Genomic DNA, 144179 nt, shown 5'->3' on the forward strand with positions numbered 1-144179 from the left:
GAACGAGAGTTTTTTCATGACAATCAAGACCGTCGACATGGGAAAAATTCCCCACTGTTCTTGCTGAGTGGGATTGCTGGATTTAGAAAGGCATTTGCTGAGTTGCACATCTCCTGATGAGAAGGAAGTGGGAAAAGAGATGTTGGAAAAGGGAAAGGAGCTGGCTGGACGTGGGTCTGGGCTGCTTGCTGCTGCCTTGTGCTGTCTGCATGGTGGTGGGTAGCTGTGCTTTTGTTTTCATGAAAATCATCCGGAGTTGGGGGCTAGTCATCATCGTCATCACTGTCATCATCATCCTCTTCGTCGGAATTGTCATTGTCATCATCATCATCGTCGTCGTCAGCCTCTTCATCCTCTTCATCTTCGTTGTCATCATCCTCAGTGTTTATCTTCCCAGAAAGCACATCCTCAATCCAGTCTTCCAGCTCCTCAGCTGTGGGCAGGTCATCACCATCTGGAATCTCCATCCAGACACTGTCAGCCTGCAGCCAGAGACAGAATGAGTGAGTGAGTGAGTGCACGAAGGATCAGCAAGGCCAGGGGGTTCCAAGCAGCTGTGCTGAGTGGGCTCCAGGTCACTTACGCTTATCAGGAATATGTGCACACTGTTAAATGGAAATGCTTAGTTGCAGAATGGTGTGTGTAGTATCCTGTTGGTGCAACATAAAAGGAAAGGTGTATTCCATTGCATATATATATATTTTTTCTAGTGTATGTATATATAGCCAGTGAGCAATGTCCTTTTACCCTGTTGGGAGATGTTCAGTCACCTGGGAAATTCTACATTTCTTTATTTTGTAAACTACTTTTAAAATGAATAATAATAATAAATAATAATAATTTAAAATTCTGCTTCAGTTAAAACATTTTAAAACAGAACAGTAGGATACAAGGTGAAAAGCAAAAGTATTTCTGGCTGCCCTAACCCCATCCCTAGTCTCATTGGTGGTAGTTTCATGGCTGTCCTACCAGAAGTTTCATATAGATCCTGTATATCATATATCTCCATACATTCATGAACACACACACACACACACACACACACACAATGGTGATTGCCTCCATGGGCTTCCGGACCACAGCTGCCCCATCACCCATTGAGCAATAACAACTCCTGGTGTGGGTTCCCTTGTGTAAAGAGACCGTGTTGGGCTTTGGAAGAAAATACAGGATAGTTTACTTGTGTGGAAAGTTCTAAATAGCCAGTGAACCAGGTTAGGCTGGCTCCAAAAGCAAGGAAATGTGCCCATGGAAGAGAACCATGGAACAATAGGCTGGGACCGGCTCAGACTAGGACTGGGCCACACTGGCAAGTCTCCTGAGCTTTGACAAGGCCAAGGGCCCTGCTCATTTCACACGGGGCCAGACTCCTATACGTGATCTCATAGTCTGGGCTGCATGGCAGAAACCAGGGCAGGCTGAGGGTATCCGAGCAAACTTTCATGAGGTCTACTCACATCTGTAACATTCACCACTCCAATCTGTGGCTTGAATAGGTCAATCTTGAAAGTCTTTTCCCAATAAGCAACAAGCTGTAGCAACAAAAAATAAAATTAGACAGCAGGCAGAAGGCATTCCCTGTTAAAGCCACTTTTTGTGGCTGGACCCACCTGCCATCCCATCACAGTAATTAGGTCACCATTGGTTAAAGGTCTCCAAAACAGCTGTGGGCACTGAGGAAATTGAAGACTTGGCCCCAGCGTTCAGCACTTTAAATAAACATGAAAAAAAAAGTCATAACACAAACTGTTGTGAAAGCATGTAATATAAAAGCTTCTACAGCTGTAAGGAAGAATATTACAGAGATAGTCCAAAGCTGATTCCCAAGTTACTTGTGGCTCTTTTACAGTTTATGTGTGGTGAAAGAGCCATTTCCCTCCACCTCTCTTTCAATGTCTCACTTAAAAGTCCCTTACTTTGCACCACTCTGCTCGTGAGATGCCCGGGAAAGCAGTGGTGTGCTGTAAGTGGGCACACGAGTAAGAAGAGGGCTTCTTCATTCAGCCAGACTTGGGTTCCATGAGGACTAATCTCTGACTAGGGCAGGACTAAAAATGTAAGGGGCCATGGGGCTAAGAAAATGGAGATATTCAGTGGTAGAAAGTCTCCCAAACATGGGACTTCCCTGGGGGTCCAGTGGTGAAGAATCCGCCTTCCAATGCAGGGGGCGCAGGTTCAATCCCTGGTCGGGGAACTAAGATCCCACATGCTGCAGGGCAACTGGGCCCTCGTGCCACAACTACTGAGCTCTCACGCCTCAATGAGAGAGCCCGCATACCGCAAAACTGCAGAGCCCTCGCGCTCTGGAGCCCGCGTGCCACAACTAGAGAGAGAAAAACCTGCACACCACAACTAGAGAGAAACTCGCTAGAGAAGAAGCCCGTGTGCCGCAACTGGAGAGAAGCCCGCACGCCGCAAGGAAAAGATCCCGCATGCCTCAGTGTAGATCCTGCGTGCCGCAACTAAGACCCAACACAGCCAAAAAAAAAAAAAAGAAAGAAAGAAAGAAAAAAGTCTCCCAGACAATTATATGGTCTCATGGGGACTGGAAGAGTATATCTACCACTTACAGCTTTAACCTCTCCAGCTGTCATTCTTTTCACCTGTAAGATAGGGATTATAATAGTCTGTACTTAGGGTTGTTGAGAGGATTGGACGAGATGATGCACGGAAAGAATTTACCATCGTTCTAGGCAGATAGTATATTAGCTACCCTCACTATCATTACCACTGGGCTCATGTACTGTACAAATTCTGTTTATTCTCTTTAAGACAAAGCATAATCAAGGCTTCCTGGCCATTGATCACTGACCCAGCAAGAGTTTGGGCTTTAAGGACCTGGGAGAACATGCTGAACAAGACAGGCAGGGTCTCTGCCCTCCCTGAGGGTTTTTTTTTTCTTGGCTGCGAGGCTTGCAGGGTCTTAGTTCCCCCACCAGGGATTGAACCTGTGCACCCTGCAGAGGAAGTGCAGAGCCCTAACCGCTGGACTGCCAGGGAATTTCCAGCAGAGGTTGTTCTTAACTCTGCAAAATGTTCATCTCTGAACATCTATTACTTAGTAACTCAGGTTGCCTCACAGCGATGGTCCCCACCCAGAAAATGAAAGAGGTTATAGTAAGGGGTGGTGTGGTGGGGGGGTGATGGGGAGCTATGGAGCTGCTGGCAGAAGATTTTCACCCAACACCCTTGAGTGGGCCCTGCAGAAGGACTTCTGGCCTCTAGGGGGTGAGAATAATAAGTCTAACCATGTCAGGTAGGCACCAGGCCCTAAGTTTTATGTTGCCCCAGGGGCTAAGATCTCCCACAGTGTGTGGGGACAGCCACTGAGCTTCTGCAAGTGCCCCTCCTATTTCACATCCTCCTTCATGCATCCAGGTCTCACACTAAACACAAACATGAGGCTGTGAAGGTGGCCAAGGACGGGGCCCCAGTCTGAGCCACTCACCAGAGGAAAGTCATCTGGGTCGATCCATACAATGCTCAGGTCAGGGTTGTCCGTGTTGTCCCGAGCAACCTGCTTCAGGATCTCCAGGAACTCATAGCCATCTGAAGCAGGATTCAAGAAGGTTGAGTAAGCCCTGTGCATATATGGCTTCTAATGTGGAGAGCAGAGTGCCGTTTTTCCACAAGTGTTTCTTAGACCATTTGGTGCATACCCTCAATTATAGGATTATTCTATAAAATGAGTCAGATGAGAACTCCAGCCACAAAGTAGCTTATTCAAAGGAAACAATAAACATTTTGAATAAAGAAATTGAAAGTTTCCCAGGGAAGTGTCTGGTTGTAACTGAAAGCTAAGTTCCATTTGCTAAATTGCATATGAAAATTGACCAGCCTTGCATCAGAAAGTGCAACCCCAGAACAGAGAAACTCCTGTCCGGTCCTCAGTACTCTGTGCCATCTCTTAAAACTGATAATTTATTGATACCATCCCTGAGAGTTCCCCATAGCATTTGCTCTATGGAGCAAGAACATTTAGCCTGGATCCTCAGTTTTCTACAAACTGGAGTTCCTATTACCTTCAGACTAAGGGGGCTTCTGACTGACAGTTGGTTTCAAAGCTTTGAGATAGTAAATAGGGTTCCCTCCCCTCGTCACCATTTCCCTGCATGCTCTGCCATCCCTTTATTCAATTCGAAGCATTCATTGCCCCCCAGGGGAGGGATGATTCATAAGAAAAGCAGAGACAAGCCTCAAAAGACCAACTCATAGCTTCAAGAGCACAGACAGCCTAAATTTTGAAGAAATGAGAAAGATGAACTTTATATCATAGACAAAAATTTTGGAAGAATGTTTAGTAAGAGAAAGGATAGCCTAAACCCTCAGCGTCCCTGCTCCACTCCCAGCTAGAAGCAAAGAGTTTAGATTCTGGCAAGTCCCTGAGAATAAGCTCTGTGCCTGTGTGTATGTGTTTGTGTGTACATGTGCACATGCTCGAAAGCAAGCCCATGTGTCCATGTAGAGAAACTCCACAGTTTCAGGGAGTCCCAGAGTATAGGGGATTCGTGCTTTGTTTTAAAACTCATGAAAATGGAAAGACCTCAGATTCTCTTGGCGAATCCCCTGGTGCAGGAGCACTAGGGCAGAGAAGAGTGTAAGGAGGCCCCACCGAGTTCTCTGTGGTTTTGAGGAACACGGACAAGGCTAGTGGAGGGGGCAGATCTGAAGAAGTCCAGCGGTTGGGATGAAGGGGACCAGTGGTGACCCTGGCATAAAGCTAGAGTCCAGACAGAATGACGGACTTCTCTGCAGATGCCAGCATGGATAGGTGAGGATGATAACTCTGACCAGATGCACACTTCACCCATCATACCTGAGAACCAGCAAGACACCAGATCCCGAGGGACAGTAGGTGGGGGAGGGGAGACCATTAATTGTCAGACCCAGTTTCCTCCATCCAGTAGTAAAATTTAGGTTCAGTTCTAGAAAATAAAGTTGTCTCTCTTGCATAGATGGATTTGTGGCCTGAAATTTACCTTCTATATAAGCAACTAACTCACCCACTACTTAGAAATTCAGTACGACAACTGCTCTTTCTTTGTAAAAGTGTCCTTCTTTTGATGGGGGCCCCAGCCATTCTAAGCCCCTCTCTGTGGCCTCTGTTGGACACACCTCTCCTCTCTCCAGGCACCCTAGCCTTTGTTTGGCTACCTGGGGCCTCTTGGGAAAGGCTTTTCTCTGCACTTCCTCATACTTAACATATTCCAGGCAAAATGCACACTCTTCTTAGGAGCTCTGCTTTGAGTGGGTGTCGTCTCTTTAACTGTAGCTAAATCACACTAAAGATTCAGACTAGGCCCCCTCAGGCCTTGTTACCTGGAAGGCAGAGCTACCCTGCTAGTATAGAAGAGGGTCATTATGGCCGGCAGCCCTCTCCAGCAGAGATCCGGGTGACCTAGGTGATTTTTCCATCTATGCTCTGAACTATATGACAAATTTGATTGTAGGACAGACACTTGAGATGGATGGAGCCTTGTGTTTTAGTGCTCATTATCTATTACTGTAGGGGTTGGGGTGGAGATGGGGGTGGAGGTAGGGATATTCTTCTTGCTGCCTGATGTGTGGCCGAGAAAGTCAAGTCCCTCCAGAGTGCCACTGGCTGCTGCTACTTGGACACTATGGATCTTCCTTCTCTGGGTGTGTCGCCATGTCATAGGACAGGGACTATGGTGCCACCTGGGTTATCTGTGGATTTAAGTATCATTATACACAGACTGCAACAGGGGATTTCTCCTCAACAGCTTCAGTGACTGTTTTCAGCAGCCGAGAAGAGACGGATGGCAATAAATAAGGTGACGCTGCCAGTACTCTGGGAGAGGAGAATCACATGTGACAAATCGGAAATTCACAAAGAGGATGACATCCGACCACACAGACCCGAATTCAGGTAGAAAGTAAACGTGAAGTGCAAAAGACTAACTCACATAAAGGGAAGGCAGAAACTGTCTAGGCACAGTGTTGTAGAGGGAGAAGATCTGCACGGAAGCCGAACACACAAGATGGCGCTGTGGTTTTCTGACGGAAAAACCCACATAACGGGATTTATGAATAAGAATGTACATACAGGGATCGTTTCTATGTTTTAGAGCAGGTTTGGAGATGAAAAGAGAAAGATTGAAGGAACAAAAACTGGGTCCTGCAAGAAACATCAAATGGATTGGAGTTTTTACATAAACAAGAGAAGTCAAAATTGTGGCTTAATGCCTGTTTTCAAGAATACAAAAAGTTTTTGTGAGGAGGATGCTCTTTGTGTCTATGGAGGAGCAAGGAAAGCTCAAAAAATGTGCCCAGAATAAATTAATAATTGAGTTGACAAAAGCTGGGGAAGTTTCTTCCGGAGTCAAGGGCAGCTTTTTGGTGCTCAGGATGATGGATTTTATAATGGGCATAATCCTTCTGCATCCCTGAATATTTCCAAGAACAGAACAGAACCTGTTCTTTAGGGAGGGAGCCCAGCATGATGTTCAAACACACGGGCACTTGGGGCAAACAGTCCAAATCCTGGGTCTGCCATTTAGAGTGTGACTTAGGGCAAGTTATTTAATGTCTTGGTTTCTCAACTGTAAAATGGGGATGATAATAATAGTACCTATTTCATAGAATGACTGTTAGTTAAATGTGTTAGTGTCTCTATGGCACATAGTAAGGTTTAGCCATTATTCTTCTGAAATGCTCTGACATTCTTCTGCTTGAATACAAGGAACCTGGCCACTCATCTGTTCATTCAATGCATATGTCTTAAGTGCAATGATCTGGGCACAAGGGGGCGGTTAGACACAGTCGCGGCCCCGTGTGTCAGAGAAGACATACTCCCAGGCAGTTACGCCAGGAGGTGGTGTATCATGGAGCTATTCCTTCTGGCCCCTGTTGCTGACTCAGTGACTGAAATCTGCAGGGGTGGCTGTACCAGGCGGTATGACTATGAGAACCTCGCCTCAGTACATGGTTAAAGCACGGTTTAATTACTTTGTTTTAAAGTCATTAAGCTAACCTGGATATTCCTGATCCAAGGCTCACAAGCCCCATACCGTTCCCCCCATTATTCCCCAGCCTTGAATATACACCTGTTGGAATGGATTCTCATTCATCTGGAAAAGCGGAATTAAGGCAGTCACACTGGCCTCACATGGATTCAGTCGCTAACATTTTAAGTTAGAAGTTCAGTTTCCTCTTAGGGACAGTAACTTTTTCTTTGTAAAACAGGTGAGCTGGAAAAGGGACACATCCGCTGTGGACCCTCCCTTTTTGACCAGGAAGGCAGGTGTAGGAAGCCACATTTCGCTTTTGTAATTGAATGTGAAGCAGAAGACAGTTCACAGTTGCAATTATATGAATGAATGAATGAGTTTGAAATTAATGACTGTTTCCTTTATCAGTGATATACCCAGCTAAGAGGACTTTTAAGATTGTGGCCATGTAGCTCTCAAAAGGAATAGCCCATAATTTTTTTCAGAGGTAGGTTAAGAAAAAAGAGGAAATATTATTTTGAAATTTGTAGGCTAGCAGTTATTTCACCATTGAAACTAGAGGACAATTCTCTGCAGTCATTAGTTAGAGAAGCAGCCATTTTCAAAGCCAGAAGGGACTCCCAAACATCCCACAGATTCAGGCAGCTGTATAGCCCCACCCAGAACATTTGTCTGTCTTCTCTCTTGAATGTTTCCAGGGCTAAGTCCCTTGGACCTCCCTAAAGGTCCACTATAGAGTCAATAACCCAGACAGACAAGAGTCGTTTTCTTGCATCCAGCTGAAATCTCCTTTTTTCTCAAGAAGTTCATCTCCCAACTTCTTCCTTTATGAACACAGGACATTGTTCTTTACATGCAGGAAGTCTGCGATCGTGTAGCCCAACTTTGATTTTATGAGTATTTCTTGAGCGTTTACTGGCTACTGGCTACTGAGTCCTTTTGTATTTAATCTTCACATCTAGTCCTGATGGAGGTTAGGAAGATGTTTTCATCTCCATTTTAAAGAGGATGAAGTTGAGACACAGGGAGAGTACTTGACTTGCCCAGCATCGCACGCCAGCAAGTGGCAGAGCTAGGATTCTAACTCAGGTCTTTGGTCTGCAGGTCGAGAGCCGTTTCCACCATCCATCTGTGGTCTCCACATGCCTACCAAAACTGCTGCATCTTCTTGCTCGAATTTGTGCTTGAGATCCCAGTGCCCAGTGTGAAAGCTTCAATGTGAAGGAAGCAAGGGCAGGGGCATGGGGAGACACCCGGGTGGAGAGGGGGGCTGGTGGCCGGCCCCTGCCCTCCCCCGGAGTAGTCAGGGTCCCTTCCCCTCCTTCTAACCTGCCGCTAAGCCACACACTCGCCAGCTACAGCCTGTTTGGTTGGCTGTCTCAGCGATTTCCCTGAGTGCGCCTGGAATCTCAGAGATGGCCCTAACTAAAGAAGAGGGGCCCGGTGCTGTGAAAGCTGTGACTCTGTCCCTGCCACACGGGCCTGGACCCTGAGATCCCACGACCCAGGGTCGAGGGCTCAGGATGGGCCAGGTTTCCCACGGCGAGCCAGAGACCTCTGGGAATCACATCCTGTGGGAGGGGAAACCGGTGACTATGCTCTCCTCCTTCCCAGGCAGAGAGAGCCTGGTGGGAATGAGGCTGCACAAGCCCTGGGGGACCAGTTCCAGGCCAGTCGCAGCCATGTCAGGAGCCAAGGCCTGTCTGGCAGAGACACGTGTGTCTCAGACCAAGCAGTGGCCCCGAAGTAACAGGCCCAAGCCCTCAGCGTGCTGCCCACCAGGTTCTTACACCATCCTCTGGACCCAACCTCGGGGACTGGTGGTGTTCATTCCATAAAGGCACTGAAAGACCCTCCCTGCCGCCACACCATGTGCAGTTATGGGAGTCGGGGTCTCACCCCTGGAGACAGGCCTAGGCTTGGGAAGCCGGGCTGTTTGGCCCGATCCTGTGGCTATTGCTTCTATAGCAGACGACACACATAAGCAGGCATCACGCAGCTTGGAAGTTGTGTCTGGAGTTTGAAGACCCTGCACGGGTCACTTAACCTCTCTGGGGCTTCCATCTCATCGTCTGAAGATGGAGAAAACAGCTCCCTTATTACCTTGGGGGCTCATTGATAATAATGATACCGCTGCGGGCTTCCCTGGTGGCACAGTGGTTGAGAGTCTGCCTGCCGATGCAGGGGACACAGGTTCGTGCCCCAGTCCGGGAGGATCCCACATGCCACGGAGCGGCTGGGCCCGTGAGCCATGGCCGCTGAGCCTGCGCGTCCAGAGCCTGTGCTCCGCAACGGGAGAGGCCACAGCAGTGGGAGGCCCGCGTACAGCAAATAAATAAATAAATAAATAAATATGATACCACTGTTACCATGTGTGGCATTTGCAGAAGAAACTGCAAAGATTTTCTCTTTCTTTCCCACTCCATCAACATTTAATTCATTTCAAATGTTAATGAGAGGGATTCATTTTTTCATCGGCAGGAATGTTCTGAGTGCCCACATGTATTAGACCCAGGGCCAGGTGCTGGGACACGAAGGTGTGGAGGGCAGTCACCTGAGAGGTCCCCTCACAGACAGGCCCACTCAGTAAGTGTGGAAGTCTCAGAAAGCTGCGGCATGGCATCTGAAGCTGGGCCCTTTGGGAACCTAGGGAGGACAAGGTTGGGAGCACCTCCCAGACAAGGCGAGTCACCCAGGCACCTGTTAGGGTGAGACATCCACTTAGAACAGGGGGACATTGTGTGGGCCCCATGGTCCTGAGATGGCACCTGCAACATCAGAACACCCTGACACTCCTTACTACAGCCCTCCTTCTCTGCTGTGTCTCCTAGCTCTCGGGGCCCAGCATTGGTGGAAAAGTCCAGCGGTACAGCTTTGCAATACAGAGGAGCATAGGTGGTAGTTATAGAGCTTGGGCTTGGGGCTGGACTGCCTGGGCTGGAATCCCAGTTCTACCAGTGATTAGTCACATGACCTGGGGATGCTACTTAACTTCTCCATGCCTTTGTTTCCCTATCTGAATATCGGGGAAGATGATAGTGACAGTACCTACTGCATACAATAGGGCAACTGTGAAGATTAAATGTGCTGATATTTAAGGGCCGGGACTACGTTTAGCATTTAGCAAGAACCAAATTTTAAATTTGACAAATCAAATTTAAATTTGGAAGCTCAGTTAAGCAGTTGCCTATTTGAGGCAACAGGTGTCAAAAACATTTTCCAAGAAACCGAGGCTGTTGAAACTCGGTTGGAACAAGGGCTTGGAGACTTTGATTCGGGGGCCCTCACTGGTTGTGTTCCACAGGCGCAGACGGCAGCCGGTTCGCGCATTTCCAGCTTGTTAGTGCTAATATTGCCAGTGCCCTTGGAGGATATCCATCCAGCATGCGCTCACGTAGAAACGCCACTTTGTGAACCGTTCCGACTGTTCTAAAGAAGACATCAGCCTGATGCAGACACATCTGGGGGCGTCGGGGGAGACTAGTTCATTTTCAAACCTGTCAAACAGTAGCTCTGGCGGCATTCTGAGCGCAGGAGCTGAGAGGAGGCTGTGGAAGAGGAAGCCGGGCCGCACCACAGGGCACCGGGCAAGACCAGAGAGCTGGAAATGTCCTTCCCAGCCAGGCCCGCCTGCAGGGGCAACGGGGATGAGAGCTCACCGCAGAAGAGACCTAGCGATTACGCTCAGGGCCGGAGAGCAGACACTGCAATCCCTGAACACAAGCTCTCGGCTGCGAATGTCAGAACCGCTGTGAGAGTCCTTGGGAGACCCGAGTCACTCAGACCTTTGTTATTGCTGCTGCTGAAAAATCGTAGATTCCAAAATCGGAAACATCAGTGGGGAGGAAGTTTGACTTTTCTTCATTGATCGGGCGCTCAAGCTTCCAGATGGCTCCGCTCGCTCTCCTCACTCCCTCTTCTTTCTCCTGCTCTCTCGGCTCCCTCCGCCCCGATTCCTTGCAGCGGCTTTGCGCATGCCCAGAGCCTGCAGCTGGCTGGGGAGTCCTGGAGACGGTAGTGTGGTCAGATGGACAGTGACCAGAGGAGCCAACCAGAAATCTAAGCTCCTGTGTCCGCTGTGCCTCTAACCGTGTGATCTCAAGCGCGTCGTTGAACTTCTCTGGGTCTTTCAAATATTGGAGGTGCAGGGGGTGGTAAAGGACAGCAGAGAGGAAGGAGGGCAGGCTAAATGGTCACCCAGACGTCCTCAGGGGTAGTACTCCGAAGGACCGGCAGACACAAGGCAGGGCCTTGTGGTTCAGGGTGCGGCTGGGGAGCCAGACAGCGCTGAGCTTAATTCCAGCTCCACTGCTTCCCAGCCAGTCAGCTGCTCTGGGCCTCAGCTTCATCAGTTGTAAAGTGGGAATAAAAGTAGCACCTCCCACATGGGGTTGCTATGTCACCTAAGCATACAGTAAGTCACCATCATCATCACCTTCTTCCTCAGAATCATAATGAATTCAGAGGTCAAGAAAGCCTGATAGAATTTGAATCTTGGCTTGGATACATCGAGTGATTTGGGCAAGTCATTTAACCCTTAAGAATCACTTTTCTCATCTGACGCTGGGATGATAATTATTATGCATATATCACAGGGTGGCTTTAGGGACCAAATAGGACCACCTCCATAAAGCTCACAGCACAGTTCCTCCAGACTTTTAGCTCTTTAAGGAGAGCTGTATTATTTTCCTGGATGTATGACCCATTTTCTTTGGCGAGGGGTTTGGTTGGCGCAGTGGGCCACATGTAGCTTGTTAGCAAAAGCAAGGTATATGAGGAAGTACTGTCTGGGTAGGAATGAAATTCCTAGTCCTGCAGCCAGGCCCCTCTGGCTTGGTTACACATCAGTGACCTGAGAGTAATGACTGACTAGTCGCAGAGTCAGGGACTTTCACGGAAAAGCCTTTCCCTTTCCCAGCCCTGAGCAGGCCAGGCCCCCCGCCCCCGCCACCCCTCCCCCGCCACCCCCCCCCCCCAGGAAAGATGCTGTGAGCTCCTCCCCCTCCCCCCACCCCTAGCGCATTTCTTCCAGCTTCCCAGTAACAAGCCCCAGCTTGGGCTCCTTTGGGGCAAGACACAGCTTCGGGCCCAGGGGTGTTTGTGCAGGGAGGAGGTGGAAGTAGTTTCTGGAGCTTGATTCATTACAGCAGCAATCTCGGTCAAACAGGTTCTTGCAACCTCTCGGAGGCCTCTTTGTTCCATTGTTCCAGAAAGCCAGACAGGCCTCCCCACAATCCTGGGAGGGGGAGGGGAGGGGGGAGAGGGCGGGGGAGGAAGCCCCCTGGAGTCTGGCCAGCAGGCTGCTGCTGATGGCGATCTCATCTCTGTTCACACAACACCAGGGATCCCATTCTGTTTGATTATAGCTTGTAAACCTTGGGCAACTGGCTTTCTTTGCTATTTTCTTCTCCAGGGGCTGAGGGGTGGCCAGAATCTGTGGAAAAAAGCTGGAAGCATACTGGTATTTTTTTTTTTTTTTTGGATGCAGACTAGATTTTCTTGAAGAGTTTTTCCAAATCTGCAAGTCAATGATAGGAAAACTGGGATATCAATGGACATTCAAAAAATTAATGAAAAAAAGGGAGAAGGAAGCTTTCAGATAATTTCCAGCATACATTTGTTTTTCATACAATGGAATATTATTTGGCCCTAAAAAGGAATGAATTATTGATACATACTACATACAGATGAATACTGAAAACATTATGCTGAGTGAAAGATGCCAAGCACAAAAGGCCACATATTACATGGTTCCATTTATATGAAATATCCAGAACAGTCAAATCCATAGAGACAGAAAGTACATTAAGTGGTTGCCAGGGGGCAGGGGAGAAGGGAATAGGAATGGCTGCTAATGGGTATGGGATTTTTCTGAGGTGATGAAAATGTTCTGGAATTAGAGAGTGGTGATGTTTGCACAATTTTCTGAACATACTGAAACTGCTGAATTGCACACTTTAAAAAGGTGAATCTTATGGTATGTGGATTATATCTCAATTTTAAAAATTGCATGATAAAACCTTTGGGTTTCAGCCTGTAAGAAACTATGGAGGCTGATAGTGTGTTACCAAAAAACAGAACAAAACCCAAAAAACTACTGGTCAGACAGTGAAGAATTGGGCTGTCTCAGTCAGTCATCTGCCTATCTAATCATCTGCCCGCAGGCATTTATTGAGCACTTACTACGTGTCAAGGCATGGGCAAGAACCAGGTATATATTGAAGAATGAAACAATCTGTCCCTCCTTCATGGCCTCCCTCTAGCTCATTGTGCCCTCTTGGGCAGTTTGTTGAACTTCTCTGACCCTTTGTTTCCTCATCTGTCCCTATGAATGTATAAGAGGCTGAGGTCCTAGGAAAATACGACACAATTGTATCTTACCTGGAACAGTGGTTCCCAACCCCACGGTGCATCAGCACTTGCCTCAGAGCCCCGTGAACTGACAGGTGTCTGAAGGTCCTGTTTCAGTCAGCCCCAGGTGGCTTTGTGGCACTATCAGGTTGGGAATCCCTGCCCAGGCACCTCATAGTCCAAAGCCTGACTGCTTAGCCATCCTAAAGGAAGTTCCCTGCCTTCTCTGGTTGCATTCTGGATTGTCCCAGGTCTTCCAAAACACACTTCAGAATCACCACTTACACCTCCCTTTGGGGACCCTTTATTTTCACAGAGCACTGCTGAAGAGACCCGGCATTTTACCACCTGCAAAATTAATTTTTCCTGCACTTCACTTTCCACTGGCGTTAAAAAGAGTGAAACCAGGAAAAAGTTCCAAAATAAAACAAAATTACACATCCATTTATAGGGTCATTTTGTACTTTAGAAATAAGCTGCTAGTTCTGCCTAGTTCTCATTATTTGGGGGAATATTTTCTATGAAGTTTCCTAAGCACAGACAATATTTTTCAGACCAAAGGGTACATGATTGTTATTTTAAGGTAGGATTGTGATTCACATAGACTAGGTCACAACATTGGTAAATGAACTTTAAATGTGAACAGATGTTTACACACACACACACATCCTTAAAGCTAGGACGTTTTAATATCCTCAACCTCAGTACTTGGTGCTTCTTCCTAGTTGGGCAGGTAGGCAGAATGAGGTTCAACGTTCTGTTAGCGGTGTGCACGTTGGAAAGTGGAGTCGTCCCTAACAGGTGACCACCAGGGGGCGCCCGATACCTTGTGGTTGCGGAAAAACTGGAAGTGACGGAAGAGAGGGTGAGGGCTGACAAAGGTGAGAGGTCAGTCAGGCTTAAGGTGCACAGGAGCAGACAGGGGGCTTCCTACCTGGATCACTTCTCTCCGCAAAGGCCACAATGTGGATCCCGTTCAAATCATCTTCCTATGGGAGAAAAGAATCAAAGTTACTCCCCTGGGTAGAGAGGTACCAAGGACAGACTCAGAGGCTGGAATGGAAATGGGAGGTGGTGGAGCGGGGTGGACGCAGGGGCACAGAAGAGCCGAGCAGGGCATGCATTCAGGACAGGAATACTGATGAGCCCCTGGGAGGAATGTGTGGAGTTTGATCAGTGGGTTTGCAAGACAGGAAAACACCAACTGCACACAGACATTAGCACTAAAGGGGCCTCACCCCGGTGGTCTGGTGGGTCCAGGAGAGCAGCAGTAAAAGGCAAAATGAGGAAGAATGTGAGTCTGGTTCATCAGGAGCTCTGAGGGCAACAAGCATTCTGGACACAGCTCAGTAAGTGCGCATGTCCGTCTGTGTTCTCAAGAATTCACCGCCAGCAAATATAATCGGCGATATACCAGATTATGGAAATTTACGAATGCTGCTGACAGATCCTGAAGCTGTCCCCAAACAGGCAGCAGACAGGACTCTATGTGGTAAATTAGGATGTGGGTCTGTTTTGGTCACACGAGGATCATATGCAAGTGTAGTGCTTCCCTGTTAAGACATCTCTTATTGAAGAAGCAGAACCTGTGTGGTCAGTAGGGGACGCTTTGCTGACTGTGACCTCCAGGTTGTTTCCTTGGCGTCCTTTCTGCTCTGGACCCCAAGCTTGCCAAAGCAGGCTAGGCCTCGAAAACATGTCATGAAAGTGGGAGGCTACAGGGAGAGTCTGGAATTTGGAGTTAGGGAAGGTTGAGGGTGTGACAGTAAAAGTGTGTGTGGATGTGAAGGTTGGGACGAGGTAAAGAATCTAGAGAGAGTATTTCAAATCCATGGACAAGCAAGTGGCATTCCATGTTTCTATGTCCTGGGCAGAAAGGACCATATATATGTTCCTTGTGTCTCCTCTGCATTGATTATTCCTGCAGAAGGAGAAGCGGGAGCTTGGAGGGTCCCCTCTTTGGGAAATGTGATCCTCAGAAGACCTGGAGAGGAAGTTGTGTGAGAACAAGGCACCGGGGACAAATCCAAGTGAATATGATTATCACTGACACCAGCAGAGGGATTCACTGGATGCCCTGAATGTGTCATATCAGAATCATCCTAGGGAAAAAAAAAACTCCAGGCATCTCAACCCTCCCATGATCTCTGTTTCCATTTCAATTGATTTTAATGCTGGTGCAATCCTATCTAAATGCTAATTTTTCCCCTTTGAGTTTGGAATGGACAAAACCCTCCAAATAGTCTAAGAGAGATTAAATGGAAAATATTATTATTAAAAACAAGAGAGTAGGCACTGCCACGGTCAGACTCTCTGGGGAATTGACTTTTACAGATAACGTGTGTGTGTGTGTGCATGCGTGTGCATGAGTGCAGGTTTATTACGCAAATCTGACAGCAACCAGAAGGAGAGTCTGAGTTTTCACTATTTTACATTTGCTATTATCTCCAGACAGAATATCCTGATCAGTTCTCATTAGGCTGCCCCGTGTCTCTGTCTCCTGCCATCAGTTGGAAGTAAGCAGTGTTAATTCTGTTCATTTCTGTGTGCCCTCCTTGAATGCATTTGGAAATTGGTTTTAGAATTAAGAATCCATATTCGTTTGCTAAGAGGCTGCTTATAATACGGCTGTCACTCCCCAGGCCTGAGGTTGTCCCTGGATGGAGAGCCATACGTAACCCAAAGAGAGAGCCTGTCTCTTTGTGGGTCTCAAAGATTCAGCCCACAAACCTGTATTGAACACCTGCAAAGAGGCAGGCGCTGCTCAGTGCCAGATGTTCTCAGTAATAAACTCACAGAGCAAGAATCCGTGGACAAGCCCGTAAGTCGGGGTTACTCAATGAGAATCCAGTGTCCATGGGGGGAGGAAGAGCCGAGCTGACCATCCACGGGCCTGAGAACACCCCAGAGGCTTTCTCTGAACCCCACAGCCTTTGCTGCCCAGATCACCCATCCCGTTTAGTCATCGCCTTGCCTTGGAAATAAGCTTTTTTTTTTTTTTTTTTTTTGCGGTACGCGGGCCTCTCACTGTTGTGGCCTCTCCCATTGCGGAGTACAGGCTCAGCGGCCATGGCTCACGGGCCCAGCCGCTCCGCGGCATGTGGGATCTTCTCGGACCGAGGCACAAACCCATGTCCCCTGCATCGGCAGGCGGACTCTCAACCACTGCACCACCAGGGAAGCCCGGAAATAACCTTTTTAATTGCACAAATCTCTTCTCAACCAGATGGCAAGCTCTCTGAGGGAAGGCATTATGGCTTAAAATAATAATGATGATGAAAATGGAGACAATAATATTTGCCACCCTCTGTATCAGTACTTTGTAAATACATTGTTTCTAAATCTCAAATCAAAGTCTTATTCCTATTCAATGCTTCAAGAGTTAAGTGACTTACCTTAAGGCATGAGATGGTACGTGACATAACTGGGATTCAAGCCAGTTCTGTCTGGCCCCAAAGCCCATGCTCTTTCTCACTGAAGGGGTCCAGAATAAGCCACTGTGGCATAAAAACTATTTTGGCTGAAGGCATTTGAATTCCTGAAATCTTTTATCTGCCTAAAAGTAGAGCCTCCCCAAAGAACTTGATATCACTCTAATTTTCTTTTCTCAGATAGACATTATCACAAAACTATCATATCTGCCATCTCTTCTCCTAAGGGCCCATTTATCTTTCCAAAAAGTCATTGCGTTCTCCCAGAAGTGCTCCTCTGCCCTTACCCCGCCCCATTCCCCATTAAGATGGTATATAAGCCCCTCCTTGAATCATGTTTGTGAACTCGCATGCATAAATAGCTAATTAAATCTGTTTTTGTTTTTTTTTTCTCTTGCCAATCTGTCTTTTGTCAGGTTAATTTGTAGGCCCTAAGAAATGAACCTAAGAGGGTAGAGGAAAGATTTTCCTTCCTGACTTACAAACAACAGCAGAATGGGCTCCATAAATCTATTGTCTCTCCACAGGCTTTGCAGAAGGTGTTGCGAACTCTGGTCAGTGGCTCTTACTTAAGTTGAAAGAGGCCAAGAAGGGGCTTTTATACAAAGTGTCTGAGCACTAGATCCCCCAAAGAAGTGGAAATTTGGGAGTTACTTTGGTGAATACCTTACTCTAGATTCCCTAGCACTTTGTATGTCCCTCTGTCATAGCAACAAGCATACTGGGCTGGTGTTGTATTATCGCGACTGTTTCATCTACTCAACCTTGGATTCCTAAGGACAGGACAGCAAGGCTTATTTTTATAACCTCTGTACTTAGCACAATGTAATAGGTTCTTCTTAATGTTTATTGACTTAAAAAAAAGAATATAGTGATAAAAATCTTACATACCACTTGAAGAAAATTAGCAAATATTAGAGATACCAAGGAGAAATGAAACATCAATTACCCACCAATCAGATAAATTACCACTGTTCATATTTAACTCTGTTTCTTTCCAGTCTTGGTTGAATGTTTGCTCTCATGTTGAATGAAGAAATGCAAAGGAAAAAAAGAAGCAGTTAAAACTGTCAGACTCCCTAACTAAGGGGCAGTGAAGTGGTGCAGGGGCTCATCTGGAGGAGATCTCTGCCCCCCTCTGGGAACTACTTTCCTATTGCAACCAAGGGAAGATTCTTTTAGAAAGAACTGCTGACTCCCATTTCTGTGGGCTTTTGCTAAGGACTCTGGCTGACCACTTGCTAGGATGGAGAGCTGGTGGGAAGGTGGAGTCTCAAAGAGGAAGGACAGGTCAGCATTGGGTCTGGACCGCCCTGCTCTACCTTGACATTCTTTGAATGTTCTAAATAAATAAATAAATAGCTGTCTGATTTTCACACAGCAAATATTACTAGGAATAATGTTTTTAGGAATAATAAGTTATGTGTCTTCTATGATTTGCTGCTTTAAAAACCTGTAGAGTTTGGGAGAGAAGAAGGTCAATAGTTGCTTTAGCTCTACTTAGTTTTACTATTTTATTTAAATATCTTGCAATGTCTAAGGAAGTGGGTATTGAAGATAAAGACTTTTAAGTTCATGAGCTGGTCACTTTCCCCAACATGTGGGGTTTAAGTTGCTATGGCCAAGTAGCCCTGGAAGATGCTGCTTTGGGGGTGGGCACATGTGGATGGGTTGGGGATAGGCAGAGGGGTTCCCCAAAGAGCCTTCTGACAGACTGATTTCTGTTCCTCCTTTTTCAGGATGTGAAGATAAACCTGGATGGCCTGTCTTGCCCTCCCTCCCTAGTTGGAGACTTGGATGAGGGGCTAACTAGGTCTGGCTAGGGCTTCTGGGGAATCATGTGGGTATTCCATGATGGGGTGTTGGAAAGGAGTAAACCAGTCTGGTTGCCCTTTTCTCTACCTGGTTAACTTCAATACACAGCCCTTTCCCAACTAGAAAACAATTGAGTATATAATAATGTGAGCCATCACTGTTATCTTATAGTATAGCAAAAGCTGTAACTTACTAAGTGAAAAGAAAGCAGAGAATGGGTTCCAGTGAAGCCAGGCAGTGAACTTTCTTTCTGAACATCTACCTCCGATATGGGAGAGAGAGCATTTCTTCAGGGCAGTGTGGAGGATTAGGGGTGTCTGTGATCAGAAGGAGGGGACAGGACATCTCCCGCTATGGTGTGGTGGTTTGGGGTGTGATACTGCTATGTCAGTGAGGAAAGGCCTGAGAGAAGGGTTCTACAATTTTGCAGTGTCTCCCTTCCAGGAGCCTAGAGACTTATCTTTTAAGAATGAACAAAATAAGAAGAAGAAGTAAAGATAAAGACATAGCAGAACAGAACAGTAATAATCACTCTTTTTTTTTTTTTTTTTTTGCTGTACGCGGGCCTCTCACTGCTGTGGCCTCTCCCGTTGCGGAGCACAGGCTCCGGACACACAGGCTCCGCGGCCATGGCTCGCGGGCCCAGCCGCTCCGCGGCATGTGGGATCTTCCGGGATCGGGGCACGAACCCGTGTCCCCTGCATCGGCAGGCGGACTCTCAACCACTGCGCCACCATGGAAGCCCCAATAATCACTCTTGATTTAAAATGGTACCTTGTGTCATGAAAGAAAAAAACCAACAGCCTCTTCCAGATTAAAGGCAACTGAAGAAACAACAACCAAACATAAGCCTGTGATCCAGGATTGGATCCTGGGCCAGGAAAAAACAAATGTTTTCTCTTACTATGAAGGATATTAGTGACAACTGGTCAATTTAAACGTGGAATTGTATTAGTATTAATTTCCTGATTTTGATAAGCATACTATGATTATGTAAGAGAAAGTTCTTGTTTTTAGACAACTTCTGAAGTATATAGGAGCAAAGGGGAATTGGGTCTGCTACTTACTCTCAGACAGTTCAGGAAAAAATCTGTATATCTATCAAGAGAGTGTGTGATAAAGCAAAAGGAGTAAAATGTTAACATTTGGGGAATCTGGGTAAAGAGATCATGGAATTCTTTGCACTATTTTTTATAAGTCTGAAATTGTTTAAGGTGAAAAGTGAAACTATTTTAAAAAGGAATATTATTTTCAAAGCACTGTTATATGCTTTTTTTAATTTTTAAATCTAATAATGAGACCTCCTAAAGGTTAAATTTTTGAAAGGTTTAAATGTTAGGAAAAAATGTTTCTATTGTGCTGTGTTGTTCTTCAATAGTCCACTCCTCTGGACCAGATCATTTGCCTTCGGTGTGAAATGTTTGTTCTACCTTCAGACATCCAAAGAAGTTACGTGCCAGTAAAACAGAAAGTGTCAAGTTACTCCACGGTTCTGTTCATCTGTCACTTTAGACTCTGAATTAGAGAGTAAATATATGCTTCCATGTTAATCCCTTTCTGCTCCCTCCCCGCCAGAATGTTGCCTTATGGGGACATGGCCCACTCTAGGAGGTATACTGGAGAAATGAGATGTGGCTCCAGGTGGTCTAAATTTAAGTCCCAAGATCTAATGTTTATTAGCTATGTATCCATGAGTAATTAATTTAATCTGTATGATTGCCAGTTTCCCCAGGAAGCTAAAATAATACTTGTTCTATATCACTTTCTAGAACTGTTGAGAGATCCAAGTAAAAAGATGCATGAAATGCTTTGAAAAATGCTCCATAGACTTTGGTTGTTACTGTTTACAGAATTTTGTATAAAGCTGGGAGGTGGGGGGGGAGTGTATCTCCAAGGCCCTCTTTCTAATGCAATTTGACCCACCTTACATCTTGTCCGTGACACAGACCTAGGGGACAGTCTGACTCAGCATTTTCCAGTGCCTTGAGTTGACATTTACTAAAACAGCTACCACGCATTAATGGAGTACCCCCTATGTCTGGGTTCTTCACACCTTTCATCCTTACAAAAAGCCTGATTTTAGATATAGAAATTAAAGCTCAGAAAGGCCACGTGACTTGATCTAGGATGCAAAGCTACTAGGTGGAAGATTGTGGGCTTGAGCTCAAGTCTGTAGTAACTCATGGTCTGAGCTCCTCCTACCATGTGACCTTGGGTCTCTGGTGGCCAGTGAATGAAAGCCAGTAGAAACTCCAGGAAATGAACTCAGAGATAGAGTAGTTTTGCCTACTGGCCAGCCCAGAAGAACTGGGTTGTAACTCAGTGTGATATTGTCCACATTTCAAATTCTCCACCATCTAGACATCCACTCCAGGCAAATAAGACTTGGTTTGAGTTTTGGAACTCAAAGGGGTATTCCTCCTGGGGAATATACCCATCTCTACAAAGCAGAATGAGTTTGCCACTTTCTTACCCATGTTTCAAACATATCTTCTGGGCGCAAGCGACGTAGAGTGGGTCTGAAAAAAAAAAAAAAAAAAAAAGATGAGTTTTCTAGAGTAGGGATTACCTCGGCTGACACCAAAGCCTCAGCACAGTGAAATGTAGAATGAGATGTTGGTCCATTTTCAAGAGTGTCTACATACCTGTTTTCTCCCCTAAGGAGACAGAGCAGGTTGACCCTGTTGTGTCACACACAGAGCTGGGCCTAAAGCTCTCAGCCTTTTCATGGGCCCATTTGATCCAAGGATTATAAAATCTATTACAAATAATGGGTCAGAGGGCACGGAGTCAGCTCACTCCCAGGCCAAGAAGCCATTTCCCTCCTCACATACAGCTGCCACTCCTGAGAACCCAGAGCAGGCCCAGAATGAGGAGACCCAGGAGAGAAAACAGCCCAGAACTACAGTTGTTTTATCACCAGGGTCATCCATCAAAAGCCCTTTAGGGATGTTTGGAGGAGCAGGTTGGATCTATCTTTTGCTCATGGTTTCATTTCTTTTTGAATGTTGACAAATACTGTTAGACATGTTGATATTTGTTCCTCCAAGTGCTGCATCCCTGTAGGGACCAAGCTGACTGGGTGATGGAATCATGATGCTCCATGGTCAATGAACCTATGTGAGCATGTGGAGGGGAGGGCGGGTGGATGAGAGGGTGAACCACCACCATATTCCATGTTCCAGTATTGTCCCTCCCTTAAGAGCTGGGGTCAGCAAACTACAGCTGGTGGGTCAAATCCAGACAATGGCTCCTGTTTTTATAAATAAATTTCTTTTGGGACACAGCCACACCCATTTATTTACATATGGCCTGTGACTGCTTGCACACTATAACGGCAGAATTGAATATTTGCAACAGAGACCATCTGGCCCATAGAGCCTGAAATATTTATTATCTGGCCCTTTGTAGAAAAAGCTTGCTGATCCATGCTAGAGCTGGTGGTATCAACTATTCCTCTCCCAGAAGTTCTATGCATAAAATGTTCATCCTTGACTAAGTTACTCAACTACCCTGAGCCTAATTCCTTGATCTGTAAAATTAGGATGATAATAATTACCCCATAATGTTGAAGAGTAGGTAAAATAGTTTCCAAAAGCACCTAGCATAGTACTTTAGGAGGCTGTCACTAAATCACTATCATTATCATTATCATTGTAGAATTTACTTACATTCCTCACTGCAGGGAGGTGGTCTAACCTTGTTTGCAAGTGTAGACCCATATTCAGAAAATATAGCAACATCCCTGCCACTGATCAATGACCAACAAAGCCACACTACTGAGTTCAGTTCTGCTCGGTTACTAACTCCAGGTTGTTGCCCTTGGGGGTCTGAAATGGTAGGACTGAGAGGCTTTTCTCCATCTCCCAAGCCCTGGATCTCCCCTGCCCCCACCCCTGCATGCCATCTGGGACACCTTTGGTGCTCCTTCACAAACTCCACAAGCTCCTCTTCTGTGTAGGGTTTGTCAGGGATGGCAATGGGCTCGTCCATAAATGGCTCATAGAAGTCAACCTCATTCATCTTCAAGGACAATTTCTTTGCAACCTGTAACAGTTAGAAGTAAGACAATAGTTTCCTTGAACACTAGTCTAGAGTAGCAATGGGTTGTCCAGCTACAAGTGTGTGTGTTCTCTGCAAAAGACATGAAAGTGTATGCATGGTTTTAACTTAAACATTGAAATGCTAGGAACTCATCACCTAACTCATTGATCCACCTGGCTGGACCGATCTACTTTTTTTTTTTTTTTTTTTTTTTTTTTTGCGGTACGCGGGCCTCTCACTGTTGTGGCCTCTCCCGCTGCAGAGCACAGGCTCCGGACGCGCAGGCTCAGCGGCCATGGCCCACGGGCCCAGCCGCTCCACAGCATGTGGGATCTTCCCAAACCGGGGCACGAACCCGTGTCCCCTGCATCAGCAGGCAGACTCTCAACCACTGCGCCACCAGGGAAGCCCTGAACCGATCTACTTTTGTGATCAAAGGACAGATAGACAGAAAACTTCTCTGGCAAATGAGATCCAATCAGGGCCAGAGAGCAGTCAGAATGAAAGGTGGGAAATTTAATTCCACCATCACCATCACTCTCCTGTATTTGCCAGGGGCTGGAGGAGGAAGCAAATGTCAACAGATCATGTTCAGTGTCCTGGGATGTATGGATTTAATTGAATCCGTTTTGATAGAATAGGCAATTGACAAAAACCATTTAAAGCATACAGGTACTCAGATCAGAGGCCAACCCAGTAATCTGTCCTCGAACAGCTCATAAACCCTAATTGCTATTTTGGTTAAAGCATTGGCCCAAGGGTTGTCTCTCAGTCCTGGGCTTGTTTTATGGTTTCTCAGGCTCTGGGAACTGCCTGGTTAGTTACCTGTCAGAAGGTGACCCACCATCCTGGTTTGTCCAGAGTGGAGGGGTTTCCCAGGATTCAGACTTTCAGTGCTAACACTGGGATAGTACCCAGCCAGCTGGGATGAGTTGCTCATGCTGTACCAAATAAAAAGCATGGGGAGCCAGTCCATAGCCTGGGAGCCATCTGCGCTCTTCATTAACGTGGCTACGTGGTCTGGTCAGGGCAGAATGGTTGCTGTGTTCGCCTGCAGAGCTGCTGAACTCTCATCTCCTTTTGTGAAATGATTTGAGAGGCCTGGAATGTGCAATGCTCTGTAGAAAACCAAATGCCATTCTTTTCTAGTTCAAAGCCGTGGTCCAAGAAAGCACAGGGATGAACAGTGGTTCCCTTGAAAATAAAGAGGAATTGCCTAAGAGCTGACACCCTGTGGTGGTAACCAACAGTGTGGAGGCCCAGGGCAGCCGTGACTAATTGGTGAGGGGGAGGACCTGGGTGTTACATAAGCTATTACACAAGGAGGTCCATTCTGAGCACACACTGGTATCCCTATGGCTTTTGTCCTCAATTGCTATTCATCCAGGTCACTATATTCCAAAAGACATTTCTTAAGGACTTAAGGGAAAGAAATACCAACATCCTACTCAGAGCTAACGAAAACAAGCTGTGTTAAGAGCCACAGTCAAAGAGATTTAATGGTCCTGTTGATTTGGTTTTAAAGGACAAGAAGGTGTGGGGGTTTTTTCTTACTTTTTTCCCTCTTCAATGGGGTGGGGGTGAGGAGTGTGGTTGGAGGAAGGGAGGAAAGAACAACTCTACAACCACCGTTTGGGTTTACACACAGTTCTTCACAAAGCTGGGCCCATCATAGAATGGGCTTGAAAATGACATTGGATTCTGGTTTTCTGAGTTCACTTACTACATATTTTAGGAACCAGGAAACTGTGTTTGTATGAAGTAGAATGTGAGCAGATGAGCAAAAACAAATAATAGCAAACATATGGAGTGCTATGTGCCAGGCACTGCTGCAAAGTGTTTTCAGTTGATTACTTTATGAATCCCCCCCTTTGACTGTATGAGGTAAGAACTATTATTATACTTATTTTACAAATGACAGACCTGAGGCACAATTTGAGTATGCAATTTGTCAAGCAGAGTGTTCTCAACTAACAATTTGCCTCCGTTCCAACTTTCCTTTCATCTGAAAATCACCTTCTTCTTGACACTGTACAGAAAGGAATTTTTGTCCCTTTAAGTATTGCCTTGACACTGCGCATGTCACAGTGAGAGGTTTCCTTCTACCTCTTGTAACACGCTCTCATCAGTTCATCCCTAGCACAGTCTGCCAGAACGAAGGCTTCCTGAAGGTGAAAAGGAGCTCATCAGACCCTCCGCTGAGGTAAGCAGTGGAGATGCACCTATGCACGTGAGTGTGCATGTGTATATGTGTGTGTATGTTAGGGTCTGTAGTGTTAAGACCATGAATGTAAAGTTGGATTATGATGTTCGTAAGTTTAAGTCTTTGGAACCCTGAGCAAAATTTTCCAGAGACCTGTTCACTATATCCCCATCACTACCATAGAATTTCCTCATTTCGAATCTCAGAGAATTCCTTTCTTCCATTCTTTTAATTGTATCTTGGATGGTAAAGACTGAAGGAGATTTGATTGATTGAGGCATTGATTCTTTCATTCCTTCAATAAATATTTAGTGGGGTCTACTATATCCAAGGTTCTGTTCTGGGAGGAGACCTGTTTCGTGGATGGTAAGAATGGATTTTACTATTGAAAACTCAAGAGGTCCATATAATGAATTCTTTTGTACTTAAAAAAATAGTAGGAATGGAGTATGCCAAAGACAAGAAAGTTACAAAGTACAATTTTTTTGACAGTTTCATGTGTATGAATTTTGATAACAAATGTTTTTCTACAAGTTAGCAAGCCATTTTGGTTGTTGCAGATGAAAACAACTCAATGAATTTAGGTCTTCTCAACATCTGTCTCGCCCATCAACTTTGTTTAGAGAACCACAGCTTCTTTTGGACCAATATGGTTCAAAAAATGATTTTGCTTCTCACTGTTCACTCCAAGAAAAGAACAGGCCAGTGGGAGATAACATGAGATGATTAGAACTGACATTTTTCAGGTTGTGAGGTGCCATAGAGTAGACACCATCCTTAGCCCTCTGACTCTTGCTCCACTTGCTTTAGGGAGGTTAGGCCCTTGTGTAGCTTGATGTAGGATCAAGATCCATAGATCAGTGCTGGTCCCAAACCTGTGTGCCAGGTAAAATCTCTCAGGGAGCTTTTAGAAAAATGCATATTTCTGGGCCTGGTCACAATGCTAGAAAAATCAAAATTTACAAGATGGGACTCAAGAATCCTTGCTTTTAAAAGCTCCTTGGGGCATACCAATATGGACAGTGGTTGGAAACTACTAAACTCCCAAATCTACATCAGCGACCCTGATATCTCATCCTCTTTACAGTTCCCCAACTCATATAATATATTTATTGTATTATAATATATTTATTGGTTTAATATAATATAATATATTTATAATTAATATAATATATTTATTTGTTTGTTTACTTACTTTCTGTCTTCCCATCTTTTCCTTTCCCAGACCTTCCCCACCAATCCCATATACTAAACTCTAAATTCTACAAGGATAGGAATCTGTTTTGCTCAACATTGTGTCCCTGGCATCTGGAAGAGTGCCTGGCACATAACAGGCACTCAATAAATGCTTGCTAAGTGAGTGAATGAATCAATAAATGAAAGATCCTTCCAGTTGAATGTCTTCCCAGCTTGTAGAGATTAGAGCTCATCACCCCATCTTATGTTTCTATATATAGATTCTTCTTCCTAGATTTCCTAATGTTTTCAGTAGCTTTACAATCTTTGCTGTCTTGAAGCAGAGACTTGCGATCTTAAGTTATTTGTGTGTCTTCTCTCGTCTTTCTCTCCTTCGTGTCAACAGTGGCCAGGTCCTCTAGTCATCTCAACCTCTGCCAGTTAGTTTTTCATCTTTGGGACTGCATTAGGGCTTCCCGGGCCCTTGCCTCTCCTGACTTCAAACGTCTATAAAGCACCTCCCCTTCCCCAGGTCCCTCTGGGATTCCTTAGGATGTGTCTCACAACCAGGTCCTTCCACCCACCTCTTCTCCTCTAGCACCCCCTGCTGGACACCACTGAGTCTTGGACTGGGGGCAGCCATGCCTTCTGGACCCCACCATTTCCCCCACTCCGCAACTGATGAGTGAAAGTTCTCAAGTCCCAAATGGCATGATTCGGTCCGCTCAGCGAAACAGCTCTTCCTTCTGTGTTCTGTATAGCGGAAGAGAGTGCATCTTTCTCTTTATAAATGTTATAAAATCCCACAAGGCTATATGAACAAGGGCACTTATGGCCCTGTCTTACAGAGTTTTTAGTGAAGAGCCTTCTGAGTTTTTTTTTTTTTTTTTTTTTTTGTTACGTGGGCCTCTCACTGTTGTGGCCTCTCCCCTTGCGGAGCACAGGCTCCGGATGCACAGGCTCAGCGGCCAAGGCTCACGGGCCTAGCCGCTCCGTGGCATGTGGGATCTTCCCGGACCGGGGCATGAACCTGTGTCCCCTGCATCGGCAGGCGGACTCTCAACCACTGCGCCACCAGGGAAGCCCCTTCTGAGTTTTTAATTATAGCCTGACCTCACCTTCTTCATGGGCCACAGATATGAAGCCATATGGTTGGGCTGGGAGGCACACCTAAAAACAGACACTACCCTGAACTCAGCATTGGACCACCCTTCTAAGAACTGAGGCTTTCTTGCTTGGCCTGGCTTGCCTGCCTGACTCTCTCTTTCCTCAGATGAGTTCTTACCCAGGAGCCACCTTATTCACTCCTGGCCCGTCATAACCAAACGCCAGCGATGAATTTACTTTAGGCTTCTCTGGACCTCCCCTTCTCTACTAATATCCCCTCCCAACCTCCATCCTCCTGGGCTTAGATGACTGCCTCTTCTTAACAATAGTACTAGCTAACATTTACTGAATGCTTACTATGTGCCAGCTGGCAGCTAATCATTTGACATGTAGTGTTTCTTTCTCTGGGGTGCAGTAGTACAGAGCAGTTGACTTTGAAGTCAGGCTGACCTACTCACTGTGTGACGCTGAGCAAATCACAAATCACTTCCTCTCTTGGTGCCTTGGTTTCAGCTTCTGTAGACTGAGAATCCTAATCCCTCTTATACAAGGGTGTTGAGAGGATTAAATGAGAAAACCTATGTAAAGCTCTTAGCACAAAGCCTGACACATAAAAAGTACTTAATAAATGATAGTTATTATTCCCTTTGATATTCTTGTTCAAGCTCTCTCCCAACTCTAATCCAAACAATTAGGGTAAACTTTCTTCAAGTTTAGATTACCTTACTTAGATTATAGAGCTCTCTTCTGGATTATAGGCTTGTAGACTGGGGTCAGATCCATAGAAGTGGTTATGTCTATATATTTAATGCAATCTCTTTTCACCATACTCCTTCCCTGCTCCAGCACCTACAGGCTTCCTCTTGTTTTTCACAGAAAATTTGAACTCCTCAAAGTATCAAGGCCCATGAGCACTGTTCATCCATGCCTTACTCCTCAGTAGGAGTAACTTTTACCTTTTTTACTTTCAACTTTTGCCACTTGGATTTGATCAGGACTTAGTTTGTCCTAGATTTATTTGTTCTAATAAACGTTGTGATTTAGGGCTTTTGTTGGGGTACGTATGTGTAGGAGGGTGTGGATGTAAGTTTGAATGTATGTGTACTGGGAGTGTCATATATGTGTGGGTGTGAGTGTGAGTGTGTGAGGAGTTATGTGCTATGCTTGTATGTTGTGTGAGTGTGTGTACTGTGTGTGGTTATATGGATGTTGTGTATGTGTGTTCTGTGTGTGTTGTGTGGATGTGAGTATGAATGTGGGTGTGTGGGTGTGCACCCTGAATCTCAAGGGCAGATACAGAGTCTTCTACTTAATGGTGTGGTACAGAAGAAATGGCATGAGTTTTAGGTAAAGATTGTCCTAAACTTTGATCTCAGCACTACTACTAATTCGCTGGAGACCCTGGATACTAGTTAACCTTTCTCAATCTTTTTTCTCATCTGAGAAACAGGGTATTTTACTTTTCAGAGTTGTTTTGGAGTTGTTTAAAGGATTAGAAATAGTATAGATGCAGTATATCAAATTGTGCCCAACACACAGAAAATACTTAATAAGTAGCCATTTTAGTAGTAACAGGAGCCAGAGTGGAGTACTCCAACCTTAGTAGACCCCAAATAAATTACCCATTGATTCAAGATCCCTCTATCTCTGCTGTTCTTTGGCTTAAAAAAGAACTTACCACATCCAGAAAATATAGATCCATTGAATTATAGACAAGTACATCAATAGCTTCTCCTGAGGATGAAAGTGCTTTCTGAAGCACCAGGGCTTCAGGTGGTCAGTGCTCCTCCCCACTTCATCCCTCATCCTAACCCAGTAGAAGGGGAAGTATGCAACCCCAGGAAGGCAGAGGATGGCCCTAAACAAAAAGGAAGCAGTGATCAGTGCCCTGGCACACTCTGGGCTTACACACTTCCCATTCTTAGTGTTGAGGTAATAAAGAGTGGTTCATCTCTCTTTATTGGATGCTTTCAGAAATACCCTTATATAGCTTCTGAATTAATCATCTTCATACTCATCTTATTCACTGCCATATTTACTGCCATATTCCTAACACTTCTGGAGAAAGTGTTAATGGATAGAGGATGGTTAATGTGGCCAAAAGAAAAGTGGTGGGAAGTTCGATCTTTAAAGCGGTTAAAGTGGGGTTTCATAGGTACTTACCCCTTTGTCGAAAGTAGCAAAAAATTTGATGTACGGCTGGAAATGTTCAGCTGCCTCTTCAAAAGCCTTGTAATCTAAGAGGAAGAAGATAAAAGGGAGAGACATTTTCAAGATAAACACTGCATCAGAAATTTCTCTCTCTCTCTCTTTTTTTTTTTTTTTTTTTGCGGTACGGAGGCCTTTCACTGTTGTGGCCTCTCCCGTTGCGAAGCACAGGCTCCGGACGCGCAGGCTCAGCGGCCATGGCTCACGGGCCCAGCCACCCCGCAGCACGTGGGATCTTCCCGGACCGGGGCACGAACCCGTGTCCCCTGCATCGGCAGGCGGACTCCCAACCACTGCGCCACCAGGGAAGCCCTCTCTTTTTAAATAACGTAGAGAAAGTGGGAAACCAATTAATTCTGATTGGATAGTTATTTAGTAGCCATTATTTAGATAAATAATTATTTGATACTATTTTAAAACCCAAGGAATTTGGACTGACTGGCATTCTATCACCCAAAAGAGGAATTCTTTATCACACTTTTATGTGTTTTAGGAAATTGGGTGACAGAAAGGAGAAAACAGAGGAACCAAGAGAGGACGAGGGAGAGAAAAACCAAAAGAAATTCTTTCACTCAAACTCACTGCTAGTTACGTGTGCCCTCTAAAGAGTACTGCTGTATAAGTGAGCACAGAGTAAGAAGAAAACCCACTTAGTATGCAAAGCAACTTTATCAAAAAAAGCAACATCACAGAAGAATTTTAAACTTCTTAACAGGAGTACTTCTTTGGGTAACTCCTAGTTTTTCTTTCCCTCTTTTTAAGTTTTGTTTTTTCATTCTGATCTCCTGAGAGATGACTTAAAATTAACCAAGCCCAGGGACTTCCCTGGTGGTCCAGTGGTAAAGACTCCATCTTGCAATGTAGGGGACATGGGTTCAATCCCTGGTCTGGGGACTAAGATCCCACATGACGCGGGGCAACTAAGCTCGCTCGCCACAACTACTGAGCTCATACACCTCAGCTAGAGACCTCATGCCCCAAACTACAGATCCCACGCGCTCTGGAACCCACACACCGCAACTACAGAGCCCACACGACCTGGAGCCAGCGTGCCACAACTAGAGAAGAGAAAACCTGCACACCACAGCTAGAGAGAAGCCCGTGCACCACAACGAAGAGCCCGAGTGCCACAACAAAGAGCCCGAGTGCCACAACAAAGATCCTGCGTGCCGCAACTAAGATACGCTGCAGACAAAAAAAAAAAAAAAAAAAAAAAAAATTAACCAAGCCCTCGCTTGATTCTGGCCCCAAACTTGAATCTAAACTGGTCAAGATAAGCATGAGACCACATGAGTGTGGCCATGCTGTGCCTCACTACACCTAGATAGTTATTGTTTGGTAAAGACATTCGTATTCCTGTCTGATATGTGAGGGTGATGGTAATGGTGTTGGTGTTGGTGGTGGTTCTACATAAAGTCTATAATCCTGAGAGTCAATGATCCTATGATTCATTCTTAACAAGATTACCTTTTTTTCCATTTCATGGAATTTCATATCTCTTAATCATCAGAGGCATAAGCTTTAGCTAGAATCCCAGGAGCAGGCAGAATTTTCTAATATTCAATGAAAAACATTCCAAGAATCATGCTGACTCAGGGGACACCAAGACGAGTAAGACAAGGACACTGATCTCAAAGGCTCACAGCCAAGGAGCGTTACGGGCCCTTAAAGAACCACAATGCAAGTGATAGCTGCTAGAATAGAGGAAAGCATAATAAGCACAGGCGAGACAGGGGTTGAAAAATTTACAAGAACATCTGTACAAACTGATACACGTTTACACAAACTCATTCCTCATAAAAGTAGTTGGGTCGTCAGAAAATATATCATAAAACCTGAGAGTTGGGATAGAGGATTAGGTGGAGGGGAAGAAGGTGGGTGAGAGATTTGGAGAATGAATAGAGAGAAAGTGGGAGAGTATAGAAAGTGGAGTGGTTATAGCCGTACCTAAGTTATTTACGTCTCTCTAAGGCAGCAGTGGGCTCCATCAGAATCCTCTGTCCCCTCTTCCCAGACCCCCTGTTCTGGGTGAACCTCTCCCCACCTCCATGAACCCCTATCCTCATAGAAAGAATGGCCCTGATCTGTGTCCAGAGATCTCTGTTCTTCACTTGAGGAGCCAATCTACATCCCTTTTAAGATGAAGAAGGGTAGAGAAAGGTAATTCGCCAAGTTGGTGCTTCAAACTGTGGTTGAGCCTTTAGCCTTGCCCAAACAACAGCTGTCTTCCCGGAAACCTGGTCCAGTCTTCTGCTCTATTTGATCTCCTGTGATTCCCTAGATTTTTCCTGCCCTTGCATCCTGTTTTTGTTTGTTTGTTAGTTTCTTTTTTGTTTTTGTTTTGTTTTGATTAATTTTTATTGGAGTATAGTTGCTTTACAATGTTGTGTTAGTTTCTGCTGTACAGCAAAATGAATCAGCTATACCTATACATATATCCCCTCTTTTTTGGATTTCCTTCCCATTTAGGTCACTACAGAACATTGAATAGATGCCCTGTGCCATAGAGTAGGTTCTCGTCAGTTATCTATTTTATACATAGTAGTGTATATATGTCAGTTTCAATCTCCCAATTCATCCCACCACCCCACTTCCCTCCTGGTATTCATACGTCCATTCTCTACATCTGTGTCTCTATTTCTGCCTTGCAAATAAGTTCATCTGTATCATTTTTCTAGATTCCACATATAAGCGATATTATATGATATTTCCTCTTTCCCCTCTGGAATGGGCTCCTGAACATCCAGCCTTCAACCTCCAGCTTATTGCAGACGTGTCTTAGCATTTTCTCACCTTTCTTGCCCATCCCTCCGGGTTTTCCGTACTAGGTATTGACCCTTTAGCTCCACATTTCCCCCAGTTTGGCATTCTTAACCATCAGCTGAGTTCCCCTAGGAAGTTCTTGTCATGCTCGCTCAATGTAGCATCCATAGCTACATACTCAAGATGGAGATGGACTTTCATGCCCAACCTCCCTGGAAGTTCTTCCAGGTCCTTTCTAATCTGGTACCAAATCTCTTAGGCATCCTTTTCTGCTAAGACTATTCCAGTCTACTTATGTTTTTAAATCCTTCCAGTTTCTCCACTCTCTCTCCATTGTTCTTGTTCTATAGAAAAGCTTGGGACCATTTGCAAAGCCAATGCCTTCTGTGCCATTAAACTTTCTTGACCAATCACCCTCAAACTACAGCAGAAATATAGGACTCTCAACAACTGCTTCCCTGGGTGTCTTATCCACTCCTAGCTTCCCCACCGACTGACCTTGGCCTCTTTTGAAAGGCAAGAAGAAACAGACAGAGAGAAGGGATGTCTAGTAGAACATCCTGATGCTTTCAGCCAGTGTGTGATGGCCACGGGTATGTTATAAGGAGCTTGATAGACATAAATTTTTTTGGTGATAAATCTTTCTAGATGTTTTCTACAGCCATTCAGATTTTACGGTAGTTAATATTATATTTGAAAACAATGGCTCCCTCTATAACTGTTCTGTTTCAGTAACAATTATTTTGTGCCTAAGACTAGCGAGCATCACAGCTAGAGAGAGGCTGCTCCCCTGTCTTCCCCACTGGATCTTCTCGGTGTGATTGTTACTTTAGTCCAAGTTTGTTTATCATCAGTGAAGTTTTTTTGGTTTGTGAGACTCTAAAATATTTAGTTTTTTTCTTTTGATTTAATTCACTGTAATGTTCATATTTTTCTACTAACACCAATGGAATGCATGATTGTTATCTGTTTATTAGGTTAGTAATCATCGTAATCAGCATTATCAACAAAATCTGGCACTAGGTATTCCTAAAGAGGACAAAACTGATTTTCTTAATTTTCTGAATTATTCAATTTATCCCTTCCTTCCTACCATCCTTTCTTCCTACCTTCCTTCTTTCTTTTTTCTAATGCCTGTAAATATTAACAATTAGCCAATCTAATTCTAGATGGAGTTTTCATAATGTATTATTGTTTGTCTTTGTAAATTAAAAATATTTCTTTCAAAAATAATAATTGGACATAATGTAATTAATTGATTCATTAAAGAGGACTGTAGGCCTTTGGCTTCAGAACTGATGATGAGGCTATAATGACAAGAAGGTGTAAAGACTGTGTTGTCAAGTTCATTCTGAAAATCTTGAGATTCAAGCCATATTTATTCACAGAAATTCTTTGGTATATAAACTTTACCTATTGGTCTGAATTCCACATATAAGATTGTTATTAAAAAAGTGATCCCGATAACATCCAAATCTTGATAGCCCCTTCTCTTCTTAGCTCTAGGTGAAGAAATGGGTTCAGAAGACCTGTCTCTGCTGTTTCACACTAAAGCAGTCTAACTGTCCCAGGGGAATTTTACTAAGAGTTTATGAGCTAAGAGGTGAATTGAAAGAACTGAATTATGTTAAAAACTCTTCAAAGGATAAATTATTGTCTTCAAAACATGCCAGACCTTGCTGAGATCCTGAATGAAGTTAACTGAAAATTGCAAGGATCGTGTGAAATACACAGTGTACTGACAAAGTTTGTCAATTTAAAGGCAAAAATTTAACCTTAAAAAGGTTAAATCTTAAGAAAAAGGTGTAAGACCAGTAGAGCGATAATTGCATATTCCTAAGGAAATGCTTCATTATTATTTTGAAATATATAATATGAAAGAGCTCAGTTGGATTTGAAATCTATTCAAATGATCATAAGAAATATTAACACTACATTTGTCATTGAAAAGGAAAGTAATAGCTGTTAGATGGAAAGAATGCTCACATTCCTGAAGGACAATTTAGAGATTAGATTATCTAAATTCTGTTCAATGGCAAGAAAAGATGGTTCATCAATCAAAGAAAAAGCAGTGAATGTTGTCCTGTCATTTGCCACCATCCACATGTGCCAGCAAAGTCTCTGGTCAAGGGTGACTATCCAGAATTCAAAGAGATCATTTAAAACCTTGATCAGGAACTGTATGTTGCTATTTCAAGCATAAAACCTAATATCAAAAGCTATATTCTTAGAAACAAGCACAAGATTTTCATTCAAAATCTAAAAATATTTTACTTGGTAGTTTTATACAATGTAATATTTGATATCTTTCCTATTATTTTGTATATTATTATATTAAGAAGGTAATTTTTTTTTTTTTTTTTTTTTTTTGCTAAGCCCAAGTAAATCTCTTCCAGTTTACCACTATGTGCCTTACAAATATGGTCACATTTCATGTGTGCCATGACCCAACAAAGCTGTGATGTCTTGAAAGTGCAGCCCAGTGGTTCAGTGTATGAGCATTAAAGTCAGATGTCTGGGGTGTAAACCTTGGCTCTACCATTTATTTGCTAGCTGTGTGATACTGGGTGAGTTCACTCAACCTTTCTGTTCCTTCATTTCCTCATCATTAAAATGCTGATAATGATGGTAACTGCCTTAGAGGCTAGTTGTGAGAATGAAACTAAGGCGTCTACAGAAAGCTCCTTGCATGGGCCCTGGCGTAAGATATATGTTAGTTAAATGGAGCTATTATTGTTATTCATTTAGGGTGGGGGAAGGTATAAACTGGAAGATGTGTTTTGTTTTGTTTTGTGCCACACCGTGCGGCCTGTGGGATCTTAGTGCCCCCACCAGGGATCGAATCCTGGCCCTCGGCAGTGTGAGCACAGAGTTCTAATCACTGAACCATCAGGGAATTCCCTGGAAGATGTGCTTCTTCTCCCAATTTTGGCCTTGTCTCCCTCCCTATATGCTATCCTGAGCTTAATGGAGGAAGAGAGAGAAACAGGATGGAAATGGATAGAAACAATTGAGGGGGTCGGGGAAGGCAGAAAAGGATTAAGGGAAATAGAAGGAAGTGAAATAAAAAGGAGAAAGTAGAAGGGGTCAGGAGAAGCACCCCGGAGTAGTCAGCATCTATATAGGAATGTGAAAATTGAAATAAAGTAACTTAAAGAACTTGGTTGAAACTCCCTGGCTAGGCTCCTTCCCGCAAACACACCCTTAAGGAGGGTGAATAGAGGCTTTTATGGAGCAAATGAGAAGACAGTTGGGTCATGAGAGAGAGAAAATAGGTGGGTTGTTGATGAGACGACTAAGGATGCCAGTTGGCCGATGGGGTACAGAAACGGCTTTACAAATAATTTCAAAATATTTTGAAGTTTCCAGAAATAGTCACGAGCAGCCCTTATTTGCACCTCCCACACGTACGAATGCTACCAGATTCTCTTTCATAGTTATGCCCACTCCTTCTAACACTGTCCCTCTCTCCAAGGCTCAGACACCAGAAAAAGCCTTAACTCATATAGGGCCCTTGTTGCAAAAGCAGTTTAAAAAAATGTCCTCAAGTAGTTGGCCTTCCTGGTTCCTTCTCTTCCTGACTCTTCCTGACTCCCACTCGCTACGCCGCTCACCCCTGTGTGGGTTGTGGTGATGTCTGATATGTTCCTCTGCCCACCCCAAAGCTGGCCACAAAGCTTTCAAAGGGAGTGTACCACAGTGCGTGGCTGTGCTGTTGCAGGCAGCCTTGGTGGTCAGGGGGGTTGGCCAGCAGTCTTCCACATTGTGCTGTAGCTCCCAAGCCCATCCCTACCCAGATTTTCCTCTAATGCTGTCCAAGTAACTGAGAAGCTCTCCAACTGCTGACCACAGGAGCTGCCAATGTCAGAGAGACAGCCCACTCTCTGCCCCATCTGAGGAGAGAATCCCACGGGTTGGTGGGCAGGTAGAAAAGGTGGAGGGAGGGCTTTTCTCTCTCCTATCAAATACTCAGCCCCCTTCAAGGTCAGCGAACAAGGCCCAACTTTAATATTCTTTCAGCTCCCCTGCCTGTTTTGCATAATTTCTGCTCATTTGTCCCATTCCATAGGGTGCAAGGAAGATTCTCCCTTTATTCTACCCAGCACATGATGTGCTAATGGCTCATCTTCTTTCTGGATAATCTAACACACCTTGTTGGGAAAAGAGCCTTTAGAGTGACAGGTTGGGGCTGACTGACAACTTACACTCTGAGTCCTCACTCTTGAAAAAGCCGATGAGTTTGATGTGGTCCTCAATGCGCTCAAAGGCTTGGACTTCCAGTTTGCTGTTGATGATCTCCACTGGGTCTTCAATGAGCTGAAATGCCACACACATGACACAAAAGCTGTTCAAATAAGAGAACTTTTCCCTCCCCAGAGGGGAAATCAGGAACATGTATAGAGTGCTTTGGAGGGAAGTTGTGGACTAGGTCCTGGTGCTTCAATGTCCACCCCACCTTCCCCCGTGAGCACAGTTCTTTTCTTAGAGGAACTGACCTTACCTCAAGGGGTAGGCTGATCGGTCTGGGGGCAACTCCATTTCTCTTGCCGGTTATTGATTCAGGAATGGCATGTGACCCAATTCTGGCCAATGAATCTCCAGGGTAGATAAGCCTGAAGGCCTGGGGAAAGTTCTACTTTCCTTTTAGAAGAGCAATGGGAGGCCGGATTTTTCCCCCCTCTCAGTGGATATGAATGAGGAAATGTGATATATCAGCTCCTGCTTCTGGCTATCTTATAACCAACTTGAGAACAGTCAGCCTGAGGACAAAGTCAACACACCGAAAAGAGCATTATCTGTGATTTACAGAGAAAAATGGAGCTACAGCCCTGACTGATCAAGCCTAAAATCTGCCCTCACCCTGGTCTTCTATTTGTGTGGGTCAATGACGCTGCTTATTCTTTAAGGTACTTGCATCTAAAAGCCCCCTCCTGGTTGACAGTCAGAGCAGGGCCATTGGGCCCACAGTTGTCCGGTTGCCTCCCTCAGCTTTTTTGAGGGCTTATAGGTATGGGTTAGCGAGAGGGCCAAGCAGAGCCTATACGCACTTTTTTGTAGGAAGTAACCTTCAACTTACTTCCGACCCTCTCTCTGGGTTTCTGAGGCAGTGAGGAAAAGGCAATAGGCCACTGTATCCTAGCTGCGAGATAAGGAATCACCATTATGGATGTTCTTTATCTGCACAGGCACCTGTGTTCAAAAGAACTTGACTTCACAGCTGCTATTGAAAGTGTGAGTTTATCTATGGAAAAATATTTTTATAACGTTTGTTCCTCTGTTTGCCTGAGCACGTGGACCCCAGGGTGCTGGATCTCCATGGCTGAGAGGGAGTGTGATATTGGGTGTCTCATTAGCCTTGCCTATTTTCATCCTGCCTGAGGGGTCACTCAGCAGACTGTTACTCCTCTCCCTACCCCATCTCCCAGGGACTGTCCAACTCTCTCTCCTACACTTTTCTTCAGAAGCCCTGAAACAAAGCCAAGGGGATTCTGGGGATGTTTGTGTATAATTGCTAAGAGAATTAACATCTTACTACTACACAGTCCCGATTTGTGACCCTCTGGTCGCTAATAAAATAGTTTCTGAGGTGAATGAAGGGCCAGCTTCCCAGTAGACATAGATATTGCCATGATATAGGCACACTTTAGTTTTTTGTGAAGCTTGAGAAATCTTTCTTAGACCAGGTCATGTTATTCACCTTCTCTGTTCTTACTTTGGGCTTTTACTTCCCCCGTATTTGAACCCAAACAGCGCCATGCAGGGCCACTGTGCATAAATGCTTACGTCCAAGAGAAACTCCACCAAGACATCAGCTGCAAACTCGCCATCAAACTCAATTGTGCGATCACCCTTAAGAACATACAGACTTCCTTCTTCATCAAAACCTAAAAAAAACAAAGAGTTCCCCAAATAAAGTCATTCCTATGTAGGAAGAGCCATCCTGTTGGCCACGGTCTGGCTCAGTGTCCCTGGGTGACATGGGGTAAGGCTCAGGGGAACTAGCATGAACCCTAGGATCAGTTCCCTTGCAGCCACACCTCTGAAGGGCTCCCAGAGTGGAAACTCAAAATGAAATAGTCAAGAACCGAAAATCTAATCTCCACTCCACCACTGCTTTAATTTTCCAAAAGTATTGCTGACCCCATTCTCCTTATCAAAAAGTTTTCATGCCCACTGCCTACCTGGCTTTTTAGTCTGGCATTCAAGCCCTTCCACAACCTAGTGCCAGCCCTATCCTTTACGTCCTCCCTTGGGTGGACCCATGCTCCCTTGAGAACTGCGCTCCTCATCCCTGTGCAACTCCCTTGGCTTTTTGCCCGAGAGCTGCTGTGAAAGGGGACATGAAGGAAAAATCACAGCGCATGATTCTCTGCACAGATGCTCTCCTTGGGCCTAGAGTGACCTTCACCACCACCACCCCTTGCCCATCTCAGTCAACTCCTTTGGGTCTCAGCTTACGACCCATTTTTCCAGAGAAGACCGCTCCGATCTCTCTTGCCATGATGGATCTGCTCTCAGCTCCATTTAGAGGTATTCACTATAACAGCGAGCCCTCTATAAGGGTAGGGCTGCTGTCCTCTTGGGATTCCAGCGTCTTGAATGGAGGCCTGACACACTGGGCTCCCCATAAATGTTTGCAGCCAGAATGAACAGCTTGCTTTTCTATTGTAGCTGAATTCTGCACCTCTTTTCCCAGTCTGCTGATAACGCTGCAAGGGCAGGTTCTGCATCTTCTTTCCTACCCTCCATCACTCTCAGCGTAATGCTGTGTACTTTCACAAATGCTTGCTGGAGAACTGCATTTCCCCCCAGGAATGCTAAATAGCTGAGGCTGGCCTTAAGTCCAACGGCATGGCATCCTTAATTCCTTAGATTAATTGTTTTCAAACTCTCGGATTAGCTGAAGGATGCCTTCTCCAGATGAACTCTTCTGCAGAATCTCTAGGAAAGGGAGGCTGGTCCACTGCCCACCGTGTCCCAGGGCACTTCTGAAGAACCCGTGGCACACCATGGAGCACCATTTGTAAATCTAAAGGAGCAATGGGCCAGGTATCCCTGAAGCGGGCAGTGACTGATCACAAAGGGTGCCATGGGGAACCTCAGCCAGTGTCCTGCTGTTAGATTTTTCTCTGAGTGAAACCAGTTAGGAGGTTGTTGCACCAGTCCAGAGACAAAACTCAGGCACATGGAAATGGGGATGGAGATCAAGGAGCAGGTTCACAAAATACAACTGTCCTGTAAACTCTGAGGATCGAATAGTCAGAAAGAACCCGCCCCATTTCATTTGGAGGTTCATTTAGACATTTAAAAGTTCATTTAGACATTTAAACCCCCATCACATCCTCCATGGGGAGGATATGCACCAGTCCATTCTTATGAATATTTACCCAGCTTGTCCTCCCTAAATTTTTAGATTTCTGGAACTCTAGCATTTTCCTCTAACTAAATTTACTGGAAATTCTCCCAAATTCAACTTCTCATTAAAACAGTGGGAAGGGAGAAGACTAGGGTATCAAGAGGCGCTGGACAGAACTCATCAACTTGCTTTTGACTAGGGAAAGAGTTGAACATGCTTTGTTCCCCTGCTCAAGGGAAAAAAAACTTCTTAATTTGTCTCCAGGGAAAGAGATACCCCAGGCATTCTTAATAATTCATTATCATTTTACAGTCATGAGTTCTTCCTTGTAGTTAACCTAAATATTGTCTCTTACAATTTAAATTTTTCTTTAAAAAAAGATATTCTTGAAAATAAAATAAAAAACAGTTGTTTGAAATTCTCTAAGATAATGCACTAATGTGCCTGAAGGTATTTACTGAACCACCACTAATCTTTTTTATCCTGTGCTTACTACTCCAAATCCAATTAACCTTTCTTCAAAGGTCCTGTTTTATAACCTCCTGCTCTCTTTTAATAGCCACCCTTCACTGGTCATGCAGAAAAAGTGAAATGGGCAATACATGTCTGGGGGTGTTTGCAACCCAGCGGAGTAACCTATATTCTCTCTCCTTGGGATTAGAGGTGTAAGAATCTTAAAGCGCACTCGCACTTAACCATGACATATTGACACAAGAGATTACAACTTGCACTGTGCAGTCCTTGCTTAACCATACCTCATCTAAATCCTCCCTTTCATCCTTGGTGACAATGCCCAGCTGGGCTTTGGACTTAAATTTAGAAACCACTGGGACCCTAGAGTCACTACTATTAATGACATTCTTTGTTGGCTGCCTCAGCCAAGAGGTCAGGAAATAATAGGTGTTGGAAAAAGAGATTTGATCTCCCTCAAAGAGATCACCATGTCAGTGAGATAGAGAGGTTAGCCTTTTTTTTTTAATTGACATATAGTTGATTTACAATGTTGTGTTAGTTTCATATGTACAGCAAAGTGATTCAGTTATACATGCATATATATTTGGTTTTTTTAGATTCTTTTCCCATATAGGTTATTACAGAATATTGAGTATAGTTCCGTGTGCTATACAGTAGGTCCTTGTTGTTTATCTATTTTATGTATAGTAGTGTGTATATGTTACTTCCAAATTCCTAATTTATACTTCCCACCCGCCATCGAGAAGCTAGCTTTTTAACATGATCTAGAAGCTGGAAATAAAGGTTTGAATCTTTAGTGTCCATTTCTCCAGGAAGAAACCCTCTTCCTTGTACTGATACAAAGATATATTAGATGACTAATGTGAAATTATTTAATTCAGGCCTGTATTTACTTTTGTGAGACTCTTCCCCAAGCCAAGACTAAGGTGTGCAGGATCATCTTAAATTTACTTAAAAATAGTCTAGTGATCGTGCAAGAAAAAATGTACTTTTTTTTTTGCAAGACACATTTGTTTCTTCATGCTATATCTCAAAGAAAATCACACTTACCCAGTTTCTTGGCAAGCTTGGCTTCTTTCTTGGCATCCACCATCACAAAGCCTATGTCTTTATGTTCCAGGACTTGGGCCACAAGCTGAAGGGAGAGACAAGTAGGAGAGTAAATGAATCAAGATCAGAAAGACTGTAGAAAATACCACGGGATACTATTTTGATATGTTGACAAGAGGATTTTCCTCCATACTTCCTGTTACTCTGTGACCAGTTCAAGCAGCAATGTAGGGATGCTATGCTTATGCCCTCAGGAGAAGGATGATTCAGTAGAATTCTGAGCAGGAAGGAGAGAAAAGTGTAAGGACCAGATCTAAGATATAAGATTTGGAAGACCTTGTCACACACCCTTCTCTGCCCTCAGGGTAGATAAAATTTGAATTGGGAGAGAGCAGGATCAGAAAGGAAGCAAAAAGTACTAGATACCCACAGATACTTAACATGGGGTCTGGAGCCCATCGCAACTACCAAATGAACCTTGGATTCGGTGGGGTCATAAGAGATGCCAGATAGGCTGAGGGACCTTAGGAGAAAGGAGACCTGTGACCCCAGTACCCAAGATAATCCTCAAGTCCCTCCACCCCATGGGCTTGAGGAGTAAGAATGCCCATTGAGTGTATCTGGTAAAAAGACCTGAGGCAGCCTCTGAAGTTTTCCTGCTTCCAGTTGAGAGGAAGAACTATCAGAGTACCTGGGTGGAAGTAGAGCCCCGAAGGTGAAGAGGATGCAACAGTGTCAGGTGGACAGATGGCTGTAAACTACTCTGGGTGGACACCAGCCTAGATGATGACACCAAGCACAAGACTGGCATCGTGTTAAGCTCCCTGAAACTTAGATATAAGGAAGTAGGGAGACCCGCAGTTGCCTGAGATCTAATTCCTGCCATCTGGCTGAATGGAAGCTTAAAATAGAATAGAGTGGAGAAGCTACCAAAAAGATCATGTAATACTAATATTACATTTCTTTATTTACAATTAAAAAAAATAATTGTAGATTAACGTGCAGTTGTAAGAAATCATACAGAGAGATCCCTCCTACATTTTATCCAGTTTGCCCCAAAGTAACATCCTGGAAAACTATAAAACAATATCAAAACTGGAGATTGGCATTTATAAAGTAAAGATACAGAACATTTCCATAACCAAGGGGATCCCTCATGTTGTCCTTTTATAGTCATATCCACTTGCTTCCACCTTCATCCCTTCCCTAACCCTTAGCAACCACACCTTCATCTCTTCCCTCACCTTTGGCAACCACTAATCTGTTCCCCCATTTCTTTTCATTTCAAGAATGTTATATAAGTTGAATCATATAATATGTAACCTTTTGGGTTGGTCTTTTTTTACTCATCATATTTCTCTGGAGATTCATCCAGATTCTTGTGTATATTAATAGATCATTCTTTTGTATTACTGAGCAGTATTTCCGTGGTACGGAGGTACCACAGTTTCTTCAATTATTCACCCATTGGAGGACATCTGGGCTGTTTCAAGTTTTTGGCTATTATGAATAAAGCTGTTATAAACATTCATGTACAGGTTTTTGTGTGAAGGTTAGTATTAATTTCTTTACGATAAATACTCAGGAGTGAAATTGCTGGGTTGTATCATAATTGCATAGTTTTTAAAGAAACTGCTGATTGTTTTCCTGAGTGGCTGTACCACTTTACATTCCCAACAGCAATGTAGTGATGAGAGATCCAGTTTTTCTGCATCCTTACCAACATTTGGTGTTGTCACTAATTTTTATTTTAGCTGTTCTAATAGATGTGTGGTGATATCTCATTACAGTTTTAATGCATTTCCCTAATGGCTAATGATGATGAACTTATTTACCATCGGTATGCTGTCTTCCATGAAATACCTGTTCATGTCTCTTGTCTATTTTCCAAATAGATTATTTTTGGTAGTTGAGTTTCGAGAGCTCTTTAAATATTAGTCCTTTGTTGGGTATGTGGTTTACAAATATTTTCTCCGACTCTGTAGCTTATCTTTCCATCCTCCTAATAGGGTCTTTCACAGAACAAAAGTTTTTAATTTTGATGAAGTCATATTTATCAGTTTTTCCATTTATGGATTGTGCTTTTGGTGTTAAGTCTAAGAACTCTTTGCCTAATCCCGTATCCTGAAATTTTTTTCTAATTTTTTCCTAAAAGTTTTAGAGTTGTTTTTTGTTTGTTTTTTTGTTTTGTTTTGTTTCCCATGGCTTTCAGGATCTCAGTTCCCTGACCAGGGATTGAACCTGGGCCATGGCAGTGAAAGTGCCAAGTCCTAACCACTAGCCTGCCAGGGAACTCCCTAAAAGTTTTAGAGTTTTAATTTTACATTTAAGTCCATGATCTACTTTGAGGGTTGTGTGTGTGCGTGCTTTTAACCAATGGATGTCCAACTATTCCAGCACCATTTGTTGAAAGGGCCATCTCCTGCTGTAACTTCTCTGAGGGTTTTCTTTGCCTATTCTTTCTTCCCTCCTTGACCTTCTCACATGCTCCCTGTCCTCTTTCTTCTTTCTTCCTCTCTAGCTCCTAATCACTCCTGTTCCTCTAAGGCTAAGGATATTGGGCGGAAGTGCAGACAGCTGCTCTGTGGAGTGCCTCTGGAGGAGCAGGGGGGGCGGGGTTCGGGATGACACAGATAACAAATGACCCCCTCAGGCGGTTTTCTCTTCTTTCTTAGATTTTGGCTGAGAGTAGGAAAGGCTTAGGATGAAAGATATCATCAGTGTTTAGATTATGACTCATCTTGAGCGTCCCTGTAATGCTTAAACAGGTCTTTCTGCGAAGTCACTTGGCTTTAGTCTATTGCATTCAATTTATTAGACAAGGTTATTTTTGAATGAGTTTTCTGGTTTTCAGTGTAAGCCACTCTGTCCTATTTAGTGCTGTCAAAACATTAACTTAAATGCTCCCTTTCTATCATTAAAAATGAATGATGATGGGACCTGATGGCTTTGTGATATTAGTAAGTTTCCCAACTCCTAAAGCATGAGCCTCTAACAGTGGTTCTTAAACTTCTGTGTGCATAAGAATCACCTGGAGCACTGGTTAAAATGGGGCTTCCTGGGCTTCAGCACCAGAAAGTAGAGAATAGAGCTGGGGTGGAGCTCAAGTATCTACATTTTCATAAACCACATTACCAAGCCCCATGATTCTGACGCAGCAGATCCTGTACCACACTCTGGAAAACTGCTATAAATGCTTGTCAGTTCATCCAAAAGTGCTGTGGCATAATACTTTCCAGCTGTGACCCACGGGCCATGCTTAACCCTGTTGACCACTTCATCTTAAGTGTAGAAGAGAAATATTAATAATAGTAAGAATATTAGAGATTAACTGAGAATTAAACAGAGAATTTAACTCTGACCTCTCCTAGACATACATCACCACATCTTATTGGTTTCTTAGGTAGATGCCAATGTGTGCCTTTCCTAGGCTTGTAAAGCATGCCCTTCTCATTACTTTATTGATATTTATATGTGACATTTGAAGATATATGAGTGGAAGGTGCTAGCTCCGGCAAACTCAGTTCTGTTTTTCTGCTTTTCTGTTTAAGCACGGCCAATTATTGTCCTAGGCACGGATGGATCGACAGGGCTGGCAGTCACAGATGGTCCAGGAACCTGTGCTAGCTGAGACCTGCCCACCTTCTCCTCGGTACCCTTACACACAATCCCTGCAGTGCCCTGTCACTCTCACCTCCCACCGCGATTAGGCCCGAAGCCTGCCCACTTGAGCTCTGTCATCACTTCCATCAGCCCTAGCAAGCACCCTTCTTGGGCCTAGGCCAAGGGTGGCCAGGGCTGGCAGCCACCCAAGAGAGAGCAGTGAGATGGATGGGGGAGAAGAGCTGTGTCGAAAGACTGGGAACTTCTGGGCTGACTCCTAACATGACCATTCTCTCCAGGACCAAGAACCCCTGCTGGGCTGATGGGGCTGGCCAGACACTGTCTGCCTCTCCCACTTGACTTCATCTCCACCTTTGCTCTGGTCCTAGATTTCCAGCTCATAGTTTCCATTCTCCATTCTCTTGCACCACAATCCCACTGGGCTGACTCGAGTTGCTGCCAGCCTGGCCTTGGCTGCAAAGCCCAGCTCCAGACTCATCTTTGATTCCAGCCTCCTTTTTGTGAATTCCAATAGCCCATTACAGGGATACAGCACTCTGGCACTTATTTTGCAATCATTAGGGTTCTGCATTGTTCATCTTTCCTCCCTAATGAGAAAAAGCCCATTTTGTGCTTCTTTTGTATCTCATATAGTTCCTTAGAGACACTCAGCATACTTTGGATGAATGAATGGACTGGCCCAAGTACTTCAAAAGTTTAAGAGCCTTTTGAGCCAAAGGGCGAAGAGGAAATTGTCACCAATTACAGTGATTAAAATTTACAACCATGAAGAGGAGAAAAGATAGAGTCAATATGTTTCCTAAATTCCCAGAAAACTGGAATACTCTTTTCAGATTGGACTCGTTTTCTCCTGTTGACTTATAATCTTTCCCCTGCTGGTTTTGTCTGTTTGCTTGGTTGGTTGGTTGGTTGGTTGGTTGATTACTTCTTGGATGGTCTTGCCTCTTGTCCATCCTAGAGAATGGGGTTGTCTCATCAGTTGGTACATGCAGCCGCTGGACATTGGTGCAGTGCTCATTCTTTCCAAGAACATTAGGATTTGCTTTGACCATTGCTGATTCTTTTGAGTACAAAAATAACTTTATATAAAAAAAATTATATTAAATAATATGCATAACTCAGTAGTAAAAATGTGGATATTCATAGTATGTCCTTTCTCTCTTTTTTTAATAAATTTATTTATTTAATTTATTTATTATTTTTTGGCTTCATTGGGTCTTCGTTGTTGTGCATGGGCTTTCTCTAGTTGCAGCGAGCAGGGACTACTCTTTGCTGTGGCTCGCGGGCTTCTCATTGTGGTGGCTTCTCTTGTTGTGGAGCATGGGCTCTAGGCATGCGGGCTTCAGTAGTTGTGGCTCACGGGCTCTAGGGTACAGGCTTCAATAGTTGTGGAACCCGGACTTAGTTGCTCCACGGCATGTGGGATCTTACTGGACCAGGGCTCGAACCTGTGTCCCCTGCATTAGCAGGCGGATTCTTAACCACTGTGCCACCAGGGAAGCCCCCTGTCCTTTCTCTTTTTAAATTTTGCATTGTATAGTTATTTATTGTACCATTGTTACCTCTGTAATGATGTGGTAGAAATAGATCTCAGCTTTAAATGAATACATGACCCAGGAATCCTAGTAGTTAAGAGTACACAGCTTGGCATCAGAGACCTGGATTCCTGACTTGGTCATAAGTGCTCACTCTGCTGTAAAATATGGACAATACCAATATCTATTTCATAAGGCTGTTTTGAAGAAGATTAAATGAGATCATGTGTAAAGTTCTTGACACAGTTTTTGGCATGCAGTAAGTGCTTAATAAGTGTTATATTTTCTTCTTACTATTCTGACAGCTGGATAGGGTTCTGAACCTTGTACTAATTCAGAAATACCAAAGCCTAACATATTGGGATGGAAAAAGAACAATAATTATTAATTGAGGACCTACTGTGATCAAGGTTCCATGCTAAACAAAAGTGTAAGACACATTCCAGAGTCAAGGACCTTGTGATTTCATTAGGGAGGAAGCTAATGAAAACTTAGCTGATAAGTGTTAAAGGACTGAGGACAGAAGATAAGGGCTATGGAGACAGAGCAAGAGAGCTCGTGGGCAGGGGGGTCAAATCATACAGAGCTTCATAAGCTATGATAACGGGTATAGATTTAATTTCCATGCACTCAAGATGAAATCCAAAATCCCTAACATAGCCAACGAGGCCCTGCACGGTTTGGCCTGCCTGCCTCTCCAGCCTCATTTGGGGCCACTCTGCCTCTTCCTTAACACACTCGTCTTCGGCTCCTCAAAACAGCAAATTCTTTCGTGAATCAGGAGATCTTTACACAGGATCATCTCGTTCAGCTCCCATTTCCTAGACCAAGACATGGGCCGCAGCTGCCCACAGGGATGCCTGGTTGTATTCACACAAAGACACTCAACAAGCTCTGCTTCTGTGCATGCCCTTCCCTCTTCCTAAAAGATCTTTCCCTCCACTCTTTGCCAACTCCTATTTCTCCTTGAAGTCTGCACATAAATGTCAGTTGCTCAAAAGGCATTTCCTGACTCCCAATCTAAATTGGGTGCCCTTTCTACACTTGTCCATAGTGCCCTGTGCTTTGCCTTCATAGCCCTCTCTCAGTTTGTAAGTACATGTTCACTTATACGATCATTTGTCTATCAATTATCCACGTGCAAGCCTGTAAGCTCCATGTCCCTGTCTGCTTTTCTCCATATACCATCTCCAGCATCCAGTACAGTACCTGAGCAGAGGAGAGCTCAAAAATATTAGTTTATTAAATAAATGAATGGAAGAAAGAGGGGAGACCAGCTAGACCTTGAAAGAGGAGGAGTGCCTGGATAGGCAGAGGAGAGCAGCAAAGACATCCAAGGAAGAAAAAGCAGCATAAATAGGTGAAGGTTTGGAGGGGCAAATGCACAGTGTGAGTGTAAGAGAAGAGGCTTCTGTCCTCGAGCAGAGGGCTTCTCAGGGGAGCTGAAAGGCGTAGTGTATTTAAGGCATGTTAGAAAAAGAGTGCGTAGGACTTGGAATATTAGGACTAGCAGTTCTGATTTGGGAGATGTTTGAGTAGAAGAACAATATGGCTAATTTGAGTTCGGAGAGGGTTGATCTAAGGGCGTAGACCAGACAGATAGAAGCGAAGGTGACCAGTTGGGAGACTGAGTGGGAGAAGACTGGTCTCCAGCTAAGGCAGCACATGAAGTAACTTGTGAGGTAATGTTAGAGGTTGAGAATCATTCAGACCTGGTAACTATTTCATGACCTTGGAGAAGCTGGGGGGAACCAAGGAGAGAAGGAGGCAAGATGATTCCAGGGTCTCCAGCCAGGGAACAGAGTGAAGGGCAAACAGATGTCAGGAGGGCATGCCAGAACCACAAGCCAGCTTCTCAGCTTGGATTTAGATGCAATGAGTTCATGGCCATGGAAATCCAGCCAAGAGCTGGAGGTGCCAACCTGGAGCTTGGGGGAGAGGTCCTAAAGGCACTGTGCAAGTGAGGGGTGAAGGAGTGAGGAAAGTGTACGAGAAAACTACCGGGTCCAGGACTGGCCGCCTTGTAGGAGGTGAGAAAAGGAGGCTGTGCTGAGGCCGAGAGGTCTGTGGGAGAAGTAGGAGGCCAAGGAACACAGTCTCATGACTCCAAAGTCATGAGCAGCTTGAGAACGAGCAGGTGGTCAGATCAAGTGTTGCGGGGAGTCACAGAGTTGGGACCACTGTGAGGTCTCTCCTTTCAGGATAGTAAGACATGGGTGACCTTTAGCGAGGAGCTGGGACAGAAGCTAAAGCAGTGAGAGTGTGGCCGGCGAGTGGGTGGCAAGGACACATTAGAGCAGGTGTGGATCACTTGGTCAAAAAGTTTGCCACGAAGGGAAGGGGGTACGAACACAGCAGCGCCAGGGGACACATTCCCTTTGGCCTCAGAGGACAGGACATGCAAGATGCCCTCTCTGTCTATGTGTGTCCCTCCAAGTCCAGTCCCTTTGTGGGACATCTCAGCCCTAACCCAAGGACGGACAGGAAGAAAGATACATTTGTACCACTTCCCAAGAATGGTCTTCCTGGAGGAGAAAGACTGATTTGCTTCATGGTCAGAGGAAGCTGGGGAGGCATGCGGTAGCAGAGACAAGGGAGTGTTTGCTTATTAAAGGGAGCTGAGGGAGGGTTACTTTCTGCAGGGTCAAGAATCTGAAAAAAATCAAGGGCTGAGAAATTTGGGGGAAAATGTCACAGACCTTTGCTCCAAGTGAATGTCCCTCAGGCCAGTCATTAAAAATACCCTGGCTGCAACCCTGCTCTTTCCATGTAAGCCAAGAGCCAAACGGCTCTTTTCACCCACTGTCCCTGATACCATCTGGCCACACGTCAAGCAATTCAACTACTGTTTATGTCCTCCACTGAAACCGGAGAGCTGACGTTTATCTCGGGTAATCTGTCACTTTCCACCTCCCTCAGATGAGGCCCGGGCTATGTATAGCAGGGGGGTTGGCACATGATGTGTCCATGCAAGAGGCAGGCAAGGGAATGGAAGAGCTATTTTATGAGATTCAAGTGAACATTGGGACCTCTTGGGGCTGGACTGGGAGGCTTCTAAAAGAGCCTTGAGGGAAAGGGAGGCTGTTGATTGTTTTTATTGGCACTTTTGGGCTATCACCTTGGTCAAGGCCAAGGAAAAGACCCAAAGGTCATTGCTATGTGTTCTTTCCACTCCACCACATTGAGAAGCAGTATAACAACAACAACAAAAATAGCGTCTAGGGCTTCTCTGGTGGCGCAGTGGTTGAGGGTCCGCCTGCCGATGCAGGGGACACAGGTTTGTGCCCCGGTCTGGGAGGATCCCACATGCCGCGGAGCGGCTGGGCCCGTGAGCCGTGGCCACTGGACCTGTGCGTCCGGAGCCTGTGCTCCGCAACGGGAGAGGCCACAACAGTAAGAGGCCCGCGTACCGCAAAAAAAAAAAAAAAAAAAAAATGTCTATTGAATGCTTGCTATATGCCAGATACTGCTCCAACACCTTACATGAATTATCTTATCGAATCTTCACAAAACCTACATGAAGTAGAAGTTTGAGATAAGGAAATAGAGGCACAGAGAGGTTAACCAGCTTGCCCAGAGCCACACAGCATTTAAGTGACACAGCTGGGATTCCAACCCTGACACTCTGGCTCCAGGGCCCAAGCTTTCATCCATTACATTACATTCCCTTCATCTGGGCCTCAGAGGGACCTGGGCCCAAATCCTGGCTCTGCCACTTATCAGGTATGAGACTCTGGGCAGGTCACAACTTCTCTGATTTCAATTTTCTAATCTGAAAATACAAGATCTAATTCTTGCAGGAGTAACATGTATGCAAGTGCTTATGGATGTTTGTTCCCTATAAATTCACTATAGGGCAACCTCATTACCCAAGCCAGTGATTCTTGAATCTGAGCCCGCGTCAGCATTACCTGGAGGGAAGCCTTGTAAAAACCCAGATTGCTGAGTCCAACCCAGAATTCCTAATTCGGCAGGCCTGGGATGGGACCTACAAGTGTGCATGTCTGACTAGGTCTCAGAAGATGCTCATGCTGCGGGTCCTGGGTCCACACACTGAGACCCACCACCTTACAACTGTCTCTAACATATAAACACAATCTCCCTGGGTAGCATTTTGTAATGTCCAAAATGACTGACTGAGGGAGGCTGTTCCTGGAGTCCAGGGTTTGCTTTTTTTGTTTTCTGTTTTTTGTACTAAAAATATTATAGCAATGGAATTTTGGGGGGGAAAATGGATTTGACTGACATGGGGGTGAGGCCATGCCCTTTTCCAATTTTTTCGCAGCAGAGTTCTGTTCCCAAGAGCCTGTGAAAATGCAGTCTGATAGCCCAAATGTCGACACCCCTTGGTAACCCCCTTCCTGGGAAGAGTCCCACACATTATCCACTGCATTCCTGCAGCCAGAGAGAGACTATCCCTTTTCTAACAAGACTTTCCATAGGTTGGTGCACTTCCTCAAAAAAAAGAAAATCAGGGCTTCCCTGGTGGCGCAGTGGTTGAGAGTCTGCCTGCCGATGCAGGGGACATGGGTTCGTGCCCCGGTCTGGGAAGATCCCACATGCCACGGAGCGGCTAGGCCCGTGAGCCATGGCTGCTGAGCCTGTGCGTCCGGAGCCTGTGCTCCGCAATGGGAGAGGCCACAGCAGTGAGAGGCCCGCGTACCGCAAAAGAAAAAAAAAAAAAAGAAAATCAGAGGGAAGGATGGAGGCTGCAGCTGGGAGAGCCCTTCTAAATGTAAAATGATGGCAGACAGGCCTCTTTGCTGCATCTCCCCCATAGCGCACATTAAAAAGCAGAAGAGAAACCTGCTGCTGCTTGGCTGAACTTTACAAAATGTCTGACTAGTGTTTATTTTGATAACATCTGCTAATGATAACAAATGCCACGTATAACTAACCTGAGAGTTAGTTTTCAATGTACTTTCACATACACAATACATTCGAGAATAGTCCTTTCCTGAGCACCAGACATGGGCCGTTCACTTTATACACACCCCTCTTTTCTCTTCAGAAGAACCCTGGGACAAGGGGTTGGTGGTCTCTGTTTTACAAAGGAAGGGGCTCAGCCTTGAGCAACTCAGTGACCTGCCAACTGTCTGGACAGTGTAAAGACTCAGACCCACGGGGTCTCCCTCCTAAGTGTGTGCTTCTTGCATTGCTGGGCATGGTGCTGCTTTCTGTTTATGGGTTGTATTCACTCTTTCCTTTGGGTTCAGGAAATGCTCTCAGTTCCTTCACAGGGAAGCTGGGTGTGTATGGCCAGGCTATGGAATGGCTTGGGGTGCTGAGCCAGGGCAGTGTAAGGTAGAGGCAGGTGAGCGTGTGAAGGAGTATCTGCTGGCCCGTCTCCCTGCCCGGCACACGGCAGATGGTGAGGAGAGCTCTGCCTGGCTTGGGGCACCAGGCAGCAGGCGGGCGCTCCTGGAACAGTCTCTCTGAGCACTGAGAAGTGGCTCTGGCCTGCCCAGCCCATCGCACAGCAAGATGGTGCTCTGGCCATGTTCCTGCATGTCTTTCCAGACAGAAATGGCTTATCTGGATCAAACCACATTCAGTCTACAGAAGAGGGAAACTCAGAGGCTTCATTGTACAGATGCAGTACTTTGTGGGGACTGGCTTTTTTAATGGAACAAGTCTTTTTTTTTTTTTTGCAATACATCCTATTTTTATTTTTTTTAATTGAAATAGAATTGATTTACAGTGTTGTATTAGTTTCAGGTGTACAGTAAAGTGATTCAGTTGTACAGGTATATGATATATAATATATATAACATATATATATAATGTATATATATCCTTTTTCAGATTCTTTGGAACAAGTCATTTTATATGCTAAGGCTGAGCTGATAATTATGCAAAAATACTCCACACCAACCAGTGAAGCTCAAACTGCAAGTGAATAGGGCTGTTGCTTTTTTTTTGCGGTACGCGGGCCTCTCACTGTTGTGGCCTCTCCCGTTGCGGAGCACAGGCTCCGGACGCGCAGGCTCAGCGGCCATGGCTCATGGGCCCAGCCGCTCCGCGGCATGTGGGATCTTCCCGGACCGGGGCACAAACCCATGTCCCCTGCATCGGCAGGCAGACTCTCAACCACTGCGCCACCAGGGAAGCCCAGGGCTGCTGCTTTTAAAGAAAAATCTTGTGATTCTGAAACAGATTTTGTTTGTTTCTATTTTACTGCTTTACACTACAATTATCCTTATAATACTTTTATCACAGTGATTTTTGCGGTCTCTCATATCTCCATTTAGAAATTTATAACTTTGGGAGGAGGTCTGCCTCAAGGATACGATGACTAGATATCCTATTTGGGCTTGAATATTATCGAGGGCTTTTGCGGGCGGGAGGAGTGAGAGAAGAAGGTTCCAATGGTCTAAAAGCTTCTGAATCAACACTGCATTTGCCATTTTGTAAAATCTGTTTCCATATTAATTCCGTGTATGGAAGAGAAAATTTAACTGTAATCAACTCAATCCACACTCTTACCATAGCACTTCTTGTCTTTTCACCATCTCACCCCAGGCTCTAGTTTTATTACTGAGAAGTGCAGAGCAAACATGCATCAAACAGTTCAGTGGCACGTGGGCTCTAAGGAGAAGTGCAACTTAAGAGTGAGCCTGTGGGCCTCCCTGGTGGCGCGGTGGTTGAGAGTCCGCCTGCCGATGCAGGGGATGCGGGTTCGTGCCCCGGTCTGGGAGGATCCCATATGCCGCGGAGCGGCTGGGCCCGTGAGCCATGGCCGCTGGGCCTGCGCGTCCGGAGCCTGTGCTCCGCAACGGGAGAGGCCACAACAGTGAGAGGCCCGCACACCGCAAAAAAAGAAAAAAAAAAAAAAAAAAGAGTGAGCCTGGGCATTCATCTTCTGAGAGCACTGGCTCTACGCGAGGATTTAGTCTCAAAGCCAAACAAAAATAAGCCTGACCTCATTTGAGTTTTCCGAGTGCAGCAGGTGCGAGTTTGGAGAATTGCATCTTTGGGCAGTGAACAGTTGGAAGAAATACCTGAATCCTGTGTGTGTTGCGATTCTCTGCCCAGTGTTCCCACATCATCCCATCTGTGGATTCACTTGCCTCCAAAGATTTCATTTTGCCTTCCTCTCTTGAGGTTTGGAAATGCAACCACTGGGACATTTGCCAGTGCTAAATAGGTTTGAAGGCAGCATCAGCCTTAGAGAGCCCAGAGGTTTCTGCCCATACTGTGTATGTATTTTGGACTGAGAGTCCCATGGTTAAAAAAAAAAATCTGGTTTACCCATATTTCAGCCGGATTAAGCAGGGATGACAAACAGTTCCCTGAATCTGACAGATTCAGTTTAATTTTTCACATTTCCACTCAATTCTTTTTTAAAAACCGATTTAATTTTTAAAAGATATCAAGGAGAAATATATTTCCAATATAGGCAATGAATCTATAATTCCATGCTATTTTCTTTTCTCTCCATCCATCCTTCTACCCACCCACCCAACATTTATTAAATACCAAGTAGGTGGTACTAAGCATTAGTCCCTCTACTCACACCAGTCACTTCAGTTCAACACGTAGTCCAGTTGTGAAATTAAACACTGCTTAAGTGTGGGTGAAAATACAGAATTCAAACCAGAGACACTTGTCCTTTTGTAAGTTGGCACTGCTTACAAACAGGAAGCGATCCAATTCAGCAATCCCAGCTCCTTGGTGTAGTGGAAGGAACATGATGTTTGGAAACAAGTAGACGTGGGTTCAAATCCTGCTTCATGCTGTGCCGTTTTATAGCTTTGTGACTTTGGGCAATTTCTACTCAACTCTATGGAATCATTTCTCTGTACATAATGTGAGAATACGTTGTAAGAATTCAACAGAATGACATATGCAAAGCACCCATATTGGACATGTTTTACGGTAAGTTCATAATAAGTGCCATTTCCATACCCCTCCATCCTCTTCTGTTCATTTAACATTCATTCAGCAAACACCGTTGAGAGCCCACTGTGACTCAGACACGGATCTAGGTGCTGGAGTACAGCAATGAAGAGAACAAGGTCCTTGTCTCTGTGGGTTTTACACTCTACAGCAGTGTAGAACAATATGCACTATGTCAGCCAAGGGCTATGGAGAAGAATAAAGTAAGGGTGAAGGGATAAGGGGGTGCTTGGAGAGTGTGATTTATATAGGTGGTCAAGATAACTTCTTTTATGAGATGACACTTAAGCATAGACCTAAAGGAGGTGAGTTCTCATCATCAATAAAAGAAGACCAACTCCTTAGTTACCAGGGACCATGTCATCTGCATTTTCTAAGTAAGCAGTGCATGAATACTTGACAAATAAATGAAAGAATGAATATTTCTATTTGGGTGTTCACAAGACTTAGTTCCACGTTATAGAACACTCACCAGTTTTCTCTGAGCAGCTTTCCCATACTTTTCTGTTAAGCATGCTAACATGTTAGTATCCCATATTCATATACCCTCAGGGTTCTCAGATTTGTCATCTCTTTTGGAGAAAAAGGAAGTGTGCCATGGCAACCAAATAGTTGCTTTTCCTCCCCTTCTGAAGGTAAATCCTGGACCCTGACCTAAGATTCTTTAAGGCACCTTCTGATCTGGCCTTAGAAACCCCTGTAATTCCACTGAAAACCTCTCAAGGAAGGGGAGGCTTCCCATGGGCCCAGATCTTCCCTTTCTTAGGAGGTCCAAAGTATTAATCACGGACTGTGTGAGTGAGGGGACCATGGGAGAAGACTGGAAGACCTGGCAGAGTCCCTAGAGCAGACCTGAATCCCTGCAGCCCCCAAACCAACTTCACGTCTCAGCAGTTCTCCAAATCAGAGGAATGTTGACAGGTCCATTGTCATTCAGGAGAGTCAACAGACCAAAGGTCAAGCAGGTGCAACATGATTATGGTCATCTGGAAAATTTCTCCAACACAACAGACCAGTATAGTGCTTTGCAAACTTTAACATGCCTATGAATCACCTGTGGATCCTGTTTAAATGTAACAAACACCTTGGTTATACCATTGCCACTGGTGTGGTTTGCCGTCCACATTTTGAGCATCAAGCCTCAAGTGGTCCACAAACTAGGCTGCACATTAGAATCACCCAAGGAGCTCTTAAAAACTGTAGCACCTGGATATCATCCCTTCCCTTATGACCAGTTAAACCAGTGCTGGTGGAGGGTGGGGTGGGAAAGACCCAGGCATAGGTGTTTCTTAAAACTCCATAGGTGAGTCCCACGTGCAGCCAAGGTTGAGAACTACTGCAACTGGCCAAGAACAGGGGCTACATTTCAAGTGACAGGTGAAGGGAATTAGCATTTGATAAGCACCAGCTGTATTTCAGGCGCTCAGCAGTCTACATAGTTCCTAAATAGTAAACAATGTAACAAAGTAATAATACCTGACACTTGTACAGCTTCTTATAATCTTATGAGAAATTTTTACTCACCTGTTTTCATTGAATTCTCTTAATTCACTGAGGTAGAAAGCACACAGTTGATTTTTTAGATGAGTAAACTGCGATGCATATTTGTGACATGCCCAGGATCAAATAGTAAATGAAAGAGAAATTCAGTTACTCTGACCCGCAGCTGTCTGTTTTGCCCAAGCACTGTGACCTCATCTGAAGTTGGATACACGAGGATGGCTGTGCACAAAAGTCATGTCGACGACCCTGGGCGTATGGCAGAGCCTAAAGAGGCTGCAATCACCCCACCAAAGATTTCTCACTGATATATAGATTGATTAGGAAACTGAGGCCTGAATAGAGAAGGGAGCTCAGTCTGTTGTGGGCCTTGGCAGACTGAGAGCAGCGGCATTAGGACACTTAGCAGAACCCAGAAGCCTGAATTGCACGGATTCAGATTCTTGGTTCTGCCATAGATGATGGAACCAGCCTCCTCCTCCCCTGTAGGGCCTAATGGATGATCTGTTCTGGAATCACCATCTAAAAAGTATTGGGAAATAACCTGCTTACCAGCCCTGGACAATCAGTCACAACAATAACCCTCCCTGCTGGTGGACAGGCCATTTCCAATAATTTTTAGGTAGTGATCTTGCCATTTGATACCCAAGAGGGCTTGGGAGAGAGCCCCTGGGCAGGTCATGTGTGGGGATGGCAGTGGCTTTTTTGTGGTGAGCGAAGTGAGACCTCCTTAAGCAGGAAGAGCAGAAGGCCCTGCAGAGGGGATCCTCTGGGGAAGCATCAGAGGGGATGCAGAGGGGAAGCAGCCTCGGACCTCCCGAGAAACAACAGGTGCAGCTGGTCAACCTGGCGGGCAACTACCGGGATGATGTGGCTATTTCTGTGCCAGGACCCCAGTTTGCCTGCCAGTCCCAGGGACCAGTCACCCTAAACAAATGAAGTGATATTTACTGTTCACAGTGTGGAAAGCATTGCTTGTTCACCATCTATTCAGTGACTCATTCATTCATGCTATGATTCCTGAGAGTCTCACTAAGAGCAAAAGATATTTGACGAATGAATATTTCTATTCAAGGATTCACAGTATGTATTTTCATGGTCTGAAACACTCACTAACTTGCCTGAGAAAAATTCCCTGTAGTTTTTCCTAATCCTGTAAATGTATATTGGTTACAGGTTGGTGTGTTTCGTTGCTCCCATAGGACATACATACACAGTGCACAGCCTCAGCTCTGGAGATGAATGTGATCAGAGTGCCCAGCGATACTGAGGCCTCCTTTCTCCTTTCCCTCTAGAGATGTTTAAGTGGCCATGAAATCATTTCTACGTAAGCATGAAGCTCACTAGGGAAAGTTTTCACCTTTTCCTTCCTTCTTTTTCAGGTTGGAATGCTGGTTTCCTAGAGGTGGAGTGGTGTAGAGGAAAGGAAATGGGCCTTGGACTGGGGGATAAGATCTGTGTGAAGGTAGGAGGGGAAGAGGAACAAGTAAATGGTTCCCCACACCTGGCCTAGGCATTTGGCAGGACCATGACACCATTTCCAGCAAGCTCAGGAACTCACAATGTGGACACCATACTGCTGGGGTTCCTTCTGACATCAAGGCATCCTCTGTCACATGACCAGGTCATTCATTCAGTTGTGTTTTTGGCTCACAAGCAGTTTTTTTGTCCTTCTGCATAGGAACTTGATTCCATCTCTGTTTTTCTTTTCTTTTTTTTTTTTTTAACATCACCCTTTACCAGGTTTGCTTTGAATTCAGTTGCCTTCAGGAAGCTTCCAATCTAGGGGGAGAACTCCAACATATGTCTCCAAGGAGAGAAAGAGTGAGTTAGAAGGAGCCTGAAGGAAATGGAAGAACTTCTTAAATGGAAGCAGGCTGCATTGTGACTGAAAATGTGGAAGGGGCCTAATTTAAGAACTGACGCTGATGATGTTGTTGAATCTATCAGACACAGGCTCCGTAAGCCTTGGCGATCAGGGGGAGAGGGTCTGTGATCAGGGAAATTCACTCCACCTTTCTGGGCGTGGCTGGCTGTGAATAAGCAACATGGCATCACATCACCAATCCTGAGCTCTCTGAAAGTGGCCTGGGGTCCTCAGTCTCTAAAGTGATGGGTTAGGCTGGGCTGTATCTAAAATCCTGACTGAAAGGGGGTGAGGGCTGAAAGGAGTCAGCATTTATCCAGTACCTTCTGTGTGCCAGAAGCTGAGCTCTTGCCATCCTGCCTCACTGAATCCTCACGCCATCTCCAGCATCTCACATCATAAGTAAGGAACCTGAACACAGACAGACTTCCTTGGGAATTAAACCCAGGTCTATCTGATTTGGAAGCTCATGTTAGAGCACACCACTTCTCAAGCATTCCAACCTGAGAGAGGTCAGTGATGTCAAATGTGGGAGGACTTTCTCTGGCAATATTTATAGAACATGATAGGCATAGCACTTGCACTGCAGTTTCAAGGCGAAGGTGGAAGCAAGCAACAAAGGAGCAAGGAAGAATTAGATTCAGTGCCCGTATCCTCCTCTTGTGTCTCTGAGTCCTGCAGTATTAACAGGATTCAGCCATTGTGGTATGACTACATTTACTGACTTGGCCAAAGCTGAAGGAAATAGTATACAAAATTGCAACTCCCTTTATAATCTGAGTTGACACCTCAATAGAAAAAATGGGGAAAAGGCATAGAAAAATAAGAAAAAATGTAAATAGCAAATAATTTTATGAAAAATTCAGCCTAGCTAGAAATCAAAGAATGTCCATTAAAAGAACAATAAAAATATAAATAGACAAAGGTTTTTAAAACCTGAAAATTGTGTCAGTATCCATAAAGAGAGAAATTCTGTAATGGCCTATATGGGAAAAGAATCTAAAAAAGAGTGAATATATGTATATGTATAACTGATTCACTATGCTGTACACCTGAAACTAACACAACATTGTAAATCAACTATACTCCAATAAAAAATTTTTTTAATTAAAAGGAAAAAACCAGAGGAATTATCTTAAAAATATGTATGATCATACAATGGAATACTATGCCAGCATTAACATTATGTTTGTCAAGAATTTAAAGCTATTTAGTGACATAGGAACACTCACAATATACTGAAACGAAATAAGCAGGAAACAAAACTATAAAAATGGTATAACCCTAATTGGAAAACGTGATTTTATGCATAGAAAAAAATACTGGAAAGAACTCTATCAGAACATTAACCATGTTTAGCTCTGGGTGGCAGTTCTTATTGCCTGCTTTGTCTTTTCCATATAGTCTAACATATTCTTATACTAGTGTGTTGTTACTTTGTGTGGATGAAATGCCCAACCAAGAATCAGGATTACCAGCTGTGTAAGTCACAATACTGCAAGGCTGCATGTATGACATGAGAGGTTCAGAAAAATCTAGATGGTTCACAAGGTTCTTTTGAGCTCTAACACTTCACTCATTTATTCAACAAGCATTTACAGAACATCTGTATAGAGCTACATACAATGCACCAACACTGCGGTCCCCCGGAATTAGACCCCAACCAAACGCAAAGCAAATTTTGAGTGTGATGCCTCCCGGTGCCATTTGACTTGCCCTTTTCCTGCCTAAGCTTTTAATGGCCTCATATTTTTCCCTTTCTCCTCTTCCCTTTATCAAACCCTGCTCTCAACACAAAACTCAAACTTGATCAGATGGAAGTGTAAATGGATAGCAATGTCTTAAATGATGGCTTCTCCCAGAGGGGCTTGACTAAGTAGGGATAAAAATTTTACCTAAAGGAACGAGGCCCTCGTGGCCAAATTTTAGGAAAAAGCTAGTGGGGTGGAAAAAGATGTGGGAGCTATCAGAACCTTAGCTCTTGCGGTTCCCTCCCCGACCCTCACTTATTTGTCTGGTAAATTCTACTCATTTTCACAAATCATTTCTTCCTTGTCATGCCTTCCACATCTCTCCCAGAGGGCAGGGTGCTTCCTCTTTCCTCTGCACTCCCAGAGGACCTTATGTTGCCCTACTATTACAGTGACCCCATTGCACTGTGGCTTTTCATTTGTATTGCACTGTAATTTCCACATCAGGCTATGAGCCATCTGAGTGCCTCACGTTCCCGGTATCCACAGCGTGCACCCCGAGGCCCAACCTAGAGTAAGTGACAGATGTATGACTAAATGATCTGCATTTCAAGGCCCCAAGTCAGGCAGTGACCGCCTTACCCTGTGGATGGGGCTGTTTCTGGGTGTTTCAACGTCAGTCCTTACAGCAGCAGACAAAACACTGACCATAGTACCTTTGGATTTTTTTATCAGAATGGGATGGCCTTAATGTGACGAGTTATGAACTTCTAATTCCTAACCTTCTAACCCTTAGAAATTCCCCAGGGTTTTCAACCTGAGGATGGCAACTCATCACCGGAGAGGGAAATCATTTTAATAGGTTGGGATTCGTATTTTTTTAATGAAATACAATAGAAGAATAGAAAATAACAATAAAATAGAAGACAAAAGTATTTTAAATCCAAGTATTCCCCAAATAATAATGTGTTGTCCTATGAAACTTTTGTTTCACCTGTGTATGTGTCTGTACACATTAGGTCATAGTGAGTTATGATAAAAAAGATGGACAGCCACCTTCCCCGGGGGGGTGGTGGTGGAATGAATTGGGAGATTGGGATTGACATATATACACTAATATGTATAAAATAGATAACTAATAAGACCCAGCTGTATAAAAAGTAAATAAAATAAAATCCAAAAAAAACAAAAAGAAGAAAGAAAGCCACCTTCCCAAACTATTGGGAGGGAAGGAGCCCACCCCTTCCTGTGCTGTCTGCCCAGGGCTGAGATTTCACTGTCTCCTCCCTTCCTTCTATCCCAAACAGACACAGCTCTGGGATGGGCAGGATATTTTCCTTAGTGTAGGTTTGGAGTCCAGGGAATTAAGAGGACAAAATAGGCTTTTCTGACCACAGAGAAAATTTAGAGGTTCACATCTACCCTCTCTTATCAGTCATGGGATTCCTGGAACCAGTTTTGTCCTGGATTCTGAGGAATAGTCTGCACCTGACAGGTATCTCAACAAAGGCCCACCCCTCCCCTCCCCGGCCCACAGGGAGGGAGCCCTACCTCCCCCAGGGTTTGGATATTTGCATGAGCAGTGCCTCTGGGGCTCCGTGCCTCTCAGCTGATACAGATGATACAGCTGGCATCATCAGGCCCAGGCTCACAGGCTGAGTACTCTATTTAAGGAAGACTCTTGAAATAATACTGAACAGGGTATCCACCAACTCCTTGTACATTGTCTCATTTGATTCCAGTAGTAACGCAGTATAGGGGCTAAAACTGCCTTCACCTGCACGAGTAGAGTGATCTTGGGCAACTTAGCCTCTCTGTGCCTCAGTTTCCCCATCTGTAAAAGGGGGATAGTAACTGTATCTACATCAGAGAAGCACTGTAAAGATCAAACCAGCTACCACATACAATCCCTGCACACAGGAAGCATTCAATAAATGTTGATTATTATTATTTAACCATCTCATAAGCCTGTATGATAGTTATTTTTTTCAGATTTATAGATAAGAAAATGAGGCTCAGAGAAATTAAGTAACCTGCCCTATGTCATATGTCCAGTAGAGGCAAAGCCAGAATATAAATCAGGAACTCCTGACTCCAAGTTCTGTGATCTCTTTCCCTTAGTGATTTAGGAGTCTGTGGGGCATCAGACTACCTCCTGTGCTGAACTTCCCCCTTGTCACTCTCTGCCGGGCACTCTTGGATCAAAGGTGGCTGGAAGGATGGTGAGTCCAGGGCAAAGCTCCTTCTCAGGATTTTCCTTGGGAGTACAGAATTCATCTTTGTGGGAGACAGATTCTTGGAGGAGTTTGTGTGTGTGTGAGTGTGTGTGTGTGTGTGCATGTGTGTTAATATAACAGGGAATCAGAAATGGGGTCATTGCTTGCACTGGCATTCTTTTTGAGTTCTAGGCTAAGTGGACAGTGATGAGCATATATGGTAGAATCCTTATGCCTTCAATTAACTTTTCATAAATATGTCTCTATAACTGAGTAGGGCAGTTTGAGATGGAGATAACCATGTGAGTGAGGATTTCATGGGCTGAGCAGCAGCTGTGCTGTATGTCCTGGTTTTCTCCAGCCTGTAATTTTCCCGTATATATAGTACAAAGACCTAATAACGGTCCCTGCTTTCTCCTCACTTGTAACCCACAGAGGTTTTTTGTCCACCAGAGCTCTCTGTAATGACCACACTGCCGTACATAAATCCTCTGAAAATAGATATGTGTATGATGATCGGGAGACACAGGATTCTGCAATACTTTTTTAATTATCAAAGATATTTTGATGTGTTTGGGGTGGTTTTCCTGGATTTTATTACAGCCAATTTTTCTTGAGAATTAAAATCCACGTGGGTTTTACATGGTAATTCTGTTCATCAGAGACTTTGATTATAAAGTATGTCAGTTAGGTCTCAATAACACTGGAAAAAAAGAAAGAAAAAAAGGCATCTGATTGAGCTGAGCTTTCTGGCTGGGCCGGTTAATAAACTGCTGTAGTTCTCCAGTAGTCCTTTTCACAGATTTGTGCGTGGGCTGAGCCGGACCTGGGGACTGATAAGGGATCTTGGTGCCTATTAGAATTCTTGGCACTCACAGGTGTTCCTGAGTGTAAGCGATCTGAAACTGTCCAGGAGGAACTGTGGGACGAGTTCCTGGGGCACTCACACAGGATTAGAGAATGGGTCCCAGCGCCAGGTTTATGGACAGGCCATGTAATGCAGATGAAATAAGAACTGACTTCAGCATCTTCCCTGAACAAACACCAACAACTTTCTGAGAAAAAGAAATATTCCCGTTAATGAACGCACAGCTAAAATCTTCCCACATCTACACTGTGCGATGTTGACTAAAACCGAGTCACAAGAGAGGCTCATCGTTTAGTGATATTCCCCGTCTGACCCACGAGGACAGGCAAGGTCAAATGACTCCTGCTTCATCAGGATCATGGGGAGACTTAACCGAACAAAGAGTAGGAAATTAGCACGCCGAATGAAACCTGCAAATAACCCTGAATTTCATTTCAGTCAGGCTTTTTAACAATAGCTTTAACATTCTCTGAGAAAAAGAGTAGCTGGAACTATTGCCCTTGAGAAATCAAGAGGACCATCAGATGACAGACTTTACAGACTATTATGCACCATGCAGCACATTCAATTGTCCCATCTTAAGAGTCTGGACCCACCCCTGTTCTTCACACATCCCAGCTTGGCAACAAGAATATCTTCAGATTTGCCCGAGACTGAAATGGGGCAAGACTTAAGGATATACTCTCAGCGCCCTCGGGTCCTCCCAGGCCGACCACTGGCCACCTCCCGCTCCCTTGGGCCACATGGCCTGGGGGCCCCCCACTCACCTCCAGCACGATTTCTTTCAGTTGGAACTGTTTCTGCGCGACTTTATCTGAAGACAAGGGCTCATGGTAGTAGAGGCAAAGCAAGTCGTATTTCTTCAAAACCTGCTTGAAGTTCTTCTCGGTTAGACTGACCACGCGGTCCCTGCCGTCGTAGGTGGGGAAGTTCAGCCCCTCCTCTGCCCTGCAGGAGGACAGCAGGTAGACCGCCACCACAAACAGGTGGGTTCTCTTCATCTGGGCGAAGTTCTGTTTTTCTTTCCCAGAAACACCGTGTGTAGGAAAGAGGCTGCTGCCTTAGAGGACCTGCTGGGAGCAGTGGGGAGCAGAGAGGCCGCTCTCGTCTCTCTCCTTGGCCCTTCCTGGGCCCGAGAACCCCCTCTTCACCTTCTCCGGCTGCTGACTGTGATCGTGGGCTTGGGGCGAAGCGTGCAGAGGCTCACGCCCATGCATGTGTAGAACCAGAGCCAGGCTAGGCGGCCCAGCCCCAGATACCTCGCATAGCTCTGCCCAGCCCCTGTCTCATCAGGAACTCCATTTTTAGGATGCAGTTGTTTCAGGCTAAAAATAAATCATGCAATGAATTAAAAAGTTAGATATGGCGCTGTTGAGGGATTCGCTGATAGTTTGTCAGGCCGGTGGAGGAGGAGGTGGGAGGGAGACGGGGGAACGTGTGCACATGAAATAAGGAGGGCAGGAAGGTCAGAGGAGAGAAGTTCACTCAGAGGGAGGAGGGGAAAAGGAGAGGAGAGAGACGCGGCACTTGGATGTGCACAGGGCCACTCAGACGCCGTTGACTCGGTCTATTACCCCAGGGAACTATTTCAGTCTGTTCCTTCCAGGCAGGGTGCTCATCCCCTACCTACTCACTGCTGACCTGGGGACCAGCCGGACCCCCAGGTGGACTTGACGTTCTGCACCTGCCTTTCTCCTGGCTGGCCACTGCGCCATGTCCCCGTGGCTCTGTCAGTCACTGGGCGAGGGATGTAGGGTCACCCTTTCTCCACGGAAAGTGCTCCAGGAGCCCAGCCCACCCGGGGTCACAGTTCCTCTCCTGCCCCTGCTCACAGCCGAACGCTGCTGACACCAGGAGATCCTGCCCCATTATAAAATTAAATAAAATAAAAGTTCAGCAGTCTTCCTCAGAAGCCCTCTTAGGCTTTTCGCTATCCTCCCCGTCATCTTTCTTTTTTAACATTAACCCCCAATGTATCGTTTTTGCCCTTTTCCTCTTCATTAGAGATAGACTGCTGTAGAGAGTTCAGGAGCCGGACAGATCCGAGTTCAAAGCCGTGCTCTGCTTCTTAATGGCTGAATAGACTTTGGAGGGTCACTCACCCTCTCTGATTCTCAATCTCCCCCCCACCGTCACGCCCACCATGTAAAATGGGGATAATTACGACTATATTGTAAGGCTTGGAACACAGAGGTGGAAAGGCATGGTACAAAACAGTTACCCAAACACGGCAGCTACTATAGTTACTTCATTCTTCCTGGAGATGGTGGAACGTAGGTTATTATAATAATTACTTCTCAGTTTCTAATAGTAATGGTTTGTGAACCCTTTCCTCTCTGCCTTCTTGAATCCAGCAGGCAACTGGGGCAGACGTGATTAGGGCTCATTGCACAGAGGAGCTAACTGAGCTTCAGGGAGCTCAGCACCCTGTCAGAGATCGCATTATCAACTGCTTGAGTGAGGGTCAGCTCTGCCTTGGAGCCTGGTGTTCCCGGGTGCTTTCACTCTGACGGGGCAATTCCCCCACAGACACTTCTTTTCTTAAGTGGCTCCATCTTTTCTGGTCAAACAACAGTCCACCCGTGTCTTTCCACTCTTTAGAGTAGTCTAATGGCTCTCATGATTTAGGCCAAATTTTTTTCTTCTTCTGTTGGAAAATCAGCTTTGGAAATAGCAAGGACTCTGTCCCATACAAACTGTGCAGGGAACAGAAGGAAAAAAGAAGTTCAGTGGCCTACATGAGTGAAAGCAAGCCCCTCTACTGCAGCCAGAGGTCCTGATGCTGACAGTCAGGCTGACGGGAGTTGTCTTCAGGACAGGTTCATGTCCAGGAAGCCAGGACCTTGGGGAACCCCTCGCTGAAACCCATGACAGCATTCAGTTCTTTCTGATGGTGAATTCTCTAGGCTTTTAAAGATAGAGCCAAGAATAGCCCTTCTAAGATGTGGTTAGCTTTTCAGGTCACTTGCAAGCATGCAAGATCTCTGCTTTCTTTAGAAAATTTAAGGGGAAAATGATTTTTGAGTGAAACAATGTATGTCTTGTCTTTTCAAGGTCAGCTTCCCAAAACTGTTCCCAGTTGTCTCAATCTCATTGGCTTATCTTTATTTAGAATTTGCTCCACTTCTCTTAATATATGCTTTTTTTAAAACTGTTACCAAAAAGCTGAGAGATGTTTAAAGTCAGAGTCTTTGAATTTCCCACTGACTTGCAACTGATGAAAAGTACCAGGGTAAAGGGATAATTTTTAAAAATTCAGTTTAGCCCTCAAGTCTGGCTTATGACCAACTGTGTATTAACAGAAAAAAAGCTCCAGTGTGGAAAGTTCCTGTCCCTAAATCTTGGCTCAATTTGGGGCCTCAAAGACCAGCCCTAAGGACGGCATGGCCACTCACACGTGTTGTGGTGATCAGGTTTCCCACTGTCCACCCACACCGAGACAGGGGGGCTGAAATGCGTGTCCCCCTCTTAGTAAGGTTAGGTTTGCATGATCGACTTTTTATGTCCCAGCCATTTTTTTCTGACTGCTTTTTATTGTTTTTGTTTTTCCTTTGCCTTCTTGCTCACCAATCTTAATGTATTTATTTTGTAAACAAGGGATGCTTCTGACATATCTGAGTCAAGTTGGCAGCTAGCAAATCAGCTTTTCATTCCAGTTTTAGCAGCTACCCAGGTCAGGGTGTCACCTACACATGCCTAGTTTATGTGACTGTGCTGAATTGTACGTGTGTCTTTATGTGCCATTAGCAGGTATTTTTTGTCTTTGTTTTTCAACAAGAAAGGATAAAACAAAGGAAGCAAATCAATATAAATGTATGTTAACTATTGTCATGATATATGACATAGGCCCCTTGTTTTTGCTAACAATTTCCAGTCTCTCACTCCAAGTGGCCACTCCCTAGAATCCCATATTCTAACCTTCCCCTTTCATTTGTTTACCCTTGACGGGTGGCAGGACCATTTTGCATATATTATTTAACTGGATCTTCACAATAACTCGTTTTACAGATGAATCAGGATTTGAAGCCACGATCTTTCATTTATTTGTTAATTAAATACATTTTTATGGGACACCTTCTATGTACCAGACACTCTACTGGGTACTGGGGTTGGACACATTATTCATCTGAAGTCACTGAGTTTACATCCGAGAGGGGAGATGAGCAGTAAATAATCAATGTACTTAAGGGGTATATGTGTGTGCACCCGTGTAAAATAGGACTTCAAATATAGGCACGTGATCTAAAGAGCAGTTGAGAAGGACACGGGAGAGCCTGCGACAGTGGGTGGGAGGTGGCCCTTTTGGACCGGGGATGAAGGAAGGCATCTTCAGGGAGGGAACCTAGGAGCAGCAGGGAGGGCAGGTGTGAGGCAGAGAGCATGCTTCTTCCAGGGAGAAGAGGTAGGTGCCTCCGCACTGAGACCTACGGGGATTCCACCACTAGGGGGCGTTGCATCCACCTCCGATGGAAGCATCAGTTTTCTCTCTCAGACTTTTTTGTCTGTTAATAAGACATATGGGCTCACACCGACATGGGTGGGTCCACAGGGTAGGGAACCTATCTGAACGACTCGGAGGCAGCTCAGAGAGAGCTGTGACCCAGAAGCCAGGACACCTGGATCCTGGGCTGGTCTGACACAGCTCAAGCCAGCTGTGTGACCTTGGTGAGTCTCCTCACCTCTCGGCCCTCACATTTCTAATTGGTGGAAAAGAGGGTCAGACTCACTGGTCTCCCATGGCCGCTTTCTGGCTCTAAACTTCTAGAATTTGTTCTGCCCATAGAATATTTTCTTTCCCAGGACAGGCCCTGGCACAGGCCACAGGTTTGAGGAAGTTCGTTGACTGTTACCTGCGGAAGAGGGTTTCATGGGCGTGACTCTCACAAGTCCAAGCTTGCCTCCTCCAAGGCAGAGGTCTAGGACTTCACTGCCTCCAAAAGCCCCTTCTTTGGCTAAAATACTCCACCCAGTGGACAAAGCGGAGTATGGCATCTTTCTTTCTTTGAGCCCATTCCTCCCATTCCGCTGCGCAATGGGCCAGGGGAGTCAGCATGCTGGCCTGGAAGAGAAAGTCCCAGAAATGCCTGGGTCTACAGCCAGGTGCTCGAGGCTTCCTCTGGTCAAATCAGAACAGTCCTGTCAGCAACCCCCCAAGGCCTTCCTTTTCCTCTTGAATCTATCAGGCAGCCCCAGGAGCCTTCCCTGGTCCCCAGCACCAGAAAACTCCTAAATAGAGCCGAGTAGAGAAAGATCAATGCTAGGTTTAAAAAGAGCTAGGTTGTAAAACCGTCCAGATCTTAACGAATGTCACTTCCTCAGGGAGGCCCTCAGGGTAGACCAGGAGCTGACATTCACTCCCCTTAGGTACCAACCATACTTCTCCTTGGGAACATCCCTCCCATTGGGGATTCTTTTTTCCCCAGCTAGACTGAGCCTTATAGGAGCTGGGACAGCATCTGTGCAAAGTATTCCTTGAACCGGCCTCACCAATAGTAGTTCTCATTAAATATTTGTTAAATAAATGTGAAGCACTAACTTTGTACCAGGTCTTATTTTAAGTACTTTACAAAATTTAACTTATTCTTCTTAAAAACCCAGGAGGTTGACAGTTTTAGTATTCCCAGATGGGTAAGCAGAGGTACAGAGAGGTTAACTAACTTGCACAGGGCCACGTGGCTAGTAATAGCAGAGCTGGGGTTTAAACCCAGAAGGTGGACTCTGTGCTTTGTTTCTGTTTTCTCTACCACTTGCAACCACAGCTAGATGCCTCTCACAGGGGGCTCATGAAGTCACTTCGACAAGCCAGAAATTGCTTCAGAACAATAGATGGCTGCCCACAATGTGAGACTGCTCATTTGTGGACATGTTCTGGGTTTTGGCCCTGTACTGAGTCACCTCCTGTGCTTTCTGTGTGTATAAGAGGAAAAGCAAGAAGGGAACTAATGTTTTCAGTGCTTGCTATGAGCCGGTCATTGGGCTCATTACATTTTATACATCATCTCATTTAAAATTCTATCAAGCTAAGTATTATTCCTTCCATTTCACAGATGAGGAGACTGGAATTCAAGATCAAGTACTCTACCAAATTAATACAGCTGATAAGTAGCAGAGACTGGATTTGGACCCTGTTCTGTCTGGCTTGTCATGATCCCAGGCTATTCTGCATAAGGAGGGGAACCCTTCTCTGTCTCCTTCAGGGAAAAACAAACATAGAAAAACGTAGAGAAAATTTAAAGGACAAGAAAATAAAAAGAAACCAGCTTTTTTTTTTTTAACAAGAGAGAAAAGAGAAACAATTGGAAAAAAGAGAAGAAAGAAAGAAAATGAGAAATTTAGTTCAGAAAAAAATGTACATGAGAGCAGATAAAAGGAAAGCTTAAGGTTTATTTGTCCTGGAACTACAAGGGAATATAGACTTCTCAGGGAAAGCAGTAAAAGAACAGAAAACCAAAACCAAAACCCAAAATCACCTGGTTATAGAGGTTACTTCAAAGTGTCCAAATGGAGATTGTGATGGGCAGAATACTGCCCCCTCGATCCACTCCCCAAGATGTCCAGGTCCTCACATTTCCATGTGAACTTCAGAATCAGGTCATCAAGTTAAAAAAAAAAAAGTCTATTGAGATTTTGGTCGTGTTTAATATGTAAACCAATTTGGGGAGAATTGACATCTTTACAAAATTGAGCTTTCTCAAACATCAAACGGCATACCTCTCCATAGATTTATGTCTTTTTTGATTTCTTCTGGCAGTTTTTTGTAGTTTTCAGTATCCAGATCTCATAATATCTTTTGTCAGATTTATCTGATACCATTTCATTTTTTTAATTAATTAATTAATTTGTTTGTTTGTTTATTTTTGGCTGTGTTGGGTCTTCGTTTCTGTGCGAGGGCTTCTCCAGTTGCAGCGAGCGAGGGCCACTCCTCATCGCAGTGCACGGGCCTCTCACTGTCGCGGCCTCTACCGTTACGGAGCACAGGCTCCAGACGCGTAGGCTCAGTAGTTGTGGCTCACGGGCTTAGTTGTTCTGCGGCATGTGGGATCTTCCCAGACCAGGGCTCGAACCTATGTCCCCTGCATTGGCAGGCGGATTCTTAACCACTGCGCCACCAGGGAAGCACCATTTCATATTTTTGATGGTACTAAAATGATAGGTTTTTTAGTTTTTGATTTCCATTTGTTTGTTAATAGTGGATAGAGATACAACTGATTGTTATATGTTGATCTTATATCCTGTAAACTTGCTAAATGCACTTATTCTAGAAGATTTTTGGAGATTCCACTGGATTTTCTACATAGGTACTTATGTCATCTGCAAACAAAGATTTTCTTTCTTCATTTGAAATTAGGACACTTTTTGTTTCTTTCGCTTGCCTTACTGCACTGACTAGGACCTCCTGCACGTTGTTGATGGTCGTGGGAAGGGTGGACATCCTTGCTTTGTCTCTGATCTTAGGAGAGAAGGATTCAGGCTTTCACTACTAAGTGTGATAGTAGCTGTAGGTTTTTTTTTTTTTTTTTTTTTTTTTTTGCGGTATGCGGGCCTCTCACTGTTGTGGCCTCCCCCGTTGCGGAGCACAGGCTCCGGACGCGCAGGCTCCGGACGCGCAGGCTCAGCGGCCATGGCCCACGGGCCCAGCCGCTCCGCGGCATATGGGATCCTCCCAGACCGGGGCACGAACCCGTATCCCCTGCATCGGCAGGCGGACTCTCAACCACTTGCGCCACCAGGGAGGCCCAGCTGTAGGTTTTTTATGGATGCCCTTTATGAGGTTGAGGAAAGTTCACTTCCTTTCCTAGTTGGCTGAGAATTTTGATCAGAAATGGGTATTGAATTTACTTTTTTTTTTTTTTTTTTTTTTTTTTTTTTGGTACGCAGGCCTCTCACTGCTGTGGCCTCTCCCGTTGTGGAGCACAGGCTCTGGACGCACAAGCTCAGGGGCCATGGCTCACGGACCAGCCGCTCTGCTGCATGTGGGATCCTCCTGGATCGGGGCACGAACCCGTATCCCCTGCATCGGCAGGCGGACTCTCAACCACTGCGCCACCAGGAAAACCCTTTTTTTTTAAAATTTACTTTTGAGAATGGGTGTTGAAAATACTTTTTCTACATCTATTGAGATGACTATATGGTTTCTCTTTTTACTTTGTTGATTTGGTGAATTACCAGATTGATTGACTTATTGACTTTTGAAAGGTTATTCAACTTTGGATTTCTAAGATAAAGTGCATTTGGTCATGATATGTTATCCTTTTCATAAATTTTGGATTAAATTTACTAAAATTTTGTTTAAAATTTTTGTACCTTTGTTCATGAAAGATATTGGTCTGTAGTGCCTTGTGAAGCTCCAGATTGCCATCCGGTATTTTCCTTCCACCCAGAGGACTTGCTTTAACATTGCTTGTGGTGCAGGTCTGTTGACGATTCTTGTAGCGTTTGTTTGTCTTAAAATGTTTTCATTTTGCTTTTGTTTTTGAAAAATATTTTCACTGGATAAAAGTTCCAGGCTAACAGGTTTTTTTTCTCTTAAAGTCGTAGTTCTACTGTCATCTTGCTTGCATTGTTCCTTACAAGCAATTGCTGTCATCCTTATCTTTGTTCCATTGTATATAAATATTCTTTTTCCCTGTGGTTGAATAAAAAATATTTTCTTTTTATTCATAGATTTTTAGCAATCTGATTTTTAGCCTTGGTTTAGTGGCTTGGTTTTCTTCATGTTTCTTGTGCTTGGGGTTTGTTGTGCTCCTTGGAACTACGGGTTTATAGTTTTCATTAAATTTGTTAAATGTTTGACCATTAGTTTTTCAAATGTTTTTTCTGTCTCCTCTCCCTCTTAAGAACTCCAACTACACATATAATGAGTCACTTGGGGTTGCCTCACAGGTCACTGATGCTCTTTTCATTTTCTAAAATTCTTTTTCCCTCTCTGTGTTTCATTTTGGATAGGTTCTATTGCTAAGTTTTCAGGTTCACTAGTTTTTTCTTCTTCAACATACAATCTTTTGTTAATCCCAGCCAGTGTATTTTTCATCTCAGCCATTATAGTTTTTATCTCTAAAAGTCTGATTAGGTCTTTCTATATCTTCCTTGAATTAAGTTTTTGAAGATATGGAATATAATTATAATAACTATCTTAAGATCCTTGTCTGCTAATTCTAACATCTGTGTCGATTCTGGGTCAGCTTCAATTATTATTATTCTTGTCATTATGGGTCATATTTTCTTGCTTCTTTGAATGCTTGATAATATTTGATTGGCTGCCAGACTTTGTGAATTATTTTTAAAATTTTTATAAATCTTCATTTATAAATAAAGTGCTTTATTTTTAAATTTCGTATAAGTCTTCTTCAACTTTGTTCTGTGATGAAGTTAATTTTTTGGAAACAGTTTAATCCATTCTGGTCTTAATTTTAAGATTTTTTTTTTTTTTTTTTTTTTTTGGGCAGGACCAGAGCAGCAATTAGCCTAAGACTAATTATTTTCCATTGCTGAGACAAGACTCTTCTGAGCAGTCTACCCAGTGTCCCATGAATTATGAGGTTTTTCAGGCCGGCTGGTGGAAACAGGCCCTCTTAGTGGCTCTATATGAGCAAAGAATACCCTTGTGCAGCTCTCTACTCTGGTTCTATGGCCTGTGAACTTTAGCTCTTTGGTCTCCCTAGACCCTCAGCTCCTTCTGCTCAACACAGGGACTCTGTCTTGGTTACCACATTCTGTTCTACTACCTAGAGGCTCTCTCCAGGCAGTATGCTGGGGCAACTATAGGGCTTAAATCATTTGTTTCCTCTCTCTCAGGGATCATGCTCTTTTGCTGCCTAATGTGCAGTGTCTTAAAAACTGTTATTTCAAATGTTTTTCTAAGTTTTTTTTGGTTGTTTCAGATGGGAGAGTATTGGCTAGAAGCAGAAATCTTTGAAAATTGAAATTTAGCTATTTATCTACAAGCAAAACTAGACAACAACTGCTTTTATGATAATGATGTGAGTCATTCTTGTAGATTGCACTTATCTCAACAAATTAATTTTTATAATTTTTTTAGTTTATTTCTAAAGAATTATAAAAGCTAAAGTTATAGCAGTGAGATTATGCTAGGATGCAAGTAACAAAAAGCCCATGCGAGCTGGCTTAGCTTGTATTACTGGAGGCAGGGAAGCCTGTAGGGTTGGTTTGATTCATCTGCTTGACAGTGTCATGAGGATCTTTTCTGGTTTCATCTCTCTGCTCTGCCGTCTCTTGTCTTAAATCCTCATCATTAATTGGCTGTGCCTGGTTGTTGATAGCTGACTGCAAACCACTCTTGGGCTTCATGCTTTCTCTTCCACTTCCAGGACGACAGTGTGGGTATTTTTCCCAGAAACCACCAGCAACCATCTTCTTTAGTCTCCTGAGCTAAAAGTAGGTCACATGCCCACCTCTGAAAACTAGAGCCCAGGGGGTTCACTTACAGTGAATCACTGGGACACTGGTGGGGTCAGCTTCCCTCAAAGCCCTGGGCTGCCAGGAAGGGGTGGGATACCCAAACAACACTCAGTGTCAGAAGAATGAGGGGAAGCAATCACAGTGTCCACCTGGGTGGGCAACAGGCTATTTGTAAGTACTTTGGAACAAATAATACAGCATAGGTATGAGTAGTCTATTCCTAATAAATAAAAACCCCAATTCCTTATAATTATGATAGTATTTTTTGGATTCCAACTTTAGAAATTTTGGATATGTCTGGATGTGTAAATTAGGATTTGGGTCAGGTAAATTATTGGGGAGTTATATATATAGATCACCTCCAGATGCATTCACAGAATTAATGAATACTTATATGCTTCCTCTTAATGTGTGTTTCAGAACCAATGTCCCTTGTATTTCTTGTCTTTGTACAATAGTGCATTATAGGCACAAATTTGAAGGTGATGACTAAGAACAAAGATTATTGAAAGCTCTGCAATAGCCAAGACCACGGTGGCAGCTGAGGGATACTCTGAGTGCCTGAGTCAGGAGCTGGTTTATCTGACCCCACTAAGGGGCATGTACACTGATATTTAATTGGAGGCTCCCAAGCAGTTTTATTTTAGGTGGCAAGATTTTAAGTTAGTATTTTAGGTACTTAAAAGAGCAAAATTGAAAAAGCAGTCTTAATGCCATCATATCACGAACACTTCGAAGAGCGTCATAGCCCCCACCTGAGAAGTGCAGGGCTCACCACATGCCAAGTGCTGTGGGAGCACTTTACACATAACTGCAAATATATAGTCTCAGATACCCTGTGAGGTTGTCCCTGTGGTTATCCACAGTTTACAGATAAAGAAACTGAGGCACAAAGTGATGAAAGTCCCTTGCCCAATGTCACCCAACAATAAGTGGTGAAGCTGGGAGCGGAGCAGCTGCAGTTCTTGCTGTAGAGTATGTATAATTAACCACTACACTGTAAGCCTCTGTGAAGTGCTTGGGGCAAATTTTTATACAAATAATAGCTATTGTCTTCACAGCTATAAGTAAACCAACATAAGAGGGCCCTGTATTTCACACCAAGCTCTTGTCTCAGGAAATATTATTGCAAGTGCTAGCAGTTCTTCTGAGGCTTTAAGTCCAGACGGCCCGATCAGTGATTCTCAGCCAAAGATGATTTGAAGACCCAGGAGACATTTGGCAATGCCAGGGAACATTTTCAGTTGTCACTACTCTGGTGGAGGGGTTTGGGGCCTTACTGGTACCTAGTGGCTAGAAGCCAGTGGTGCACTAAACTTTCAATGCACAAGACGTCTCCTCACAACAAGGAATTGTCTGATCCCCAAATGCCACTAGTGTTGAGGTGGAACCTGACACAGAGACCACGATGGGCTGGTTGACAGTCTCCTCTGCGGACCCTCCCTAGCGTTTTGATCTTTGTGACTTGAGTAGCAGTGATCTTAACCCTGCGCACAGGACCTGAAGAGGATGTGACACACTCACTCCGTGTTTGTGCAAGAGCACTGGCTTTGCCTGCATCTCTAGCCCCGGCTGTAGAGCTTGTTGCTCTTTACAGCTCTGTCTCTTTGCCTCATGGGCCACAGGATAGGTTTCGATTGGGAAGGACATTCTATTCTTAGCTGTTCCAAGATGAGTCATCACAGCCTACGTGATTCTTTTACTCTTCCCGGGGTTATCCTTTAATACGGTCCTCTGATTACTCTTTCTGCCTGTCCTGTTTGCTGAGTCCTGTGATGGTAGCTACCCACTGCCTGCAACACCCTGATCATCCATCCTCAGCACATGACCAGCCTGATGGAGTGGAGGTACTCAAGGTCCTGTGGGATTGTGTCCTGTGGCAGAGTTCTCAGGCTTAACGAGGCATGGACACATGACCAGACTGGGGCAGGGGCAGATCAGTGACACCCTGAGACGTGGGGGCTTTACAGCAGGGATGACCCCCTCTAGACCATCATGTCAGCAATGTTCCAGGAATAGCTACTCTATCTGGCAATGGGTGGTCTGGGTTTGTGACATCCAGAAACATTCCTTTGCCACTCCTTCCAAGGGCAGAAGGACGACTAATCCTCCCTCTGACTCATACCTAAAACCAGCTTCCAAACTGGTGAGGTTGTACAGCTTGACAGAGGGGCCCCCTGGCCACAGATAATCTCCTCCACCTGTTTGCTGCCCCAACAAAGTCCTACACATTCATTTATTATTATCGCTTACTCCAATTTTACAGATGAGGATCCTTAAACTCGGAGAAATTAAGTGACTTTCCTGAGGTGACACAACTAATGAGCTAGATGATCCATAGGTATATATGTCAGACTCCCTACTCTTCGCTAGGTTATTCCAAGGGGCATTCTGGCTGGAGTGAAGGTTGTGTGCAGCCTTCATGAGCAATAATGCTGTCAACAGACATGGGACCCAGACTTAGCAAAGCTGTGAATGTCAAGTGCAGTGGACGTCTGCTCTTTTTCTTGTCCCTTCCTCTTTCCCCCTTCTTCTCATAACAGCCTTCCATTGGACCCAGCCACGTGGCTACAGCGGATTCTGCCCACCACAAAGCATACTCTACTCTTCTGTCCACAGAAATAGGTCCCAAGGAGCACTGGTAAACTTCACTTGCCTGGCTGGGCATGAAGACATGCCTGAAACCTGGTGCATAGAGCCCTGCCTTGGTGGTCAGAATGACTAGTGATACTTATGGAGGCTTGCCTTGCTGATGGCAAGTCAACTGGAAGCATCTTGGTCCAGAATGGAAACACAGTGTATCCAGCATGCTGGAGTCTGACACATCATGCACACTGCAAGGATCTGTTTTCTTATAAAATCAAACCATAGAACCCTCCAAGGGGTAAGCAGAGAAGAAGGCTGGGGGGAGGGGCTGTGAACAAGAATTGTCAGAAACAGTTCCCCTGAGTTTCACCTCCCGCTTGGGATTTTCACCACAGGGGACATCAGTTTCCATTTAAACTCAGGCTCGAGGGTGGACAAAATTGTTTCCCTTGGTTCTTCACAGCACAGCTGAGACAATCTGACATTTTCAAAAAGAATTTAACTAAATACTAAGGGAGACAAAAAGGAAATAATAGCAGATAATACAAATAGAGAGTTTCCAGAGCACAAGTTTTCTAATCCTAATATAACCAAACACTGGCCTTAAGGATGGGGTAATAATTTGGATTATTGTTCAGAAAATATTCATTCCCTACACCCTCTCACTGTGGATGGAATATACATCCTGTCCCATTGATATTGACCTTGGCCATGTGGCTTTCTTTGACCACTGAAATGTTAACAGATGCAACATGAGCAGAGGCCTTAAATGTGCTGGCATGGCTGATTTTTGCATCCAGTGATCAGCCACAAGAAGAACATGCCTTGGGTAGCATTGCCTCTTCAGCCTGGACCCTAGAATGACACATGGAATAGACCTGAACCCCTCCTGAAGCCAGGAGCCTTGCCTAGCTGACCCACAGCAGAGCCTCTCAGGCAGCCCATTCTAGATCAGCCGAACTGCAGAAAAACTGCAGACCATGAGCACAAGCACAAATTCGGGTGTGGTGACTCACTGAGTGCTGGACTGACTTGTTTTTCAGCAGCATTGTGACAAATGCTGACTGATACAGACGATCCAATGTCACAGGTCCTGTCGACATCCCTCCCTTAGAGCAAGTCCTGCCCATCGTACTGTCTGCTACCCAAGAGCTGTATCAGGACATCTTGACCTTGTTCCTGTTAGACAGACACCTGAGTGAAACACAGGACCTGCCTTCCAGCCCCTGCAGAGGGGGAAGTTTACCACCTTACTCAGGAAGAACCACTACCTCGTCACCTCACTTCTCAGTGGAAAGCAGCCTTGCCTTGCAGACAGCCTTGGTTGTATACTGTAGACCTATAGCATAAAATGTGTGAACCAGACAATAACTGATGCAGTGAATACCTGCGATTGAAGCAGCTTTTTTGGCCCATGCTGCTCCAGCAGGAATGCTCACCCTTCCCTCCCTCAGGGAGTTAATGTCACTTGTCCTTCAGCTCTCAACTCGGTTGCCACTTTCTCAGTGGCCTTCACCAATGAGTCAAGTCCCCCACTAGCCACTCCCATAGTTCTTTGCTTCTGCAGAGCACTTAGAGGTGCAGTTTCACATTTGATTTGTTTAATGTCTATTTGTCCCCCAGACTGTAAACTTCATGAAGCCAAGGGTAAGCTTCTGGTTGTTTTCTTTTCACCACTGCATGCTCTGTGCCCAGCATGTACCTGGCACGCAGAGCCTTAGTAAATATCAATTGAATAGAGCAGGCTCTTGTCTCTCCCAACCCTCAGAAGTGCCCCTTTCCTAGGTAATTATTTAATTTCCTGGGCTTTTTTTCCTTTCTCTTGCACTTTTTTTTTTTTTTTTTTTTGCGGTACGCGGGCCTCTCACTGCCGTGGCCTCTCCCGTTGCGGAGCACAGGCTCCGGACGCGCAGGCTCAGCAGCCATGGCCCACGGGCCCAGCCGCTCCAGGGCACGTGGGATCCTCCCAGACCGGGGCACGAACCCGTGTGCCCTGCATCGGCAGGCAGACTCTCAACCACTGCGCCACCAGGGAAGCCCTCTCTCGCACTTTTTAATCCCACAACTCATGAACTCGTATGGTTCTGACCGTAATTACAAGGTCCCTTCCGGTCCCTCAAGGTCACACATGCAGGAACAGAAATGGAATCTTCTCTCACAAAAAGTTCTCATCATCTGCATGGAAGTGAGGGCACCTGCCTCTCAGTTTATAAAGAGGGAAACTGAGGCACATTGTCCCAGTGAGTTTACTTGGCCAACACTGGCAAGTGTTAGAGCTGTTGACAGGAAATTGGTTCTGCCCTTTTGTTGTCACCGTGGTCATACATTGTTTTCCTCGTCTAATGATGACTTTGGCACCAAATACCTTTGATCTGAAACTCCTGATCCTCGTTAAGCAGCCCCGGCTTTAGAGGGTCTGCAGGCGAGTAGGGACGGATTGCGAGCCGTCCACTGGCCAGGTGTTTGGTAACAGCTGCCACTTCCCTTCCTTTGTTTTTCCACCATCGCTGGTTTTAACCCTCATCAAGAAGGCCACTTTGTCTGGGACAGGGAGGTAACTTCGTCTCGCGTCTGTTTGGCAGCTCCTTGATTACCAGCTGAGCCTGATTACACAGTCTGTGTGCCTGTCCCAGGACAGACGTGCCACGGCCGCGCTGGAGGATGGAGGCAGCTCCAACTGTGAAATTGCATCTTGGAGTCTCACTTCCAACACTTCTCTGGGGCTAACCCAGATCCCGTTCCAGGGGACAAAGGGCTCTCTGGTTCCACAGTTAATTTCAAAGCTACCTGCGCTGGCTTTCTCTCTCCAGCAGGAGGTCCTAGTGGCTTAGACCAGGCTATCCTCTCTCTGCAGACCTCAGATCTGCCCCTTTCCTAGGCAATCCCTGGACTTCCGGTGGGGGGTGGGGCAGGGTGTGTGTGTGTGTGTGTGTGTGTGTGTGTGTGTGTGTGTGTGTGTGTCACGTACTTTCGTGAGAACAGCCTCCCATTCGTGAATTTAACAAGCTTGACCACACTCATAAACGATGATTGAGGACTCCTGTGCCAGGAAGTGAAGGTGTAGGTTGAGTAAGACACGGTTCTGACCCCAGGATCTTTCACAGTGGAGATGCAGACAGATATATAGTGTGGGGAGTTGTAGTCGTGGGAGCCCAGGAGAAGAGATTCCTTTTCTCAGAGAACGACAGAACAGAGTAGATCTGGGAAGGCTTCATGGGAGATGTGCCATCTTGATTGGGCCTTAAAGAGTAACTGAGATTTTTTTTCCAAATAAGGAAGTGATGGAAGGACAGAGGGAACATTGTGAGTAACACAGAGGCATGAAAACTCGAGGTGTGTGAGGTGGGGAAACAGCATGGGTAGGTAACCCGACCGTGGTGAGTGGAGAAAGGGCAGCTATCAGATGTGCCTGGAAGACACACTAGGAGGGGCCTGGGGAAGGAGAAGGGCGAAAATAAGGCTGGAAAATAGGGCTGGGATCAGAGGTGAAGGATGTTATATGATAAGCTAGTCCACTGTGAGGAAGGCAGTCACCAACGTCAGCACCCGTTGGAACATGGAGCAGATCATCAAGCTTCTATAAGAAAATATCACTTTTATATGATAGATCAAATATTTCTCCTGGATATATCAATTTCTGATAGATAAAGTACATGTCATAGATAAACCAAAGAAGATAACTTTTAATTTTTTTATAATTTTATTGAAGTATAGTTGATATAGATAAACCAAGGAAGATAACTTTTAATTTTTTTATAATTTTTTTTTTTTTTTTTTTTTTTTTTTGCGGTACGTGGGCGTCACACTGTTGTGGCCTCTCCCATTGCGGAGCACAGGCTCCAGACGCGCAGGCTCAGCGGCCATGGCTCACGGGCCCAGCCGCTCCGCGGCATGTGGGATCTTCCTGGACTGGGGCACGAACCCGTGTCCCCTGCATTGGCAGGCGGACTCTCAACCACTGCGCCACCAGGGAAGCCCAATTTTTTAAATAATTTTATTGAAGTATAGTTGATTTACAACGTTGTGTTTAATTTCTGTTGTATAGCGAAGTGACTCAGTTATACATATATATATTCTTTTTCATATTCTTTTCCATTATGGTTGATCACAGGATACTCAATATAGTTCCCTGTGCTACACAGTAGGACCTTGTTGTTTATCCATCTTATATATAATAGTTTGCATCTGCCAATCCCAAACTCCCAATCCTCCCCTCCCCCACCTCCCTCCCCCTTGGCAACCACAATTGTGTTCCCTGTATCTGCGAGTCTGTTTTTGTTTTGTAGATATGTTCATTTGTGTTGTATTTTAGATTCCACATATAAGTGATATCATATGGTGTTTGACTTTCTCTGTCTGGCTTACTTCACTCAGTATGACAATCTCTAGGTCCATCCATGTGGCTGCACATGGCATTATTTTGTTCTTTTTAATGGCTGAATAATATTCCATTGTATATATGTACCACATCTTTTATCCAAGGAAGATAACTTTTAAAAGATCCTTTTATAAAATGGGATTAAGGCTGGATTGAGAATAATTGTCAAATGGAAATTTGGGCCTGGCATCACTGAGCACATATGACGCACCAGGCACGATGTACGCACTTGATATACGTTTACCTCACTTAACCCTCAGAACAACACTACAAGGCAGATGTTATTACCATCCCCATTTGGTAGCTGAAAATGCCTAAAACAATGGGCATTTCTGAATCATGTAATTTGAAGCCAATCGGTCTGATTCCTGGGGTTGTGTGGTAACCTATACACTATTTGGGAGATAGTCAGAATCCTAGGCCAATCAATGCTAATTTTCTCCAGGCAGTGGGGAGCCACAGAGGGTTCGAAGCAATAGGGAAGTCGTATCAGTGAATGATGACTTCTCTGTTGAGTGAATAAGGAAGGCCGAATAAATACTTGCAGAAGTTTCAGGGGCAGCTGTTCAAACTATGAGTGGGCCATTGGAAAGGGGAGCCAGACTGGTGGGTAGGGCTCTTCCTAAGAAAGACTTTGTGCTATGCTAGCTGTGCCCCTAAGGAGCCAAGCTGCACAGAGTGACAGGCTCTGAGGACAAGGCGCTGTCTCTGCACATCAAAGAATGGCACGGACTTGATGGCATACTGATCTTTTCGATCATCCATATGCCTTAAAACACCCCTCAGCGGGAGCACCTGCAATTAAGAAGGCAGAGATCCTAACTTAAATTCCCTTTGTCTTCTTATGATTAAATTCAGCACTCTAAAGACAATCTCATAGACCTTTGCCTTGCCCATCCAAACTCCTAAAATGATGGATATGTTCCCTGACAAGCAGGGATGGCTTGTGTTAACGACCGTTGCCAGGACGCTTTCAGGATTCCTGCAGCCTGAGATGCCTTTCACCTACTGCATTGGAGTTCCTGCCCTCGGATTCACCATTTCACTGCTTTCCAGCCTTCTTTGTCCTTTTCTAACCACCTTTCCAAATGAACCTCTGAATTGCATCCCTGCTCTTCCTGGGGTCTGCAAATCCTCCGTAATGAGTAGCCATCTGTGGATTTCATTTTTATGCAGTCTCCCCTCCCCCTTCAGGTTGGTAATAAAAATATTAAACAGGACTAAACCCAGTGCTGACCCCTGCAGTGCCCTGCTAGACAACCCCCCTTGGGATTGGCTGCCTTTTATCACTGGCCTTTTTTTCCTGCAGTTGTTTGGCCAATTTATAGTCATCTACCTCTGTCCTCAGCCTAGTCAATTTAAACCGATTTTGAAAATAAAAATGTTGAAAGATATCCCAAAATTTTCTAAAGTCCAAATCTGTGTTTTTTTCCTGTACAGCAGGAAATAATTATGGTATATAACAGAGTCCTTTTTTCCTAACAAGATATTAAATATCAACATATTTTGATGTGATCTAGAGAGTTGATGAAATGTTTTATTTTCAACAGGTTCTTTGCAATCCTGTGTTCATGAGCTAACAATTGCTAATAAAGAGTAAAAGTTTCACTCAGTTTCTCACTCAGGATTGGACCATTTTATGCTCCAGTTTTTTCTGATATTAAAAAAAGAGAAAACTGACAAATTTGTGTTTATAACAAACTCCAAGGAAGTATTTAATAGACCTACAAAGGATTGTTTACCGCCTAGAAATGCTTTTGTCTTTTGACACAAATATTCCTCTATGTTTGGGGATCCCACCTAGAGAGATGCCATAGTGATCTTTTTTTTTTTTTTAAGTGATGGCTTTTATGTATTTTTTTCTTTTTTAACATCTTTATTAGAGTATAATTGCTTTACAATGGTGTGTCAGTTTCTGCTTTATAACAAAATGAATCAGTTATACATATACATATGTCCCCATATCTCTTCCCTCTTGCGTCTCCCCCCCTCCCCCCTTCCCTATCCCACCCCTCTAGGTGGTCACAAAGCAACCGAGCTGATCTCCCTGTGCTATGCGGCTGCTTCCCACTAGCTATCTATTTTACGTTTGGTAGTGTATATATGTCCATGCCCCTCTCTCACTTCGTCCCAGCTTAAGATCTATTTTTTTAAATAGATTTTTAAAATCCTTTTAAAAATAGACTTTAGGGCTTCCCTGGTGGCGCAGTGGTTGAGAATCTGCCTGCCAATGCAGGGGACACGGGTTTGAGCCCTGGTCTGGGAAGATCCCACATGCCGCGGAGCAACTAGGCCCGTGCGCCACAGCTACTGAGCCTGCGCGTCTGGAGCCTGTGCGTCTAGAGCCTGTGCTCCGCAACAAGAGAAGGCCGCGACAGTGAGAGGCCCGCGCACCGCGATGAAGAGTGGCCCCCACTCGCCGCAACTAGAGAAAGCCCTAGCTCAGAAACGAAGACCCAACACAGCCAAAAATAAATAAATAAATTTATTTAAAAAAAAAAAAAAGACTTTTTTTTTTTAGAGCAGTTTGACGTTCACATCAAAATAGAGTGGAAGGTCCAGAGATTTCCCATGTATCCTCTGCCCCCCCATAACCTCCCCCCGCATCAACATCCCCCACCAGAGAGGTACATTTCTTATAATCCATGAATCTACATTGACACATCATTACCACCCAAGCTCCGTAGTTTACATTAGGGTTCACTCTAGGTGGTGTGCCTTCTATGGGTTTTGACAAATGTATAATGACATGTATCCACCATTATGATATCACACAGAATAGTTTCACTGCCCTAAAAATCCTCTGTGCTCTGCCTATTCATCTATCCTTCCCCCAATGCCCCAGCACCCACTTATCCTTTTACAGTCTCCATAGTTTTATCCATTGCATTTTTATTCTGCATATACCATGCTTTTAGAAGTCCTAGAAGAATAAAAGTAGCATCTCACTGCTCTGGGACTGCATTCTGAGTGTATGAATGTGTTGTGAAATTTGAATTTATCTGTTCCTGGACAGATTTTTTTTTCCTTGCCCTCCCGAGACGTGGCGCTTATGGAGTCAAAAGCTCAGGTGGTAGCATCTGGCCATGAGAAGACATCTTTTCAGGCTCTGTTTATCTTTGCCTCAGTACCCTCATCATAGTAATGAGGATGGACAGAGATTTAAAAGCAAATATGATCTAACAAATAGGCCAGACCGCTTCCTCATCCAGCATCCAGAACAAAAGATAGCACTTCTCAGAATTTGCTCACCAAGGGGGAAACAACCTCATCTAGTTCTGTAATACCTTTCACTTTCCCTCTCTCTCTCTCTCTCTCTCTATATATATATATATGTGTGTGTGTGTGTGTGTGTGTGTGTGTGTGTAAAATGTGTGTATATATATATATATATATATATATATATATATATATGTCTTATGTTTTTATAAGGACTCAAAGGGAAAGCCTTCAATATTTGGACCATATTTTTAATTTTTTGTGACACTTTTCTTGGCCAGGACTGCTTTAACAAACAAAACCATCCAAACTGGAAACCTTAATAATATTTTTTACATTACAACTGAACAAACAGCATGAAATAGTAAGAACCCCCCTATTCTCAATATATTTTAACTCTATTGTATAAAGAGAAGATATGACAAAAGAGAAAAGAATTTTATAGTTCACAGAATACCTTTATCTATCATCACAAATGTTATTTGTATTCTTAAGATGTCATTATACATGATAAAGGAATTTATGAAAATAATATATTCTATATAGCATATATAGTAAATTGATTTATTCTGTACACGTAATATTTGCTTGTGTTGTATATTACATAGGCGCATATTTTTGCAAATGTATTTAGAAAAACATATATAAATATAATTTCACTGGTGAGCTGTCTCATTGAAATGGTGATGTGGTCCTGGCCTGGCTTTCTTTGTATTACACTACATCAGGTCTCAATGGCAATGGAGTGGGAGCTGTCCCGTTTCTGAGTCCCAGAAGGCCAGGTTTGTGTTTGTGTATGGGGAGAGTTAATGAGAACAGAATGGCTTTCTTTCCCTCGCTTCCCCAATCCCATCTGTTCAAACAAAAGGCTGAAAGGGAAAGAGAACTGAGACCCTGCTGGTCAAGGGGGGAGGAATAATAACACATATCCTTGGGCAACATTTCAGCACATGCAACCCTTTTATACTGGGCTAGAGCTTTTATTCAGACAAAAGGAAGTCAGGCCAATGTAGGTTCCATTAAAAAAAATCATTATTAAAAAAAAATACATTAGGCCCAAAGACTAGTGTTTTGTTTTTTTCCAATGACTGCATTTGTAAGTCTAGATTCAAAAATGGAAAACATGTAAGGGGCTAAAAGCAATTTGGCTGTACTGAAATCTGCTGAGTAACCCACCTGTGTAGGGAGTTGTAGAAGAACAGTTTTCACTTACTTTGCATGAAGTTCAAGGTCCTAGTAATTAATATGATCATAAAAGGAGTAAAAGAAGGCACTTCCCACTCTTCCTAAAGAGAGTCTATGAAAATATTGGAATTTCCAGTGGTGGACAAGAAAACAGATTGCCCTCTGCCCTTCAGATCAATAGCTTGTCAACAGAAGCCTGGAAAACATCTCTCCGGAAGGTCTAAGAACTTTCCCCAGAACAGTTCATTGAGGTTGACTGGCTCCTAGAGATGGCTCCTTGAATACCAATGGGACATCCTCAAGGGATTATTCTACAAGGTTTCCTGATGCTCTGATACATCAGAAAGACTTACTGGATATTGCTCCACTAACTCCAGGCCTGAGGTATTGGATGTTCTTAACCACAGTGGGGAAAGTGAATTTGCCATCAAACAATTAATTTCCTTTTATCGGTATTACTAATCTTATGTCTTAATAAATGATTCATCACAATAGCCGTGTTGCCCTCATGTACAGACAGCCTGATCATTCTTTTGAAATTGTGTAAAATGAAGTCTGTCTTCTCCTCTTGAGTGAACTCTGATGCTTTCACTCCTGTGACAAGGAAAATAAGAAAGGGAAGGAGAGAGTCACAGAGATCACCAAGGCTGTTTAGGTCACTATATATTTAAGAAAGAAAGGAGACCACATCTTCAAACTATTTTCCAAAGGATGAAAAAGAGAAAGGAAGTGGAAATTAAAAAGAAAATGTGAGTGTTAAGAAATGTCATTTTAGAATCTCCTGGGAATTGTGAATGTCTGAGGAAACTTCATAAGGAAATGCTATTAGAGATCCCTAGGACACACAGAGGTGTGGAGAGCTAATTCACCCCCTTGAAGGTCCATCAGCGTGAAAGGCAAATCAGACCTAAAATCTAAGGAGGCACAGACTCTGAAAACAAAAGACATTTCCTGAGAGGGGAGCCTTGAAGTTTAGTAAGGCACAAGTTTTACAAATCTTGATCATCTTGGTAGCAATATTTTCTCATAAGTGTTCCTTTTCATCACGTAGTCAACATTCAATTATTCATGTAAATAGAAAGGAAAGCAGGGAAAAGACAGTCCAGAGTGGTGATTGATCAAAACTGTATTATCTGGCTTTCACCTACATCATATTGTTCTTTTTTACAATGCATTTTCTTTCCTCATTATTTATTTTCACTTGGGCTAATTTTAAAATGAGTTTTTATTCCCTAGGTACCTCGGTCAGTGTTGGCCCAGAATAAAAAACACACCCCTGATAATCCACAGAGAATGTAATCCACAGCATTAATAACTGGTGAGCTGAATGCATTTGCCTACTCCATCTCCCTCCTCTATCCCTAAAGGAAAAGAGGAATATAATTATACCTACTTTACAGAACAGATGAGTTCTTAAAGGCTTGGCTACAAATGTAAATTTTTGGTGAACAGAATTCTGTTTTGCCATGGTTTTCTATCTGAAAACTAAAGTTCTGCACCAGATGAAAAGCCTTGCTCTGGGGGATAATAGAAACCATACTTAAAAGATAATAAAGCTGTTAAAGATCATGCATTTAAAGGAAAGTTGATCAAGGCTGATTGTTGGGTGACTATCATTATACTGTCCCTACTAAGTCACAAGAGACAAGTATACTATGGTAGTTATGACAAGAGATCCCCTGCCCCAGCTCCCAACCATAAAATTTCAGACACCTTTAAGGAATGTTTTGTTGGGTTTTGCCATTGTTTTGTGTAAGAAGGTAGTCATATAAGTAAATTGGATCCCTTCTCTCTGCCATCATTGGCAAGATGTATATATGTTTGAAAGAGTTGCTGTCTTCTGACCATTTGACTTAAATGCCCGTGTATCAATACATTCCATAATCGTTCATTGTGAGAGACTGAACAGAGGCTGCATGTGATTTGGAAAGGCTGGTACCCAGTTGCATGTGCGGGAGTGGAGGCTGTGGTCTGCCAGGTTTGGGGCTTGGGTATTTATCCTGAGGGTGACGAGGAGGTGCTGGAGGTGGGAAACAGGGAGGACCAGAGCGGATCACTGCGACAGTAGTGCTTATAGTCTGTATCTGATTTAACCAAACTCTTCGTCACTAGATGAATGAGTGGCATTAAGAGATTCCTGCACAGAAACAGCAGACCAAAGCAGACAGGAGAAGGGCAAGGTCGTTCCTCTACTCTTGAACTTTCTGTCAGCCACATTATGGGGTAAAAGCAAAAACAACATAATTAGCTCTGACAAAAAGCCCCAAATTAGAAATTATCAAGACACTTGAAAGAGCAAATTTGTAACACTAACCACAGGGTACAATTATGGTGTATATTGTCTGTTCAAAAAGTGAGATGTCATTTCAGCCACGTCTGCTGTGAAAATCTAGAGGGAAGTCAAAAGGTATGAACTTCCAGTTATAGAATAAGTCAGTCCTGGGGATGTGATGTACTGCATGGTGACTATCGTTAATAATACTGTATTGTATGCTTGAAAGTTGCTAAGAGAATAGATCTTAAAATGTCTCCTCACAAGAGAAAAAATATTGTAACTGTGTGTGGTGATGGATGTTAACTAGACTTATTGTGGTGATCATTTTGCAGTATATACAAATATCAAATTATTATGTTGTACACCTGTACACCTGATTTTTATTTGTATTTTTATGTATGTGGAAGTTTCATTCATTTCTTGGTCTTGGAGAAGTGGCCCTCTATAGGGGATGTCCTATGTATCCCAGCAGTATGCTTCCCTCTTGTCACTCACGGCCCGGAGACCAGCCAGCCCCAGGGTAGGTTTGACCTATGTTTGCAGACTCTGTTCTACAGGCTGCAGGTCTGTAGTTTTCTTGCTTCTGGTGTCTGCCCCCTGGTGGGTGAGGCTGGTCTAGAGGCCTGTGCAGGCTTCCTGGTGGGAGGGACTGGTGCCTGCCTACTCGTGGGTGGAGCTGGGTCTTGGCCCTCTGGTGGGCAAGGCCATGTCAAGGGGCAAGTCTAGAGGTGGCTGTAGGCTCAGGAAGTCTTTAAGCAGCCTGTCTACTGATGGGTGGGGCTGTGTTCCCGCCCTGTTGGTAGTTTGGCCTGAGGCACCTCAGCACTGGACCCCACTGGCTGTTGGGTGGGGTCAGATCTCAGTGCAAAGGACCCAAGCAAGATGTCTGCTCCAGCCAGAGTTCAAGTACATGAACACTCCCCTATATTTCTGCCACCAGCATTTATGACCCCAGAGAGAACCACAGCTGCCCCCTGCCTCCTCAGAAGACCCTCCAAGACCAGCAGTAGGTCTGGCCCAGGCTCCTTTTGTTGCTTTTGTCCTGGGTCTTCGTGTGCAGGACAACTTGTGTGTGTCCTCCAAGAATGGAGTCTCTGTTTTCCCCAGTCCTGTGGGGCTCCTGCAATCAAGCCCCACTGGCCTTCAAAGCCAAATGCTCTGGGGCTCCTCCTCCCGAAGCCAAACTGCCAGGCTGGGTAGTCTGACGTGGGGCTCAGAACTCTCCTGTGGGAGAACTTCTGTGATATAAATCTTCTGCAGTTTGTGGGTCACCCACCCCAGAGGATATAGGATTTGATTATATTGAGAGTGCTCCCTTCCTACCCTCTCTTGGTGGTTTCTTCTTTGTCTTTGGATGTAGAATCTACATAATCAAAATTGTTTGAAAACCTCTAATTTAGGAGATTGAAGGTAAATAAAACAACCTGTGTTTGCATATCATGGCAGGCACTCAACATATTTTAGTTTCTTGATCCTTCCTCATTGGCTTTCAGATTAGCAGATGGGTAAATACCTTGTAAAAGCAGTGTTACACTAGGACTCCTCACCTTAATTCATCTTGTTCCTCTATATTTTGATAGTATATTATGCCTTTGGTACCACATTTCCCACACTTTTTTTCGCATTCAAGTTATGTATGTAGATGTCACATAAGACCTACTCAGCTCTGTATACTCAGCAGCTAGCAGGATGCTTTGTACCTAGTGGGTACCCCCTTCCCCAAATATTGAATGGAATGGACTTGCCAAAGTATTAGGACCTTTCCTCCAGGGGTAGAAGGTGGTAGTAGGAGAGCTGACTGAGGAGGAGGGGAAGGGAGAAAGAGCATGCTATTCCTCACACCAACAGCTCTCCCTAGCATGTTCTGCTCATCTTCCAAGCCAACTGGGAGGGCCACAATAGCAAGTGAGGAAGTTGACTAGGCCCTTAATCCAAAGGACAGTAAATATCTACCCCCCACCTTTGACACAGGTACCAGTGTGTTTGATCCCATGGCTCATGGTGAATGGAAATAGCTCCAGACTGGCCGTCATGATGTGGTCAGTCACTGGTGAATATAATCTTTGGCCAACTAACTCTTGGTTTCCTCATCTAAAAGGGGTAGAGTTGTTCAAGTAAGGTCTTAGGTGCCCTACAGCTCAGAAAGGTTGTGATTCTCAAAACCCCTGAGGTATGGTTCTGTGTGGGTGGTCATGATGGAGAAGCAAAGGTAGTGGTCCTGATTAATGGTCTGGATATGGCACTGTCTTCCAGGCTTGTGGTTTAATGAAAACCATTGAATATATAGATTATTCCCCAATGCCTAGCATAGTATCTGGCCCAACATAAGTGCTCAGAATATTTGTTGAGTACAGTATAATAAAGAATACAGCTGGCCTTTACTCTTGGTTCCTGCCACAGAGCTGCAAAACTTCTTGGAATTTTCTGAGTGATAGTAATGTATATTTTTAGCATAAGAGCCCCTTTTGACCATACCTGAATTTATGCTAATGAGGTGACTTTTGATGGGACCTTAAATAGTTTAAAGGCAGAGACTGGTCATGTAAGAAAAACCAACCATGTGATTATAATGAGAGGGTTAGAACTTTCAACCCCACCCATGATCTCTGGGAAGGGGAGGGGAGCTGTAGATTGAGTTCAGTCATGTGGCCAATGATTCTTTTAAAATTTTATTGAAGTATAGTTGATTTACCATGTTGTGTTTAATTTCTGCTGTACAGCAAAGTGACTCAGTCATATATATATATATATATATATATATATATATATATATATATATATATATATATGACTTTTCCATTATGGTTTATTACAGGATACTGAATACAGTTCCCTGTGCTATACAGTAGGACCTTGTTGTTTATCCTATATATAATAGTTTGAATCTGCTAATCCCCAATTCCCAGTTCTTCCCTCCCCCAACCCCTCCCTTGGCAAAAAAAGTCTGTTCTCTATGTCTGTGAGTCTGTTTTTGTTTTGTAAATATGTTCAGTTGTGTCATATTTTAGATTCCACACATAAGTGATATCATATGGTATTTGTCTTTCTCTTCCTGACTTACTTGGCTTAGTACGATAATTTCTAATTCCATCCATGCTGCTGCAAATGGCATTATTTCATTCTTTTTAATGGCTGAGTAATATCCCATTGTATATATATTGTATGTACCACATCTTCTTTATCCACATGGCCAATGATTTAATCAGTCATGCCCATATAATGAAACCCAGCAATCAGGAGAGCTTCCTGGTTGGTGAAGAGCTTGATGTGCTGGGAGGGTGACACACCAGAGAAGGCAAGGAATCTCTGTGCCTTTCTCCCCAAGACTTTGCCCTATGTGTCTCTTCTATTAGGCAGTTCCTGAGTTGTAGCCTTTAGTCACTCTAGTGAATTATCAAACCTGAAGGAGGGTCATGGAAACGCCCTAATTTGTAGCCAAGTCAGACAGAAATGCAGGTATCCTGAGAAAACCACTTGCAACTGATGTCTGAAGTAAGGGCAGTCTTGGGAACCTTGCCCCTTATCTTGTGGGATCTGACACTAACTTCAGGGTCCTTAACTTGTGGGGTCTGTGCTTACTCTGGGTAGTTAGTATCAGAATTGAATTGAACTATAGGACACCTAGTTGGTGTCAGAGAATTGGTGTTGGAACATAAGTACTTGCGTAGGTAAAAATAAATAACATTAATGAACCCTTGCTCTGTTCCAGGCACTGTTCTGAGAGCTCATCTAATCCTCACAAAAAAACTGTGAGGTAGAAGTCATTATGATCCCCACTTTCTATGCAGGAAACTGAGGCATAGAGAGGCTAAGTAATTTCAACATTACACAGCTGGTAAATAGCAAAATTGAGATTTAAACCCAAGCAATGTGGCTTCAGAACCCCCATCCTAAACCACTACCTCCATGCAGCCCCGCTGTTCAGCTCTGTCTTCCTGACCCCAGCGCAGCTGAAGCAACGCTAAAAGAGTCAGACTTGAAGATGCTGGGCGAACCTGATGGCAAACATTCAGAAATATGGGAAGGATTTCTTTTAAGACACTTCATAAAAGAAGCTGTGATACGGTTGCCAGTTCTTGGAGAACTGAAAGGATGCCACGTGCCTCATCTCAACTTGGATATTAAGTGTGAAATTCCTCAGACCCTATTAACCAAAGCAATCTCCAGAATCAATATTCATTAAACAGCCATGTGCATGAACAAAAGTTAATCACAAAGAAGACATAGATGCTGCTCCCAAGTTGACTCTGTCCAAAAGGATAGATAACACTAATGGAGATAAACCTTTCTTCCTGTCTTGGGAAAAGAGAGGGTAGAAGAGAGTCCCACTTATCTGAATGGATTTGAAGCACTCCACAGCTGCCCCTGTGCCCTCCTCATATCTCTTCATATGTAAAGTATTTTCTATTTGAAGGACAGAGCAAGACTAGATTAATAGCTGGACTGGTGACCCTTATCTGTAAAGGGCCTTGGCCTCTCATAAAAATACTTAATAGAGTTCTTTCCCTTTAATTGCATGCCACAATCTTTGGGGGCCCATCCATCTCTATGGATGCTCCAGGCAGTAGCTTCCTTTTATAATGTGACTCTGCCTGAGTGTGGAATCAGCTGATGAGGCCAGGGGTCTCAAGGCAGTACACCATCTGGTCAAGGTCATGGGTGGCACATTACCAATTAGAAAGCATGGCAGGGAGGATGTTGTGTGGCTGGGGGCCAGGAATAGATGGTGGATCAGCCATTAGTAAAGGAACCAGTGTAGGTGTTGCAGCAGATTAATACACAAATCTTTGCTCTCAGGGGATCCTGCATGAAATCTTATATTTGGTCACTCGGAGCCTTCGGAGTGGATAATGAAGCAACTTCATTAAAAAATGAGCATGCACTTAGAGCAGTGGGTCTCAAACTTTAACATTCATTTGAGTCACCTGGGGATCTTGTTAAAAGGCTCTTTCTGATTCAGTGGGTCGGAAGTGGGTCTGAGATTCTGCATTTACAATAACCCAGAAGATGCTAATGCCGCTGGGTAATGGACCACTCTTTCAATAGCAAGGTCTCAGAACATATCCTACCTGAATTCTCTGCTTCCCCTCCAGAAGACTTCCCTGCAATTTTCTACATCGTTGGAATCTGGTTCCAATAGTCAGGCCTTCTACTCAACACCTTAATTAAATGAGGTTTCTCTTGTATGTTAATAGTGAACAAGAAAGACCTGTCTCTAAACTTTCTTTTTTCTTTTTCTTTTCACTTACCTTTTAATTGTGCAAGTAATTCTATTTTGGACAACTCAAATATCACATCATTTCATCTGTGAGCTCCTCCTTGTCTATCTCTAACATAAGGACTCTTCTTTTAAGATTAACATAACCACAATACCATTATTATTCTCAAAAAATTTAATAATTCTTTAATATCATATAATATCTAGTTCATGTTCAATTTCATATAATTATCCCCAAGATGTCTTTTCATAGTTGGTTTGTTTGAATCAAGATCTAAGTCAGGGGTTTCCCTGGTGGCACAGTGGTTGAGAGTCTGCCTGCCAATGCAGGGGACACAGGTTTGTGCCCCGGTCCAGGAGGATCCCACATGCCGCGGAGCGGCTGGGCCTGTGAGCCATGGCCGCTGAGCCTGCGCGTCCGGAGCCTGTGCTCCACAACAGGAGGGGCCACAACAGTGAGAGGCCCGCGTACCGCAAGAAAAAAAAAAGATCTAGATCTAAGTCAGGTCTACAAATTACATTTGGTTGGTTTGTGTCTTAATGTGTTAAATCTCTTTTCATCTCTAACAGCTCCTCTTTTTTTGTTTTTTTTTTGTTTTGTTTTGTTTTTTGCTATTTCATTCCAATTATTTGTTTAAGAAACTAGGTTATTTGTTCTGTAGAATTTCCCTCATTCTGAATTTGTCTGATTGCATCCTCTTGGTGTCATTTACCATGTTCCTGTAACCTCTATATTTCCTGTAAATAGGTAGTTAAATCCAGAGACTTGACTAGATTCAGTACCCTTTTTTTGTTTGTTTGTTAAGTAGTAATCCTTAAGTGGTGCTATGTACTTCCTAGTCTCTCACATTGGGAGGAACATAGGACTGGATGTTCCACTTTTAGAGATGTTAGGATTCATCCTTGTGTTCAGATGTTAACCTGAGCCACCTATTACAAAGCCCTTCATCATCCTTTGGTTTCCAGTTTTAGCCATCATTGATAATCCCTGTTGGCACTCTTGAAAGTGTTCCTGTAGCACTCTGTGCTTCCCTATCCCACCACTTTGTTCATCAATTTTCCCTACTTTATGGTGAATTTCCTCAAGGCAGGATCACACCTCTTTTTGGCACCTAAGCCAGTACCCGGCATAGAGTTAATACCCAGTAAATAGTTATTGAATGAGTGAATTCTGCTGCTAACATCTCTTGAGATCAGTGGATGCCCACCAGGGATTGGTTCTTCGGTCACGTTCTTCGTGGAGGTGTCCAGGACTTTTAAAGGCCTGGCAATATAGAAGGAATTCCTTCTAGAAATTCAACCACTATTAGGCTTGGCGCCACCTCAGAGACAGGTATTTTAGACACGACTGGGGTTCCCAGGCCCCATGGTGCCATGGAGGAGGTAAGGAGAGAAAAAGGAAGAGCCTTTCTCAGTCTCTGAGTCAAGGAACAGATCTCTCGGGATCAGATACATGGTCACAGGCAGAGAATGACTGAGGGGACAGAAGTTCCTGCTTTGGAGGGAAGCAAGGAATACTCCAGGCAACAATTTCCTATATGCCTCTTTGCCTCCTATTAACCCCAATAACCTATTTCTGAGTGGAGGGATCACTGACGTTTGCACTGAACTTTGTTCCCCTTCTTCCAGGATGTCTTTGAATTTAACAGCCCTCGAGTGGAACAGTGCTTCCAAACTGCTCCACTTGTGGGATGGTACATGACCTTTGAGCTTCTTCAGTGTATTTGTGACAGGAAATAGAATGTGGTGGGTTGCTTCAATATCCTAGCACAAGGGGCAAGATCTTAGTTTGGGGAGACTGAAGGATTAATAACAACATGTCCAGTAGGGGGAGCCCTTACCAATGAAGATGCCGATGGTATTTTGGAATAAGGAGGAAAGGCTAAAGGGAGGTACTTGCTGAGGTTCTGAAGACACCCCTTAAAAGAAATATGTAAAATTAAAAGGGAACTGCTAACTTTCCAGGTTCCAAATGGTAACAACCTCATTCTCTCCCCTACTCCCTCTGCTAATGTGAGTTTACACACGGACACGCAGTGTTCGTTAAAACACTGGTTCAATTGGGGATGATTTTGTGCCCCAGGAGACATTTATCAATGTCTGGAGATATTTTTGGTGATCAAGACTGTGGAATTGCTACCTGTATCCAACGACTCCAGGCTAGGGATGCCACTAACCATTCTACACTGCACAGGACAGTCCCCACATCAAAGAATTGTCTGGCCGAAAATGTCAATTGGGCTGAGGTTAAAAAACCCTACCTTCCCACTGTAAAGCAATTATACTCCAATAAAGATGTAAGAAAAATAAAAACCCTACCTTCAAACAATCTTTTGTCCCTTCACCAGTTATAGTCACATTCAATTGCACAAACTCTGAGACACTACAGTTTAATGTCTTCCACCTGAATTCCTAAAATCCACTCTCACGTTCCTTGGACTCTCCCTTCAGATTTATCCAAGGAACAGTTCTGTAATATTCTTCAAAATCAGAGGTCCCAAATTCATTTCTCTTTTACTAGCCAAATCTCTGCCATTTCCCCATTCAAGTACCCTATTCCATTTATGTGTGTGTTGTTTTTTAAGCTTTGCTTTTCATACCTCATATTGTTTTAGGAAAGATAATACAGAAATATATAGAACAACCAATGAAACAAACAAAAACATCTCTGGTTAAAATATTTATTTTTCCTGAATACTTCCCTACACTCCCTATTTCGGAGTTAAGGAAGGTTCCCCACCCACCCACCCACCGCCAAGATCCAATTAACCAGAGCACTTTTGGGGGCACACTGCAATCAAAATTAAGAGATTGGTGCTTGACAGAAAAGGCTAGGAGGTTTTAACCTTTGCTGAGTTTGAAAATGGAAAGCTATGGCATCTCTGTCATCAATGAGTTTCCTTAAATATTTTGATGAAGGTGGTAGAAAACCCAAATGATAGAGTTGGAGAGTTACAGAAACTCTCAAGTCCTAGCTCTTTTCCTGTAAAATAAAGGGTTGTCTCCAGGACCCCTTCCAGCTACAGACTTAGAGTCAGTGCCCACTCTTAGGAACAAGGGGCTAGATTGAAAGTCTTTCTGGAACTAGTCAGAGGAGCTAGAAGTTAAGTGGGCAAGGCAAGTTGGGCTGCAAAGAGGAAGATGTTTCAGTGAAGCTGTCTCATCCCCTCATACCTTTCACTGGGAGTATTATGATCTCCTTAAATCATCCTCCTCCTCAGCATCCTCACCATCACCATAAGCCAAGTGCTAATGCTTTACCTGCTAATCCGCAATCCTCAAAATAATTTTCTAAAGACCATAGAATATAAGCAATTTTCTCAAGGATGGGAAGGATGTATACATATTTGTATCTGAGGAAGGGAGTTTGGGATGAGAGTAAAATGGAGAGAGGACTTCTGAAGGAGCAAAACCTGGTCTCAAGTTCTTGAGTGCCCAACAAGACAAACCAGCCATTACTCACCGAAGACGGACAAGCTCAGCCTCACCGTCTGATGAGGTCCATATTAGTAAACGCCACGTGGTAAGATCCCAACCTTTTGTATTTTTTCCCTGTCCCCCCTTAGAACTGTAAGCAGTCTAGATGGCCAGCTTTCTCAATCTGTGGATGAAAGTAAAATTATATTACTAACAACCAGTAGAAGCTTTTATTTTTGTCCCCACTAACACCCACCTGCCTCACCTCTTCAATTCCTTCTCTCCCCTACCCCCATAATTTGGATAGTCCCAGAAGAGGTGTCACTCATGAGCTCACAAACCACTACATGGTACCTGTCATCTTCTTCCTCTTGAGGAATCATGAAGCTTCAAGGAATGGTAATATTGACACTTCAGATGATGTCCTCCCTTTTTTAGGAAGGCAGGATCCATTCCAGGATGCTCCTAGTCGCCACCAGTCCTCAAAGTGGCAGAGCTGTGCTGAATTTTATGGAAAAGTCCGGGGGAAGTCTTTTCCTCATCTCTGTGCGGATCTGTGCAGCTGCCCCTCAAAGCTTTGCCCAGAACTCTACAAAAGACATTCAGGAAAACAGCCTCTGCTTCAGAGGCTAGTAATTGGCCAAGAACACACATGCGCACACACGTGCACACACACAGGCTCACATACACAAGCAACAGAAGAGTTGAAATCTCTGTTTAGAAATTTTTTTTTCCCAAAATAAGTGGGGTCTGCAGAGAGGCAACTTTGCCTAAAACCGAGATAACTTTCGTCCAATGGCTTACAATTGTTTTCTCCCAGCTATGGTGTCTCAAGCATCCCACTTCACAACTATGGGCCCTGCTTTTTACTTACATATTTAAATTTCTATTCCAAGAGTTTTCCCAGATTAAAAGAATAGCACCTCTACCTCTTACAAGACATAAATCTCTTGCAACTTTTGAATCATAGTTTTAAAAGCTATGTATCCTTCCCATGAAGGTCCCCAAATGATTAGGGCAAAGCTTCAGTCAGAATTCAGGTTCAAATGTCTTTGGGTTTCTTCTTGCTTCAGCACATGACCTGGAAATCACTTCTTCCCAAGGAAATGGCAGTGGGAGGGGAGGTGGTAGCAGAAGGCATAGTTCCCTCTTCTATATTCTTCTCTAGAGAAATAGATCCCTTCCCTGCTCAGGGATCCTGGTCATATGTGGAATGTTAGACTTGAAGGGACTTCAACAGCCTGCAGTAGATGCAGCAAATTGCCTGACTCAGCTTCCATCCTTACCTCCTAGTATGCTTCCTGTAGGTGCTGGAAAGTTCAGCATTTCATTTCCCAAGCTTTCCTTGCAACTAGGGTCTTGCATGCAATTTAGGTTCTGCCACTTACCTGCATAAGCAGGATTCACAGCATGGAAGTGAGGCCGGGGCTGTCTTCTTGCTCCACTGGCTGTTATTGCTGTGGAGCAAGGTCAAGGACATAGGCATGTCCTGCAGCAGTGTCAGTTTCTAGTTTCCTGGTGCCTAGAGGCAGTTGTGGTGGAGGTGGCAGAGGCCATGGATGCTTGGTTAGCAGGCACGGCAGTGTGGACTTGAGCTCAACGGTTCCAGGGCTGACTTTCTGGAGCCCAGCCTAGAATCCACTCCTGTGGCTCTTCCAATAACTTTGCCCTACTGCATTTCCTGTATTAAGTTCCTTTCTGCTTAAAACACCAGATTTCTGTTTCCTGCTTTGAACCCTGCCTCATACAAAGTCATAAACAGATGAAGAACCTCTGTCTTGCTTTCCACTGATCTAAGCACAGAAGTGAGGGCCCCAGTGTAACAGAGAGTGGGAAATAATAAACAGGAAACGAAGCCAGGGTGTGTCAGGGCCTGGGGAGACCTCAGGGCTGCTTTACAAAGATGTACTAGAATATGTTCTTAAAGCTCATTAGTTTAACTGAAATATTACCAAAAGTTTCTAGTTCCTAGGCTTGGAGTTGAAAACAAGGATGAGCTTGAACTGCAAATTAAGCAGAAACACCTGTTCATCTAAAAGTCCTTTTCCAGATAAATGTGAAGAGGAGGTGGGTACTGTTCATTAATTCTCTCTCATGTTCTATAAATAAACTGACGAAGTGGTAAAAGTTGTGCACAAAAAGCTTGTATTCACACAAAATCACACCTCACATTTCCTGGGTGTAGCTCATATACCCATTGCTGAGAAGTTTGATTTCCCTGTTGTGTTACAGCATGTTGTTTGAATAACCTATACATTTACAGCCCAGCGATGCATTGAGTTTCTAGGGCATACTGTAGATGCTCACATCTGTTGTTCAGGGTAAATAATGTTTTACAGGATCTGGAAATTGCCTACAGTTATGGGTACAATTTTGCTACAACTATCTGGCAAAAGAAACAAGCTGGAAGGGTGGAGGGAGGACATTAGGCTTTTTGGAAAAGCTGAAAACGAAAAGGTAACGTGCTCTGTTGGATAATAGAGGTCAGAATCAAAGCAGGACCAAGAGGCCACTGGGAGAACAGCAGAGTAACCTTGGATTTAGGATAAACTGGAAAATAGCCTCTGGTGTTCTGGGCATTCCTGCCCACCTGTTCTGTGCAGCGCACACAGTGTCCCACTTAGGTTGTTTGCACAGGACTTGACCCTCATGATGCCTTACTCTGGGCTGAAATTCCACGTTTGGGCTGCGTGCTTTCCCAGCTGTCCCAGCTGCTGTCCCCCTAGGGTGGAGTGCGTCAGAGGTCCCCCAAGACCACCCTCAGGCTGGATGATTCATTAGAGGAACTCGCAGGACTCAGGAAAGCTTTTATACCCATGGTTAGAGTTTATGACAGCAAAAGGATACAGATTAAAATCAGCAAAGGGAAAAAGCACATGGGGTAAAGTCCAGGAGAAACCAGATGCAAGCTTCCAGCTGTCCCCTCCCAGCAGAGTGATGGGGACATGCTGAATTCTCCTGGTAGCAGTATGTGAGAACACATACAACGTATTGCCAACAGAGGAAGCTCACCCAAGTCTTGATGTCCAGGGGTTTTTTGGGGGGATTGTTTGGGGTTTTTTTTTGTGATACGCGGGCCTCTCACTGTTGTGGCCTCTCCTGTTGCGGAGCACAGGCTCCGGACGCGCAGGCTCAGCGGCCACGGCTCACAGGCCCAGCCGCTCTGCGGCATGTGGGATCTTCCCAGACCAGGGCATGAACCCGTGTCCCTTGCATTGGCAGGCGGACTCTCAACCACTGCACCACCAGGGAAACCCGATGTCCAGGGTTTTTACTGAGGGGTCTGTCATGTAGTCATGCCGTGCTGTGTGGCTGACCTTAGCTACCCGGACTCCAGCCCCCAGAGCAAAACGGGTGTTCACCACGAATTACACTGTTTGCATAAACTATCTGATCAAACTGGTAACACCTGGCCCAAGGCCTCAGCCCTACAAAAACACTTTTATTAGGCAGACTATTCCAGGCCCTCAGAGCTCATCATCCAGGGGCTGGCCAAGGGCCATTCCTGAAGTCAAGTTTTTTCTTGGAAATGTGCAGGGTTTGAGAAACCCAGACCTTCTGAGCTACCCCTTTCCTGCATGGGGAGGGCACACCCTTCTTGGTCAGTGGCTGCAGGACTGAAGCCTTGTTCCATGGAGTCTCAGCACCCCCAGTAGCTGTGCTTGGTAACCACAGGCATCCAATCAGGCCGCCTGCACTGGGCATAAGGATGGATCAGCATGCAAATGACCCGTGCAGAGCTGGGGAGTGTGGGAAGCCTGCTGAAGGATGGAGCTGAGGCCATGAGTCATCCTCAGGGAGGCTCGGCCCTTTGTTTCCACCCAGCACCTGCCCATTTTACCCTTAAACATTTCTCGGATCTCCCCTCTCCTCTGCATCTCTGTCCTCCCTCACCTGGACCATCGCAACAGCTTTCTCCCTCATCTCCTGGCCTCCTGTCTCTTCCCCACTGTAGCCCGAATGAGCTTTATTGAAAGTAAGTTGGCCCTTCAGTAGCTCCGTATGGCCTGAAGGGTGAAATTCAGACTCAGGGACTCTGAATGGAACATCCTGTTGCCCCTCGTCCAGCCTCCTGCCTCCTCTGCCTTTCATCCTTGCCTTTGGTTCTCAGCACAGAGCTCGTTGTTGTTTCTCATCTGGTCTGTGCATTTGCACCAGCACCGCTTTCTGGTTCACGGATCTCTTCTCACTTCCCCACCTCAGCGTAACCACCCTGTACTCCTTCTGGATTGAGCCCAGGTATCACCTCGAAAAGTCTTCTCCAGTTTCCTCTTCACCCCGCAAGCCAGGTTAGCTGCCTGCTCTCCTCTGTGTGTTATAATTAGCTGTTCACTTGTCTGCCTCCATGCTGAAACTGTACCTAAGATGGGACTCGAACCCACAATCTTCCAACTGAAACAGCACAACTCATCTCAGGACTTAATGGAGCTTCGGTTCTTTATATCTCAGTGCAGAAGGAATTAAGCGAGAGGCAAAATGATAGGTAAGAAGCAGATTTATTAATAACCTTTGTAAGAGGTTGCAGGAAAATGGGGCGCCAGAGGACAGTCATGTCCCAGGTCTTGGATGAGTCCCTGGGACAGGCTGCCAAGTGAGGGTCCTTGGCTTCACGCAGGAGAGAATGCAAGGGTGAGCCATAGGAAAGTGAAAGTAGAGATACTCATTCCATGGACAGAATGCAACCCACCTCAGAAGGCAAGAGCTGCCCTGAAATATGGGGGTGGTTAGCTTTTATAGGCTGGGTAATTCCATAGGCTAATGAGTGGGAGGATTATTGCAACTATTTCCGGCGAAAGGGAGGGGATTTCCAGGAACTGGGCCACCGCCCACCTTTTGGCCTTTTATGGTCCCCTCAAAACTTTCATGGCACCTGTGGATGTGTCATGTAGCATGTGCTAATTTATTGCAATGAGTGTTATAATGACGCTCAAGGTCTACTGGAAGTTGAATCTTCCGCTACCTCGGGCCTAATCAGTTCTAACTAGTTTATGTCATATCCTCAATGGCCATGTCGTTCTTTCAAAGGTTGTCCTTTGCCCCCTTCCCTCCTGTCTCCACATCTAGACTGTTCTCATTAAGGGCAGAGATGATCTCTTATTAGTTTTTTATCTTAAATACCTAGTGCAGTGCCAACCATATTATATTGTAGGTGCTCAGTAATTGCTTAGGGTTTGAATAAATTAATGAATTAATGAATTCATTTGTTAATGAATAAATTAATCCATGTATGAATAGACATGAGAATGAGCCCAACTTGAGGCAGACTTGTCTTGCTTTCTTTTTGAGAAGTCTATCTTCCCCTCGGCAGTTTCATGCACCAGTCAGAAGCACAGACTCTGAGTGTGTGTCTTAGTTCTTCCCCTTAGTAGCTATGTGAGCTCAGACGAGTTACCTGATGTCTCTGAATCTCAGGTTCCTTATAGTAAATCAGGGACCATCACAGGGTTGATATTAACATTAAATGACATGAGGTCCATGAAGTGCCTGGCACAGGGCCTGCCACATAGTGCTTCGTGTAGGGAAGTGCTTTCATTACTCCTGATCTATTTGCCTCTGCATCCTACCTGGTCTTCCAGCTGGACAGCTGGAAAAACCCTCATGGCTGTAACTCCCCTGAATCTCCAATTCTTACAGTCAGCGGATGGCAGAATGCCCCATCCTCCTGAGACTGGCATTCGGGTGGGAGGGAGGGGACCTAAATGCCAAGCCAGGGGTCTGCTGTTTACTTGGAGGCTTTCCTTCTCCATCTCCTAGGCACTTGCCCTCCTTGATTCCAGGAGCAAATTGGCCACCAGGTCCTCTGGTTCTACCCTCTCAGAATTCTAACTCCAGTTGTTATGTTGCTGCTAGCAGACTCTAGATTCCAGGCCCTTATCCCTGGACCCTAAGCCGCTGAAGTCACATCCTCTCCTACTCTCTCTCCCCTAACCATCTGCCTCTGGTCCATCCTCAAACTGCTGTGTGAGTTCACCATGCTCAGGGGTCATTATGAAGGTTAAGTGAGTGAATGCCTGTGAAGTGCTTAGCACGATGCCTGGATCACAGTGAGGACTCACTCCATAAATGGTCCATACTGTCAGATTTGATAATGTCATTCCTCTACTTAGAAACTTTCACTTGGTTCCCCACGGTTTACAGAATGAAGTTCAAATTTCTGAGCACAGCATTCAAGACCCTCAATGGTCAGAACTCCATGGACCCTGAACTTTTTCAGCTTTGTCCTTGTCCTATGGCATTCCTCCTCCTTGGAATGCATTTTTCCATTCTGCCTGTTGCAACCTGCCCACTGAGGCCCAGTGTATATACAATGTCCATGAAGCATTTCCTGATTCACTTAGTTGTAATTAATCACCTTTTCTCTTGGGCTCCCATAGGATTTAATTTATATTTCCACCCTACCCACTTTTGCCCTATGTTTGTGTTAGTAAATTCTGTTATCAGACTTCTTTCAACTAGAGAACGAACCTGAAGTCCAAAAAAATGTTTGAATTGTTGAATACAGGGGATGTTGGCAACCAGTGATAGAAACTATGTGGGTGAGGCAGACCCAGCCTGCACAACAGAACTGCAAGAAAGGCTGTTGGAGTTGAATTTGATGGCGAAGGCGCGCGAGGACAGTAGGCCGAAGGAAGCTCATCCGTGTCAGGGCAGCCAAGCTGGGCTTCCAGGCACCAGAGAGATCTGGTATCAGTGGGCCAGGGAAGATGTCTGCTCTCCAGAGAGGAGGTGGACTTTATCTGAGTGGAGACTGATTGAAGATTAACTGTCTCCACAGCCTCAGGGGCCAAGCTGCCTGAGAGACACCAGCAAAACAGAGGTAGTTTATAACCGCAGCTCCATCCCTCACCAGTAATGAGCTGAGCACAGGCTCCAACTCTATGCATTGTCCCAAGTCAGGCGAAGGAGAGGGTTAGAGAGAGGAGACCCCTAACTATGCACCCAGTGTGAGAGGGAATGTGATCCCTCCTGCACGTGGCTTTGAGGGGAGCCCAGTCCTTTGAGCCTGTGATGGACAAGAGAGGGTGGGCCTTGGGGCAAAGGAAAACATGTTCCCCAACTCATGTTCTGTCACAACTCCTTCCCAGACACAAAACTGCCCTACTGTTCCTTCACTCCTGGCCTTTTCCCTCCCTTTCTCTTGTCAATTCTTTTTCTCTTCTTCATTCCTGCCCATATCGGAGTCACCTTGGGTCACCTTGTCCTTAGTAACTGTGTCAATGCCCAGACCATCAGCTTCCTTGTTTCAGGCTAATGTTTACAAACAATTTATTTTCCTAGCGTAAGTATGTGATAATCCCCAATCAAAAGTATCAGGAAAGTCACGTAACATGGGATGTTTTCCATCACACAGGATTTGGGAATGAAGGATTTGGGACTTGACTGTCCTTGTGATGACCCTTTCTATACTCTCCCACCATGGTTGGGCTGGACATGCAAAATGTACCATCATATAACTTTGGCTTTGAACAAACTCCATAGGAAATTATCATTCTGCTTTATTTAATTAGGCTTTGGTGGACAACTTTCTTGGAAAGCTTACACCTAAGGTGCTCCGTGAGGCCCAGAGGTAAGAGGCTGGAGACTACAAGGGGGCTCGTCATTGCCAAATTTTTCTCTGTTCTTGGTAGAGGGTTGTCCTGCAGCGCTCTCCAGGTTTCATTGCTTTTATTCCATGATTACCAAGGACTCTTTCAGATCATAATTCCCTTGGCCTTGTAGGCTCACCACAGAAAGACGATGTGGTGGGCAGCAGCCTTGAGAATACAGTCTGCTAATAATCATACTTCTCATGGTAAAGTTAACACTTGGGATGTGACCTGGGAAAGAAGGGGGGAAATGATATAAGACTGGAGACAGCACTACATACTCTGTCTTGTGTTCCCTGGCTCCCACTCTCTCCCCACCAGTCCATGTATTTTTATCTAATAAATGAATAAATGGACAGCACTAAAAGGTAAAAATAAAAGACATAAAAGAGTAACCCTTGGCCAGAGGGGAGCAGCTGGGAGAGGGGAGAAGCTTGGCTGCAGAGTCATGGAAGGATGTAGGGGCTGGTTGTGTGGTTGAGCCTGAGGCTTTTCAAAGCCCTGACTGAGGGAGCCATGTCCTTTTACTCCATCATTTACTTTCCCAAATTACTGCCTGTGATTGTAGACTGAACTCAGCAAACTCACTTCAGTAATTTACAGCCTCCTTACGTTTCCCTAGTATGCATGAGGAATCAAATCAACTCCTGGAACTTAATAAAAAGAAAAGAAGTCCCTCTTGGGGCACAGGGATCAGATGCGAAAGACAGAAAGATAGCTATCATCTAGTTCTTATTTCCCCACCCCTGGTCCTGGCGTGCTCCCCCCTAGGGTTGGGGATTATCTCACATGAACTGGTGAGCAACTTCCCATCTCTGCTGGTCAGGGAGAAAACCTCCAAAATAAGGTGGGATCTATAGGTGTCCAACTGATGAAAAGAAGGCAACGTAAGTGTTACCAACCCAAGTTTGAGAACTGGGCCCAAATCTGTAAGGGTGTTCTACTTTCCGAACCGTCCATTACATAACCACATTCCCATGGTCTGACTCCCCAAAGGCTATTATATCAGAAGTGTGAGGCTGATCTTTAATTGGCTATTGTCTGCTAATATCCAGGCAGAAATCTAATTACTATTGACTCAACTACTTTCTCCTACTTAGGGAAATGTTCATAAATCACAATATTTTATTTACAGTCGATCAATATAAAGCCATCTTTTAATTTGTGTTACATTAAAATTAGTCTTAAAAATTTACCTAAGCAAATAGTTACGGAAGTAAATGATCCAAAAATGAAATGCCACAAGCCCTTGCCCCTCTGCACAAGTCTGCTTTCCAGAAGCAACCTCTTTTAATGGTAATTGTTTTTTCTCTCTCTTTTTTTTTTTTTTTGTAGTACGCAGGCCTCTCACTGTTGTGGCCTCTCCCGTTGCGGAGCACAGGCTCCAGATGCGCAGGCTCAGCGGCCATGGCTCACGGGCCCAGCTGCTCCGCGGCACGTGGGATCCTCCCAGACCAGGGCATGAAGCCGTGTCCCCTGCATCGGCAGGCGGACTCTCAACCACTGCGTCACCAGGGAAGCCCATGGTAATTGTTTTTAATTCTTATGGTGGTTCCTTCCATACCTCTAAATCATCGGATTATCAGTTAGACATTCCCTGTTAACTCCATTTAAGGTGAGCAACACTTTATACACCTTTCTCCGCCCTTCTTCATTTCCACAACATAGTAAAATAACTATTTTTTAATTTCTATAACTTCAGCAAAAATATGTAAACCCCTCTTTCTTGTTTTATCAACCTTGATTTCTTAATCTGTAAGTTAAGGATAGTAAAAGCCCTACACTTCTTTCCACCTCCCCTTCTCTCCTACAAGTACAATCAGCTATGCTTTTTCTTTTGCATTTCCAAGGTTGATAACATCTGTTTTGTAAGTATCATTAAGCCTGCCATAATTTGTCTATAGCTTTATTCTATAAGTTAAAGATCAATAAACAAAAGAGATTTGAATCAATGAAAAAATACACTTTTTAAAAAAATTCCATCTGCTTTTTTATTTTTGTGTGGTACGCGGGCCTCTCACTGCCGTGGCCTCTCCCGTCGCGGAGCACAGGCTCCGGACGCGCAGGCTCAGCGGCCATGGCTCACGGGCCCAGCCGCTCCGTGGCATGTGGGATCTTCTCGGACCGGGGCACAAACCCGTGTCCCCTGCATCGGCAGGCGGACTCTCAACCACTGCGCCACCAGGGAAGCCCTATTTTTATATTTTTTAATATGGCTACTAGAGAATTTTAAATTACATATGTAGCTCATATTTGTGGTCTGTGTTATATTTTTTTTTGAATTTTTGAACTTTATTTTATTTATTTTTCTATACAGCAGGTTCTTATTAGTTATCTATTTTATACACATCAGTGTATAGTTGTCAGTCCCAATCTCCCAATTCATCCCACCACCACCACCCCCCCCTTTCCCTTCTTGGTGTCCATACGCTGGTTCTCTACATCTGTGTCTCTATTTCTGCCCTGCAAACCTGTTCATCTGTACCATTTTTCTAGGTTCCACGTACATACATTAATATACGATATTTGTTTTTCTCTTTCTGACTTACTTCACTCTGTATAACAGTCTTTAGATCCACCCATGTCTCTACAAATGACCCAATTTTGTTCCTTTTTATGGCTGAGTAATGTTCCATTGTATATATGTACCACATCTTCTTTATCCATTCGTCTGTCGATGGGCACTTAGGTTGCTTCCATGACCTGGCTATTGTAAGTAGTGCTGCAATGAACACTGGGGTGCGTGTGTCTTTTTGAATCATGGTTTTCTCTGGGTATATGCCCAGTAGTGGGATTGCTGGGTCATATGGTAATTCTAAAATACCCTTTCCTGAATAGGAAGATTCCACATAAAAAAAGGTCTTCTCTTCCTAAATTAGTTTATAAATTTAATGTAATACAATAAAAATACTATCGGACCTTTTTTTTTCTGGGCTAGATAAGTTGATTATAAAGCCCATTTGGAAAACAAAAAACAAGCAAGAATAGCTAGAAAAACTCTGAGAAGAAGAGCAGTGGGGCTGGGTTAAGGGCCAAGATCTACCAGGTATTAAAAGAACCTTACAAAGCTTTGTAAACCATAATGAAAACAAGATGGTATTTGTCCATGAATAGACAGAACAATGGAAAAAGATCTTATAAAATCCAGAAATATTCAACTGCATATGGAAATTTAGTATATGATTAAGGAGAAATTCTGTTATTAGGAGGATGCACATTTAGGATCATGTCTTCTTGGTTAATTGACCTTATTATATGAATTACCCTCTTTACCTCTGGTAATACTTCTTGTCTTAAATTCTACTTTGTCTGTTATTAATATAGCCACATCAGATTTCTTATTATTACTATTTGCATAGTATACCTTTTTCCATCCTTGTGCTTTTAACCTATTGGAACTTTGAATTTAAAGTGAATCTCTCTTTGATCTTGTCATTATTTGCCGTAGGAGAATGTTGGAATGGACTGTAATTTCAGATACTTTTGGTTCACGTTTGGATTCTACTCTGATAAGTTTCCAGAATCCAATCACTATCAGAATGCGTATAACTAAACGATATCTCTGCTTACTAGCCCCTCCTCCACTGGAAAAACTTGGGTAAAAATCCCACTTCCAGACATCTGCCCTTCACATACACTGGCAAAAATATCAAGGACAGATGCTCAAGATTATATATTGCAGTGCTATTTATAATAGTAAAAGACTAAAAACAACCCTAATGTTCAACAATAGGGAACTGGTACCTCTACACAACAGAGTAGAGTGTGGCTACAAAAAAGGAAATACCTAGGAGTGGAATGATTAGGTTGTAATATAAGTGTATGTTTAACTTTTGAAGAAATCCACAAAATATGTTCACACAAATACTGGCACATGAATGTTCATAGCAGCTTTATGTGGAATAGCTCCAACCTGAAGATAACCCAAATATCCACAAGTAGGTGAATGAGTAAATATTGTGGTTTATCCATTTAATGGAACACTACTCAGCAATAAAAAGGAACAAACTACTGATACATGCAACAACATGGATGAATCTTAAAATTATTGTGCAGAGTGAAGGAAGCCAGTGAAAAAGGAATACAGATGATATGATTACATTTATGTAAAATTCTGGAAGATGAAATCGAATCTATAGTGACAGAAAAATTGGAAATTGGCTGAGGACAAGGGTGGATGGAGGAATGAATTATAAAGAGGCACAAGGAAACTTCTGGGAGTAGTAGATGTGTTTGTTGTCTTGGTTGTGGTGTACACACATGTCAAAATGGATGAAATTTTACACTTTAAACATTTGTAGTTTATTATCTTTATATTACACCCTTAAAATATTTTTTAAAGACATGTGACTATGTCTACATGTTCTTATGGAGTGATTTCTAGGATATATTAAATGAAAACACAATATGAAAAGAAGTACATATAACATGCCACTATTTAAGAACTTGAAAGACATGATATCTCTCTATCCATATTTTGCTTATATATATATTTTTTTCTTATATAAAAAAGAGAAGGATAAACCATAAAAACAAGTTTTCTGTAGGGAGAGGGAGGAAATATAGTGGAGGCAATGATGGGAATATAAAGTTGATTCTTTAAATATACCTAATTCTGGGCTTCCCTGGTGGCATAGTGGTTAAGAATCCACCTGCCAATGCAGGAGACGTGGGTTCGATCCCTGGTCCGGGAAGATCCCATATGCCGCAGAGCAACTGGGCCCATTGTGCCACAACTACTGAGCTTGCACTCTACAGCCCTCAAGCCACAACTACTGAGCCCACATGCCACAGCTACTGAAGCCCGCGTGCCTAGAGCCTGTGCTCAGCAACAACAGAAGCCACTGAAATGAGAAGCCCATGCACCACAATGAAGAGTAGCCCCTGCTCGCCACAGCTAGAGAAAACCCGCGTGCAGCAACGAAGACCCAACGCAGCCAAAAATAAATAAATAAAATAAATAAATTTACTTTAAAAAAATATATATATACACCTAATTCTATAGATATGGTTTTTGAAACATGTACATAGTCTGCATAATTCTAAAACAAAATTAAATTTAAAGAAGCAATTCTGGAAAATTGAAAGCAAAATGAAATAAATGATTCCCAACTATAAATCCAGTTGGGGGTGTTACCATACAGAGAGAAACTATTTCAAGTAATTTTAAAATACAATAAATATGACTATGTATCTCTAGTGGTATATAACCTAAGAGAAAAAGAATTACCAGAGGGGAGTCTTTGAAACCATCTTTGCAGTTATCTATTCACTTTCTGAATCCTTCTCTTTACCCATTTAATGACTTTCAAATGTAAGAGGCTAAAGCATCACCTGTGCCCCGATCCCTTGAATTTTATGCAGGAACTCCACGTATATTGGGGACACATTTTGGTTTCTTCTGGCTGCACCATTCACTCTGGCATGGGCCAGAAAGATGAGCGGCAGGTTTGGAAGCCTGATGGATCCCCACTCAAATCTCACTTCCTGCTCTGGGAAGAGAGTAGAACTCCAGGCAGCATTGTTAGATCTACAGTTCAGATCAGCATACTTTGCCTCTTAATCTTCTTCTTGAAACTGATTTTCTTTAACCTTTCTTTAATCTTTCCCGATTTGGATCCCAGGATGTGGCTTCCTCCTTTTTTTTGTTCACACTGTGGGCTTGGCCAGGCTGCACTTCTCTTCATGTTTATCAACAGCTGAGAATATCATTACCTGTGCTGATACAGTCGATACCGGTACTAATGGGCAAGACTTCTGGATTAGTGTTTGTATTGCAGGGGGAGGGGAGGGGAGAGGGCCACGAAGACACTAAGTTGCTGCACACTGCTGCGTTTGGGTAATAAGCCTGGGTGGGGTGGGGCAAGTGGTGGAAGAGAAGGGTTTCCAAACAGCAGCCTTTTACATACACCACCTTGAGATTATTTCCTCCTTTTATAATCATAATTATTATGTGAATGTTTTCACGTGTTAACTGTGCCTTTCCTCCAAGGAGCTGGAGACTGGTCCCTTCTGCAAAACTCATGGTGCTTTGCTTCCAGAGGCCATCTCCTAGTGTCACCATCTCTTTGAGGGGCACACCTCCAAGAGATACAGATCGTCCAATAGAAGAGAAAACCTGATAAAAATTCCCCTGTCCTTTGTACTAGAAAATAATTTTAGCATCACACTCTGTCCATCTGGACATCATTAATATTGTCAACCACTCCCTTCAGTAGCTTTTAATGTCTAAATAATTACTCCCTGTGGCCAGAATCCGACATGATGTCACTCCCCTCCTGATTTGCATTTCATAGATAACAGACAGCTTGGGAATTACAGGAGGCTTTGTGAGCTGTTCTGAAAGCCTAACACTCCCACCATCACCTCAATCACATCACGTCCCCTCCTCTAAATCTGTCACCCAACCACGCAACCTTCCCCCAGTCAATTACCCTTTTCCTTCCGTTACACCATCACTGGTTCTCTCTATACCAAGCTCATCATCCTGATTGATAACTGGAAACAGAGTTGACTAATCGGGACATTTCAACACTTTGCTTGATGCGGGCATCCTTGCCTTTTCATTCCTGTGTGTGAGAACACCTCCTCCCAATACATTCATCACTTTTTCACTTGGTAGTTGCACCTCTTTTCAGACACACAGCCACCCACCCAGGGAGAGCCTAATGTCTGGGCACAGGCTCCTCTAGTCTCCTCCTGGGTGTCTTCCAGGTCATCCTTTTGTCCCCTTTTCCCTCACCCAGACGTGGACAAGCAGAAATGCTTCTCAGGAAGCCAGGTAAGAGTGAAGCCAGGAGGTGGGCTATCAGGAAACAGAAAGTTGTTCTCTTTTTGAATATTTACTTGTTTTCCTTTTTACCTCTTTTCACATTTTTTTCTCTTTAATTTCTCCTTTTCTACCCCCATCTCTTGGCCTCCCTCTTCCCAGTTAGTTATTTTCCTTCTCCACGTCTAGGTTCGGCCTTTGTCTACACAATAGCAAGCATCTGGATGTACGGTGCAAATATGCTGTCAAATACACAGATGTTTCCAAACATCTGGGCAGTTTGGCACCCTGCAGCAACAACAGTTGGATAATGGAATTAATTTTTTACTTTTCAGTCATCACCTGACATCGGATGGACAGGATCTTACCAGCCACAACCTGAGCACAGCCCATTATCTTCGAGCAATTCTTTTCTCCTCTCAGGGAATTATCTCTGTCAATCATTTCATTGTTGAAGAAAAGGGGAAGAAATGTGTCTCTTCTTGGGCCTGCAGTACATCATCACTCTATGCCTCAGTTCTTTTCTTCTTGAAAGAGCTAGTGGGAGCTGACAATTGCTTTGACCTTTCCCACCCCAGAGGCAGGGAGAAGAAAGGGTAAGACATGTGAAACATGGTTTTCTCCACACAAGTCTGGAGAATTTGACAAGAACTTGTTTCTTATTAGAACCACTCTATCTGGTTTGAGATTTACCCCACTCCCCCCATTCTCTCTTATATTCTTGGTACCACTCTATGAGAGAAAGCAAAATGATGGCACTTTATTATTACTGTCCATGGTGTTTCATGAAAGGCCCACATTATCTGTTTGCATTTTTCTCAGGTAGCTTAGAAAAACATTGCTCTGCCACAGTGGGGCCTTCAGGAGAAGGCCCTAGAGGCTCTAGAGGCTGCCCCAGACAGCAAAGTGTTCACATCATCTCTGCTTATCTCTGGCGGCCTCAAAGTAACTTCTAAATGTCAATGAAGCTGCAGGACATCACCAGGGTAGAATCAGCATTATCTCTCTCTACCACCACCCCCCTCTCGCTCTCTCACTGAAGGACAAATCCCTGCAGAGGTGCAGTAGCTGTGCCCACCCAGGGCTACAATCACAGAGGTGCCTCTGTGTCTACACGTGCAAATCGGTGTGGCTTAATTAGAGAGAGAGAGAGAGTGTGTGTGTGTCTCTTTTCAGGAGATTTGGTGGAATAGAGACTCAGCCCCCAAATCAGTGCAGTCAGAAAATATATCAGTCAATTTAGTGAAAACCAGTTCCAGCCCGAGTGTTGGCCGGAGCCACGTAGACGCGGCCAAAGTGGCCGTAGAGCGCGGCGGATCAGTGAAGAGCCTGGGGTCGCAGGCCCACGCCGCGTCCCCAGGGTGGCAGTGTCACCCTGCTCCACATCCCCGGCGCTGGCCGGGCTCCTCAGGAGGCAAGCAGAGTGTCCTCTCCCCTCCCCCGCCTCCCCCTTCCTCCCTCCCTCCCATCACCCGTCCTCTCCCTCCCTCCACCTTCTCCCAGAGGAGGTGACAGACGGGCCTGTAATTTGGTTCCATTCGCTCGACTGGAGCAACACCTGCCCCCCTCCCCTGGGATGCGAGGGTCTCATCCCAAACCATGCAAGCAGCCAAAGACAAATCCGGGCCCACATGCAAATACGACGGCACAGGGGCAGCAGCGCGGCCTGCAGCTCAGCCACTCGCCGCGTTCTGCCCACAGACCAAGAACATCAAAGCCCGCTTGAGGTTCCAACCACTAAAAATCATTAGTTTTAAAAAATTAATCATTAGCTATTGTAGTAAGTAATATCTCCTCCCGCTGACACCACAAGACACTAAAACAAAGTGGCTGCTACTGGAGGTCCTGATGGCTAAGTGCCGAAATAGAGGGACAGGGGAGTTGAGATACGTAGATGTGACAGCCCGAGACCACTGGCGTCTGTCACCCCCACGACACAGTAGATGTTCCATTCCTGGATGTGCTCACTTTCTTTGTGTAAGTGTTCAGTGCCCACACACAGCCTCCCTAGTAAGAACACTCATTTCTTTTTCCCAGTTATTTAAAATTGGACCAGGACACTAACCACTAGGCTTTTCTGAACATTTTCCAAAGTCTAAAGTGTTGTCAGGATGGTCCCACTAGAGTGACTCATTCTGGCTTGTCCTGAGGCTTGATGCAGACCCATAAGACGTGGCACTGTCAGTCCCCAATCCTCTCCAGCCACACTCAGAACGCACCCTGCCTTTATGCCTTGTCACCTGCTCCTCTTCTCTGTGACACTGAGGTCTCTCAACAGGAGAGGACAAGTCCAGGGGCCCAGGCCAATGTCTAGTCCAGGGCCAAGGCTGCTTAAAAGAGAAAATTTGCTCTTTCAATTGCTGTAGTTTCTTATTTTATGATTTGCACAAAAGAGAAACTTTTGTAATTTTTCCTTCTTTTCAAAGTATAAGCTTCTGAATTTTACTGTCCTTCAGCCTTACTTTCCACCAGCAGCATGACCTTGGGCATCTTACTTGACTTCTCTGTGTCCTGGTGTCTTGTCTGTAACTTAGGAATAATAAGAGCCCCTGTCTCACTGAGCTGTCGGAGGATTAAGTGAGTTAATGGGAAGTGCCTGGCGTAGGGTGAGTGCTAAGTGTTTGCAGTTGTTTTTGCTGATATTGTTATTAGTCACCGGGCTACTAACCACACGCCAGGGCAGACAGCATGAGGTCGGTGTGTAGAACGAGCACGAGCATGGGATTGGTGTCAAAGGCTTCTAGGTGGTTCTGCCGCTGAGAGGGTGTGAGACTGGGTGAGTCACTTAACCCCTCAGAGTGTTGGTCGTACCCTGGTGCCAGGCCTGAGCGACTCACAGAGATAGCATGTGTGACAGGTTTGTGACCTGAAAGGACGTGCTAGGGGAGCTTGTTACTGTTGTTAGTGGTCCTCAGGCCTTCATAGGTGCTGCTGTCCAGGGGGGCTGGCAGGTCCTCACTCCCGAGTCCCCAGAATGCTTTCTATGCCACGTCACCCCCTCACCCCAGTTCTTCATCCACAGCTAAAAGAATCCATCTGATTTTTCGTTTTTACATCTTTAAAATCGGTCTAAGTTGTGCTCTGGCCATGTGTCCACTCTGTCGTGTTCTAGCGATCCCTTCTCCGTCACCCTGAGCTATAGCTAGCCAGCCACCAGCCACCAGCCACCAGCTACCCCAGCACGGCCCACACAGCAGCCGTGAGTGTGGAATGGCCTTCTGTGCCGAAGTGGTCAGTTACGTCCATCCATGATGGGGCAGGGGGAGGGTGGCCAGAGGGGCACTCTTGTCCGATATGTGAGTAAGAGAACATGCCAAAGTTAAGGAGGACAGGGGATGGATTTTTTAAATAGAAGGAAGACTACCAGAGAGACAATCCAACTGGCTGGCAGAAAAAGGTAATCAGGAAACATGGGTTAGAACAGCTGTGAAATTCCCCTCAAAAATGTAGGTGCTCACTGACAGTATTCAGGAAATACTATTAATTTGTATTCAGGAAATACTATTAATTTGTTTCACTGTAATAATGGCATTTCAGTTTTGTTAAAATAATAAAAGAAAAAGAGTCCCTTAACTTTTAGAGAAACTTACTGGTGTATTTATGAATGAAATGGTGTGATATTTGGGGTTTGCTTCAAATCCCCCAAAGTGGTAATGAGGAAGCGTGGGTAAGTGTACAAAGAAATGTCAGTTACATTAGAAACCAGTGTACTATCCCCTTAGCTTTGGTAGATGTTTTTAAATCATCCATAAGAGTGTTTTTTGTTTGTTTATTTTGGTTTTGTTTTAACGTAGTTGCTCAGAAAGTTCATGCAGATTGATTTTTACTCATCAGGCCCCACTTGACTCACACCTGAACTAAGGTAACCTCCCTCCTCGTCCTCACCTCCCCCTCGAATGCAGCTCACCTCCCGCTGCTCAGGGGATAATCCCCAGCTCTCATACTGCTCCACAGAATTGCGTCTTGAGGATTTTCTTTCCTCTCTTGCCCTTCCATCAGTCTGACCCTCTCAGGCAGGCAGACCCCAATGTCCTTTTCCTCCTACTTCTCCCATCTTGATTCCAGGTGATTCTAGGGAGGCTGTCCCTTCTCCTCCATCCACCAAATCTTACCACTTTTCCTGTGATTCAAGAAGCTCATGAAATCTTCCCTACTCTTTCTTTCTTTTTTTTTTAAATTGAAGTATAGTTGATTTACAATGTTGTGTTAGTTCCAGGTGTACAGCAAAATGATTCAGATTTATATATATATTTTTTATTCTTTTTCATTCTTTTCCATTTCATAAGATATTGAATATAGTTCTCTGTGCTATACAGTAGGTCCTTGTTGTTTATTTTATATATAGTAGTGTGTATCTGCTAATCCCAAACTTCTAATTTATCCCTCCCTCCCCAACCCCCTTTCCCCTTTGGTAACCGTGAGTTTGTTTTCTGTGAGTCTATTTCTCTTGTGTAAGTACGTTCATTTGTATCATTTCTTTAGATTCCACATATAAGTGATGTCATATGGTATTTGTCTTTCTCTGTCTGACTTCACTTAGTATGATAATCTCTAGGTCCATCCACGATGCTACAAATGGCATTATGAACCCTTCCCTTTTCTTGGTATCTTTCTGGAATGATTAGGCAAGGAGATGAGGAACCTCCCTCCTGACCCAGAAATACTTAGCAAAATTCATTAGGAAATTTCAACAATTTCTCTCTTCATTACCTCAAAAATAATTTAACTATTTAACTTTTGAAAAAGTTATCTGCCATAAGAGCCATTACAGAAAATGCTATTGAGATCTGAAGGTGCACTGGATATGTTCTAAGTGCTTTATGTGAATTAACTTAATTAGTCCTCCTAATAAAGCTACAGGGTAGGTACTACAATCACCCCCCCCCCATTTTACAGGTGAGAAAACTGAGGCACAGAATTAAGTAATTTTTCAAGGCCACAGCTAGTTAGTAGGAGATCCGGAGTTCACAGCATTCAATGCAATGGGAAAAAGCAAGATGATAAAAGAAAAGGCATTGGCCAGGCCTCCCACGTGGAGTGGAGTGGGATTCTCAGACCTGTACATAACTTTAGATGTGTATGTTTATGGTTTATTCCATGGATTACTCTTTACTTACCTATGATGTTTTCTGTTTTATAGGACAGGGATTATTACTGTCTGACTTTCTGTAGAGTTAATAACGTGTCATATGCAGATGAATACAGTTGGTAGAGACCACACATCATGAATACATAAATGAATTATTAATGTATTATTATTTTTAGCTTCCCTCATACAGCTTCCTATGCATACTATAAATACAAAGTTAATAATAATCGTTCACATTTATCAAGCACTTACTATGTTCTTCCTACTCTGGAAACACTCTGCCTTATCCCATGGAAGCCTCACAGCAGCATTTGAGAAAGGTGCATGCATTGTCCCATCCCACACATTTGAAAAGGAAGGAAAGTCACATGTTCAACATCATACATTTAGAGTCAGCTGGACCCAGGGTCTGAACCTGGCCCCAGAGTTTTAGGTCTCAAACACAGGGGTGGGAGAAATAAATTCTGACATAATGACGATTGTACCTGGGATTCAGAGAGCAGAGCAGCTCACGCTGCCCAAAGAAACTGAGGAAAGTTTTGTAAAGTGGTTACACTTGAGTTGGGTGACAATGGCATCATTGGAATTTTTCTGGGCAAAAATAAAGTTAGAGGAGAGCATTCTAGGCAGAGGGAAATCAAGTGGAGGTTATGAAAGATGGGCATCTCCAGGGAAGTGAGGAAATCTGAATTTGGCAGGAACATTTAACTTCAGGAAGAGTGGCTGAAGGTGATGCTAGAGAGGATCTGAAACAAGGTTGTGAAAGATTTCTGTGCCCAGAGAAAGAATTGGAGTTTTATTTTTTTATAGGCATTGAGGAGTCAAGAAAAATGTCCAGGCAAGGGATGATGTGCAGTGTGAGGATGGGCCTTGATGTGCAGAGGCGTGTGGATGGGGGAGGCTGAGGAGTCAGGCTCACCCGTGTGGTGGTGAAGAGTAGTACCATGGACAGTGTCAGCGCCAGACTCCTGCAGGAGGGGCTGATTCAGGACTGCCACTAGCCCGCAGTGTCTTCCCAAGAGTTTAGCCCCAAGTCAGGGCACACGCTTGACCCGGCAAGCAGAACAGAGGCTCAGTCTTAGCCTCCACATGGCCCCTTGGTTTGGTGGCTGGTGCATGCACTGCAGATCCTGCACTCCTTTGGTATGTCTGATCTGAAGCTTCCCCTGATCACGTGGGTGGAGACATGGGGTGCAGGAGCTAAGGGTGGGGTATGTGCATGGCCCCGCCGTCCCTCTGGCAAAGGAAAGCCATGGAGTATGATGGGTAAGAGCAGGGGTTTTGATGAACTGACAAACATGACTTTGTGACCCTGGGCAAGTTATTTTATTTCTCGAAGCCTCAAGTTCCTCATATGTTAAATGGAGACAAAAGTACCTACTGCATTGGGTTGTTGTGAGTTAAATGAGATCATGCCTGCAAAGCACTTAACTCGGTAAGCACATAGTATACACTCAATACACGTTAGCTATTAATATTTCTACCACTACCAATACTAAATGAGATAGCCCTTCTAAGCCCAGAAAAAGAGTATCAGCTGTGCACACGTTCACATTAGCTGTCCCCACTCCCCTAACTCCTGCTGCCCTGAACCTCCATGGGAGCAAGACAGGCATCCAGAAACAGACAGCAGCGATGGGAACTGGATAAATCCCAGTGTTACAGAGGTCGGCTCTGTCTACCAACCTCATCGTAGCATCAGGTGATGCTTGTTCAAGAGGCAGGGCCACTGGAGGAAGCCTCAAGAACAGGGTTCATATGGGAAGCAGGCATTCCCAGCCCCAGTCCTCCACCTCCGCCCAGCCTCATTTCTTTCTGTACCCATTTCCCCTAACCTCAGGCTGCTCTTCCTTTCCCGTTGCATCCCACCACCCACACGCCCTCTGCTGCTGCTCCTCCCGTTCTCTTCCCCATGCAAGGGAAGGGGTTTTTTGTGGGTTTTTTGTTTGGGTTTTTTTGCCCAGAGCTTTTCTTTTCTTTTCTTTTCTTTTTTTTTTTTGCGGTACGTGGGCCTCTCACTGTTGTGGCCTCTCCCGCTGCGGAGCACAGGCTCCGTACGCGCAGGCTCAGCGGCCATGGCTCACGGGCCCAGCCACTCCGCGGCATGTGGGATCTTCCTGGACCGGGGCACGAGCCCACGTCCCCTGCATCGGCAGGCGGACTCTCAACAGCTGCGCCACCAGGGAAGCCCTTGCCCAGAGCTTTTGACCCTTTTCTCTGGATGTCTCCAAACAGTGGCAGATGTGAGGGGACACTGGGGCATAGAAATATGCAGCCCAGGTGTCCTTGTCAGCTGGGCCAGGTGGGGCTGAGTTTTCTGGGGAGCAGCAATGCCCTGGTGAGTTGCTGGGCAGTGGGGACAGAGAGCAGAAGGGGAGAGGAGCAGTTGGAGGAACTGTGGTCCCAGGTCTGCCTAAAGAGGGAGCAAGCTGGGGGTGAAGGGTGAGGCTGCTGCCAGTGGGGAACAGTGAGTGATCCCCAAGAGCTGTGTTGGTGGCCTGAGCACAGGTCAGGTTAACAGGATGCTAGAAGAAAGGGCACGAGGGGCAGCAATTGTGGAGGCTGCTGGTTAGGCAGAGCTAGGTGGCTACTCAGAGGTTTCCTCCTCAGAGAGGCCTTTCCTGACAGCTCTATCTAAAATAATACCCTCCACCAGCACCCTCAGCTGCCATTCTCTATTTCCTTACCTTGCTTTATTTTTCTTCATAGCCTTGAGCAATACCTGAAGTTAACTATTATTTATTGTCGTCAGTGTATGGCTCTTCTCCAGTAGACTTTGTCTCATTTGTTGCTCTATTTTTAGCACCTAGAGCAATGCCTGGTACACAGTAGGTCCTCAATAAATATTTGTTGAATGTCAGACTGAGTGATCACCATCATCGTTATTCGGAGAAGACTCTATTCCTTTATGTATGGCTGAGTACTCAGAGTCCCTGCCACATGCTAGGGAGCAGCCAGTCACCCTCTGGTCCAGCAGAGCGCCACAGTGTTGCCCTTCTTTTTGGGGGGTGCTCACAAGCCTCGGATTTGAAGTGACATTGCAGAGATCCTCTCCTGAGATCACGTGGGCTGTGTACCTGGGAAGGGATGTTGCCCTTTGTCCATGTCTGCCCTACGTCCAACTCCAAGGGCAAAGGACTTAGTCTAGAGAGGGGAGTTAATAGGCTCCTCCTAGGTGTCAGAGGGAGGACTGTGTTGGTCAGGAAGTTGGGCTCATAAACCAGAAGAGGGAGGCTAGAAGTTGACTTCGTTTCCTTGGCAGAGGAGCAGGGCCAATTTCTCTGTCCTACAACAGAGAAGTGCTATTAGGACGGGGAGTAGCTACATCACCACACTCCTTGAGGTGGGAAGGGAGACCTGCAAACACTCAGTCCAAAGGTAGTGGGTGTGCAGGCCGAGCAACTAACCACTGCTGCAGGGACCACAACTTGGTCCAGATACAAGGCCAAAGAAGCCACCATTATTTTTCATGTCCTAGGAAGTGCTCTCCTCAGCTGAAGAAGAAAACGAAGTCTCCCTGATCAGGTATCTGTGAACCTGACTACAATAAAAAGTGAAAAATGCTCAGAATCCCGGATATTTTATAGCTATAAAACCAAGCATCCACATAATTGCATTTTTTACTTTGCAACCAGAGATTTGGTGTGATATAGACCCATAGTTGATAATATTCTATATATGTGTGTGTACATATACACATATATATAGTCTTTAAGTTATCCATGTCTTCTGCTTATAGACAGAGTATTCCACATTTTTATATTAAGTATAGGCTTTTGTAGATAACATTCTTCATCTCTCCAGGTTGGTCCAGGGTTTAGTTATTTTTTTCTTGCTTGCAGATGTCATGTCCTAAATCTATGTCCTGATTAGATGTCTGAGTGCTATAGTACAATAGTGAAATGCACCTTGTTCTTAATAAGTGCCATGAGGACTTAGAGTCATCATCTTGGGGTCTTCTCACTTTCATTAAGTAGCCATGTGACTTAGTGAAGGGCATATAAACTCTTTGGACACCAGTTTCCCAACTCTAATTTGAAGAGATTGGGTTAGTTACTAAATTTGCTTTTAAAGCAAAAGAATCTATGATTCAAGCAATGTTTTTATATAAACACTGATAATCTTTTTTCTTCATTGAGAGAAACATGATTTATGTCACCATCGTATGTGGGGCATCTATTTATAGACTGATCAGTGTCCAACTTTAGGAAGAGCATCAAATATCTCAATACATGTTAAGATTTGGTTTTGTTGTTGTTTTTTAATTTTAGCTCCTTTCTGAGGAATTGAGTCCATTAAGATATTTCATGCTCAGCCAGTACATTCATTATTTTTAGACAGTATGCTTAAAATAAAGGAGATGACTTTGTTTGATACCTTTATTTATATGCAAAACAGCGCACCATTCATGAGATATGAAAAACTCGTCAGATAGAAACCAGATTATATCTATTTTCACTACAAAATATTGCATTATATAAAGCAACAGAGACACAAAAAAACCCTGAAAAAGACTAAATTCTTTGGATAGCAGATGTGTTTTTTTTTTCCCTTGTCTCTAAAATACACTCCTTGTTTTAAGAGTTTCACAGCTGAGAACATGAAACATTTTCAGGTTATAGACTTTTCTTTTTGGTTGTCACAGAGGAAAGTAGTTCTGAATTCTTTTTTTTTTTTTTAGGAAAATAACTTAATTTCCTAAAATCATCCCACACACAAACATCACACACACACAAAGAAGCTACTCTCCTTATCAACGGTTTGCAAAGTACTTTTCAGACATAACTACAGATAAGGATAACAACACTTACTTTAAAAAAAAAAAAAAACTATAACAGTGAAGTGCTAATGTTGCTGATCTCACAACAAAAGAACCTTTGAGGAACAAACATCTTAATATATAAAATATGTTTAGAAACAGGGAGATGTGGGAAATTTGTTATACAAGTGCAATATAATTAGAGCAAAAAGAAAGACCACAGTATAATCTCAACAAACACGTAAAAAGTTAGACATAATTATTCCACAGGAGAAAGTGTAAACACTTGACTATAAATAAATCGGCACAGGGTGTCCAAAGTAAAATTATCACCACTCTGAAAAATAAGTGTCTTGAAAAAAATACGCTACTCCTTCTAACATAAATAAAAATAGGTTGTCTTTTCTAACTGCACCTATGGGTCCACATGTTTAAGGTCACAAATAGATGTTTTTGGATATATAAAGGGGCACTTCGCCTGAAAAAGCAATCAGTTATTAAATTTTCCATTTAAATATGGATTTTCCTGTCTACATTAGCGTCAGACCTTGGGGTTAAAAATCTCACCAAACTCAAATCTTCCCACAATATCTGTTTGTTCTCAATGTATCTTTTTAACCTTACCATATGTTCTAGGCTTGTCTGTTTTACTTGGATTCTAATATAATCTTTCTTTTCACAACGGATCAGAAAGTTTCCTGTTCCACCCTCTGTGTCTTGAATCTCTGCCCTGGAGGAGATTCCCTCCCCTCCCCTCCCCTCATGATGTTTGGTGATTTGTCAGTTAGAAAAAATCCAGATAGTCTAAAGTTAGAAGCCCAGACTCTGAGCTTCTGCACTCATTCTTTCAAAACATGAAGATCTGTGGGAGATGAATGTAGGAGAACTCAGTCTCCAGTGAGCTAAAGCAACAACCCCTAAAGGGATCCTAACACGTGGAGGGGAGGCCTGGAGGCCACTCGTCTGGGTGCCTCCAGGAGGTTCGCCTTGCCTGGAAAATACTCCCTACAAGCCCCAGGGCTCGCCAGACAACCCCACCCTTCTGGAGTCGGAAACCTTCCAGAGTCGCCCTGCAGACAGGAGAGAACACGGTGCGAGCCTCCTACCCGGTCCAAGGCCGTGGCGGCGGCCGTCCCGCTGGGCCACCGCTTCCTCCTCCATCGCCGCGGCGGCCGCCCGGGTTGGCCGCGTTTCACCCACTCCCGGCCAGGCGGCCCCGCGCCGCGACCCCGGCCCTACACATCCAGGACGTGGTTGAGATAGGAGATGTAGCAGATGGCCAGGCGCAGGATCTCGATCTTGGACAGCTTCTTGTCCGGGGGCAGCGTGGGCAGCAGTTTGCGGAGCTCGGCGAAGGCCAGGTTGAAGGCCTCCACGCGGATGCGCTCGCGGGTGGCGTGGGCCGAGCGGTACTTGGCCGTGGCGCGCCTGCGGCGGCGCTTCTCCTCGCGGCTCAGCTGCTGCGGGTGCGGGTAGAGCGCGGCCCGGCTGCCGCCCTTGCCGTCGCCTTCGGCCTCCTCCACCGGCTCCAGGTCCGACACGCTGCCCAACACCTTGGCGTCCGCGCCACCCAGCGACTCCGGGTCCGAGGGCGCCGAACTGGGGTGGTCCGAGTCGGCGGCTTGGTCTGGACTCAGCATCATTTTGGAGGCTGAGGGGGAGTCAGAAAAGTGATCAATAAAAGGAATGGGGGTCTTCTTTGGATAGGAGCGAGAGCGGGCGAGGGCCTAGCCTGCCGGGCCTCCGCGCGGCCCGGGCCGCCTCCCCACGGCAGGCCGGCGAGCTCCGAGAAGCTGACCCCGCGGGGAGGGAGAGCGCCGAGGCGGGCAGGCCCGAGAGCCGAGCCCTGCGCCACCGCCCGGCTCAGGAGCCAGCGAGGCCTCGCCTTGGCCCAGGCCGCATCCTGGACCTGACACCGAGGCCTGCAGGAGACCCACACCGGCCTGCGGGCCTGCTCCGGGGAACGACCGCAGGCCTGCGAGGCCGTTCCTGGGTTTTGTGCCTCTTTCGGCTAAATACAACTCGGCCATTCCGCCTCCCTTACTTCTTCTCCGACCCTGACAAACGAATGAATCCGAACGACGAATCCATCTGGGGTTTGCTGGGGGGCGGGGAGACGCGGAGCGCGCTTCCCGCCCCGAGCGCCTGGGGCGAAGCCGCCGGAGAACTGGGCGCCTGCGGGCCGCGCGCGGGTCTGGGGCGCGGGGCGGCCGGGACTCCAGAGGAACCCAGCCCTGAGCGCGGACGGAGAGCAGGCGTCCCGGAGCGGGAAGGCTTCCCCGTACGCCCTCGCGCTTCTCCGAAATAATAGATGACTAAACAAACGTGGAGGCTCCTTTCAACAGCAAATGGACTCTCACGCCCTCGCAGGCTCCCGAAGCACCATCTGTCACGCAGACAGCCACACACATCGGGGACCTAGGGAGACGGCGACGTGGGATAAGACAATGCTCCCGCAGTCTGCCGACCACCTCCCGGGAATAGGTCGGCGGCCGGGTGGCTGCGGAAGGAGAGGCTGGGGAGGGAAGGGAAGGGCCGGGGGGAGGCGGGCGCCGCGCCTGCTGCCCCGGCCCGAGCTGCATCCCCGCCCGCAAAGTTTGGTGCTCGGGGGCCCGGAGTCGGGAGCCCTCAGCTGTCCCCGGGCGGCCTGGCCGAAGCCGAGCTAGCCCGTCCTCAGCCTTCCTCTAAGGATGCGATCCTAGATAGGCCTCCTTGCCCGGCTCCTCCCGGGCGCCTGGAGGACCAGCCCCGATCGCGCCCCTCCGGGGAGGGGGCCGCTCCCAGCCGTGGGGCTTCGAGGAAATTCGGGCTTCGAGAAAGGGTCCGGCAGGCGGGGAGGCACCTGCGGGGGCTAAGCGCAACGATCGCGGGCACCGGGAGGGAGGACCAGGCTGCGAGCCCCGGGCCCCTAGTGCGCCGCTGGAGGGATGCTCGCTGGAGGAGAGATCGAGTCGGCGACGTGCGGCAGCGTTTGCTCCTAGACAAAAGCGGGGGCTGTGCTATCCGCTCCCAGCACCGCACTTGCTGAGGAGCGAATTTGGCTCCAAGGCCGCTTTCATTTCCCTGCGAGGAAAACAAGTCCTCTCAGCAAAATAAAAACAAATGCTCCAAGTGAAATACATGTGACTCCCTGTGGGCTTTTTACGGATACGTTTATAAGTAGAACACCTTCGCCTTGAAAGGGTATAAATAAATAGGCGAGTAATGGAAAATCACAATAAACCACAACATAGTTGTAGTTCGGATAAAAAGTTCCTGGGTTGCCCTCGAAGCATGTTACATTCTTCTCCAGATATCTTTTTAAAATATTCGTAAATAGCATGTCGTGTGTGCATTTTGTTTTTTTCAGCCATTCACTGAAATACATCTATAAATGCGATATGAATCATCTAACTTAGTTCCAAGCTGGAAAAAAATCATTTAAAGGAGGCTTACCTTGTAAAAGCCTTTTCGATAATCTTTTCTCCAATCTTTTAGAGTTAAAATCCCAGGGAATAGCAGGGAGAAATTCCAAAATATATTAGAAGCAGCAAATATTTATTACATTCAAAAATAAAAAAGCAGCTGTCATCTCGCTGGTGTCCACAGCGAGGGACGATAATATCTCAGGATGTGGACGATATGAATGATTGTTCACTTAGTTGATAGATCAAAAACGGCTTTTCCTTTTAATTGTTCTCAAACATTTCGGGAAATTCGTTGTTGATTTTTTTTTAATCGATGTGTTGAAAAGTCTCGTGCCTCTTTTCCTCTTCTAGGTCTCTATAAATAACAAAAGAGATGCAGAGATAAACACAATCACATCAAAGGGCTGATTCCTCCACTTTCTAATAGCGGAAGAATCAATAAGAGAGATGGTTAAGATAAGATTCCGCTCCTGTAGAACGCCTTTCCTTCCCTTAATACGACTGAGCAGAAACTGGGAAGTGCAAGGCAGAGATTCGATCTTGCTCAGAAGTAATTTTTTTTTTTTTTTTTTTTTTTGAGATAAGGCTTTGTTCAGCTGATGTCTCCCCAGTTCCCAGGAACACAATACTGTAACTCGGGGCTTAGCTTGCCTCTTCCTCTTCCCTCATTTACTTGTATGTTGTATAAACAGACACGTATTTCCAGTTTCAAAGTCTTTCAAGGCTTGGTTACATCTCCCACCCCCACCCCCTCCTTTCTTTACCTTGTAGCAAAATATATATAGTCAGTGGCTTGGAGATGTTTGGAGAAAGGTTGGTGAAAAGTGAACGTCTCCCGGAGTAACAGTGACAGGGAAGCGGAGAAAGACGAGAGAGGGTGGGAGAGCCAGAGCAAAGAGGCAGAGATGAGTGTGTGGCTTCTTGGCTGTCCTGGTACCAATTGATTCAGCCTGGAGATGGTGGAAGAGATAAAGGCTTAAGAAGGGGGATGGAATTTTTTTCCCTAAATTGATATTTAATGGGAAATCCTATTGGACAGAAACCTGGACATGAGTCACTTAATTGGACTTGACATCTGTCACAGTGTGGGAGTTTTCACAGCCCAAATATTTTAGCAGATCAGATTCCCACTGAATCTGTGCCATAAAATATAACAGTTGAAAGCAGTCCATGATAGAAACCTTAGCCTCTAGTCAGGATCTCTAGCCATAATCAGGTTATTTCTCTTTTTCAGATTATTGATGCAATATTTAAGTGCAAATAAACAACATATTGACTATGGAAAAATTCTCCTGGCACATTATAAAACCAATATCTTCCCTTAATGTTTAGGATAATGCTTGTGTCCAGAACATGGAAATATATACTATATATGGTGCTACAATAAATATATTCAGATATGCAACAGCTAACATTTATTTGTAATCATTTACATTTTGAAAGACACTTCAACAAGGCTTGATTAAGCATATTCATATTTTTGAGAGGTATCCTACACTGGACTAATTTTCCCATATATGATAAAAACCTTTCAATAGATTAAGTCATTGCTGAAATTGAGAACAGAATCCAGGTATTGTAATTTCAAGGATCAATATATGAGACCATTCTACTTTTCTGATATGTTTGTTTTTCTCTTCACACACTCATTCATTAAACTTAAAATATGGCATACTACATGTGTTGATTATTGCAGTTCATTCTTGCTTATTTTAACATGGGAATATTTAGCTGTGTGGCAGTGCATTGGGCCAGTACATAAACACTCACAAATCATCAGTGTATTCCAGCACATAATACCTTTGCCTTACATGACCCCACAGCCCTGAATTTATATGCCTCATGACAATAGGGAAAATCTAGTTCAACTATTTGGCCACTTTATAGAGATACTGTTAGTCACCATCAATTGCATATTATCTGTAATCATTTTAGCTTATTTGATTGTGCAAGTTTAAAAGAAATAAAGAGCATTGCAGCCTTACCTCCCGACCTCCCCAGTCCCTGAGGTAGCACTTGTGGCGAGAAAAGTCCTCGCTTTCCCTCCTAGATCCATTTTGCCTTAAAAACAGGTTTTATCATCAGGGGAGGGGGTTGACCAGCTCGCCCCTAGGAGTGACCCTCTGGGTTCCTCACGGCTGTCACCATTCCTGTTTGCCTTTGCACACATTTTTCATTGTGTGGGAGATTCCTGGACCAGAATGGGGGAGAGCATGGAGTGCCTCCACAGATAATGGGCACCAGCATTTCCCAGCCTTGCCTCTGTCCAGTCCTGGCACAGAAGTATATTTACATATCCCAGGACATTTAAGTGAAGGCAGAAGCCAGCCACATTTGGATGGCAATGGAAACAGGTGAGTGTATGAACTCCCAAGATAGTGAAGATGAAGGGAGAGGGGAGGTTTTCCCAGTCTGGCTAGGAGTAGTCAACGCTAAGCATTCATACACAGCCAGAAGTATACAAACAGATATACATCCACAGATATTTGTACTCTTCACCCCCAATTACACAAGCTGATGGGCTCTATTAGACCACTACACATTCAGACTGACAGATTGAAAACCTGGTGGGTCTAATCACCATAGCTCACGAGGCAACTGGTAGAGTGGCAAGCAACTGGTTACCCCGGTGTTGGGGAGAGGAAGGAGAAATGGGGAGACCATCCAGGGCAGGGCAGATTCCGCTATGGCGTGTGTGAATCCAAGCACACTTTCTTTTACGTTCAGGCTTTCTGCTTTCACACTTAACAGCCTGCATGTGCATAAATTAACCCATGAGTAAGCCCATGTAAACAGGTACACACTCAGATCCACCTAGACACACGGTCATGGTCACAGACATGGATTCACACTCGCACACACGCATTCTTTCTTCCAGGAGAGGCCCCACCCTTGCCTTTTCTAAGACCTCCCCGGCACAGATGGTCCCTCCTTCTGTGCTCCATAAGCACTCTTTTCATATCTCCCTTAGAGACTACATTGTGTGCTGTGATTCTTGGTTTCCATACCTTGGTCTCCCACTAGGCTGTGATGCTTCTGGGGAGGACTGTGGCTCATATCGCTAACACCCCTGTCCGAGTTTGACATGTTATAAGGACTCAGTACATTTATGATAAATGACTCCCTGGGTACAGAGGCACCCAGGATGTTTGTAACACAGAAACACTTCCTCCAAAAGACACCCATGGTTTCAGTTGTACCAGTTTTCTCTCCTATAGTAATGAGGATAATAATCCTGCCCAATTCACTTCAGAGGGTGGTTATGAATCTCAATGTATATAAAAGTATTTTATAAAATACTAAGCACCAGGCAAATAAAGATATTATGAACTATTACTCCTAATAGTAAATAATATTATTAAATCAGTGGGGAGGTAGAAAAGCCAGACTTCCTGACTCTATTATATGCCAGCTGTGTGAACTTAAGTGAGTTACTTAACCTTTCTGGACCTCAGTTTTCTATCTGTAAAATGGGAATAACAAAAGTATGTTATGTTATATACTTTTCCAAAGATGAGCAAGATAATCCATGTAAAGTGCTTAAACAAATGCCTAGTTTATTTAGTCTTTAGTTTATATATATATATTTATGTATAATATATTTAAATATATAATATTTAGTCATGCTAAATAAGTGTGGGTTATTAATATTGTTAATAACATGATTCTTACTATTCAATATAAATATATATAAATAAATACATACTGAGAACAGGAAATATAAATGAAATTACACAAAATATACACATATCCAGTGTGTGTGTGTGTGTGTATCTGTGTGTGTATGTATATAGATAGATAGATAGATATGTATATATCTGGCAAGTAGCCTAGAGTGAGCACTTTCCATATGTCAAACATAGGTCAAGGGACTTCACACATATTAACTCATTTATCTTCACCACAAAGCCATGAGGTAGTCCCTGTTGCATACAAGGAAACTGGGACACAGAGAAGTAGTCTACTCAAGGTCACATAGTTAATAAATTATAAAGCCAAGGTTTAGACTCAGGTGGTCCAAATTCAGAAACTGCAACCACTATGCACTACTGCTTCTATGGTCATGGTTTTCTATGCAAATATACTCAGGCAGAAGAATTACTCACCAAATGAAATGCATATTTTGAGGGAGAAGTATATATACACACAAAACATATAAATTACCACATTTTTCATTCAGAGGTGGTCAGAGAGTCACAGTAAGTTTTGAATACTTCCTGTGAGTCTCGTATTGTGCCAGACACTGTCGGACTACAGAGGCTTTATAATCATTTGTTAATTCAACTAGACAGCTATTTCTAATCTATTTTCTTAAATTTTGCACCCCATCAGTAAAAATGTTCAGCATACATATCCAGTGTATGTATGTTCATTATTAACAAACTTTATACATGTACTATTGTAGTAGCATATTCTGTAATTATAAAGCATACGCAAAAAGACATTTTAAAAGGGCGATAAACATAAAATTAGCAGTATTTATAAAATAATTTTATTTATTATCATACAAAAACCTCTTAGCAGCACAAGATATTATTGGTAATATATAGTTTTTTTAAAGAGCAGTAAGCTTTACTTTACTACAGTTATTGGTTAATCCTTTGAGATAACATGATTTGATGGTCTGGTTTTAAGCTCAGTTTATTTATTAATGGCTAATATGGCAGAAGAAGATGTAATACAAAGATTCAAAGATCCAAATAGAAGATCATCATTGATTGTACTAAATTATGATTCTCATTTTTCTATCTTATCTATCAAATATGCCAAAATTTTTTTGAAATTTGGTTAGCAATTTTCTTTCTAATGTGAATTATTCTTTTTAACAAATGGGCTCAAAGCCCTGAAACTCTTTATTTGAAAACGTTTTTAACAGTTTGGAAATTTCTATTTCCAAGTGTTTTAAGTGTACAGGTACAAGATATTTTAATATGTGGCATATTTCTGTTATTTCAGTGGCAAAAAAATGACGTAACGATAGAAAAATGTCCAAATATTTCTTTTCAAAATGCATTCACCACAGCACAAACTTCTTTTTTTTTTAAGTTATCATTTAACTCCTTTAAAAATATATATTTTACTTAAAGAGACACATTGAGCGTGAGTTTATTTTTAATCTGCTGGTATTTAATCTGCTGGAGTTTATTTTTAATATGCTGGTATGCTATTACAGCCCTTTATCATCAAAGAAAAATAAATTTGGAACGTTAATCTTTCTTTTTAATATTGATTGATTGATTGATTGATTGGCCGCCTGGGTCTTAGTTACAGCACGTGGAATCTTTCGTTGTCGGGCACGGGCTTTTCTCTAGTTGCCATGCGCTGGCTCCAGAGCACGCGGCTCTGTAGTTGCGGTGTGCAGGTCTCTAGCTGGTGCTAGCCAGCATACCTCCTTGTGGGGCAGCAGAATATATGCTCTCTTCTAGTTTCATATATTGCAAAGATGCACCCATACTTTAAAGGACTCATATTTCTAAAACTAACTACATGGCTACATCCTGTACCCTTCTGTTCCAACCTCCTTATGGAAAATTCTTGCAGTGGAATTATTTAGTGAATCAATTTTGTTTGTGATAGAATCTTTGGCCCCAGACCCTATATGTATTTGATTTAAAGCAGCCATTTTCTCAGTGGTTACACCTCCACAGTTTTTCCATAAATCATTTTTTTATTAAAGATCATTTCAGTGGTAAGTGTATCTTCTCCCATATACTTTACCTTTAGTGCCCTCTTAAAAAGAGAAATTTTTCATGTATTTCATTATTGAAACAGAATCTGTAAAATACCATGAGCTGAAGCATGTTAGAAATAGCTGCTGTTCTTTCATCCAACTAAATAGCAAACTTCCAACACCATATAAATTGGTCTAATACTTGTCTCTTCACATCTTCAGCAATGTTTCTCAAGCTTCTGTCAGCGGGATTTGCTGACATGGGAATGCACTTTAGTTTGCCATCTTATTTGTTTTGCCATTTCCAGCAGTGTTTGGCTTTTGCTATAAAGTAAGAAACCTCAAAAGAGGCTTCTAAACATTTATCATTATATTTAGTGAAATGTTCAAAAGCACTAGACCTTGAGTATGGCATGCTTTTAAACACCACTGGAAAACTCAAGAGATTTGCATTCAGCTTTTGGATGCTTAATTTTTAAAATCAGTTCGTTTAAGTATAGTTTTTAGAGAGTAAACTTCACCCTTCCCAGATGTTCACTTCTATGAATTTGACAAATGTATACATTCATATAACCATCACAATAAAAATATAGGGCATTTCCATCACCCCCAAAAGTTCCCTGTACCCCTTAGTAGCCAATCCCTTTTTCCACACCTAGCCTCAGACAAACGCTAATCTGATTTCTGCTCCTGTAGTTTTGCCTTTTCCAGAATGTCATAAAAATGGAATCATACAGCATGTAAACTTTTGAGCCTGACATCTTTTGCTTAGCATAATATTTTTGAGATTCATCCATATTGTTGTATCAGTTGTTCCTTCCTCTTTCATACTGTCCACGGTATGGATACAATACAGTTTGTTTATCCATTCACAAGTTAATAGACATCTGAGTTGTTTCCACTTAGATACTAAGAATATAGCTAATAAATCTGGTAGAACTATGTACATACAGGTATATATGAGGGCATAAGTATACAGTTCTCCTGGGTAAATAACTAGAGGTAAGATTTTTGGCATGTATGGTATTTGCTTAACTTTATAAGAAACTGACAAACTGTTTTACAAAGTAGTTGTGTCATCTGCATTTTCACCAGCAACACTGCAGTTGTTCTGCATCTTCGCTAGTATTTATTATTGTAACTCCGTGCTTCCACTGTAGGGGGCAAGGGTTTGATCCCATCTGGGAACTAAGATCCTGTAAGCCCCCCAGCTGCCATTGAAATTTTCTCTTGATTTTAGGTTTTCAGCAGGTTGATTATGATGTATCTAGGTGTGTGTAAGGTGTTTCTGTTTGTTTGTTTGGCATATATCCTCTGTGAGGTTGTCTGGGCTCCTTGGATCAGTGATTTACTGTCATTCATTATTTTTGGAAAATTTTTGGCCATTAGTTTTTCAAATAACTTTTCTGCCCCATTGTCTTTCTCTTATCCTCCTGGGACTCCAATTACAAGTATGTTATAATGTTTAATACTGTTCTAGCTCTCTTGGATGCTCTGTTCTCTTGTTGTTACTGTCATTGTTTTATTCTTCTTTCTCTTTGGATTGTTGTTTGGATAATTTCTATTGACAGATCTTCGAGTTAATTGATTCTCTCAGTTGGTTCAGTCTATTGATGAACATGTTGAAGACATTCTTCATCTCCAGTATTGGGTTTTTCATTTCAAGCAGTTCCATCTTTCCTGAAATTCCCCATCTATTTATGCATGTTGTTTACCTTTTCCACTATATCTTTTTACATATTAATCATAGTTGCTGTAAAGTCACTGTCTGGTAGGTCCAACATTTTGGTGTTACCTGAGTTTTCTCCTGTTGATTGCATTGTCTCTTGACAGCAGGGTGTATGTGCATGTGTGTGTGTGCGTGATATTTTTGAGTAAATACCAGACATTACATGTAGCACAGGAGAGAATAAAATAAATACAATTTATGTCAGGAAATGAGCATTACTCTTCTTCTCTTAGGCATGTGGAGGGTTGAGTCAGGAAAGTCAATCTAGTCAAAAGTTGAGCTGGGTTTGGGTTTTATTGATGCTATGCTTCCCATCAGTACCCCACAGACTTCAAATTCTCCTAGTGGTGTGCCGTCTTTGCCTTGTGCTTAGGGTGGGAATTGTTACGCCAGCGGCTTTTCTCAGGATTTTTGCTCCACCATGCCTTTCCTGCATGCCTGCATCACAGAGAAGATCTCTCACCATGTGCTTGCCCCATCCCCAGCTTTAGACAAATGGTGCTTTGTTACTTCCATTGGGGATAAAAGAATTTCCCTGTTGTTCTACCCCAGTCTAAGGGGGGAACCTATGTACTTGAGCCTCAGGTGTAAGGTCCCTCTCTGCGTTCCTGCTCCTCCTGCCTATGGCAACCAAGTTCTTCCTTGTATTTATGGTCGATGTTGGGCAGGAGTTTGCGTCCCCTCTCCCAGTGGTAGGAAACCTCTACGTGATATTAATTTAGGATTTTGGGCTCAACATGGCTTTGTACTTCTCCCCTAGAGAGAGTCTTTTCTTATGCCCTTCCTTCCTCCCACAACGTATCTTCTTCTGTGCCTTGGGCAACAATCTTTGCTGCTCCTCCCCCAGAAGCTTACAGCTTTTTCTTCACATGCAAGAAGAGCCTGGGGAAGTGCATGGTGTTTTGTGTCTGACCCTCACACCTGTCAGTTACCTTCTGTATACATGTTCTATCTCTAGTCTTTTTATGAGCACTCAATAGAGGTCCAAAAATAAGAGTCTGTGAACAGTATGAACTCCCTTGGGTTGGGGCTCTCACTATTCTGGACTGACACACTAGCCCGCACTTGGCCTTTGGCAGTTGCCTAGAATTATAGCTATTTCTTCTTCCCTACTTGTGTCATAGACTGTACCTTATTCTCATGTTCTCTGCCATAGGTGAGAGAGTTTGTGTCTCCTGTCTCTCCTTAGAAGGGTTTGTCTCTCTTTGGAACTCAAGTTGTTCTATTGTCTTGTGACCTCAGCTTTCTGATAGGTTCAATAAAACTTTTTTTTTTTTTTTTTTTTTTTGCTGTGTTGGGTCTTCGTTGCTGAATGTGGGGTTTCTGTAGTTGCGGCGAGCGGGGTCAACTCTTTGTTGCAGTGCGCGTGCTTCTCATTCCGGTGGCTTCTCTTGATGTGGAGCACGGGCTCTAGGCACACAGGCTTCAGTAGTTGCAGCATGCAGGCTCGGTAGTTGTGGCTCGCGGGCTCTAGAGCACAGGCTCAGTAGCTGAGGTGCATGGGCTTAGCTGCTCCACGGCATGTGGTATATCTTCCCAGACCAGGGATCGAACCTGTGTCCCTTGCCTTGGCAGGCAGATTCTCAACCACTGCACCACCAGGGAAGCCCTCAATAAAACTTAAGATTTTGTTTTTTATCTGGATTTTTCTCATTGTTAGGATGGGAACAACATTCTCTGCAACTTTTTACGTCTTAAGCAGAAGTGAAACTTCAGGCTCAATATTTTTAAATCTTGGTTATTATGATAGCATTGAACTATCGTTAGCTATATCTCAAGGTAAAAGATACACATAGGTTGAATTTCATTGTGAATTAATTAACATTCTTGATAATTTAGAATTTGGGGACATGTTCTTATTGGATCTGTTTAGACCAGCATTGTTTTTTATTAAAATGTGGTTGATGAAGTGTTCACTGTAGCAGTGGACAGAGTGACAGCTGCCATTTTCTTGTTTGTTCGTGCCTGCATTACTAGTATTATGTTTCATTTATGACGTCTTTAAATGAATTATTTTTAAGCCGCTTGTCTCTTTGTGAGGCTTAATTTTCTTAAAGCTAGATAATATAATTGCAAATCCTCTTAACCAAGCATATCAAACTACAATACATCACAGTACACTGAAAGTGATTAAATGACAGAGGTCTCCACTGTCAATCCCTGTAAGTTTGAGACCTCCCACTCTTCCCTGAGGATCCTCTTACACCATGCATGACATATGATTATAAGACATAAATATCAATTGAGGGAACCAGGATCAATCCTCATATTACATATTAGTAAAGCTTAATTTATTTTTTTAGATAAAAAGTTTGTTAGAACATTAGAAAGAGAAATTAGAACTGTTAGAAATTATAATATTTTCTCCCTAAATTTTAACAGATCTTCTTGTTCTTCTCCCCAGCTTGCATACACCCTTACTTAAAAGACACTGCACTAGACTCTGAGTCCACTGAGGATGGAACTTGTACCTCAGTTGCTATTCCTCCCAACTCCTGGTATAGGCCTGATATCTCGTACTTAGGCAAATTTTATACTTGTTGAATAAGTACCATGAACACATGGTCCCCTACTTTCAAGAAGCCTTATCTTTCACCAAAGGAACTGGGTCAATTATGACAGCCATGTGAAAAAAAATAGAATTCTATCCAAGATACTGTAGATTAACTAAATTGTATCATGTTGATGATAACATCCACTTGATTTTAGAGAAAGGGAGTTAAATACAAATTGAGGGAGTCTTGGAAAGAGGTACATGGAGACGTTCCACTTGGGCTGAGCCTTGGCACTGGGGAGCGTTGCAGTCAACAGAGACAAAAGTGGCCTTTTGCATCAAAGAAAACAGCACAAGCAAAGTGGAGCAGGGGCAGGGTCTGGGTGGGTAGGTGGTCATAAGGGATAATGACCACACCAGCGGCCTGAGAGTCGGGGGAGGGCTGAGGAACTTTTTCAGGCAGAGGTACACTCACTGGCACTAACTGGTGGTCATTTCTGCTCTCCAGTGCCTTCCAGCTGATTCAGCAGAAGCCAATGCACTGGGGCAGCCACAGAACCACAGAAGCCAGAGCAGGATGTGTATCACCATGGCCTCTTCTCCCTCCATATCATCCCTCTAATGCATACATTTATCCTTGTTTGGCTTATTTAGGTTCAAAAACAAATATTTATTTAGTGATAAAATGAGGCAAATACTATACAAGGCATCAGAGTTAAAGACGAATAAGATATAACTCCTGCCTTTAAGGAACTTAGTCCTATGAGAGAGACAGCCACGTAAAAGGAATATTTACATATCATGCACCAAGTTCCAAGATAGAGTTTGCACAATACATTATGGGAGATCAGAAGAGAGAGAACTAATCCAGTTCTGGGGGAAGGGGAAAAGGAATGAAGAGGAATGGTACACAGCAGAGAGAGCTTCTTAGAGAAATGAACAATAAATCTGAGTCTTAAAGGTTGAGTAGGAGTTACTTAGGTAATGAAGGAATAAGGGAGCTATTCTAAGCAGAGGAAAAACAAATGCTACTCATTTGAAAAGTATAAGGCAGGTGGTAGAGGGAGATTAATCTAGAGAGTTAAGTAAGGGCCTGTTCATCGAGGGTCTTAAACAACATGTTACATAACTTAGAAGAGATTAAACAGGAGACAAGATCTGAATTATATTACATTTGTGTCAGCAGCACGAAAGCAGGCTGGAGGAAGAAGATCTGCTGGGAAATTGCTGAACTGATCTAACTGAGAGATGATAGAGGCTTGAGTTAGGGTAGAGAAGAGGGGATGGCTACAAGGAATATGTCCATGGTGATAGCAGGACTTGACTAATTGGATGTAAGACCATGGATGGAGCTCAAATCTCTACCTTGAAACAGGTTGGAGACAATCAAAAGGAGAAAAGATTTACAGGCAGATAACGAGTTTGGGGCAGGGGGTGTTTGTATTTTATTTTATTTTTTAATTGAAGTATAGTTGATTTTTAATATGTTAGTTTCAGGCATGCAGCACACGATTCAGATAGATAGATATATTATTTCTTTCTTCAGATTCTCTTCCTATAACTTATAGGTTGTTACAAACTATTGAGTAGAGTTCCCTGTGTTATACAGTTGGTCCTTGTTGGTTACCTATTTTATGTATAGTAGTGTGTATATGTTAATCCCAACCTCTTAATTTATCCCTCCCCCCCACCCCCCCTTTCCCCTTTGGTAACCATAAGTTTGTTTTCGATGTCTGTGAGTCTCTTTCTGGTTTTAAAATAAGTTCATTTGTGTCTTTTTTTTTTTTAGATTCCACATATAAGTGATATCATATGGTATTTGTCTTTTTCTTTCTGACTTACTTCATTTAGCATGATAATCTCTAGGTCCATCCATGTTGCTGCAAATGGCATTATTTTATTCTTTTTTCTTTTTTCTTTTTTTTTTTTTTTTTTTTGGTGGTACGCGGGCCTCTCACTGTTGTGGCCTCTCCCATTGCGGAGCACAGGCTCCGGACGCACAGGCTCAGCGGCCATGGCTCATGGGCCCAGCCACTCCGCAGCATGTGGGATCTTCCCAGACCGGGGCACGAGCTCATGTTCCCTGCATCGGCAGGTGGACTCTCAACCACTGAGCCACCAGGCAAGCCCAAGCAGGTGGATTCTTAACCACTGAGCCACCAGGGAAGCCCTTCATTCTTTTTTGTGGCTGAGAAATATTCCACTGTATATATGCACCACATCATCTTTATCCATTCATCTGTCAATAGACATTTAGGTTGTTTCCATGTCTTTGCTATCGTGAATAATGCTGCTCTGGAAATTGGGGTGCGTGTATCTTCAGTGACGAGTTTCATTTTGAGCATAATGAGTTTGAGGGACCAATGGAAAATCCAGGTGAAAATTTCCGTAGGGCAGTTGGGTCACAAAACCTGGATTTTAGAGAGCAGCTTGGGCTGGAAATAATCTTCAGTTCATGTGTGATAGCTGAAACCATGAGATGTGAATGACATGACCCAGAGAAGTGTGCATGGTTAAAGAGTAGGGGGCAAGTACAGGGCCCTGTGGAATATCAGCATTTGTGCAGCTGGTATGGAAAGGAGCAGTCACTGTGCTTCACACACGATGAGCGTGCAATCAGGGAATTGGACACCTAAGTAAACAAACCCTGCTCTGTGAACAGCCCACTGCTCCTGTCAAGAGCCAAGGGCAGTCCCTGAAGCATCAGCAACATTTACAACAGGGGCAGGAAAGAGAAGTCCATAGAGAACAGCAAAGAATTGTTCCAAGAGGTACAAAAACAAGCAGGAGAGGGTGAGATTCCAAAGCCAAAGGGTTAAGTATTTCAAGAAGGAGGGAGTGACTCTGGTGTCAGTGTAGCAGAGAATTCTGGAAAAGAAAGAATGAACATTGTCCCTTGGATCTGGCAATGTCAAGGGCACTGGCCATCTTAGCTACAGCAGTTTCAGTGGTGAAAGCTGGACCCAGATTCTCCTGGGTCCAGGTTGAAAGGAAGAAAGGGAAGTGGGTCCCAACAGACTGAGAGAAACCAGAGGAACCTCACAATGGAAGTTGCTCTGGGATTGAAGAGAAGGCTTAGCAGGAAAATGGGAAGGAGTGCACTGTGGCCAGAGAGCAGAACTCCAGGAAATACTCTGGGTTCCATGGGAGAAGTGGCCAGAGAAGACTGGTGGTGACCTTGAGGAGGTCAATGAAGAGTTAGGCTGGGAGCTGGCCTGGCTGCCCACATGGAAACTGAAGTCACCAGGGCATGAACAGGGAGATTGTGAGTCTGATCAGTTTCAGTGCATTTGGGGAAATGGAAAAAGGTTGCTAAGCGATAGAGATGAGAGGGGCAGAAGATGGTAAAGCACAGTGATGTCAGACTCAACAGAGTAGGGATATTTACCTGAGGGTAGAAGAGAGTGGTGCAGAAGCAGCCTTGGCAAATGAGGGTGACTTGAAGGTCTGGAAGGTGTGGAGAATCAGCCACCTTCCTGAGAGAGGGTCCCGGGGGAAGCAATGTCCTTAGGTCTCGCTTAAGGCCAAGACAGGTGGGAAATGTGGCTTGCATATGCCTAACCCAGAGCAGGAGTTTCTGAAGACTCACTGAAAAAGTCTGGGAGGTGGTGGGGGGGAGCAATGGGAGGTCAAATTAGAGAAGAGGAAGCACAGAGCAGTTTGGGCTGAGAGTAGGGGAGGCTTGAACACAAAGCAGGCTTGGAGCTAGAGCAGAGGGCAAGGATGACGGGGCTGGAGGCCCAGAGGCCTCAGCTGCACAAAGAGCTGCCTGGTGAGAAAGCATCCGAGGCACCTGGGTGGAGGCTGGAGGCCCAATCAAGCTAGGAAGTGGAGCCTGTGGGCTGGGGTGGGTCTGTGCCCCAGAGCAGAGGCTTCAACAGCAGCCCCAGGGGCCTCACAGACATCTTCCAGGGCTGAGGTGGGCCAAAAGAGCTGTCCTAGCTCCTACGTTCTCAGTCTCCACCTTACCACCCCAGTTTTCCTTTTACTCTGCTTTCCCTAGATGCCTTACCTCCCTCCCCGAGCACCCTTCCCCTCTCCTTGCATCTCCCCTGACCAGCAGCCATGGCAGCTTGTAACACTGGTAGTATCACAGGAAAAAAGAGTTTCTGTTCATTTTCCAGAATGACAGAAGCTTTGCCCTTCCAGAGGCAATTTTTTTTTACTTTTTTTTTTTTTTTTTTTTTTTTTTGCGGTACGCAGGCCTCTCACTGCTGTGGCCTCTCCCGCTGCAGAGCACAGGCTCTGGACGCGCAGGCTCAGCGGCCACGGCCCACGGGCCCAGCCGCTCCAGCAGCATGTGGGATCTTCCCAGACCGGGGCACGAACCCGCGTCCCCTGCATCGGCAGGCGGACTCTCAACCACTGCGCCACCAGGGAAGCCCCAGAGGCAATTTTATATTTAAAAATTTCATAATAGAGATTGGCCAAGTTTTTGATTTTACCAATTTTGATAAAAGTTTTTGATGGACATTTGTTTGCTTAATGAACCGTATGAAGTATGATTTAATTTTTCTTAATGACTAAGAGGCCTCATGTCTGTTTTCAAAGGAGGGAGCATATAGACAATAAATAAGTGAATGTGATGACGAGGGTGATCGCTACAGACACAGTTATGCATCACATTATACTACAGCTGATGCTCAAGGGACTCCTGGAATAGACCAATGTCAGCGTCCATGCTGCATTACCAGGGAGTCTCTAACAGCCCCACTTGATGCCTCTTGGTCCGCTTTGTCGTTGTTGTCACTGATGGTTCTGTCTCTTGCCTTTACTCCACCTATTACTGCCCTGGGCCTGGCATGTCCTGCATCTTCTAATCAGTTGCTTCATTCTTCACATCACTGTTTAGGCGAAATCATGAAGGTCACTCTGCTGCCCTAAAGACATCACCCACTTAGTCTTTGTGACTGCTATTTGCTGCTCAGAGACCTTTGTGTCTTCTTTCAGAGTTGGGACTGTATTCTGGCTGCTCGATATTGCCTGATTTTATTTATAGATTAAAAAAGTATTTATTGACTACTTACTACCTGCCTGGCTCTGAGCTAGGAACTGGGGACAAACAAGAAAACAGAGTCTCTGCCATCATATCCTGGAAATCACTCTAGTTCCATTCATAGAGATCTTCTGCATTCTCTTTCATAATCGCATGGTACTGTATTGTGTAACGTCCTGTACTCTCCTATGTATGGCCATTTAGATTGTTTCCAATACCTTACAATTATAGTCAATATTTATGCTTATATCTTAATTAGCATCAATTTTGGAAAATAAAATGATGTTCCATTTCACACTTTTCTGGGTAGATCTGTAAGTCTTGAGGTCCAGAGAGGGAAAGCACTGAAATACATGGAAGACATTAGGGAATGGACAGCTGTGTGCAGTTCAAACTTAATGACAGAAAAGCAACACTATGGGGAAATGATGCTACATTATGGTGGATACAGCACTGACTGAAAGGAAGAAAAGATGAATTGAAATATATTCTTTAAGTCAGTGGTCCCTAAAGAGGAGTTATGTGTACCCCAGGGGAAGTGCAAGTTAATCCTTTGGGGTACACGAATAAAATATTAGAACCATATATTTAAGTTTTAGCTAAATTGAAATAAATAAGTGTTACTATTTCTTAACACACAGACCAACAGTGATGAGCTCACTATACTGGTGTCTGGTGGCCACAAGCCACTTGTATACTCTGTGCAAGGAGGGGCTAGCAGAGGAAACCTCACTTGATATTTTGCTCTCAGTGAACTGCAATGCATTGTACTCCAAGTGCTATAAGACATCACTGGTGTGGCTGGTATCATTAAAGCAAGAACAGTAAAACATTGAAGAATCTTTACAGGACATTTTTTTCTTTTTTTTGGCTGCACCATGGGGCATGCAGGATCTTAGTTCCCTGACCAGGAATGGAACCCGTACCCCCTGCAGTGGAAGTGCAGAGTCTTAACCACTGGACCACCAGGGAAGTCCTACAGTACGATTTATGAGATGAGGAGTGACCAGGAAAATTGTTTATATCTCATAGAAATGTACTGGTGAACTCATGAAAAATTACTTTGAAGAGTTGTGAACTTCGAGATGGAATTTAACATTTTTCTTTTACCAAAAGAGAAGTGCTTCAAATTTACTGACTTTCTATGACAATTGATGACAGTAAGTAGTTTATATCCAAGCATATATTTTCAAAAAAATAAACAGACTTAATCTGCTCATTCAAAGTAACAAAAAGTGAGAAGTAATAATGTTTCAAAAGCAACAGGTGCTTTTGAGTAGTTATTTTGAAGGATGAACATGTGATTTTGTCACCAGAAAAAAATGTGTGTCACCTATTTAAAAACTCATATCTGTACTTTTAAAAATAATTTAGAAACAATTTAGAAACTATTTCTCTTAAAATTTTTCCAAAACAAGGGCTTTCAATGGATTTTAAATCCAGAAGTTGTAAATAATAAAATTCAATGCCTTCTGATTAGTGTGCAAGAAGAAGTGGTTTATAGCAGAGACAAATGGAATTTCACTAGCCAAATTTCAGTGAAAGCCAGTATGTGCAGGCAATGATACACCTCTCCTATTTGGATCTACACATGTTGTGAGATATCTTTTTCACTGTGATCGTCTTTAAAATGAAGAATCAGGGTAGACTAAGCTTGGAACCAGCACTTTGAATTGCTGAATCACAATGTGTGAAGCCAAGATTTAAAAAGTAAATAAACATCTTCAATAACATTGCTCTCTCCATTTATCATTTGTTAATTTCAGTGGGATTAAAAAGACCTGTCAGAATGGCTATCATCAAAAAGACCACAAATAACAAATGTTGGCGAAGATGTGGAGAAAAGGGAACCCCTGAACACTGTTGGTGGGAGTGTAAATTGGTGCAGCCACTATGGAAAACAGTATGAAGGTTTCTCAAAAAACTAGAACTACCATATGATCCAGCAATTCCACTCCTTGCTATGTATCTGAAAAAAATGAAAACGCTAATTTGAAAAGATACATGCACCCCAATGTTCATAGCAGTGTTATTTACAGTAGCCAAGATATGGAAGCAATCATCAGTAGATGATGGATAAAGAAGATGTGGTATAGGGCTTCCCTGGTGGCGCAGTGGTTGAGAGTCCACCTGCCGATGCAGGGAACACGGGTTCGTGCCCCGGTCTGGGAGGATCCCACATGCCACGGAGCGGCTGGGCCTGTGAGCCATGGCCGCTGAGCCTGCGCGTCCGGAGCCTATGCTCCGCAACAGGAGAGGCCACAACAGTGAGAGACCCGCGTACCACAAAAAATAATAATAATAAAATTTAAAAAAAAAAAGAAGATGTGGTATAGGTATACATACAGTGGAATACTTCTCAGCCATAAAAAAGAAAGAAATTCTGCCATTTGCAGCAACATGGTTGGACTTGGAGGGCATTATGCTAAGTGAAATAAGTCATAGAGAGGAAGACAAACACTGTATGATGTCACTTATATGTGGAATCTAAAAAATACCACAAACTATTGAATATAACAAAAAAGAAGCAGAGACATGAATAAAGAGGACAAACTAGAGGTTATCAGTGGAGGGGTAGGGGCAATTAAGGGGTAGGGGAGTAAAAGGTACAAACTATCAGGTATAAAATAAACTACAAGGGGGCTACCCTGGTGGCACAGTGGTTGAGAATCCGCCTGCCGATGCAGGGGACACGGGTTCGTGCCCCGGTCCGGGAGGATCCCACATGCCGCGGAGCGGCTGGGCCTGTGATCCATGGCCGCTGAGCCTGCGCGTCCAGAGCCTGTGCCTCGCAACGGGAGAGGCCACAACAGTGAGAGGCCCGCGTACCGCAAAAAAATAAAACAAAATAAAATAAACTACTAAGATATATTGTACAACACAAGGAGTATAGCCAATATTTTATAATAACTATAAATGGAGTATAACCTTTAAAACTTGTGAATCACTGTGTTGTACACCTGTAACTTATATAAATAATGCTGTACAGCAACTATACTTCAATAATAATTAATTAATTAATTAACTAATCAATTAATTTTTAAAAAGAAAAAAGGGCTTTTCTCTTCTCAATAAACAAAATGTGTATTATTTAAAAATATGATTTATTTACTATTCATGCATTCCCTATCAGTACATTAGTACTGTATGTTATTTGTAAATAAACCAACAAACACACGTAGGGGAATGTGTTTAAACAATTTTTTACTATGAACCCCTATGTTCATTGCAGTATTATTTACAGTAGCCAAGATATGGAAACAACCTAAGTGTCTATCAACAGATGAATGGTTAAAGGCGAACTGGTATAAATATACAATGGAATACTACTCAGTCATAAAAAAAATAATGAAATTTTGCAATTTGCAACTACACGGATGGACCTAGAGGGCATTTTGCTAAGTGAAATAAGGCAGACAGACAAAGACAAATACTGTATGATTTCACTTATATGTGGAATCTAAAAAACAAAACAAATGAACAAATATAACAGAATAGAAATAGAGTCATAGATGCAGAGAACAAACAGGTGGTTGCCAGAGAAGAAGGTGTTAGGGGATGAGTGAAATAGATGGAGATTAAGAGGTACAAAATTCCAGTTACAAAATAAATGAGTCACAGGTGAAATGTACAGAGTGAGGAATGTAGTCAATAATAATGGAATATCTTTATATGGTGACAGATGGTAACTAGATTTATCAAGGTGATCATTTTGTAATGTATAGAAATATCAAATCACTATGTCGTGCACCAGGAATTAACAGTGTTGTAGGTCAATTATACCTTAAAAACAAATAAACTCATAGAAAGAGAGATCAGATTTGCAGTTACCAGAGGTGGGATGGTAAATGGCTAATGGTGGTCAAAAGGTATAAACTTCCAGTTATAAGAAAACTAAGTATTAGGGATGTAAATTACAGCATGATTAATATATATATATATATATATTTTTTTTTAATGATATACGGGCTTCTCACTGTTGTGGCCTCTCCTGTTGCGGAGCACAGGCTCCGGACGCGCAGGCCCAGCGGCCATGGCTCACGGGCCCAGCCGCTCCACAGCATGTGGGATCTTCCCGGACCGGGGCACAAACCCGTGTCCCCTGCATCGGCAGGCGGACTCTCAACCACTGCGCCACCAGGGAAGCCCTTATTAATATAATTAACACTGCTCTATGTTATATGTGAAAGTTAAGAGAGTAAATCCTAAGAGCTCTCATCACAAGGAAACAAATTTTTTTCTTTTTCTTTTATTTTGTATCTAAATGAGATGACGGATGTTTGCTAAACTTATTGTAGTAATCATTTCATGAGGTATGTAAGTCAAATCTAATCATGCTGTACACCTTAAACTTATATAGTGCTGGTTTCAATTACATCTCAATAAAACTAGAAGAAAAAAATCAATTTTTTACTGATTGTGATGTGTGAGCAAATACCTGGAGAGTACCTTCTAAAGAAAATATTCAACAAATGACCTTTGCATCATTAATATAAGACTAGTAGAAATTTTTACATTTTTTATTTTTATTTCCCAATTTTCAGATAGGGTTGCTAATAGAGTAGTGTCCTATCTACCTGTAAAGGTGACCAATAGAACTTTGTTTGCACTCTCTCTCTACATATATGATAGATAGATATGGATATATAGATGATACGTAGGTGTATATAGGTATATATATATATACACACTCACGTAATGGTTCTTTTTTTAAACAATTGAGAATGAGTAACAGATTGTGTTCCTTTATTCCTAAATACTTTGGTGTATATTTTGTAAGAACAGGACATAATTATACTGTAGATATCAAAATCAAGAGATTAATGTTGATATTGACAGTGGAACTTAAAAATGTTGATTTAATCTCATCAGTCAATAAATGTAAGACTGATGAAGTCAAACAGTGAGAATAAATCAGATGTCTTTCCTGGGTTGTCTCATCTATAATAGGAAAACTAATACATGCCTTACAGGTGTCACAAAATGCTATGAACATTTTTAAAGTGTTGAAAGCACTTTGAAAAATGAAAAATGTCACATAAATTAAAGATTGTTATGATCATTTTCTTCAAATTTATTATTTGTATTTGTGTATGTGTGTAGTTGTTCTTAAGTCTAATTACTGTAAGCACTGTTTTAAAGTGCTAGGCTACCTTAATTAAAAATAAAAATCCAATAGTTAAGCTTACTATTAGATTGAGAAGGGAAGTCTTAACATAGCCATAATATAATCTACAATTACAATGCGGAGCCCAGCAGCAAAACAGTGTGCATGGCAAGAGGTAGGAAGATCGGCATGAAGTATCTCCATCATGGGTCCGTGTGGATGGAGCGCAGTATCTCTGCCTCACCGTGTTTACTGAGAGGAACTGGGCTTGATTCATAGCTAGTGCAATTTACTGCTAATTACCAATAACTTGCAGATTATCAGAGGTTAGGTGAGAGGGGGAGGAAAACAGCCATGTCAACTTAATGGCACTGTTACCAAGAGTCCCCAAGAGACCAGGAACTCGGAAGCAAACTGGAGCAGAAATTTATAGGAGGTTGTTTTTCAACTTGACTCTTAGGTGGTAGGAACATCAAATGAACTATTTCAGTCTGCTTACTTGGTCCCTCTCTCTGTCTCTCTCTCACCCCCCCACCCCGCCACAGTCTCTCTCTCTCACAGTATAAGTGCCTCTAGTCTCCCTTGAGAAGGTAAAAAGCTGCAAGAAAAGTCTTACCTAGAGGACAAAGTGTTCTTAGACTGGGTGGAAGAAATAATACAGAATGTATTAAAAATGGGCCGACATTTCTGAGAAGACAGAGGGGAATTCCGGCAAGCGTAAAGTTTGAAGGAGAAAGAGAAAGAACAGAAACTTTCCATCCCTGGAGCTCTCTTTCCCTGAGCCCTGAAGACCTTCCTGCTCAGGATGAATACAGATCTGAGGGAAAAGCAGCATCTTGTGCCCTTAAAAATAATCAAGAGAACTCCCAGACCTGAAGTTTTGAGAAATCCTGATTTGAACATCAGGCAAAGGACTAGAAGATGGTCACTCCTTCCTGAAGCTGATGGAAAAACCCACCCAGATCTCACAAGGTAAATCAGGTTTTCTCATTTCTTCTTCTAGTTGAGGTTTGTGATTTTGGAAGAGACAGGAGGAGAGGAGAAATGAACAGCTGGCTCTATAGATGCTATCCAAAAACAGGATTTGGTTCTCTAAACCATGGCTTGTGATACTAGAATGATAGGCTCTTGGCAAGTAGAAGAAGGCATCTGTCAAAACCGAGATGAACATGTTTGGCAAGAAGCTCTATGATCTGATAAAGAGGACTTCGAAATGAAATTTAGGGAAGGGAGCAGGGAATGTACTCAGACAAAACTGTGACAATCTGGTCCTGCACATATCCCACTGGCCCCTCCAGATCCTCTCTCTGCCCTTCCCCCCTTACTCTGTGCCCGGGAATCTGACTATACAAGCTGAATCATTGGGCTCCTGTGCCTTCTGTTTTGCACCCATGAGATCCACTTTATAGAAACTCTCTAAGTTCAAGTAACCACACCTCCTTCTTGCCCTTCAATCCTAGAACTGGTAACAGCTCCACACGGTTCCCATACACAGGGTCCTGCATGATCTTGCCTCCGTTTCCCCAAAGCATGCTCTCCCCTTTGTAATATCTTTAATAACTGCTTCTCACATTGCCCTGCTTGAGGATGCCAGCTTTATCTTCCCTGACTGTGACAGGTCACTGTATATGTGGAGGATGATGGGTGCAAGATATAAAAAAGGGAGTGTATGGGAGGAAGTGCCCAGTGATTTACTGTAGAAATGTGAGAGGGAAGAGAGACAGG

General features: G+C 44.0%; 2 protein-coding genes across 2 annotated transcripts; both read right to left on the reverse strand.

Annotated features, from left to right (window-relative positions):
- Positions 1–263: 263 nt before the first annotated feature.
- On the reverse strand, positions 264–63222 carry CASQ2 (calsequestrin 2). The gene is made up of 11 exons (XM_060086748.1): positions 62918–63222; positions 40951–41035; positions 37854–37954; positions 36275–36386; positions 29262–29335; positions 22485–22615; positions 21042–21087; positions 14257–14311; positions 3449–3549; positions 1458–1532; positions 264–482 (listed from the first exon to the last, which is right to left on the reverse strand). The coding sequence occupies exons 1-11, from the start codon at positions 63149–63151 to the stop codon at positions 264–266; spliced, it is 1233 nt and encodes a 410-aa protein (XP_059942731.1). The 5' UTR covers positions 63152–63222.
- Positions 63223–120285: 57063 nt separating this feature from the next.
- NHLH2 (nescient helix-loop-helix 2) lies at positions 120286–120693 on the reverse strand. The gene has a single exon (XM_060086761.1). The coding sequence runs from the start codon at positions 120691–120693 to the stop codon at positions 120286–120288; it is 408 nt and encodes a 135-aa protein (XP_059942744.1).
- Between the last annotated feature and the right edge of the window lie 23486 nt (positions 120694–144179).

Source organism: Mesoplodon densirostris, chromosome 2 (genome assembly GCF_025265405.1).
Source record: "Mesoplodon densirostris isolate mMesDen1 chromosome 2, mMesDen1 primary haplotype, whole genome shotgun sequence".
Taxonomy (NCBI): domain Eukaryota; kingdom Metazoa; phylum Chordata; class Mammalia; order Artiodactyla; family Ziphiidae; genus Mesoplodon; species Mesoplodon densirostris.

What these genes read in the sequence shown, in the direction of transcription:
- CASQ2 (XM_060086748.1), bottom strand. Translation starts at nt 63,151, where the DNA reads ATGAAGAGAACCCACCTGTTTGTGGTGGCGGTCTACCTGCTGTCCTCC. An exon ending in TTGCTACTTTCGACAAAGGG is followed by an intron (nt 22,616 to 29,261) that starts GTAAGTACCTAT and finishes TAACTGTTACAG; the next exon opens with GTTGCAAAGAAATTGTCCTT. An exon ending in ACCCAGATGACTTTCCTCTG is followed by an intron (nt 1,533 to 3,448) that starts GTGAGTGGCTCA and finishes TTGTTGCTACAG; the next exon opens with CTTGTTGCTTATTGGGAAAA.
- NHLH2 (XM_060086761.1), bottom strand. Translation starts at nt 120,693, where the DNA reads ATGATGCTGAGTCCAGACCAAGCCGCCGACTCGGACCACCCCAGTTCG.